General features: G+C 43.4%; 4 protein-coding genes across 16 annotated transcripts; 3 read left to right on the top strand and 1 right to left on the bottom strand.

Moving 5' to 3' along the window:
- The first annotated feature begins 23862 nt into the window (after nt 1-23862).
- NFE2L3 (NFE2 like bZIP transcription factor 3) lies at nt 23863-43309 on the top strand. Its single transcript, XM_075417448.1, has 4 exons — nt 23863-23937; nt 36658-36759; nt 37699-37782; nt 40193-43309. Exons 1-4 carry the CDS (start codon nt 23917-23919, stop codon nt 41402-41404), a joined length of 1419 nt encoding a protein of 472 aa, XP_075273563.1. The 5' UTR covers nt 23863-23916; the 3' UTR covers nt 41405-43309.
- Nucleotides 43310-48575: 5266 nt separating this feature from the next.
- Nucleotides 48576-64076, bottom strand: HNRNPA2B1 (heterogeneous nuclear ribonucleoprotein A2/B1). Of its 6 annotated transcripts, XM_075419108.1 has the most exons (13): nt 63877-64075; nt 58251-58361; nt 57194-57340; nt 55581-55791; nt 55143-55244; nt 54964-55053; nt 54362-54424; nt 53744-53863; nt 52311-52433; nt 51190-51272; nt 50110-51035; nt 49742-49872; nt 48576-48926 (listed from the first exon to the last, which is right to left on the bottom strand). In XM_075419108.1, the coding sequence occupies exons 1-10, from the start codon at nt 63904-63906 to the stop codon at nt 51211-51213; spliced, it is 1059 nt and encodes a 352-aa protein (XP_075275223.1). In that variant the 5' UTR covers nt 63907-64075; the 3' UTR covers nt 48576-48926; nt 49742-49872; nt 50110-51035; nt 51190-51210. The 6 variants fall into 6 exon arrangements, with proteins under 6 accessions (XP_075275223.1, XP_075275225.1, XP_075275222.1 ...); XM_075419107.1 differs by lacking the exon at nt 48576-48926 and having other exon boundaries at nt 49708-49872; XM_075419111.1 differs by lacking the exon at nt 48576-48926 and having other exon boundaries at nt 49708-49872; nt 54973-55053; nt 63877-64073.
- Nucleotides 63199-83703, top strand: CBX3 (chromobox 3). Of its 6 annotated transcripts, none has more exons than XM_075419114.1 (6): nt 63199-63397; nt 65968-66018; nt 69826-69968; nt 71563-71728; nt 73112-73206; nt 74782-83703. In XM_075419114.1, the coding sequence occupies exons 2-6, from the start codon at nt 65995-65997 to the stop codon at nt 74906-74908; spliced, it is 555 nt and encodes a 184-aa protein (XP_075275229.1). In that variant the 5' UTR covers nt 63199-63397; nt 65968-65994; the 3' UTR covers nt 74909-83703. The 6 variants fall into 6 exon arrangements, with proteins under 6 accessions (XP_075275229.1, XP_075275232.1, XP_075275228.1 ...); XM_075419113.1 differs by lacking the exon at nt 63199-63397 and adding an exon at nt 64154-64268; XM_075419117.1 differs by lacking the exon at nt 65968-66018 and having other exon boundaries at nt 63202-63397.
- A 20811-nt stretch (nt 83704-104514) lies between these two features.
- SNX10 (sorting nexin 10) lies at nt 104515-141327 on the top strand. 3 transcript variants are annotated; one of them, XM_075419103.1, is made up of 7 exons: nt 104515-104583; nt 121078-121133; nt 126769-126855; nt 128913-129013; nt 129599-129697; nt 137863-138078; nt 138529-141327. In XM_075419103.1, exons 2-7 carry the CDS (start codon nt 121110-121112, stop codon nt 138605-138607), a joined length of 606 nt encoding a protein of 201 aa, XP_075275218.1. In that variant the 5' UTR covers nt 104515-104583; nt 121078-121109; the 3' UTR covers nt 138608-141327. The 3 variants fall into 3 exon arrangements, with proteins under 3 accessions (XP_075275218.1, XP_075275220.1, XP_075275219.1); XM_075419105.1 differs by having other exon boundaries at nt 104542-104559; XM_075419104.1 differs by lacking the exon at nt 104515-104583 and adding an exon at nt 114509-114676.
- The last annotated feature ends 1583 nt before the right edge of the window (nt 141328-142910 follow it).

The following is a 142910-nucleotide window of genomic DNA, read 5'->3' as shown; positions in this document are numbered from 1 at the left end:
GACCGCAGGAATGGAACGGAGAAGCAGGACGCTGTGTTCGAGGTCTTTTTGCCCCACGCAGGAGGCGTTACAGCAGACCTGGGAGGGGTATTCCCACTGGCAGCCTTTTACAGTGCAGCTTTTCCACTCAAGCAGATGGCTTACCCACTTCTCTGCTACCCTGTCACCATCTGGTTTTGTGAGGGCAAACTCCAGTAAAGTCAGGGGAGTTATCCTACAGCTACAGGAGGGTTGCACAACAGAACTAGTATTTGGTGTTACGACCCCCATCCACCATTTTTACCTGGTAGGACTTTGGTCACTGTAGGGCACATTAAGTCAGAAGCCCGAAAATACGTTGACTTGTGTACCGGGTATTACCTTGCACTTTGTTTCTTATCTTAAACAAGTAGCTCTGGCTTTGCCAAGAAACAAGATCCCTTTAGGCAGTCCTCACCTCCCTCAGAAAAGTAGACAAACCAGCTCTGAGGGGAGCTAGGTATGCAATGTAGCCCACAGTCATTGAAGCTAGAAGAAGCAAGAGGCTTCAATGTTTTTGGTTCCTCTGCCATACAGGAAACCAAGCTTTGCATATCTACACTTCACCCAGGTGTTGCAGGTTATTTTTGTCTCCAGAGTTAGACCCCGAGAGAAAAAGCCAATGGATTTACGTGCTCTGAAGCACGTAACAGTATTTTAATGCTCGATTAAAACCTACGAGCAGTCTAGTGACACCAGAAACTACATAATGCAACAATTCACAACACATTATTTTAAATGGTCCTGATTTTCAGGATGTGGGGGGAAAGAGTACACTGGTAACTTTTAAAATGTTCAAGGCAGATATATGGAAGTGAGGTAGCAGAAATCACAAGTTAGATGGACTGCTGATATAGAAAGCAGAGAAAAGTATTTTTAAGATTCGTTGTTTTTCAGGGAGGGGTGTAATAATAGAACAGAAAATGGGACAAATACTCTTTTTTTGCAAGTTGTCTCTCCTAGGGCTTCCCCACCTGTTGAACAGCAATAAAGCTGTCAGCATTTAAGATACTTAATTTTGGAGCAGACAGATTTTTCAGGGTTTTGCTTTGTAACGTTTTAGTTTCACTTGCAAAGCAATCTAAAGATGTCACCAGCTGGAGGACCAAAACCTCTCGGTACTGGATGCATGAGACTTCCATGCTGCATTAGTAGCGCTGCTACAGATCAGACAGGCGAAGGTTTTATAGGAGTCCAGATTGTCACTTCTGTTCTGCTCTTGCCTTTTTAGAGTTTAACGATACTTTGAGTTTTGCCTGCAGTTTGTTTGCTGTTTTCTAGTGGATTCAAAACAAGAGTGGTACGTCCAGCAGGAAACCTGCAGCAGCACTGGGCTGTCTCCTTGCTTCTGCATGCGCATCATTTGCGGCCTCTCTGAGCCTCCCTGGAATGACACTGGTGCTAACACTACTCCCTTCTGCTCTGAAACATAAACAACACTTTGAAATTAATCTAAAATCTGCCTCTCTCCTCTCTTTTTACACTATTTTAGCCATGCTATTTCCTTCCAACTTCATTTCTTGGTTTCAGTCATCTGTTACTTGAAGAAACAACTTCCCTTGAAATGGAAACATAATCGTGTTTCACTCTCTGGTCTGTCATGTTCAGTAGCATTTCCCAGGTATTTCTAGCAAAAGTAACACAAGATTGCAGGATCCTAGCAGGATCCATAGTGGCCATGAAAACCAAGGGGTAGTCTTTTCTCAAAGCCACACTGATGCTAAGAAAAATGTAAGGGCACAGGAGAGGTTTCCAACATGCTGTTTATGATAGACCGAGATGTTATGTGTCCAAAATCTAAAAAGTGTTTTTTAGACCTATTTATTTTCTGTTAGGAATAGCAGCGTGCCTGTTTCTTCTCCATGTACATATGATTGTGTTGGCATCTCTGGCATTCTGCAGAGTCTGAACCTGCAATTAAGGGATTTATTCCAGATTAGAAGAGAAGAACAAAGCCTCCAAGGATACAGCCTACCTGAGAGTATTCTGAGCCTGTGTGATCAAGTCAGGTTGAGTGGAGCTGATGCCAAGCAATAAAAATCGTTAGATCCAAATTCAATACCCAGCATTGCCGTTGGACCTGGAACTTCTGTGAGCTGGCGAAAGACCCCCATGTATGGGGGTTACAGTAACTGAATGGGTCTCAGAAAGGTGGCCCAGGCTAGGATACTATAAACTGTTGAACCTCTATCGCAATATCAGAGTTCAGTAATATACAGACTGTCATTTCTGCCTCTGAAATACAAATAAGCTACTGCTGCTGCTGAGCTGTCACTGCTGTTCCTTCCCAGGCAAATATGTGGCTTTACAGAAATGGCAGCTGTGCTAAAAACAAAGGAAAACTTAGGGAACTAGGAAAAAATAATGATATGACAAGAGAAGAAAAATATAAAGCAAAAATGTGGCAGATCTAGCAAAATCATTACAGCGCCTAAGCAGTTAAATGTGAAAGAATAAGATGAACTACAACGATCAGTTTTTTTCTTCTTCTTTCATTTTCCTACATACGTATTTTGGAGTGTACAGAGTACAAAGGAAGCAAAAAATATTCCCATTCTGAGCTGGTAGAGTTTTATACCCATTTTTCCTGGGTCTTGATGACTGCACAGGTTTAGGGGTGAAAAATCGCAAGAGCAGAGTCTGAACACAATGCAGTGATGTACATGTTCACAGTTAGTGATACATACAGATCACGTGTAGTTAGAGTCCAGAGGGAAAAAGACAAAAGAAAAATAGGGTGCAAAAAAGGTAGAAACTGCTGAAAAGTGGAAATAAATGAGGCCCAAGGAGTAATTTCCAGTAAGAAATACTTTCAAGAAAACTGTGATCTTCTTGTGGACAATTTACAAACAAAGGAGGTGAAAGATCTTGGACAAATTATTTGTTATCCACCAAGCTTTAATTAGAACACACCCACACATGTGTGCAAGGGTTGAGGGGGCCTTTTTTAGCTTATACGAGCCATTTTGATCTGCCTCCTAAAATGCTGTAGTGGATTGCCAAAGCAAAAACATGGTGCCTCAAGCCTTATCTGGAGCTTGCTTAGGATGTTTGTCTCAACAAAGAGATTTGAGGGTATCCCCTCACGTCAGAAAATGAGCAGACAAGAATTCTTCCTGTAACAAGGGAATATGGCATGCCATAGACTGGGTTGCTAATTGCAGCTATGTATTAATTGATCGTGGCATTAAAATAATTTTCTAGATGTACAACTGAAGAAAAAAAAATTTAAAGATCACGCTTAATGATTGCACTTCTTCAGAGCCTGCCAGGAGAACTGTGTGCCTCTGGATGCATTCAGATAGCACTGATTCAGTAGTGGCACATAAAATCCATCTGTCCAGAGACTCCATAAGACAAATTTACCATTCAAGTCCAGCATTTTGAAGATCATCTTCCAAAAACCATTGCTAGACTAATATTTAATCAATAGTCTTTTCTGGCAGCAGAGTTATAACAGACTCTCTAGGCAGACTTTGAGTCAGTTGCTATGAGATTTGGTCCCCTATTCTGTTGATGCCTGGACTTTCTTTCTGGCACAGAGAGAGATTGTCTTTGAGACCATGAATCTGATACTTCTGACTCTTATACCTGCACATGGAGAACTACATGCACAAATGTTCCAAAAAGAGGTGTTCAGCATTTGCATTTATTTGATTAGTACATGCAAGTAAAGTGGTTGCAATCAGACTCTTATTTGCTCTCATAAACATGACCTAAATTCCTGTAAGAAACACAAAAAATAGATTCTAGAGAAAAAATGGGATTTGGAGACTTATGTTTCTTCTTTCTGCCAGGCTCTTGTCATGGTTATAGTGAGGAATATGGATATACTGGCAGATGGTTAAGAATCAAAGCATATGAAATATCATTGGTACTCATGAATAATGGTGAGTTAACCAAAACACAGTGTGTGGCATAGCCTAATTCCTGGCAGGGTGTGGAGGTCCAGCAACTCTGACCCATGGTGGAGCAAGACAGAGAAGTCTTTGCTTGAGACTCAGACTTGAACCTCACCCATTTGTAAGGAGGTATTTGGTGGTGGAGCTAGAGAGCCGAAGGTGGCTGGGCCTGATGGTGGCAATGTTATTCTTGTGCTTTAACTGTCGTAGTTATTAACCTCAAAAGAGCATTTGAGCTTGACCAGTTTCATATTCAATTCTGGTCATAAGGCTGCATGTTGAAAGAAAAGATTTATGACATTAACGAAGGAAATATGAATGATGAGCCTCCTCCAGGAGTGACATGACACTTTGAGAAGCTCTGGAAAAAGACTTTCAACCTGTGACCTGTGCAGTCAGGTTTTAAATAATTTAATATTAACATTAAAATATTGTTTTATTGGGACAAAGACTTCAGCCATGAGAATCTATGCACTTACAGAGCTGAATCCAGTGAGGGCAGGCCATGCCATGGTACCAGGAAACTTAAAGACATAGAAATCCTCCAGATAAACAAGGGAGAGCAGCTCCATTTTTCCTCAAATCCAGTTGTGCGCATTCAGGACTTGCAGTAAGAATAATCTATGTAGAATCATAGAATCATAGAATGGTTTGGGTTGGAAGGGACCTTAAGGTCATCTGGTTCCAACCCCCCTGCCATGAGCAGGGACATCTTCCACTAGACTAGGTTGCTCAGAGCTCCATATATATACCTCGTTAGCTTCAAGAATGAGCACTCTCCTCAAAATCTGTGCCCTAAGGCACAGATGTTGTCATGCAAGTGAGCTACCCCCACCTTTTACTGTATAAGCCATGAAAAGATTATGATATAGTCTTTTTTTTCTGTCTTTGCATACTCATATGTTTCTATAGTGATTACCTTTGCAGCTAACAGATGCACTTATTTTAGGGTTCTTAAACAGAAAACCAAAATAATCTTGTATCTGCATTTTTCTAATACAGTCAGATGTGAAAGGTTTTCTTTAAGTTACTGAAGGAGAAAGTTTTTCTCTGCTTGCCTTCTGCATTAACATTTTTTGAATAATTGATTCCCTTCTGGGGAAAAGCAGCAGAGCATTTTCCTCTACGTGTTGATCACTCCTGAAGCAAGATGCAAGCTCTGATGGACCAAAACTCCTTTTAGGTCCCTATGACAAGGGCTGATCCCTTAAATTAATTAATTCCTAGTAACAAATAGCAGGCCCTCAGGCACAACATTTATTGGAATAAATCAATGTTTTATTTTGATTTGTGGAGGAAGTGCTAAAACCACCTCTGAAGAAGAACCTAAGACATTGATAGAAGATTTTGAAAGGTATGCATAATTTAAGGATTATAGTAATTGATATGCCTCCTATTCTTAGATTTCTTTCAAGTCAGGGGTGTGTTTAGTAGATTTGGCTCTTAAATGGTAATACGTGTGAATTAGCTATTCATTCCTGTATCTAGATCTTTGCAAATCATAACACATTTATGGAAAGCAATCTTCTTCCATCTTCTAATTGCTGAGCTTGAGGCGGTTTTTTTGCTTCTGGAGATTACACTGGTAGATTTTAAATGGTGGTTTCAGTTTGCCTATCCAACAGTAAAATTACAGCTGAAATTTCAGAATAGAATTTGAAAACATTTTCTTCTTGGCTTGTATTCTTCTAGCTCTGCATTTCTGGACATGAAAACAGCCCTTCATAAAGGCACGAGAAGCAAGATCCCTGCCCCAAGAAGAAGATAATTTAATCCAAATACAAAGCATAAGAACAGTAAAACCAAGTGAAGAGGTGGTTGCAAATAGTGCCAGAGGGCACATTGAATTAAGTCTAAGTGGAAGGAAGACATCCGAAGAGAGTTTTGAAAGCAAAGAAGGAATTATCTTAATAAAGGGGTGGCTGATCCAAGTGGAAAATATTGCTCAAGCGTACATTGTACTCAAGGAGAGGAGGAAACACAAAGAGAGCATTAGGCGAGAATTAGGTGAGGGATATGCCTCATCCCCATCAAAAGGGGTTTGCTAATCTAATTTACCCCAATAAAAAGCATATGCTGGCAAAAATATTTTTTTTCCCTATGAATACATCAGTTTAGCAAGTGATGAACAAGCAGCTTTATGTATACACACACACACACACACACGTCTGCAGAACCTTTTTGTCAAAGAAAGATCACAAAGACAGCAAGCAAACATACTACAGTGCTAGAGACCCAAGAAATTTCCTGCACTGACCTGGCCAAAACTATGCCAGAGGACAGCAGAGTGGATGGGAGACAGTTAGGACGCCTTGCGCTAGCTGAAAGACTCTTCCTTCCATGCAGAAATATAGGCAGCCGAATAATGAGGCAGCCTTGAAAAGACAGGGCATTTGTTTGAATCCAGCACATAAAAGAAAGGGAACCAAGGGTGGGGTGAAGTACATGGTCACCAGAGGGGCAAGAGAGAAAAGGAAGTAAGCCATGAAGCCTGTGATCCAAACCCTTGCGCGCATCAAGTTCACACTGTCGTCAGATGAATATGGACTCTGATGATTTAATTTATGCTGGAAAAAATCTTCTGATTCTGAACACTGTACAGTTTCCGATAAAAAAAGAGATGTATCCATTGAAAGAAGGCCATTAGCTCTTCCATTTGAAGAATGTCTGACAATTTCAGCCCACTTGTGTTTACAAAACAGTCTGCTAACTCTCATGCTGGGTGAGGTGCTTTGTTTAATTTTTTGGTGTGCCCTGATTACTCACATTTATCCCTGCCTGTACAAAATTCATCTTTTTCAGCTTTTCTCCTGCTTCTCCTCTGTTTCAGTAAAAAGAATGTGAATTACTTCACTTAGCTTCTGCTGATAGTCAGAATAGTGCAACTTATTTGAACAATAACTCACCAATAAATAACTAATAATACTGGCTAATTTTGTAGCCAGTAATTTTGTCGTGTATTGTATAGATCTGTATTACACTTTTATCTACCAGTACTGATCAAGAACTGCAGCAGTCAGCACAGCTCAGGAATTAAAAGTATTGTAGAATTAGATATTAGACCTAATGCTTTGGGCTAGACACTGTAGTGACCTAAATTAAAAAGCTAATCTCTGTCTCAAGTAGTTTATACTATAGATTATACCCATGACAGCAATCGTGGAACAGAAGATTATGACTTCTCTTCACGAAGCCACTTCTCTTTACAAATTACTCTTTCTGGAGCGCTATCATCAAATGAGAGCATTATTTATTTGTACAGCTCTCAAAAGTATGTTAAGCATTTGAGTGCAGAAGCAAGCAGGATGCAGAAGAGAGGCATTTTTTAGTGTGACAGGACCAAGACTGTGCACATCAACTGTTAATGTTCCATTTTTTTTTTGTTGGCACTTTCTATAGCATAGAACGCTGTTCCTTATCTCTTGGCAGTGAAGATTGGCAGGTACTGTGAGATACTGTTTTAAAGGTACAGAGCATGATACAGTATGCCAATTCAAAAATATTAGCAACTTCTTCCAGAGGGGATTTCCCAGTGTTTTATTTGGGAGGAACTCAAGTCCAGAGCATCCTCTTTAATGCAAGAATAAAGCTCAGAAATTACATTCATAGATTTTGTGCTGTAAACCTGTCTACCAATGCTGCTTTTTTCACTGGCAGACCATTAAGTCATTACCTTGACAACAGTTTATTTATCTATTTGTAAATAAAAATGGAGCAACAGATATATTTCATTTCAAAATTGTACCACATTGTTCCATAATTAATTGGGCTCAACTGCCCTGTGATTTCATTTGTTCCTATTAATGTAGAAGCATGTCAGAGCTTACAGAAAGTTAATCACTGACACTAAGACATAGCGCAGTGCATCATTTCCCTATTTGTGCTGAATATGAATTACCATGCTAGGAGAAACCTAAATAATGCCCCAGGTCCCTCATACTTTCAAGCACAGATGTGCATCGGTTTGAGTTGAAATATAATCCATTAAATCATTTGTATGTGTTAGCTTCGGGATGAATTTGACCCATTCACCCTTTACAAGCTCCAAAGACAGAAAAGCCACATGGGCCAGGGGTGCTGGATGGGACTTAATGGACGGGGAGGCACAGATGGACTGAGCGTCACCACCCTGAGCCCCCTCCTGGCATGTCCCTGGAGAAGTGCTTGTACTCATGCCACAGCCTTAACAGGGCTGAGATTTCCCAACTCCCTTCTGACTTCAGCTGTCTTCACTTCAGGGTCCTTGTCTAAGCCTCAGCATCCAGATCCCAGAGACAGCTTAGGCAAGCTGTAGGCAGCAGAGGCCAAAACTTGGCTCCACATAATCACACAGCTGCTGCTGAGCTGCAGGGATGCCTGACTTGCCTACATCCACCTCCAGCAGAGCCTGTGGTCCTGCTTCCAGAGGTGCCTGGGCAGCTTGCAGGCTCACAGGCAGCCAAGATCTCCCAGGTCCGGACCCACCTCGTCCGAGTACGCAGACATGTAGCGAAAAGGCTGAGCTAGAGCAGGAGCCGTCATCCCTCTTTTGCACGCAGCCTAAATAACCTGAAGATTTCCCTGCTTGGCCCAAAGAGCTTCAAATTCCCATCTTTTCTAGCCAGAAGGATACCAGGCTGCTGGCTGGGCTGGGTGGTTTGTTCAGCCTTTCTCTGGGTGAAGCTGTGCCACCAGGCAGCACAAAAAGCACAGCTCCCATGCTGGACATGGATTTCGCATTGAATGAAAGTATGAATAGCACCAGCACCCATGTCCTGAACACAAAAAATCCTTCCTCCCTGCTGAGCACCCCTACCACCAGGTGACAGCATCTGTGCCCCCATAAACTCGTGGCTTCTTTCTGCCCACACGGTGGTCTTGAAGGTGCTCTCCAAGGGACAGATGAAACCTCTTTCCTATGTGGAAAAAAGTCTGAAATTCATGGCTGCTCAGAGTGAATGTTTTAACGAAGTAGATCATTAAATGAAAGGTGAACGTCAGTGCTCTGCTTTTACTAATAGAGGGAAAATAAGAAAAAAAGAAGGGAAAAATGGGGAAAAAAAGCAGTCCTTCCCATTCCTCCAAAAATATTAATTATAGGCACATACTCTATGGAGAAGATTTCAGGCTCAGGGTGCTGGGTGGCATGACTTGGCTCTGAGACAGGAACTTCAGATGTGACATCCTCGTACCCAGCAGGACTGCTTGGAGGAGGGGAGGAAATGTCCCTAACTTAGAGCAGACTCTGCTTCTAAGATTATGGGTGAAGTGAGTAAAAACAGAAAACAGAGAGGGCTTGACCCCCAGGGCATGGGGCCAAGAGCAGCTCTGTGTTTTGTAGCCCACAGGAGGGGAGAATTTTGGGTCAGGAGTTAGCATTTCGGACTTCCTCGAATGCTCCCGTGTGCAGAGAAAGCTCCGTATAAACAGTGGGCCCTTTTCAGCAGGGATGTTTGCCAGAATCCTCTGCTAAAGGCTGGCGTAATCTAGAACTGCAACTCCCAGCAGTCCCTGAGTTATTTTTTGTCCTCTGGCAACTGGAAGAAAAGGAGAGGTTAACCCACTCTGCTCGTGGAGCTCCCACCACCGATCCTTACCAGCACTGCTACATGAAAAATAGCATTGCTTTTTTTCCCATAGGCTGCTTCTTCCATGCCTGCCCCCCAAAACCACCACTTCTTCGCTAACTTCATCATTAAAAAGAAGTCATTACTAAAACTGGGGATACTTGTCCACAAAATTTGCCTCCATTGTTAAAGGGCCAGACCAGCTCAGAATAGGAGCAATGTGATATATTTTGTTTTAAAGCTTGCCTGCAGAGAGAAACAGGATCTGACATCCCCAGAGTAGCATCTTGGGATGAGTAAGTGTTGAATATACTGGCAGAAAAATAAGCAGGTGACGTAGGAGGATCATGAAGAACTCTTATTTAATCGCTTGGAGATCTCGCAGTGAAAGGCAGCAACTCAAAAGTGCCTTGTTTATTTTTGATAGCTGTTAGCATTTGCAAAGTTGCAGAAAACGTGAAAGTCATAGGAGAGATAATGACAGCACACAGGCCTGATATGATTTTCTTCAGGGTTGCCATGAACTGCCTATGAAGCCAGCACTGTCCCATCTGATAGAGAGCACCAGATGTTTACTGTATTGCATTCGTACACACAGATGTAGTTCTGCTCATCAGGTACATTTAAAATCTGGAAGGACCTGGTGCTCTCCACAGGGATTCAGTATGAGGTATTTGCAGGTCCTTCATTTCTAATTTGTAGAAATACATTTAAAATGTAAGAGAATATGGTTGTGATGATATGGCTAAAATGAACACAATTATGGCAGCTATTCAGTGCTGAATTAAGGTATAGGATTATCAAATATCTTAATTTGCCTGACAGAAAAGTTACTGTTTTCTGCCTGATGGAAGATGTCTTGCCTTTGCTAGATACAAGGTCTCACCAATCCCTGCTCCAATAATTGCATCTTCCGTCACTCTCACTGAAAGATGGCAGATGGCCTGTCTCCCAGTAAAGACATGACATTTGGTGACAGTGACACGACTCATATTTCTAAAAACTATTTTGCAAAATATCTTACAAGGTATCATGTGCTGCAGTGGTCAGCACTGAAGTGTCGACATATATGATTTGAACTGTTTGGCTTCTGCCGCGTTTCAGGCATTCCCCGCACTGCTGTGCCAATGCTGAACTCTGTCACTGCACTGGTGTCCCCCAGCTGTCCCCAGGTAGGTGCCGATGCCCAGGGCTGGGGCTGCCCCAGCTGTCCTGCTCCCTGGCTGGCGTGGTGGGACTGGTCCTGCCTGCGACGTCCTTCCCTAGAGCCCCTGGGAAGGTCCTGTGGTCCTGGACCCTGGGGAGCAGCCAGCCCCCATGGTCCCCTAGCAATTAACATATATCGACTATAAAATTTTATTGTTCTATTTAGTTTTATAAAGAATAAAAAATAATTACAGGCAGAAAAATAATTGAGCTAGGAGTGTTTTCTAATGCATTATCCTGACCTTATTTATGTATGCGTGTGTGTTTGCTTGCTGAATTTTCTGAATTATGATGATTAAAAAAAACAATTTTCAGCAGTTCTTGGTTAACTTGAGCCAATTAGCCTGTTTCTAGAAAAGCCATTGCTATGACAAAAGGATGCATAAAGGCAAACTGAACTGGCTTTGTGCTAAGAAACTGCACAGAATTGGGGAAATCTACAGAAGTAGTGGCTGGCTGAGGATGCTCAGGCTTGGCCTCAGCTTCAGCAGCGCTGATGTGACTGGTGCCAAGAGAGGCTGGGGAGCTGGGGCTTCGCTTCTTGCCTCCCTGTCCAGGGACCTCCCAACTGTCCCACCAGCACTCCTCCCGCCCTTCCGGCTCAGGAATGCCAGACAGACCGCTGCAGACCTCATGCAGATATTCCCAAATCAGCAGAGCGGCAAATGCTTGCAAACAAGGTTTGTTATGGCCAGGTGCACTTCCTAGCCATGCTCTGAAAACACCGCGGATCTTAGAGTCCAACAAGATGCTCACAGGGTGATGCAGTTTGAGAGGGATGCGTACGCAGTTCGTTAGATGTTAAGATCAGGGACTCTCTTGCACTGGGTTAGAGAAAAGTGTGATTCTCTTTCCCTCCACTTTCCTCAGCCTGTCGTGTATACTTTGGCTATACCGAAACTATAAAGCAGCCACATAAAATCCTCCCAGTTGTTTCTCAGTAGTCACCTCTTCCATTACCGATGAAGTATAGCCTGACCAATACAGGCACATAAAAAGCAGCAGTGTCTACTACCAAATAGTTCAGATTTGTTTATATCCCAAGATACTTATTTCTGTCCCTCCTGCAGCCACCTGATTGCAGCTTGCAGCCTGCTGGGTTGTCTCGCTTAAAACCTGTTGTTCCTCATACCCTATACTGGGACCTCCATGGGCCACAGTTTGTCATATGTGGTATTTATTCTGTCCGTACAGAGCCCAGTGTAGCAGAGCCTGTGTGTTGGCAGCCTTGTGTTCCTGAACAAAATGGTAAATAAAATGTTACGCTGTCGTGGAAATCAAATGGGAAACAGCATCGTTATGGCACTGCATAAACTGCCGGTACTGTGTGCAGAAATGTGTGGAAACAGGCAAGCGAGTGGATCCGGAGTGTGGACTAGCTCTTATGAAGGTTTGGACTGAGAGAGTTCTGTAGGAGTACGGCCAGCACTGCAAAAGCAAACAAGGGATGTTTTTTTATCTGTTTCTCAATAACACAGATCACATGACATAAGGGACAATTAATAAAATTATCAGATAGCAGATTGCCCCAAGCAACGTATGAGGACATTGTGGAGATCTAAAGTGCAAGTGGGTTCAAAAGGCAATTTGATGAATTCACAGGAAACAGACCCAGGGACAGCTGACAAACATGATGGCCCAGATGCAGCTTCTGGCAAGGGGAGACCCTGTGCTACGCGTTGCCCGGAGCTGGAAGGGCTCAGCAGAGGAAGGATCCTGCCCTGCTCCTTACGCTCTTTCCACCAGTGCTGGAAATAAGTAGATGCAATGAATGACGTAGTTGCTGTTTATAGGCTGCAGTGATCCAAACACTAAGTAACAATAGCTGAAAGTCCACTTACTATTTGAAATAGCAGTGAGAATGTGAAGTACATCTTTCTCCTGTCCCAGCTGCAGAGGGACACTTCCTCACAGAACCTGCTGCAGGAAGCTTCGTGCAGAGGCAAGTGCTGTGACACCTAGGCGACTGCAGTAAGGGAAGCCTCTGAAACCCACCACCGCTGGGAGTAATGCTGAAGGTGTTCAGCCTCTCCTCTGTGACACAGAACTGCTTCCTGCGCCACCAGAGAAATCCTTCACTTCCTTTTGGGTGTGAATTTTCACAGAAATTGTAAGTTGTTTCTTAGACAGATGGAGAGCTTGAGTCAGTCCTTCTATCACCTTCTTTAAGAGCAGAACGGGATTTGTTGGGTTTTTCGGCAATAGGGAGGAATAATTCTCATAGCTCTTCCATGAGATCTCCTGCACTGCTGATTAAAAGGATCAGAGTCACACCCAACAAACGACCAGCAAAACAGCCTATTCTAGACCAAGAAGTGTATTACTGGCTCTAGCTGTCAGGACAGTTGCTTAGAATTTAGCTATTGCATTTTAAAAGTTTGTATAATACCATATACTCCTCATTTATCCGGGACATATGGGCTAGTGTGATGATAAACTCAGTACATGCACATTCAGGATCTCTGGTTAGGCTAAATGTTTGCCTGATTCAGCATAGCATGCTTTAATAATGTAATTCAATTCTTCCTCATTTTTAATGTTATTTCAGCCCGTTAACGTAATTTGGTGAGCTATTATAGTTGTTACAGCTGCTAGTTTTGCCCTTAATACTGATTTCACTTATGACCTCAGTCAGAACTAGGTTTAAAGTTTGAGATGATGTAAGTGAATAAGGATTATTAGATTTATTCATATGGCAATTTAAATAAGAAACTGCCTGGCTTAGAATAAACGGTAAATGAAAAATGCATGTGATTTATAGACCTGTCCATTTTAAAGATTTATACATAGAGTAGGATGATTAAGTAAGAGACAGACCTGATTATATGAAATATGTAATTTTTGTAATGCAATATTGGAAGCAAGCTGCTAAACAGCACCAGCATAACAATGATTGCCCAAACAGCTTTTATTACAATATTACTGTACAGCTGGTATGCAGTCATGTAAACAGAAGCAGTGGGCCTCCGAGCATTTCTTTTCCTTGACAGTTGGTAGATGGTGTTATGTCCCCATGAAAAGCATCTTCCCCTCTCTGTGGCTGCAGTACCATCCCCTGTAAGCAGGCTGTGGGACTGGAGTGGCCTCCAGGCTCTGTCTACCCCTCCCATTTAAGAGCACAGTTTTCCTGTGTGTCCCTGCTTTCCTACAAATGTGTCTTCAAGCACTCCCAAGGCTGCATGCCAGGATTACTGATCTTCTCCCATTAAACTCTCTTGTATCAGAAATACGTAGAGATTTCTGAGGCTTCTCAGAAGCAATGGTGACTCTCCCTCAGGCCCTGAGAAGATCCAGATGCATCATCACAGAAGCAATGGGATCAGCAAAAATCCTTCCACTCTTCTACTGAGTACTAGGAAGAACAAGCTCCATCAAGCTTATAGAGCAAAAAAAAGTATTTTCTTTCCTGAGTTTTAAGGCTGGAAGAAGCTGCTGTAATTATTTAGTCTCGCTACCTGTATAACACAAGCCGCAGACCTCCATTCAGAAGTTCCAGCCATCTTCTTCTTTAGTTCAGGACTGGATGAAGTCCTGAAGCTCGCCATTAACAGAGTAAAAGGCCTTTGTGAATCACTCAGGTGAACGGTGCTGTAACACCCCTTGTGTCAGAGCATGACTGCATCCTGTTGTATGTCCTAACGCACTATCTGATCACACAACAACAAAACAGCAAAACTACTTGTGACTATCGTGGCTATTTGTGCATACAGATGTGGAGGTTTGAAGACCACATGAGGAACATACATACGCTGTGTGTAGGGATACTTGGCTATGCCAGTCTACGTGAATTAATACACTTTTTGGGAGAAAGCTTAATAAATGTGTTCCAAACCAGGGGGTCCTCCATAACATAATTTCCATGAAAATGAATTGACCCAGAAAATTTTAATCTAAATCCCAATCTGATTTGTATAAAGTAATTTAATTTCCTCCCTAGTAGTTATATGGATTTTATCAATTATACCAATTAAATTGTCAAGCAGATTTATTGACCAGTCATCTACAAGACACTTGCTTTGATGTACTATTCGGGTGTCATCAACTGGTCATGCATGTCTAGCCTTAGTTTTTGGTGTCATTGTGTGGAGCTGAATACTCAAAAGAGAAGGTTCTAATAAATGAGTGGTGTGAACCAAATTTTGAAATGAGGGTGGAAAGCTTCTTTCTTTGAATTGCAGACACAAAATTACAGGTAATGGCAGATGCAATCAATTTAGATGCTTAGCGATCCTACATGGAAAACACACATTTGATTTCTGACCTCAGAGTTGGACCTCAGTTAGAGATCTCCGGGCTAATATCTATTATGTAAATGTAACCATTCTTGCAAGATTAATTCTAAATATAAAAACTGAGGCATAAAACTAAAGGTTGGTTTTGATCTTGGCAACTTATGTTTTTCAGTATGTAGGATTTTCTCTATTGCCTGGGCTCTAGACAAGTGGCAAATCTTCCTGAAATAACCTTATTATCTATCTTGAATAATTTTGTTTTTAAAATAAATTTTAATTTGTCAGAACAGATAACTAGAATCAGACATCTTGCTTCCATTGAGTGAGTCACTGTGCAACTTCTGATTTCTTTGTAACCTTTTCCTAATTTCCTTCTACAAGTTTGCCAAGAAAATGAGAATAATACTGGAAAAAGAGTCGAGAAGTCACAGATCTTTGTAGTCACAAAAAACCCAGAAGTATGTAGTTGCTAAACAAGGAGATTGCTGTGGAACAGATTCAAAAGTCCAAAGAAAAAGGCAAATGCAAATAATGAACTTGACACCCACTGGAGTGTTTTGGTCCCCATTTGGTTCCTGCAGCTAGACAAGGCACAATGACACGCAGCCTCCTCTCCCGTTAGGCTTCAGAGAATATGCACCATAGCCCATAGCACGTTTGGTCTCCTAGGGTATTCTTCTAGAACTAAGCTTTTTGTTAGAAATACCAGGCACCCAGCATGAATAAGAGAAGACAGAGCTGTCTACCATCGGTATAACTAAGCCCTGTGGTGTTGGTTGCAGGGAACCACAAATCTGATGGGTGGTATCATCTTCTGTTACAACTAAATGTTAGATTTTGCTTTTCACCGTTGACACAGAAAGTCTGAATTTTTGGTTCATTTTACTGTAATGCTTAAACTCTAGTCATGAAATATTTTAAGAAGTTTGTAAAAAACAATAAACGGCATGAGATGGTGAACACAGCTGACACGTGAAAGACAAAGATCTTTTGGAAAGAAAATAACTTGTTGAAGCATTGAAGAGCCGCTTGGACTGTTTCAGAAATAATTGGCTACATGCATAATGTCACTATTTTTGGTAAGCATAACTGTGAATGTGTGTTTTAGCCAACAGTTCTGTATCACTCTAGTGAATGACGTCATGAAAGATGTTTCATGATGAGTATGAAAGATAAATAACAGCTAGCTATGTCAGTGCCAAATACAGACCAAATATGCCTCCTGAGCTGCTTGATGGCTCAGGACTGTTTCTCTGTCACGCTTACTCTTTCCCATTCGACATCTGTGGTCCCTCCTTTTCCTCTTAGAAATCCCCAACATTTCTTCAGCCTTTATGTACATTTGAAAAAGTAAAGAATAAGGGAACCAAAAGGTTAATACACAAGCAAACAGAGTGGGAGAAATTTCTTCTTTGAACAGGTAGCTGGGTGTTGACTGTTGTGAAAAGAGTCTGCTAGAGTCCAGGACAGCAAATACAGCTCCAGCCGGGACTATGCTGAAGGCAATAGCCCAGATGTTAAGTTGCATCAAAGCCGTGCTAAGCAGGTTTGGAAATAGGGGAAAAAGTTGATCCCAGATGCATGGTTTCCCTTCACAAGACTTCAGCCACCAGCCTGGTCTGCAGTTAGAGTAGCGGTTTTACTCATGAAGCACCTGAAGGTGATGCTGGTGGGTGGAAGTGTGCGTGGCAGTGAGAAGTGATACTTGTGCCTAAACAGAAGGGAGCATTATAACACACCTGTTCCGTATGATTCCCACCACTTTGCCATCTGCTTTGCATAGCTGGAGCAGCAAAGCTGCAGAAGTACAGGGTACCTTTGGGCCTGCACTGGGGCATAATGCAGACCTGATCTTGTGGAACCACTGATTGTTTTCGTCCCATCTAGGAATCCTTTACTTATTTCAGGCTGCAGAAACTTAAAGTAAGTTGCAGACAGGCGGTGACTACAACTCCCTTGTTCCCGAGTCAGACATCTCACCTTGAGTAAGGCAGCAATGTTTTTACTGGTTAGTTTTGTGATGCTTTCCCACTGAAGTTCACGGGCAGAGAGCCAAAACACGCACGCCGAAATACAGGGAGTAACTGAGCTCCTGCCGTGCAGAAATCCAGGCACTGCAGCAGGGGCAACAGAATCAAAAGTGTCATTAACCTAGCTGGAGGGTGCCCTGATAGATAAATAGTACTTTTCATTATGAAGATGACACTGCAACACCCTGAATCTTAGGGAATATTGGTTTTTAGCTGCAGCAATTGAACAGTCTGGGTTTGATTTCTGGCCTTTGGTGCTTAACCTAGCTGCAATTATCCAGGACTGTGATTTAAGGAGACAGTATCTCATTCCTTTCTCCTCATCTAAGAGTAGCCTGAAAAAAATATGTGTTATTCAAAATGGAGTCAAGAACATACTGGTATCATTTCAGTGACCCAAGGAGCAGATATGGCAGAGAAGAAAGAGCCATTATTAAATGAACTTTTTCATCAGGTGGGTCAGCATCTGACACCATGGGAGGAGGGGAGCGAGGCCAGTAGCAAGGACCTTATCTTGGCCATGACACCCTACTCCAGAAAAAGATTGACAGATCTCATTCAGCCCTGAACAAAGTGACATGAGGGATACGAGTTGGTAGCAATTAACGTCTCCTGCTCTGCTGGCTCCTTTTGGCCATGAACATTGGCAATGCTGCCATGTGGGCTGCGGAGCCGGCAGCATTTCAGTGGGTCACTCAGCAGGTGCCTCTGCTCCCCGCACCAACCCATGGACCCACGAGGGATGGTTTCTTTTTTCACTGCCTCCTGTGAGGAGCCATGATGCTCAGTTATTTAAAAACATTCCCTACCAGGTGACCAAAAAAAACCTCAGGGCTCAAAGTGATGTCAAATTTTTGCTAACATTTCCTTGCTTTAAGTCTTTAAAGAAGGAGAGAGATTTTGAGAAGTGCTTGAGAAGGTGGTGGCTCTAATTTAATCATGGGATTCAAAATCAATTTTATACTCAGGAATAACTTTTACTCTATTAATTCTGTGGGTTCAATACACACCGAGACTGAGGAGAGTGATTCAGCCAACACAGCGTTGGCACATAAATGCAGGTAGCAGCCTCTGTCACTAGCAGACCCTGTGTGCTTTCTTGGCTCTTCAAATATTATTGGTATTGCTATTGTTATCATCGTTGTCGGCATTTTAGCAATGGCAACCATAGTAAGGGTTTTAAAATAAATATGAGGTGCAGGATCCCAGCAGTTATAAGGGGCTTTAGCTTTTTATTTAGGCATGCATAGCTGGTGCCTTCCAACATGCTCCTCACTGGAGGAACTGGTGCAGAAGATGTTTTGCAAAAGGTTTTCAATCTGGCAATGGTGAATTGTTCTGTGTAAGTCATCCCAGCCATAAAGGATGCATGGAATGCAGATGCTTGAAAGAGACCGATACCGATGCTGAAAACATCAACAAAACCGGGAAAAGAGATGCTACCCAAGCAGTGTCCGGCTAAACACAACACTAGCAATGCCTTTGTTTGCAAACAGCTTCCAAGAGAAAAGGCAGTATGACACAGATACATCTTCAACGTACATTTGGTCTAATCTCAGTGAAGATGCAGTCAGTGCAAAGGTGGCAGCTGTTGTACTAATCTAGATTGACATGACATTTTCTAACTTTTCCACCGTTCCTCTGGAAGCATCCCAAAGCCAAACAGGTTGGGTAAAGTGCATTGCTGGCACATAGCAACCTAGTATGAGAGATCCATGAGCCATACAGATTTAAGATATCAAAGAGCAAAAAGAGACAGAAAGAGATTTAGGAACGTTTCAAATGTTTTAAAGATGCTGTTACAAAAAATGGTAAGCACCAATAGGCACTGAAGTAAATTTCAAAAATTGCTCAGGCAACTAGCAAAAATATAAATGCAGCTTAAGTAAGAAACCTCAGAACTGAAATCTTTTTTTCCAGGCATAACAAAATATTTTCTGACAGGTATAGATTCCTAAATGCCTAAGAATCAATCTTTTGACCTGGCATAGGCCTCTGCCTAAGAGAAACTCCCACATTCCAGCTGAAATCTCCAGCCTAAGATAAACTCCCGAAATTGCTAAATCATTTAAGACTGAAGTAAGTTTCAGACCTATGTAACTCTTCTTGTTCCAGAAAATCCACCTGAGTCAAAATGCATTTGTCGTTTAGCCGTGAACTCCATTGCTGGCTGGGTGCTGTCTTTCTAACTGCTGCGGCTGCAAAATAGGATGCAGTCTCCACTTTCACCTTGCACCATCTTGCCTTTCTATCCTGAGTTTCTACGGTCTCAGTGACAAATTGTTCCTGGCATACCACTGCATCAATAAGTAAAAAGAAACCAAATATAAAAAAGATTTGTTTCTTCCAAGAGATTTAGATGTACAACAAACAAGTTTTGAAAGCACCAAATGCTCTGTCTTTCCTGGTTTCCTCTGCTTTGGTAGTTAGTAACCAACAGTAGCACAACACTTCAGGCTAGCAAGATTATCAAGATACTGACTGCCTCCAAAATGTCAGGGCCTGTTACCACATGTCCTTGGATCCCACAAATGCCACTGCCATGGAAGTGACAACTTCTGCTGAAAAAGAAATGGAAATGTAGCCCTTTCTACTGATAAGTGCTAGCCATGTGCAGTAAGCAATGGCTTTTGTCCTCTTCCCTTCCCAATTCCCAAACAAAGCCAACTCTACCTGTATCAAATGAGATTATTTTATACATTTAAGTATATTTTGTTCAGCTTGAGATTGTTTAGAGGGTTTTCTCCTTGGATTTTTTTTTTTTTCCCATCTTGGGTGTTGGGTTCTTTTTTTTATATGGAAGGATCAATGGCTTCTCATTTATCACTCTTTCTGGGAAGAAGGAAAGTGTTCCTCAGGTCACAGCTGGTATTTCCACTAGCCCTGAGCTCTGAGATGGTTTCTGTATGTGCGTGCAGTCTTCTGCTTTGGCACAGTGCGTTGTGACTGTGTTGGTAGGAGGAATTCCTGCTGAGCCGTGGCCTCCGCTGGTCCCCAGCTACCATCTGAAGAAGGAAGAAGGCACTAAGGCACAGATTCCAAATAAGCATGTAGGTGCCTAACACCCATCTGTACAGGGCTGCTACCAACTGTCCTTGCACTGAGATCCATCGATGCAACGAAAAGATGCCCACAGAAGAGGAAAGGGTGAATTTTCCTGAGCTGAGGCTACCAAGCCAGGGCAGACAGCCTCCCTCATGGAGGATGGAGAGGCAGCTGGGCCCTATCCAGGCACACCTCGAGGAAGGCAATGCTGAACTTGGGAGGTCTGATATTTTTTGAACCGTATGTCAAGGAGGGAAAACGATACCTTCCTGGTTTTAAAAGGAATTGACATTTCTCCAGATGGTAGAACAAAATGCACTAAGCAGGTGGGCAAGGGTATGGGTCAAAAGAGAAAACCTGGGCCCATCGCTTTGCTGTCGGAACCTGCTGTGCATATGCAGAGCACCAGCAAGAGGTGGGGCACGGGTACGGGTTTGGAGAAGGAGAGCCGGCAACTTTTTCAAGCTGTCAGGACAAATCCTGGGGACAGGTTGCAAACAGCGAGTGAGTTGCAGCTTCACATCACTTCTTGTTGCACGGTTAGTTAGTTGAATCTGTGAATGGGTGGCTCGATGTCCAGGGGACAAAGCTTTTTAGTTTTTCAACATCTTGAACATAAAGCCTTGCTGTGCTGAGACAAAATTGACTTCCCATCCCTGAGTATATATATATATATGTATCTGTATGTATCCCTTTCAAGGGGATGTGGTGGGAGACGAGGCATGGAAGCATCTATGCGTTACAGACCTATTTAGGAGGATTTCGTGAGCCACTCTCCCGTGATCTGTGTCCAGCTCTGTGGTCTGCAGCCTCAGCAGCACTAATGCAGCTATTTCACAGCCCTGCCAAAGGATTTGTCGTAAGGGCTTAACAAGATACATGATCTGTCCAGGTATTTATACAGTGATTTCACTGATATAGTACCTGTGTATCTGACTTAAAGGAGAGCTGGTTTGAGCCATGTGATAAAAATGTGGCATGTAGAAAAGTGGGTCCCACATGTATGCTCAGCTTGTGCCGTTTGATTGAGAATATGCCAGATCTGGCCACTGTGGATTTATTCTCTTTTTCTCCTTTCTGCCCACACAAACATCTTTAATGAATTAATTTTTTTCAAGGCGCTGAGAAAAAATCTGACCAAAATTAACAATTTTTTTTTTCTATTTGTTTTATAGCTAAGATTGTTAGGACTGATAACTGAAGCCCCTTAAGCATAGCAGGATTCTCGAGAGAGTGATTAAAACCAGTACCAGTTGTAGGATCTCTTATGCTGAAGGAAGTAAAATTAGAACAGGGGCACCCATTAGGAAAGAAATAAAAATATTGCTACTTGGTCACAGTCAGGGTGACAAACTAATGGGATGGTGAGAAAGCAGTCAGATAATAAAATAGGAGGATGATTACAGTCTAAAACTAGGTGACAAATTCTGGACATCCGTATGTTTGTGACTGACAGTACCTGCCTGCTCCGAATAAGGGTCCGAACTTAACACTTGCATCAGCTGCTGCAAGGATTTCTACTCGATCACTTGGCCTCCACCATAAATGCTCTTATGCTAAAGAGCCTGTCCCTCCTTTCCAATACTGTCACGAAGCACAAAGGCATCCTGGGGAGCAACGCACCCATCTAACACAGCGGAATCGATACCAAGTAACTGAGTAACATATTTATTAAAGTTGATGTTAATGCTTCTCTGAGAGAAGGTTATCTATGAATTGCTTACCCTGATTAAAAGTATGTATCACAAGAAGTAGGTTTATAAATTAAAGTAATCAGAAATTATGCGTGAAATGTCACATGCAAGAAACTTTGCTGATGTGTTATTAAACAAAATAAAGTATCAGATTTTAGCAATAAGGAAAAATCAAACAGCTTGACTAGATTCACTGAATGTTAGACTAGCAGAGCACTTGAAATTATTGAGAGACTTCTCTGGAATAAATGATTACAGACGCATTTAGGAGCTGTAAACAGCTGAGATGTAGTCTAAGCTCACCTGCAGCTCCGTGCACGGACACATATGAATTCTTTGTTCCCTAGGAACTCAGATCAGGAGTCTGGTAAAAACACCATGGTGCTTACCCAGGCTGCATGCCCAGCTTTCCCTTGTGTGGAGGTGATGAGTCTGGGGGGCCATACACCGTCGGGACCAGCTCTCCTTTCCGTTTGAGTAACTCAGGAGAAGCTCTGAGAAGTTACTGCATTGCAAACTGAGGTAAGAAAGAAGAAGGAGGCCTTCATTTTCACATCATAACCATTTTTCACAGACTCAGATCAAGCTTTTAGTCAGACCTATGGAAGCCGGTTGTCTCTTTTCCCTGATCAGCGAGCTGCCAGAGCAGGGCAAACTGATATAAACCGTCACGTTTGCTGTTGTGCTGAACTTAATGAAGAGGTTTGGGGAGATCTCTTGTTTAAGCGGTTTATGCTAAAGGAAATGTTCGTGCTGTGACATCATCTATGTAGTGGTCTTTGCATTGATTTGCTAGTAAACATGCACAGAAATAATACTGACTTTGCAGATCAGGACGAGGGGCTGACTGCCTTTGTAGGCAGATCGAGTGTCTGACACGCAGAACAGCCACAGCGTTGACTGGGAGAGGGCACACGAGCTCCCTGACACCGACCCCTTCTCTGTGGGACGCTGCTAACTGAGCACATCCTCACTCATCGCCGTTTGAGGGCAGGATTTTAAAGTCCTGAATACTGGGAGCCAGAGACCTGAACAGCATCCTTAGATCTCCCACCATGAAATTTCTTCTGCGTGAAGGGTATCTCCGATTTAAGGTAGCTGGGCCAGCCTGGCGGAGGTTTCTGTCCCTGTCGAGTGGCCCGTGTGCGCTACTGAGGGTCTGAAGGTCCACGACTCAGAACTCGGTTCAGATGAAAAACTAACAGCCAAAAGCAACTGCAACAGGACAGAGCTTCTGTAGCCCCTTAACCGATTAAAATCCATCATCTCGCTGAGGGAAAAGACTGAGCGATTGCAGGGGCCTGTTCAATGCACATCGTTGCAGTGGCCCACAGGGACCATGAAGAGGGTCTGGTTGCCCCGAGGAGCGGGGCTGGGGCAGGAGGGTGCAGCAGCAGTGCTTTGGGTGCTGCTGGTGAGGCTCTGGGCAACCTCACTGAGTGGTGAAAGGACACGTAAGGCTGGTTTCCCGCCCTGGGATGTGTCCAGACATCCCCCAAGGTCTCCTCCCGCAGCTTGTACACCAGCACCTTCAGAACACATGATCCTTTTCCACTCCATCTCTTGCAGGAAAGTCTGTAGGCTGCATTCAATTGTCATGTGTTTCCTAATCATCAGCAGACCTGATGTACAAGCTTAAAAACCACGTGCAAAGATTTTGATTGTGCTGCAACAATTGGTTAAGGCCAACGAATAATGCGGAATGTCAGGACTTGTGGGGGACGTCTGTCTTGGCATTTGTGCCGTGAATCCTAAAGTGTAGATGTATTTAGCTTAAGACATATTTAATTTATTTTTCAACAGCAAAATCAACATTGTTACCTTCAGTTATACTTCCACTTAAAAAGCCAGAGATCTTACTCCAGCATGAAAAAAAGAGCTGGCAATGGAAGACTGTATCAGATTCCAGTTCATTTGGATTTTTGAAAGAAGGCTGTTATTTTGTTGGAATTCAAGCAAAAAGGTGCAAGAACAGGCTAGGAGTAGCGTAACACACCCGTTGCACAGTATCACACTGGACACAACAAAAAAAGGGAAATGTCACCCGTGATAACAGAGGAATGGGAGCCCGCACCCGTTGCACGCAGAGTTATCGCTGGAGAAGCGACCCTGTCGGGGTCTGCCCCAACAGCCCTGCGCTTTGTAGATGCCCAGGCAGGTCTGAGACGCCCAGATAAGCAGGAGCGACGAGCAGCGACAACGGGCTGTTCCAGGGGACAGAGGGGACAGGGCGGCTGGCGGAGATGTCTCCGGCGCGTGCGAGAGTGAGTCCAGCGGGGCTGAGCAGACGTGTGGTGGGAAACGCGGTTCCGTGGGCGGGAGAGCAAAGGCCGGGTGTTCAGCCACCAGGCGGATTGTAATTAAAACCTGTACCCGTACATCTTTTTCTCCCCCGGGACACGCGTGGGGAGCCCGGCCCCGGCTGGGCGGCGGCGGGGTGCGGGGGTGCCCGGGCCATCGTGCCCCTCGTCCTGGGCCCCCGTCCCGGCCCCGCGCCGCCTCCCGCCCGGGGGAAGGAAGGGCCGGGGCGGCGGGAGGGCCGGGTTCGTGGCGGGCAGCGGGAGCCAGGGCCGCGGGAGCCGGGGCGGCGGTCCGTCTCCCCGCCACGCACACGCAGCCCACGAAGCGCGTCGGGCAGCCATGGGTCACTAGGCAGCCATGGGTCACCGAGCCGCCGAGCCCCCTCCTGGCCTGCCCCGGGGAAAGCGGCGGCGCCCGGCGCTGCCCGCGCCGCCCGGGGGAGCAGGGCGGCGGGGGCGGCCCGGCGGCGGAGGTGAGGGCGGCGGCGGCGGGGCCGGGGGAGCGGGCGCCGGCCGAGCGGGCAGTCCGCGCCGCGGGGTGACGCCGCGCAGGCCTCGGTGGCGGCTCCCCACGCAGCCGAGCGGAGCGGACCCTGCGGGGCTGCCCTGACCGGGGCCCACGCGTGGCCCCAGCGCCTCCCGTCGCCTCCGCCCGGCGTCTCCTCCGGGGTCACCTGGGCTGGCCTCAGGAGCGTCGTGCGGGCGCGGAACCGCGGTGCGCCCGGCCGAGGAGCACCCCTCGCCCGGGGCAAGGGCACGTGTGCGGCGTCGACGCTTCTCAGGAGCCGTTTCTTACGCCTCGGGGTTCCTGCAATGCCAGGGCTGAGCTCTGTTTCGGTAGCATCGGCCCCTGTTAGCAGCGCAGCACCGGGAGCGATGCGCCCGGCCAGTAAGCACCCGCCGGTGGTGCCCGGTTTCCCCAGTTTGGGAGATGCAGCCCGTACCGCGCCTCTGTCTGCATGCGCCCGCTCGGAGAGCGGTGCCTGTCCGTCGCCCGGAGATGAGCCGAGCCGGTCGCTGCAGGGACTGCTCTGCTGAGATCAGTCGCCGGCGGGCACAGAGTTTCGTTTTGCCGGAACAGTCTGTGGTCCGAGACGTTTGCGATGCACTGTGCGGGTACAGGAGCTACAGCAGTGCCAGGGCGGTGGGTTTGTGGCTCTGACGTTCAGTGCGGTTTGAAATATCAGTCGGAACTACCAACATTTTTCAAGTTGGTCTTGAACCGTTACGAGTCGCTGGTTCTTGTTACGAACTAAAGCTAAATTGTTAGCATCGACTTAACAGTTATTACATTCGTAGTGCATAGTAGGTTTTCTTTTTTCCTGCTTCCTTTTTCCTCTTTTTTTTTTGGTGGTGTCCGTCTGTCCCCGTCCCCCCCCTGCCATATGTTAGCTTGATTATTTTCGTAAAGTAGTTGCAAAACTATTTCCTACACCTAACTGTAAGGGATCACTCATTTCTGTGGAGAGATGATTCATTTCTTTGCTAAATGTAGGTCTGGGCCTCTCTCTTAAGCACATTTTGTTTAAGTGAAAGAATGATTGGAGCAAGACAAGGCAGTGTTCCGTTCTTGACCTAAAATGTAAATGAACTTCTAAGTGAAAAACCCCCATGTGTCTTCCACCAGACTTCTTTTAAAGTGCATGACAGGTCCAAAACATGAAACACAAGAGGAAAAAGTTGATCTTAAGTCTCAAAGGTGACCTCTGTAGGTTTGAATAACTCTTACTCGCACTGTCAAAATGTTATTGTAACAGTATAATGGATTTCAAAGTGGTTTAGCTGATTTATAACCTTCATTTTGCCTTTTGTAAAAATAGACCAGAGTTATTTTTAGCATTTCTCTTGTTGAAGCTAGATAGGACGAGAAGTCTGTGTAAACAGATGAAAGTGATTGCTTTGTTCTGCTCCATGTCGTGGGATTGTGTGGCGTTCTGCAAAGTTAGCAGCTGGATCCACCCGCCCCTGGATTCATGCTGTTCATTGGGCTCCTGTCCCTGCAGAGTGTTGCTGGCGAGCTGCTGATCATCATCCTTAGGGAAGTGGTGTTTAAAACCCCTCTGGCAGACAGCTGCAGGTGAAAGAGAAAATGGACCCAGTGGCGGAAGCACGCTGCTGGAGCAGGCGAAACTGCGTGGGGTTGCCTGGCCTGTTTTCCTGTTCTGTGCGAAGGTGAGCTGCGGTGCAGCGTCAGGACAGGCTGAGCGCTTCGCCTTTGGCGATGAGTGAAGCAAAGAGGTGGGTTCCTGCGTTGGGCTTGCTGCCCGACAGATGGGGGTCAGCCCAAACCTTCATATTCACGGTGTCCTCAGCAAATGATTTCATTCAGTCACTTTCTGTAATCAAACAGAAGTTTGCTGATGAAATGTAAACCCCACAATATTTTGTTGCCTTACTAATAAAAATAGCAAAATACATTTCTTCTGAAATACAACTTTTAATGGAGAAATGATCGTGTGATCTCAGAGTCTCACTACGTGTTTTCTTAGGTGGATGTGTCTAACAGGACCAGGGATAAAGAGTATTTGTACCACAGCAGAGACTACATTTTAATAAGTTTTTTGTTCTGAATCCTGTCCATAATTCACTGCCCTGCATTCCCTACAGCAGGCTGTAGCGGGTGGTTGGTAGAAGATGTGCTCCTGTGACTTAGGGTGTTGGCTTAATGCCTGTGCACTGTTCTGATCTGGGTCAGCTGTAGAATCAAAGCCTGTAGTTTTCATTCTCATGGATGATTAAGGCAGAGACTAAGGTACCAGGGTTCCTGCCCAGGAACCGTGAGTTACATCTTCAGAGGAAAAGGGAAAAAAAAGCAATGAACTTCTGCTTTGAATAACCAGGAAGACATGCATCATTTCGTGCAAGGAAGTGGAATCATTTCTGTAGTAACGAAAGCTGATTCAGGTCCTACCATTTGCAGAATACTTCAGACCAAGATTTTAGGCTCCAGTGGGCATGTTTGCTAAGGAAATAGGTAAAAAGTCTAAAAGAGTGAACCTTGTCTTTTCTTTGGGGTACTTTTTTCCAGATGCAGCAGTGCTTGTGCACCCCTAGTATTCCTCTTCACAGTTTGCTGAAAAAAGAGATTGCGATCTTTTTTTTTAAGAAAGAATTTATAATGGGAGCACCACTTACTCCTGAATATTGAGCACCTATTTGAATGCCGACATCCACTGTTGTAACATGGGTGCCTGATTTTTTTGTCCTACTTAAACCTGCTCACGCAAGTAGGTCACGCTGAGTAGGTCATATGTGAGTAGGTCACGTTGACTTACTCACACAGGTAAAGTTAGGCAAGTCTGCTTATTTTTTCCCAGTGTGCTTGTAAATTATTGTTGAATTGCTCAAGGAATGCGTTTTAAGGAAAACGCTAAATTGACACGCTGTGAATTTTTAAGCACAGAAAAAGAAAAAAAAAAGAAAAAAGGAAAACAGACATGTAGCTGACACTGGATATACGTCTTCTGTTGGTGGGCAAAAGAGAGAAGCCATCGCACAGGCACATAACCTGGGATGCAGTCTGTGCCCCACTCTGCCAACTGCATTTTCCTTAGGCTTTTCACTGTAAACCTGCCCCAACAACACTTCTAAAAGCTGTTACATTCAGCCATAAGTCCATATCCAAAATGAACGAGATAGATGCATTTTCCAAAGCACCTTAAAAATGGGGGAAATGGGAAGCCTCAGTGCTGCAAGGTGTGGCATCAGTCCTATGTATGTGGTAGCACTATGCACGAATACAAAGTCTCAAAAAGTTTATTGTACAACGTCTTAGCTGAAGATCTTGCAAGATTTAAGAGCTGCCCTCCTTGGTTCAGTGGTTTTCCCTTTCTCTCTGTATATTAGTATTTCTACGTGTGCGTGTATGTGTGTGTGTACATACATAGACATTTGAAGAAAAGGAGTATAAAAATTGGATGGGTTTTTTATCTTTCATGGAATGTACATAGGGAATTATTTAGATTAGCAAGAGTGGACTGCGTAGCGCTGGAGTTTTTTATCTGTGGCCTGAATCCCACTGTAAAAATATTTTCACTTTCCAAATTGTGTGAACCCCCAAGCACTGATACTGCCCATGCCGGCAGAAGAGGCAGTACCTGAACGATGGCAGCAGTTGCTGTGCTGGGTCATCACGCCCTACGTGGGCCATGCTCCAGCTCGGGGTGGGATGGAGAATGAAGGTTCTGCTCCCACCCAAACCAAGTGTGTTTGCTATATCTGGATGTGTTACATTCTCTACAACAGATTTTGAAGCCCTTCCCGAGAGATGAATTCCTGTGCTCTATTAAAGAATGCCTGCTCTAATTAATAGTTAACAGTATAACATTGCCGTTGTTTATGAATTACAAAAGTTAAGGAAGAAGATGCACAGTGGATAATTTGTATTGTTTGTACTGTAGTCTCTACGTTCATGTTTAGAAAGGCCAGTTTGGGTCAGGGTATGGAAGACCTCATACAAGCACAGTTCTTGGAACACTATGAAGGCAGAGTTTCACAGTATTAAAGCACTGGATGGAGTGAATCCATCCTGGACTTTGAGCACAGTTTGAAGTATTTACACTGAGTGAGAGTAGTTGGAGTTGCGGTTTTGGTTTTTTTTTCCTTGGTGAATGTCAAAAGTTTGGTAAAGCGAAGTGAAGTAGAAACCGGGTAGGCTTTTTTCTGAAGGCTTTTCTCCAGTCCGTTTGAGAGCAATCCCACTGAAGCTGCGTGCCTAACTCACAGAACATATTTCAAATTATTCTTTTTTTTTTTTTCTTTTGAACACATTGAGAATTAGGACGTGGCAATATTGCTGTGGAGGAACATCTGCAGATAGAGAAATGGGCCAGGTCCCTGCTCGTGGATGGCTCTTGCCCGTTAGCCAGAACTTACCTAGGTTTAATAAGGTGTGTGAAGGACCTTGTGGTGTTTCAGAGAGAGGTGGGCTAAGAGAAGAACCTCAAGCATCTGCAGGACATACTGTCTTGAAAGACTGTGATTTTGATTTTTATTACGATGTACTGCAGGAGGCACGGGGGTTTTGAAAAAGCCAAGTCAGACAAGAAGGGTGTAGAGGTAGTGGTGTGGGGCTGACCTACACCAGCATTTTCCTGCTCCCCAGAAAGCGGGGAAGGTATTCCGGGTGTAGGATGTGCATGAGAAGTGTATGTGAGAGGAGGTGAGGGGAATATCAGACAGAAAGAAGAAAGAATTAGTGTGTGGAAAATAGAAGAGGGATTACATATGGTGACAGAGGAAAAATGAAGACACTCAAATCCCAGAGGAGCTAAAATACCAGACTGTGGGTTTTAGCAGCACTCTGTATTCAGAGCTGTGAGTTGGCAGGCGTTCCGTGTTGCGATGAGGCTGGTAGCTTGAGAAAATTGGGAGCTGGATACCTGAGAAAGCCTGTTTGCCTGGGAGGGCTCATTAGGAAGACATTGGGAATGGAGTGGTGGACAAAGTTTCATCAGAAGGGTGGTCCCTGCATGCTTTTGCGTTTATTCTGTGGTCACTATGTCATACCAACGAGGGTATACTGGGAATCTAGCCTGGGTAAAGACAGAGAACAAGAGCAGGAAAAAAAGAGTGTCTTAGAGAACCCTGATGTTGTGCAGTCCACTGCTCACAATAGAAAGCGTCTTGGGTCAGCAGACACACAGAAAGAGCTCTTTCTTTTTTAATGTGCTCATTCTGAAGGAGTGACAGAATAAATTTGATAACCTTTATCAGATTTACTGTCAGAGATATTGCATCCTGTAGGATGAAATTAGTTTCTGGTGCAAAACACCAGCACAGGACCAAATGGCTGGAGCATAAAACTTGTTTTGTTATGTTTCAGAAGCAGTTTAAAAGGTTCATTTTGAAGGGGCTATCGAGCGGTCTTTGGCATGAAAACTGGTGTCTTAATTGAAATTAGTGACGATACTATTTATGTCCGTGTCTTCAACTTGTACCCGTCTCTGCCTCCCGTTTGGGGAGTAGGTTGGTGTTAATTCCGTGTTTGTGCTGAACGTGTGGAGTGCACAGAGCACGCGTGTTTTGTGATAGCTGGCGTGGCTGAGCCACGCTATGTGAAGCCCTAGCGCTTTTGTTTCCGAAATGCACGTGGTTAGAGAGGAGCTGACGACTGGCTGTGGCGCGCAGGGCTGCCTTTAACGGTGTGTGTTTGGTTGCAGCCCAGGCGCTGGTGGTGGGGTTTACAGTAGATGTGTCGCAGGCACGTGACGGGTGCCACATGTGGAGTCACGGTCATGTACCGCTTGATTTACTCAATTGCTTTGCTTAGTTAGCATGGTTTAGTGTGGTTTTTAAGCCTAGCTGTATAAAACATAAAAGTTGCTTTGGTATTTGGTGTTTCCATCTGCCATTCCATCCTCCATGCTTTCTAAACCCTGGCTGCATTTCAAATGATAAAGTATTCTTCTGTTCCTGTGTTTACACAATATTTTAGGGCTCATTATGAATATGGAGAAACAGCAAGAAACATTTTGCTTTTTAGTTGAGATTAAGTAGCTATCGATTGGTAAGATTAATTATCATCGCGTATTTAAAGCACACAGGCAAAGAGCAACATCAGTAACCTTAGAGCTATATGAAAACAGTTATGCATCGTTCTATTTAATTATTAATCATATTAAATCCTACAAAGTAGTAAAATGAAACTACTGGTTGTGTTACTAGAAGCTGTATTCCTTTTGCCTAACTTTTACTGGTGTGGGACAATCTTCTGGAAATGTCACTTAATTATTCAAAATGTGGCAAAGATGACCAGGTCCATGCCACGTCTGTTCAGCTGGTGGGAAGAAGAGGGCCAGTTCTGCGGAGAAGTGCAGTCAATAAAGGAGAAGGGACAAAAGTTTGCAGAAAAGCATCTCGAAAGTTAATGGCAGTAATGGAGCAATTAAAAGCTCGACAACTAAAAGAAAATATAACGTAGAGGAATTAGAGGACAGCAAGTGGATGGGATACATGAGTAATCAGCATGACAATTTATGGTGTTTTGCAAATAAAGGTGGTCATATATCTGTTCTCCGGCGCTGGGCTGTTTGTAGAGATAACTCAGAGTGTGACTGCAGCGAAATGGAGCTTTGCAGGGGCAGGGGGTCCCTGCCCCTCGAGACTGCCTGTGCACCCCAGCAAACCACCCTGCCTGCTCTGCTCTGCCGCGGCTCCAGAGCTCCTTCAGCGATTTCTGTGCACTTGCAGCCCTGAGCTGTGTAGTTTTAGCCCTGTTTTCCAACTGCATGCTGGTCAATAGCTGAAAACAGCTTGCTTACGCTTTCTGCCGCTCCTGGAGAGGGGTCTCGTTCACCCATCCAGTGCATTGCAGTGGACCTGTTCGATTTTGAGATCTTTATGGTTTCTGCTCCCTACACATTGTTTTATGGACCACAAATAATATATGGGTGTGGATAGCAAGGGGAGGAGATATGTGGAGGGGTAGTTTGATGTACAGTGCATCCAATTTATGCTGAGATTAATACTCCAGTGTACTTAATTGGAAACTGAAGGCTTTGTTTTCAATGTAGTAAGACAACCTGCCAGAGTAGGCAGCATACTTCTAATTAAACGTAGGCCAGGCCACCTGCAAAATCATACTTTCTCTCACCTCTGCATTGATGCTTGGCCCACCCTAAGTAGCAGATTTGACATAAATTACGATTTTTTATGTGCCAGAGACTGACAAACTGAAGCTGATAGTTGGCCTGTGGTAAGGTGTGCCTTAGGGAAGGGGCAGGTGCACAGTTGGAGCGCAGCCCCTAAGGCTGATGGATAATTTGGTAAGTCAGACTTAGTCTCAGATTGTGCTCTCTGGCCCAACTGAAACCAGTAAATGGCAGAAGAATAGAATTTGAGATACTTGGATTTTTTTTGTGGGTGTGTGTTTTTAGTGTAAATCTCTTGCCTTGTGCTTGCACAGAAATCCTTCCAAACACAGGTCGAAGGTTGTCATCAGGTAGGGTTGCAGTCTATAAACGGTTTCTAAGCAGCCTGCTGTGGGAGGTGTGAACTTCCACACCCTCCAGTGGTAGAAGTGGAAAGGCTGCTGCAATGAATGGGTTTAGTGGTAACAGCAAGTCTTCTACAACCAGCAAGAATCAGTCTTTTTCTTTGTACAGAGACCACCCACGTGTGGTCCTGATCTAGCTCTTGGGCTCATAGTGGTATTACTGTAACTCAATCACTGTTTCTTCTGCTACCATTAATGTGAAATAAGGAACAGGACGGAAGGACTAAGTATGGCAATGCAGTACTAAGTAGTATATACACCTAATCCCTTTTGTCATCAGATGCATATTCAGACTGTGAAATTAAACTATCTTTAAAGAAATGCCCCATTCAAAAACATGGTATGGCTGTTTCTGGGGGAGGCACCCCCCTATTCTCCCCACAGCAGTAGCCCAGCAATCAGTTCCAAGTGATGCACAGGCGTGGAAAGAAGCGTTCAGTTGTGGGGCAGTATTTTCCAACTGTCCTTCATCACGGGGGAAGACTAACAAGCTGGAGGGAAGTTGTAATGTCAGAGAGTAAATCTTTAACAGCATAATCCAGGGGATTTTTGTTAAAAGCCAAAACCAAGAAATTAAGGGGAAAAGGTTCTGGTTGTGTTACACGATTTCCGTATCGAGTGTTTCTCTGAAATGATCCCACACGTAGAAACTGGTGCTGTGAAGAATCTTGCATGCACTGTATCTGTACCACGGCTGTTGTGAAAAGCTGGTCACAGGGCCATGCTCCTTCAGAAGCTGCCCTGGTGGTGGTGTAAACAGGTTTTTTAAAAGGATGGATAACTTATTGCAGTAGTAATCAGTGTGAGCAGGCATAAGTATATTTTAGTATCATCTGCTGGAGGAAGAAACAGTTGTAGTAAGACTAACATTCAAAGCCACATGGTGCAGCATTATTAAGCTCATGCAGTAGAGATTGATACATTCCCTTTGGTAAACTACATTGAATGGTCGTGATTGCAAATGTGAGACTCTGCCTCCCTCCCATCCCGCTGGTACCTCCGTTCACATCAGCAGGAGCTTTGTGCGAAGATCCGAGGGAGGCTCTGGCCTCCGTGCTGTTCTTAAGCCAAATCATAGAATCATAGGTAGGAAAAGACCTCTAAGATCATCAAGTCCAACCATCATCCCAACACCACCATGCCTACTAAACCATATCCTGAAGTGCCACATCTACACGTTTTTTGAACAACTCCAGGGATGGTGACTCAACCACCTCCCTGGGCAGCCTGTTCCAATGCCTGACCACTCTTTCAGGAAAGGAATTTTTCCTAATATCTTATCTAATCTAAACCTCCCCTGACTCAACTTGAGGCCATTGCCTGTCGTCCTATCGTCTCCTATAGGAGAAGAGACCGACCTCCACCTCACTACACCCTCCTTTCAGGTAGCTGTAGAGAGCGATAAGGTCTCCTCTCAGCCTCCTCTTCTCCAGACTAAACAACCTCAGTTCCCTCAGCCGCTCCTCCTAAGACTTGTTCTCCAGACCCTTCACCAGCTTTGTTGCCCTTCTTTAAACATGCTCCAGCACCTCAATGTCCTTCTTGTACTGGGGGGCCCAAAACTGAACACAGTACTCGAGGTGCGGCCTCACCAGTGCTGAGCGCAGGGGCACAATCACCTCCCTCCTACTGCTGGCCACACTATTCCTGATACAAGCCAGGATGCCGTTGGCCTTCCTGGCCACCTGGGCACACTGCTGGCTCATGTTCAGCTGGCTGTTGACCAACACCCCAAGGTCCTTTTCCGACAGACAGCTTTCCAGCCACTCTTCCCCAAGGCTGTAGCATTGCATAGGGTGGTTGTGACTGAAGTGCAGGACCCGGCATTTGCCTTGTTGAACCTCATACGATTGACCTCAGCCCATCGATCCAGTCTGTCCAGATCCCTCTGCAGAGCCTTCCTACCCTCAAGCAGACTGACACTCCCACCCAATTTGGTGGCATCTGCAAACTTAGTGAGGGAGCACTCAATCCCCTCATCCAGATCATTGATAAAGATGTTAAACAAGACCGGACCCAAAACTGAGCCCTGGGGAACACCACTTGTGGCTGGCCGCCAGCTGGATTTAGCTCCACTCACCGCCACTCTCTGTGCTTGGCCATTCAGCCAGTTCTTTATCCAGCGAAGGGTGGGTAGGACAAAATGGCACGTGATCCTGTAGTGCAGTTGGTGGCTCTCAGCCTGGCAACTAAGGGTACCAAGACACTGTCTGTGTCTTAGAAGAGAAAATAGCGAAAGGCATTATTATTTCTTAAAATACACATAAAAATCAATGCAGACTCCAGATAAATCCTAAAATCAACGGTCAGAAATATTCCCCATCTCCTTAGTGGTCAACAGCTCTATGTATCCATAGGAAGAGACCTGAAAATTCATTTGTCTCTGATGTCCTGGGGAAACTGAAGCCATGGCAGTCTTCACAAATTTCTGTGAGCTTCAGGAGCAGTTAGTTTCTCTTCAGGAAGGAGAGTGGTGGTGGTCCCATCAGGCACACCAGAAGTTCGGTTGTCCTCACGATGGTGCTGGGAAGGACCATCTCCATCGTAAGCTTCAGCAGATCGGCATTGCCTGCACGCAGATTTCCACCATAAGCAGACTGGAACTGTGAGGGTTTGGAATGATCTGCAGGGCACACCGTGGGCTCTTCACAAAGTTACCCCAAGCTTTTCTTTTCCGTGGTGGCAGAATAGATTTGTACCCCTGGTGATTTTAATAGGTGCCATCGAGTTCTCACCCATATACTTTCTGTATTCAAAACCTGTGCTTACAGGTGTTTTTTGAGGCATCACATTTGAGATATTACATTTCTGACTGTTTCCTGCATTTGCCTCTTCATCAGCCAATAATGAATTTGCTGTATTAATCGGGAGCTGAATCCTCTGCCTTAACAGCATCAGCTTCCCAGGCTGCTCAGCTCAACAGGAGCCGCTTAAGGTCTGTAATAGCAGTTGTCCTTGGCTTCTTATCTGCTTCTGATGATGGTGAATTTTACTAATTAGGATTATAATAGATCACATTCATTGGACAAGTTGGTTGTTTGTAAAATTAAAGACTAGCGCTGATCTTGCAAACATGTAATTATGGGACTAGCTTCATGCTTGTGAGTATCTCCATTGAACTCCTGTAAGTGTTTGCAGGTAGCTAGTTACCATGTTCTCAGTGTTGCGTACATGAAATTCCCTCTCCTGTTGCTTTGCTATGTGGAGGAAAACTGTATTTTTGTGTGTGTGTTTAGAAAAGTAAATTTGTTTTCTCATATTTGGCAATAATAAGTCGTCTGGTCAACTGCAGCTGACAAAGAAGACGTACTATGTTGGCATATAGTTTTTAATTGCTACAAAGTGTGTTGGACATCATTGAAGGAAAGTACCTCTTACATTAGAGTGACAGATGAGTGCCCTGTACATCTATTTGTTGTTAGAAATGACTGTTTATAAAATTAAAGTTTCCATCCAATCCTTGAAAAGAAAGTACAGAAGAATGGAAAGCCAACAAATAAAATAAAAATAAAATTAATTTTCATAATTTTAAAATACGAATTCTAATAGATTAATAAAATGAAATTAATATTACTTTATTTTCAAATTATATTTTACTCCAGAGTCCTATTTTCCAGCCTTCTTACATTTTATTTTTTAGCTGCTTTGTGTGAAGCAATAATTTTTAAAAATCTCTTACACATTTTGATGACTGTTACAGCTGCAGTTTTTTATATAGTTTATGCTTTCATATAAAACCTGTAAAGTAAGTTTGTTGTGATTTTTAGAACGGAACACTAACTCATTACGTTTGCTCCTGTTGGGAGCTTGTCTTTTCTACTCCTGCCATAGCATTTTGCTGAGGATATATGGAACTCATGCAGCGGGGCCACTTCATTTTCTGACAGTTGTTCCACCAAATTTCACATTTTGATAACTCAGGCTTGCCCCATATAAAAGCTGAAATACCAAAATTTTTTAAAATGTAAATATGCAGAGTCCCTAACAGTGATTCCTTCTTGCCCTAGCAATACCCCACCCCTGTAATAAAAATTTTAAAAGTCTGCTGATGTGACTGTAGATAAAAGATAACTTGAAAAATGCTTCTGAGACCACTAAATCAGAGCAATTTCATTGCTGGAGATTAAAAAAAAAACCCATCATTTGGATAAATGGGAACTGGGTAATGACTACGTGGAAGTGATGGGGAAACAGAGCTGCTATTACACTATGTGTTAATGTGATCGTTTTCCTGAAAGAAAAAGCGAGGGATTTTGCTAACTGGCCACATGTAATTGTCTATTTTAAGATTCCATCATTCACTATATGTCTGGCTTGGATATATTGTTGCGAAATGACATCCAAAAGATACTGATAGCCCAAAACTTCCATGAAATCACATCACCGTGTGTTTTCTTGGTAGAAGAATTTGTTTCCAGTATTGTGCATGTCCATTTCTACAGCAGATGGGTTCAGTGCCTGGGCACTGAGAGAGGAGGTGGTGTCTGCAATCCCGAACTGATGTTGGTCTTGTTCTTCCCCCAAAGCCTGCACAGAGTCAGTTCATCCACGTGAATGAACTGTTCAGTGTATATTTTATTATGTTATTTGAAATGCTATAGCTGTTTAAAAAAAAAAAAGAAATTGCATTTTAAAGATCAGTTTTGACAACGTGTTGCTTAATATAACTGTTTTGTTTGTGTCTTCAGGACATTGACCTGGAAACATGTCGGGAAGCTTTGGATGACTGCTGTCTGCACCAAGGAGATGGTCAGCTGGAACTTCAAGAGGAGGAAGAAGACATAAATCAAGTAAATGGTGGAAAAAAGTGGAAGAAGGGAAAACAGTGAAGAGGAAGTGAGGGATGATATAGGTCTTATAATTGAGATAAAGAGTAGCGTAAGAAACAGAGTGGATAGTTTTGAAAGGAATATTTGATTTCCTCCTTTCATGCCCCTTGGAAGGGCAGGAAAGGAACAGTGACTTCAGATATTGTGAATGATGTCCTTGTACACCTTCTCAAAAATTGCCCCCCCCATGTAGTTTATGTAGTTGAAGTGTTCTAAAGTTTACAGAAATCACTTGCAACTAACCATTTTTCAATTTGGTTTTATTTTCTCCCATGTTGAAGGTGTTGTGTCTGTGGGCAAGGATTTTTTTGGCCTACAAACACTTGAGACATGGATGCTAAATTACACTGCATTTACCATTTATGTAAAGCTTGATGCTCAGGTGTAGAATTACATTTGGGAAACTGAATTGTTCAGATATTAACATGTATCGTATCTAGAAGGCAGAGAAATAATCTTAATGATGTTAAACGAAAATGGGTGCACTTTGGATTTTGTTATCTCTGAGAGCTACATGAAAAGAGCATTCGTTCTTCTTGAGACCTTACGAGAGCTGAGAACTTAGGATCTGGTTTTCTTGCCAGCCCCTCTGTTTGCCACTGCTCTGCCAGCTAGGCTTTGGGAAAATATGTGATTTTTCCACAATGGTGGGTAGGTGCAGCCTCAGAGGGGAGGAAAGCTCAGTTCTGCTGTTGTGGGCCAGAGTAGGATGCTCTTGCCATGGAGTTACTCTGCTTGTTCTAGCAACGTGACATCCCCCATCAGGATGAAGACTTGATGGCAGGGTCAGCAGCAGTGTTTCACAGGGCTATGCTCTGTTTCCTTTTGGAGTTTGATTTTTACCTCCTTTTATGTAAAATAACTGTGCTTTGCAAAGCATTTCTGTTTCTTCTGTCACAGAGCAACCGCAGCTGTGCAGACTCCCTTCTCTCCTTAGAGGGCTGCTTACAGTTTATGTCATCGCAGATGGAAAACGTGCTAGAGGTAAATGGGAAAACACATATATTGCTAATAGGTTGGGATACAGTCAGTGATTATTCGATAATGACTTCCTCTGTTGTGTCTAATTAAAAAAAAACCCAGTAAATATATCAGCAAAACAGTGTAGTAAAACTCATCTGAAGACGTTAAAGACGCTAGTATCCACCTTTTACAGCAGCTGTCATTGGCTTTACTCAAAAAATTTTCCCCGTAATTTGTCTGGGATTTGAAAACTGCAAAGTCCTGTCACCTGGTGTTCAAAGTTGGATGCAGCCGCTGGACAACTTAATTAGTTCAACCGATAATTCTCTTTCTGAAACCTAATGCCAATTCCTATTTATACAGCAGCTCTTGGCGTGTTTCTCTAGAGCAGCACTGAGTTACTAAGCACTAGCAGCTATTAAGCATTTGCAGCCAAAGATTAGAGTTGCCATAAATATTGGGTCAAGTGCTTACAAGGATATTACCCTCAAGAAAAACAGGCCCATCTTCACTGCAAATCAGGTCAGTCAACATTAGCGGCAAAACCATTTTGCTTTCTGTTTTTTATCTTCTGGGCTTCTGATACTACTTTTTACTTTCTGGGTGCCCATCTTCACAAAAAAACAGTTATTATCTTAATTGGAGTCTCCCTCCTCTCCCACAGTGCATAGCTGCAATCATTAACCATGAAGCTACTCCGTACATTCCTTTTTTGCAATACTCCAAGGGCATCTTACATACACTTCCCATTGTAGGAGCCTCACAGGGTCATCAGTGTTTTCCATATAACTTCATGTTTATCTCTGGAACACCTAGTTTTGGGAATCTCTAGGTTGGATAGTGCCTCCCAGCCCATAAATTAGCCTCCTCCTCTGTTCGGCGTTGGTAATGGATTCCACACTCACGAGGTTCAGAAGTTCATCGGTTTAGTTTTTTCTGTTCTCTTCATAATCTGAAAGGAATTTGGCTGTAGACTTTACGTAGCTATAACAATACACATTCTCATATTTTATTTAGGACTATTAATGCACTGCCATCTTGTGACAGTCTATCTCTTGAAAATGGATTGCTTGTTTTTTTCCAGGTACAAAGTCTTTGCAGTGTGGGTGATTTTTTAATAGTGAAATTACTAAGATTATTTCTTTTCACGGGCTTGATTGAAAATACCAGCTCTACCTCTCAGACTACAGAGGGGCTAGCACAAGGTAGCTACCTAGGAGAAATAAGGCAAGATTTTCTTCTGTTACCTGAACTCCCAGTAAGCATGGTAGAGAACTAAAGACATTCTGGTCTTTATGGTACATCATTCCTCCCTTGCGGAAAGTGCTTTTTACATTCTTTGTTCAATGAACAGCAGTCAGAAAAGTGCTGTCTTGCACCACAGTAGGGATGCTCAGCTACGGAGGAATCATATCATACATTTCCTACTTGATGTATTTACATTCTCAAGTTTTTTGTATCCATGTATTTTACGACTACTTGGTCAGCAAGTGCCCTGACATAATCTTGCGCAGTGGCTTTGTAGTTCTCAGACCCAGCAACTATGCCCTAGGCCCACAAAAGGTAAGCCTGAATGCTACTGCAGCACTTGTTTATCATCTGGACTTCAGTGCTGAGGGATCGTACAGCAGCTTTATTTTCATAAAGAAAAATTGAGTAGTAATTTGAAGTCAAAAGACATCCACAGAAGGTGTGACTGAGGGAGGAGTGGTGGTGTTCCTCCAAATTGACTAGTAAAGGAGTTGAAATCTGAACACAATAGACCTCAGTTAAGAAGGAGCGAAGCCAAATGTGGCAGCTCACAGCCCCAAAAGCTTTATAAACTGTGAAACAAAAGCAGTGAGACTGTGACAGCATGGCCTTAACCTTGCTGTCCTCCTCCCCTCATTTCTTACACCGCTGTTCTCACTGGTTAACTCCTGCAGGTGAGCTATTTATCTTCTTTACAAGGTTAATTTTTCTAACAGTTTAGCACATTGAACCAGCTCACCCTGGAATCAGATGATCATCACAACCCCTACCAGGGAATGGGCAGCACTGCCCTTCCTAGGAGGGCCTGTTCTCAGAGCTGATCAGAAGTAACATGTACGTACGCTGTAGTTTGATGTACACTGAGCAACAGCCCCATTTCCACCTCTTTAACACTCATGAGTCGCACACTGTCCTCCGCGAGTCCTCCTCCCATCCCTTCAGTCACTTTCCTTCTGCACCCTTCCCGCTTGCTCTTGCCACATGCCAGCACAGGTTATGCTGTGTAGAAATGGGAAACAGTATTGAGGACAGCTAAAGAAGAGCTTTGTGTATAAAATTTTTAGTTTAGTAGATTCAAATAGTGGAGTATTAGAAAATAAATTGAGCAAGAATGTGTAGATGAGGAATGTAGAAGCATTCATTTTATAAAAGATCCCATTTTCCCCCAATTGTCTTTTAGGTGAGTTTACTGGAAGATACACGAGTTGCTACTTCTAGCAGAGGCCAAGACCCATCATCCTCACACCACAGTATAAGTTTGACCCAGACACTGTGCCACTGTTTCAGTCCTCATGATGCTACGCTACCAAGAATAGACTACCCCACTCAAACAAATTCTGAAACAAGACATTTACAAAGGCTAGAGTCTTTTCCTCTGTCAAGCTCTAATACCATAAATCCAGAATCACTAATTCATGGGTCCCATTTGACAGGGCTGTTTTCAGTGGCTGACATGAGAAACCTAACAGCCTACGATGATAATTTTGATGAAATTAAACTCATATCTTTGGTTCTGGAAGAAGGCTTTGATCCTATAGAAGTTTCTCAGCTCTTTGAAGAACCTGGCTCAGAGTCAGGACTGTCTTTGAATTCAGATCACAGCACTGCCTCTTACTCGGTCTGCAGTGAAGGTGCTGTTGGATACAGCAGCGATGTTAAATCTCTTTCTTCACATGGCTTAGGAGCTGTTGGTGGCCATAGCCAAGAACACAGTAAATATGGCCATGTGGAATATCCCCGTGATTCAGAGTGTTCTGGAGAAGCCACACTTCAGCAGTTTTTTCATAACCACATGTATAATCAGCTGCCAAGTCAAGCAGCATCCCCTCTGGAGCATCATCAACAGATGCAGATGGAGAAACCAAGCAAAGTAAAGGACAGTTGGCATAATTCTACCGATACAAACCTTAGCAGCGATGAACGCCATGCAAAAGCTCTCAGAATACCCTTTTCGGTTGATGAAGTTGTGACCATGCCTGTAGAGTCCTTCAACACCATGCTAGGAAAGAATCATCTAACAGATACTCAGGTATCACTTCTACGCAATATCAGACGAAGAGGAAAAAACAAAGTTGCTGCCCAAAATTGTCGTAAACGCAAAATAAATGCAATTCTTAACTTGGAAGAAGATGTGTGTAATCTTCAAATGCAAAAGGAGAACCTTAAAAAGGAGCACGTTCAGTGTAGCAGATCAATCAGCCGGATGAAGGAAAAATTAAACAACTTGTACCGTGACATTTTCAGTAGGTTGAGGGATGACCAGGGTAGACCTGTTAGCCCGTGCCAGTATGTCATTCACTGCAGTAATGATGGCAGTGTTTTCGTAATACCCAAACACTTGGTCAAATCAGAACAGAAACAAGATCATGAAAAAGAGCAGAAACAAAAATGAGATGGCTGAAGATCACTTAGGTTTTATTTTTCCTGAAAGAATGATATTTGCTTGAGGACTGGAGGTTGGTGACTACAATAGTACAAGCAGAAAAGACCATATTTGAGGAAGACAGCATGTCCGAGGGCCTGGCAAACCGAGCAGATTGTGATCTGTTAGAAAGTCTACCAGCTGAGAAGCAAATGAGATCTGTTTAGTATTAATTGCAGGGACTCCTTCTGAGACTCCTGCTTCAGTCTGGCTTACGTAGCTCTGGTTTTGTTGTCCCCAGTAACAGCAGCTTCCCTGGCTTTCTAAAAATTGCACATTTCAGGCCTCATTTAGCCTTAATTTCCAGCAAGTTCTTACAGTGTAAGTGAAATTTTAGATGCTTTTTGCTTGCTTTCTCCTACCTTCCGAAAGTTGCGTCAGGGGAGGTTTAGGTTGAATATTAGGAAAAATTTTGTTACTGAAAGAGCGGTCAGGCATTGGAATAGGCTGCCCAGGGAAGTGGTGGAGTCACCATCCCTGGAGGTGTTAAAAAATGTGTAGATGTGGCACTTCAGGACATGGTTTAGTAGGCATGGTGGTGTTGGGTTGATGGTTGGACTTGATGATCTTAGAGGTCTTTTCCAACCTTTATAATTCTATGATTCTAGGCCATCAATGTAAGCAGAATTGGAAATACTGCATTTGTAGGCCTACAGAAAACTAGAAATTTAGTTTCTGATTATGGGGGGACAACACATCAGTAGGGGAAAAAAAGCAAGTTTTAGATCCAAGTTACAGATGGAAGAAAAATGTGGTTTCATCGTGAGTACTTGAACCTTCATAGACAAAGTGACCTTATTTTACTATTCTTTTTTAGCACTGAAAGAAAAATTGTAGCTGAAGTTTATCTTCACCTTAAATTCACTGTGAATTTGTGTATTCCTAAGAGATACAAAGTGTGTTCTGCTTTTCCTAGTTTTCCTTTGAGGAAAGAGGCCCAGGAGGCTACTGCATTTTTCTCACTACTTTCACCATCATAGCTACAAGTAAACATAATGTACCAATTGATTTTACAGCTCGTTTGGTCAATATTGTCTTACCTTCATCCTGTGAAATGGAATCATTCACAAGTTTCTTCCATGAAAGTGAGTGATGGTGAAAGAGTTCCTATTGTTTCCTATACTATAGCATATTTACTTTTGTGCACTCCTTTTCCCCTCCCATTTGGATACCTTTCTCAAGAAGTACTAAAGTTTCTCATTTTAGCTTTTATATTTTATAAAAGTATTTTATAAGTATCTTCAAGTGCATGGATTTAATTTTTTTATTTTCCTCAAATCCTTAAAACAAATTAAACTGTACAAAATTACTATTTATCTGTACTTGTAATAATGAGATTACACTCTGATAGTGACTTTGAATGAAGAGCTTTTGGTTTGGATATTTATTTATGCTGTTAAAAGGACGACATTTTATTCACTTACATGCTTATTCACAACAGTGTATCCTTTTCTATTTAATAACTTGACAAGTGTCTGCAAAACAGACAGCCTAAAAGAGAAGCAAGCGTGTAATGATAAGAAATGTTAAGAGGCATACTAATTTGTAAGGTATGAAAATAATTACTAACAACTGGATAGCAACAAATTTTTTTTTATATCTTTTATAAAGAAAACCTATAAAACTGTTATAAAACCCACAGGCCACAGCATGATGACAATGTAGCAACTTTATGGTCAGGTGTGTTGAAAAAAAAAGCATTTGCACTTAACACATAAAATCTCCACATACAGGCAATGCAAGTTTAAATGCCAAATGATACCTTTTGAAGAAATAAACTATGCCATTAACATGTAAATCATGTTGTTTGTTTGCACTTGTGTGTACAGTAGCTGGTAGCGTCAAATGGTATTTCCCAAAAAAGGAAGCACTGCCTCAGAGCGCAAAATGCACTGAATTACTGCTCTTGAAACGAGCCGTTCCAAACAATTCACTCTGCATTTTATATTAAACGATTGCTTTAAATATTTGTGTGCATCTGTTCTTTTATTTGTTAGTTTCACCGCAGCCTCAGAGTGATGGAGTAAATTCATAGTGGAAACTTCCATTAGTGACGCCTCCAAATGTCTTGCTGTTGGTTAGGCACCGGTGTGAAGCGCATCTATCCCAGCTGGTACTCACAAGGAGTTTACTTCACCGCTAGTTCATGAACTTCAACCAAAACATGGAACAGCTAACAGATACACATGATGAACTGGGAACTTTATTTCTAGTTCGGGGAGGGGAATATAGCACATTTGAGTCAACACAATTGTCAACTTTTAATTAAATGACATAATAGCATTCTAAAGTCTACGGATGCAGCCTTTGCAGGACCAGGACTTTAGGCTACTTCATGGCCCACGTGCACAAATTCTGCTAGATGCTAAATTAGGCCCATAGCCAGTAAAACCAGAAAGCCAAGGATTTCTGGGCTTGGGCCTCACAAGTTTCTGCGGTTCTAGGGAAGAGGAAGGAAAAAAAGCAGGAGGCTAAACCCCCTGATGCCCACTCCTTCGGTAGCAGAAATGGAGCGAGCTCCAAGAACTCTGCTGGGGAATTACAGCATACACCCACGTGGGGAACGGTTACATGGTTGAATTTTGGCACATGATGAAAATAAGGAAGCGTGCTGGAACTCTTCCAGAGAGCAATCCCAAGGGAAAGCAGCGCACTCCAGCTGATTCCTATAAAATGAAGATATCAGCCCCAAGCCCACCTACTTCCATTACCTGTAAATTTGCAGACTAGAGAGTAGCATGAACTGCCCTCAGCCAGTTCCACTCCCCTTATTGTTCAACAGGTGTATATAAGAAGTTTATGTATGAAACTTAACTAGCAAATATGTCCCTACAAAATCTCAGGTGAATTAAGAATTTTGGGTGGACTGAGTTACAACAGTGCAGGTGACACAGACACTGACCATTAGGTCTGGGCATATGACGTAATTTTTTCAAGCTTTCAAGTTACCTGCCCACAGAAAAGACAAACTGTAGGCAGAATTCAGAAAGTCCTATTTTTTTTTTCAATTTTAGTAGACTACCATTAAGTTTCACCTAAAAACTGTTGATACTTTTTTAAGTGTCTTCCTCTTCTGTGACTAGCCTACCGTTAAAACAAAAAACAAACCCCACAAAACACCAAACGTTGCTTAGTCTTGCCTATGCCTTACCTTTCCACGTCCTTAAAATTATTTGTGAAAGTTAGGCTAGACAGCTAAGGAAGGAGCAGGTTTTACAGCAAGCTTTCCTCCCAAGGCAATGGGTTCCAGAAGCTACTTTTAATGTGCTTCCTAACACAAGGAGGAGACGCTAAGGAGTCAAGGAGCTATTCAGGAAAACAGTGGTGTTAAAATGCGTAACTGCAACGGTTGTAAAATTGAAGTCTATCGTGGCTTTCTTATTGATAGATCGTGACTTTCAAGAAACCAAAAAGTGTACAAACCAGAACTACATTGTGTAAAAAGACATGGTGTGGTACCAGACTTGCTCTGGAGCTGCAGGTCTAGTGAAAAAGCTGTGAAGGCTGCATCCTACCTTACTGAATACTAACAGGGAGAAAAGCATCTCTGAAATAGGAACAACAGAAACTTATTTTTGTTATACTGCTAGAAAATTGCAAAGCTGAGGAGTGTAGATTTAACTGTTGATACAGCGACAAAAGCTGGAATACCAACGTCAGAGTTCTCATTAAAATGCTGTTCCCAGGGTAAAGCCATTACATAGCCCATAACATTTGACTGGTAAACTGTGATTTTTGTTACCTTAGTAATGAAAAGCAAGAGGTTAGAAAAAGTCAGACTGAGTAAATATAGAGGAAAACCACGTGGTGGTGGGGAAATCATGAAGCCTAGAGCTTGCCTTCCCTGTTACGGCTGGCAGCAACGCGCAGAGGCGCTACGGAACGGCAGCGGCTGCTTGCTGCTCTCAGATCCACGCCTGCGCGGGAGCAGCAGCCATTAGGAACGAGCACAAGTTCAGTGCTTCATTAGAACGCATTCCCCCACGCATAGCCTCTGACACACAAGGCAGAGTGCCCATGTACAGGCACACCATAAATAAACCCTCACAGGAGGGGGCATTCCGCTGTGACAGCACAGACGCTCCCAGCGACCACCAACACTACTGCACTGACATGCTGCGTTAGCCTCATGTTTCGGTTTTATTCAATAGACTTTGCTTTTTACAGAAGTTAAGTTTTACAGACTAAGACTGTTCCTGCTCAAGAGCTTACAATCTAGTTTTGGGTGGGGTAACGAACTTCAAAGAGGAGAGAGAACACAAAGTGACTTCATCAAGCTCAGTCTGTCAGTTGGAACAGCTTGGCATTTGTCCCAAAATAGAGTACACTCACATCTTAGGGGAGTCAGAAGCATGGTTCTAAGGAGAATCTTGATGACAGAGGAGGTAGAGGCCTATAAATGAGGCAACAGCACACGCGGCACCAGGTTCTAGTGAAAAACTCTTTATTAAATAAACCAAATAGAGATGCCATATGTAACCATGTGGAGTCTTACTACTGTAGCGTACCTTATAAAAGGATTGCAACTCAGTACCTGCTACACTCCTACTACAACTCCATTAAATGCATCACCCATTGATTTTCATGTAAGAACGCCCAGAATCGAACCAAGAGCAAGCAGACCGAGTAAGCAGCGGTGTGTGTTGGGGGGTGGTGGAAATCATGTGTTGGTGAGAACCTTGGGGGAAGAGCCATTTTGCAGGACTTGCCCAGTCACACCTTGCTCATACCGTGAAGCAGCGTGGCAGCTCAGTTGTGAGCTACACTGTCCCCAAACGCTGCTGCCTTAGATGTTCGTAGCACTCTGTCAGGCAAGTCACACCGTCATTTAAAGTTACACACTGTTTACTTTTAATGTAGCAAGAACCAGTTTATTTATCAACAGTAACTGGAATAACTGCTGACAGCACTGACACTTCTGCCGCAATGCAAACCAATGCTAGCTGTGAAGCAAGAACACAACTGTTAAAAAGGACAGTACGACTTGTGGCAAAACGGATCACCTTTACCCAGAAACACCCTTCCATGTCGCACTCCTGTGTGTTCCTACCAGTGTCGCTGTATAACCGAGAACCTGGCAGCTCCCTTTGGAGGAAAAGAGTAACAGCGGTACTATGGTACTGCACTTCCATCACACACTCTGCTTTGGAAACAAAACGAAACACTGCAGCCACAGGAATGTACCACTCCAGCGTGTTCCCAGCAAACCATCCTCCTTCACAAATGTGGTCAAGCTGCCAAAACACACTCAGCTGACAGCTCCTTCAAAATTCACATGTATGTTTTGGGGGTTTTCTTCCCACAAGTAGTGTAACTTCATCCCCAAGATAATACGCACATTCATCATAAATTTCACATTGTCCTAAACACTTTTCAGTACCTGAAGCACAAGTAATAGAAGTGAGTAAAATTCAACTTTCATTGTAAATAACACAGAGAACACAAGGTCTGTGAGTGGCCAGAACCCTCGTATTGACCTCTCTTCAGCCACCACCTTATAAATGCAAGTCAGACACTGCAGTTTGTTGGTCCCATATTGGTTACCAACAACTTACGCTGGCCTTCACATTCTTCCCTCAGCTTGCTGCAGAGAATTGTTTGTTGGAGCTGAGCTGGGCCTAAGTCGACTGACAACCTGATCCTGTTCTTAGTATACTGAAACATACTGACCAGCAATGCTACCCTTACATTGAAAACAGAAAGTCTGTGGAGTGACATAAAATCAACTTGTAAAAAATTAAAAGAGAAAAAATATACACTGTCTACAAATCAAGGACCAGGAATTGACCACACACTTGTTTTTATTCCAAACTGCTAGCTTTCAGTACCAGGCTGACTCCAAGCGGTGACCTCTCTCACTGAATTCATCAGTAAACATTGTGATTGTCCCTCACTTGAGTTCTTAAGAACATACCAAGACAGAAAAGTCGTGCAAGTTCAACAGTAAGACAACAAGAAACTTACTGAAATACTCCAAGCTTTCAAGACTGTATCAGGTAACTTAGTTTCTGCATACTGCTGTCCCCTATACACTCCCTTTCCCCATCGCCACTAGATCAAAATCAGAACATCCTCATTATGGAAAATATACGTAATTCAAGTAAATTTTAAAGCTTGTTGCAAAACTACTTGAAGAGTGTAAACATCTCAAACACAAAAAGAGAACAATTACTCCCCTTTGAAGTTGTGGGTTGGTTTGTGTATTTGTTTTGTTTTGTTTTAGTGTTGTATCAATATGGACTTAGCAACTGTAAAGAAAAACTTCCATTAACTAAATTTAAGTTCCAGGAAAGAAAGCAAATTCCTTATGAACTCATCAACTCGTTCTGTTGGAAAGAAGAAAGTAAAGTAGATTTTGTGCGTCTTCATTTTCTGCTTCCGTTGCAGCCCACTGGCTACCTACACAAACATTTCAAAGTTCAACTTAAGGAACAGAAAAAATCATATGCGAGTCCTTAAAATACACTTTTGAATTATATAAAGGTTAAAGACATTATAATCCTACCAAAGCCAAGCATAAAGATTTCAAGTTCAGAATAAACCGCGTAGGTAGGTAACAGGTTAAAACAGCACAGAGTGAAGATACCTTCCCTCAAATATATTCCCAACTGAAGCTTTCCCAAGCACACACGTGGAAGTTTGGTTTGGGGAGGGAGGGATTTGTTGGGGTTTTTTACCCAGAAGATGCAGCTATCAGTAATGCAGTTCTGGCACAGCAAGAACTCTACATTCCATTCACTCTCTCTTGATGCTAAGAGCTTTTTACAGGTGAAAAGGATAAAGCTGTTGCCCTATCGCATTTCGGCAAACTGTCTTAAGTGGTCAGTTATCATTAACAGGAAAGGAGGAGGTATTTTTATAAAGTGATATAAAACACAGCCAAAAAGCTATTTTAAAGCAAATGTGTCCAACAGCAAAAAGATCAGCACTTTTAATTTGTAGCACTGTTTCTCCCAACAGAGAACAGGTGCCTATGGTCAGAGATACAAGTTCTGTGAATATACTTGCAAAGTTGACTTTGTTTTAAATCCACCTCAAAATTGAATGTTTCAAATCATGAAAGGGTCTAAAAGCTGCACATCAACATTATTTAATGTTAGACACACACTAAGTTTTTTATTAAGCATTACACTAGAACTACTTTGGTATAAAAAAACCACTTTATTTTAAAGCTATGAAAGTTATAAAAAATATGTAGTTAAACTTTCTACTCACAGAATGTTTGCTATTTTAACATTAGTGATTTGTTTCTCCTAATGAATCTGAGTTTTATTTGAAAGGTTTACAAGACATTATTACTATAATTTAAAAAACCCAGCATTACAGGGAGCTGTACTAATTGTGATGTTTTATCAGTATTCATTTAACCTCTAGATTTTTTTAATGAAGGCAGCAAAAACAACTATTTTCTGATGATACAGAATTTCTTATTTCTTGAAGCGTTTCTGTGGTTGACCACTTCTTCATTAGTTACCTGCAGCATGGCACCTTCCTGCCAAAGAAAAAAAAAGTGTATCTGAAGATGTTTATCACATATGTCTAAACCAAATTACCAATAGGGGAACTTCAGCCATTTTTGAAGGAAAAAAAAAAAAGTATAAGCAGTTCACTGGTGTGTCTAACACAAAAGGAACAGGACTTTTATTAGCTGAGTCCACATTCTTCAGTGGGTTACCTTTCAAAGGCAACGAAACGTTGAAATTAGGGCACTTTGAGTGGGTTTTGTTGATTTTTGTTGAAAAACCAAATCTAGTAGCATATGCCACCCTTACTCTGAGTAACTCATTACTTGATGAATTTTCATTTATTTGAGGTGTAAACACTCAATGCAGTGAGAGTAAGGCTGACTGAATTTGGCACTAAGGTTTATCAGCTGCAAGAACTATAAAAAATGGTGGAAACCTCAACGTTCTAGCAAAATTCCAATTTACATAATTACATCATACACTTATGAAATACCACCTGCAGTTTCATTTGAAGTTTTCACTTCCCCTCCTAAAGAACTGCTTATGCAGTTGTTAAAAGAATGGACGACACATTCCTTCACAGAGGCAGATGTATTCTGTGATGCAATTTTTTTCCTTACACGTAAACAGTCTACAGATACTTAGGAACCTTCAGGATGAAACGCGTTATATAAAATAGATTACAGCAGACAACACACATAACAGAGTTCATTTTCAACAGCACAGAACTACCTTCATTGCATTACCTTGCAACCACCATAACGCACAGACTCCCAAGAAAAAATAAAATGTTGCAGGATGCAAAAATAAAGTCGTATGATTTAATTAACTTGTGACCTACCATTTTAACTACCAACACCAGGGATGGAACCCTTGCAAAGCTTTACTAATGGACACTTGCAGGTCTCATTTGTTCAACTGTAGCAGTGTACAGTGGCAGCAGTCTATGCTTGTCCAGGGTTCATACCATAGCTAGATTCCAGCAGGAAAAAAATATGTTAAGTAGCTGAAATTAACAAAAATTTGTTTGTAAAAAATTTAATAATACAAGAAAACAGGATTCACAAATTTCTTTTCAATTGGTAATTGTTAATTCATTGCTATGTTAAAACTACATAACAATAATCGCTATACTGAAAGAATACTGTCATACATTATTATTTTCTTGTTTTTGAAACATTAAGAAAGGAAAAGTAAATAAGATCTTACCTAAAGAAGTTTAACTGAAGCTTAGAACTATTTTGCTCTACACCCTCAGCCTTCGTTGGCATCCTTATATACTATTGTAGTTAAAGCTTTGCAGAGATACAGCTCAGCTTTTTAAGACTGGCTGAACTTAGTGACGTTTTCAAGAGTTCTCTTGTACTAGACCTGTGTCCCTGGAAGAGTACCTCGCTGGGGATTTTTCCTTTCCTTGCCATTGAAGAAGCAGCATCTAAAAGATCTAAAAAGGTGTTTCTCCTTGCAGAGATATCCCTTCAGTTATCTAGATACTTTAAACCTGATCATTTACAGACAACATACTTTTTTCTGACCAGCATTTAATTTTACATGTACAACAATCGCTTTATATTATTTGTGGGACCTTATACTACCCACTCCTTGCCTTATTTTACAATATTAAAAAAAAAAATCTAAAATTACACAATATTTCCTTTAGAATTATTTTATTAAATCATAAATGTACAACAGCTTCTTAACTCTACACACGCACTTAAATTTTTAAAAGGAAAACGTTATGTCTTATTACACCATGATCCTGGCTAATAGCTTTTCAAAACTTTGAGAAAAATCTTAAAAAAGGTTTCACATGTCACCTGAAACTTACAAATTTAACATTATCAAAGGAATGCTTCTACACTTACAAAGACCACTAGAAAGAAACAACAATTAAAAAGCTAAGAAACTGTCTCAAAGGCATTTTTACAATCCTTCCTCCACAGTAAGGTAATGTTATTAAATAATCCAAATCCATTCACAAAATGGCTCTCTGCATCTGCTCTGGTGTCTTCTGCCATACCACTGCATATTTATGCATGACTGAGATAAGTGTTTCCTTAACATTGTTATTTCGATAACCTGAAGCTGTTCTGTTACCTCTGGGCTCTCATCCTCTCCTATTTATACAGTGAAGCCTGTTTCAACAGAAGTAAAGAGTAAAAAAATAGGTTATGAAATTATTCATCTAACCATATTTTAAAGGAAAGATAATATGATCCTAAAAAGCTTTTAACTCCTGCAGCTACTCTCAAGAATCACTGCTATTTTAAGACTTACAAGCATACTTACCCATGGCATGCTTGCAGAAACTCAATAACGGCTCCTCCCTCCATATCCACCACTACCTCCACTGCCCCCTGGACCATAATTTCCTGCAATTGCAGAAAAACAAGACACAGAACAGCTACATCAGTACACTTGTTACATCTAGGAATGTTTATGATTACTGTATGGAGATTTACATACACTTTACTTCCAGAGACAGCATATACCACAAAGATTTTAATGTCTCACTGTGTTCCTCTAAATAACCTCCAAGAACTGCCACAAGAACTACATGCTGAAATCTTAAAAAGACTGAACAGCGTCACAAGTAATTTGATGCACAGTACTGTCTCGAGCCTGTAAGGGCTGACTATATTTGCATGCTAAACCTTGCAAGAAAGGGCTTTGTGTTTCAGTTTCCGTATCACAAGCTTTACACGCCATATTGAATAACATTTAGACAACAAAATGCAGGAACGTGTCAGAAAAAAGTGACACTACAACACGGGGAGGGGGGAGGAATCCCAGCAAGTTTACTGGACATTAACTAGACTCACTAGACTCTGATAGCACAGAACATGAAACTTGGCTACAACCTTTACAGACTAGAAACTGCAAAACATTTAATAATATTTTGGAAAAAGTATTTTGTCATTGACCTTTAAAAAAATAGTAATAATAGTTTTCCCCAAGAGAAGCTTTACAGTCTTCAAGATGAAAAGTTGTAGCCAACTTGCAGAAAGAACATGGGCACTACAGTCCATCTATTGCATAAATTACCCAATTTCTGCGTATCAATCTGAGAATGGCTTGGGTTGGAAGTGACCTTTAAAGGTCATCTAGTTCCAGCCCCACTGCCATGGGCAGGGACATCTTTCAGTGCATCAGGTTGCTCACGCTCAAAGCCCCATCCAACTTGACCTTGAACATTTCTTCCAGGGAGAAGACATCCACAACTTCTCTGGGCAACCTGTTCCAGTGCCTCACCACCCTCGTCACAAAGAATTTCTTCCTTGTATCTAATCCTAACCTACCCTTTTCTAGTTCACAACAGTTACCCCTTTGTCTTATCTTCCCCTCCACTTCCCCAAAAGACTAAAGCCCACCCACTCTGGCTCCAAGGCAGGTCAGGACATATACAATACCTCCACCATATGGTCCCCCCATGTTCCTGCTGCCACCAAAATTTCCACTCTTCATTGGGCCATAATTTGAAGGTTGTTGGTTGTAGTTTCCAAAATCATTATAGTTTCCACTTCCATAATTGCCTGCATTATCAATACAGAAGTGGAGAAATACCTAGATGAACTAAAATGCATATGGCACTCACAAAATTATCCCATTACTGTAACTTAAAATAAAGTACAAAATCACACAGGTATTCCAGCAGGGTATGCAACGAACTGCATTTTCATACTATTTGGAAAACAAGAGTTTCCTTAGACAACATTTACAACACCCACAGAATCACAGAACAGTAGGGGTTGGAAGGGACCTCTGTGGGTCATCTACTCCAACCCTCCTGCCGAAGCAGGGTCACCTACAGCAGGCTGCACAGGACCTTGTCCAGGGGGGTCTTGAATATCTCCAGAGAAGGAGACTCCACAACCTCCCTGGGCAGCCTGTTCCAGTGCTCCGTCACCCTCAGAGGGAAGAAGTTCTTCCTCATGTTCAGACGGAACTTCCTGTGCTTCAGTTTGTGCCCATTGCCCCTTGTCCTGTGGCTGGGCACCACTGAAAAGAGTCTGGCCCCATCCTCCTGACACCCACCCGTAAGATCTTTAGAGGCATTTATAAGGTCCCCTCTCAGCCTTCTCTTCTGCAGGCTGAACAAGCCCAGCTCCCTCAGCCTCTCCTCGTAAGGGAGATGTTCCAGTCCCCTCATCATCCTTGTAGCCCTCTGCTGGACTCTCTCCAGTAGCTCTTCATCCTTCTTGAACTGGGGAGCCCAGAACTGGACACAGTACTCCAGATGAGGCCTCACCAGGGCAGTGTAGAAGGGAAGGAGAACCTCCCTCGTCCTGCTGGCCACACTCTTCTTGATGCACCCCAGGATCCCACTGGCTTTCTTGGCAGCCAGGGCACACTGCTGGCTCATGGTTAACCTGTCGTCCACCAGGACACCCAGGTCCCTCTCCACAGAGCTGCTCTCCAGCAGGTCCACCCCAAGCCTGTACTGATGCATGAGGTTGTTCCTCCCCAGGTGCAGGACCCTGCATTTGCCTTTGTTTAACCTCATCAGGTTCCTCTCTGCCCAACTTTCCAGCCTATCCAGGTCACGCTGAATGGCAGCACAGCCTTCCGGTGTGTCTACCACACCTCCCAGTTTGGTGTCATCAGCAAACTTGCTGAGGGTACATTCTAACTCTTCATCCAGGTCGTTGATGAAGTCGAACAAGACTGGGCCCAGTACTGACCCCTGGGGGACACCACTAGTTACCAGCCTCCAACTAGACTCAGTGCCGCTGATGACAACCCTCTGAGTTCTGCCATTCAGCCAGAATTCACCCCCCACATCACAAATGACTTGCACTAATTTACAACTGAAATGCTTGGTCATTTCAAGCCGGTATGTTACCTCCTCCATAGTTGTCATAACCACCTCCATAGCCTCCACCCTGGTTGCCATATCCAGGTCCTCCCCCACCATATCCTCCTCTTCCTCCTCCATAACCAGGACTGCCACCAAAGTTGCCACCTGTGACAATATAATCCTTTAAAATAAACTTTTCAGCATAGAAGGCAACCTAATTCTACAGAATCAGAGGACATTATTTTTCAGTTTGGAAGTCTACAGCGGAAGAAAAGGGTAGGAGTTTTGTGAAGAAATTTCTATGAACAGTATTTTTAAAGGCACATACCAACACCCACCCTAATTGAACTGTAACCAAAATCCACCAGTCAGACTACCTAAAAGCCTCAATAAAAAGGCTTAATTAAAATCTTGATTTTTTTTCAGGAAATTTAAGAAACACTGCTATTCTAAAGAAAAGGGCACAGCTGTCCAAGAAACAATCATACAATTTCCCATATAAAGATTTAGCATGAGCCAATGGCCATTATGTACTTCTTAAAGTCAATCAAATGGCTTCAGCAATTAATATGTATTTTATACAAATAGCAAGTGAACATAAAAATGTTTCTGAATCAGAGAAAGTAACAACCACCACCACTACCTCCACCAGAGTAAACTAACCTCCAGGTCCTCCACCGTATCCATTATAGCCATCACCAAATCCGCGGCCACTTCCATATCCATCTGTTGGAGAAAAAACCCGAAGTATTTCAACTCACCTGTAGCAAACTAACTGAATTCTCAAACCCCTATGACCTCAAAGACCATATCTCGGAGACTATTGATTAAGCACACGTACACTTCAATTCAGAAAAATATATGTGAAGTAACATATCCAATCATTGCTCTACATCTTGTTTTTTCTTGCATTTGTAATGTACTCAGTTTTAATTTTGGACACAGCCCTTCCACTGTAAAGGTCAGGCAAGCGTTACATAGAAATACAGAGGAGAAATCTCTGAATTCCTTAACAAGATTAAGTTTAGGTTAATTTTGGCTTTTAATAAAATCCTTTAAAAAAACAAAACAAAAAAACGAACTTCATTTTACTGAATATCCCCACAATCAGCGTACTACAAAAGAGGTTCACAAGTTATTTTTCCTAAAAATTCTCTTAACTGCTACACAGCTGCATTCAAATTAAACAGCGGCAGCTTATAAAGTTACCCAGAACCAGAAAGACAGTATAAATAGGGGAAAAAAAAAAAATGTTACAAACATGCCTGTCTTACCGGCTCCCCCTCTGAAATTGCTGCCAGGTCCTGGGCCGAAGTTGCCACCACCTCCACGTGCATCACCAAAACCAAAGTTCCCTGTAACAGTTTAACATTTATAAGCAGTGAGATCGCAGAAAGTGAACACAAAAATCAACCACAAACCATTAACCGTTACTTGTACATACCTCCTCTCCCACTCCTAGAATTCTGAACTTCCTGCATTTCCTGTCTAGAGAGAGCTTTCCTTACTTCTGCATTATGGCCATTGATGGTGTGATACTTCTGCACTGTAACCACATGAAATAAGATACCATCAGCATTTAAGTACTGATCTGGCAACAAGTAAGACTATCAGGCTTCCAAAAAGGAGGGAACCTCCAAATTAATCCACATATATTCCATATCATCTTTAAAAAATGAAATGCCATATGATTTTTAAGCAAAAAAGCCAGTACTTATTTAAAATACGTGTTCCCACACAATTCACCAAAATGACGATGTAGCAAATATTTGTGTACATAACTAGTCCCACTATCTCTTTAGTTTCAGTTTAGCTTTACATAATTACCATGACTGCAAGGATGAACACTATCAAATGAAAGACTTAAATGAAGCTCACTTACATACAATTTTATCCACAGGATCATGGTCATCAAACGTAACAAATCCAAACCCTCTCTTTTTACCAGACTGTCTGTCAGTAATGATTTCAATAGTATCGATTTTTCCATATTCCTCAAAGTAGTCACGAAGGTGATGCTCTTCAGTGTCCTCTTTAATACCACCAACAAATAGTTTTTTCACAGTAACGTGAGCACCAGGTTTTCCAGATTCCTGTTAAAAAAAATCCTTTAAATTATCACAAAAAAAAAATATTCACAAATCCCTATTTTTCCAGGATATCAGGAATGGAATACTGATAAACTAAGACTTTTCAAGTGCTGAGGTAGCCCTCTTACGATGCATGTCCCTGCAACCTTCCTTGAAAGGCCTTCTGGGAAGGAAGTAACAGGATGATTTGCAGGTTTTTCCTTCCCCCTTCATGTCAAAGACTTAAAAGCACCAAAAAGATAATGGAACTGCTATGAACTGCATAAAAGTAAGTAAGAAGCCTTAAATCATATTCAGAGAAAACATGTCATCAACTTTGACAGAACCGCAAGTATTTAGTACCTTAAACTACAGCAGAACTTTTGTAATTGATGAAAGATGTGCCAGCTTCCTCTGCCCATTCCCCAACAGCAGTGAAACCCACATTCCACTCCTATGAACATCAAACGTCCTTCAACCTCAGCAAGTCCGTAGCTATGCTTACCAATAGCTTTGTGTGTATAAACAGTATGCACGTAGGCTGCTTTAATCACCTTTTCCCAAATGCTAACCAACCCTCTATTCCGCGGGGAATAGAAAAAAAACTTGGATAGCTAACAGGGGTACCAGTGCTTACAATTTCCATTTCCCCTGACCTCTGGGACAGCTCATTCAATCAGTCATCACATCGTGACAGTCCATCAGTCCAAATGAATTAAATACCCAAGTCCAACCTTAAATCAGTAACCCTCCCAGAGCTCCCACAACATGGTAAAAAGAACTCACCTAGAATCTGCACTTGCTCCTCAAGCACCTCTGTGCCACAGTAACCCAGCTAGAAGTTTACAGGTACACTGCATTCCTGTGCACACACTGAATTTGTGCTCTGAACTTTAAAACCAAATATGCCTGGAGCTAAAACCAGAGTAGTACGAAGATGATTCTGTACACCACCACTGGAAAAAGGAAGAGTTTCCCTACTACATTCTCTATTTTCAGTCGCTTCAGTAGTGTACCTTTCAGAAATACTCAAAAATATCTTGGAATAAAGTCAGGAAAGACTGACAGAGTTTATTCTTTTGATGTTTAGTAACACCAACCATTCCAGAGAAAGTTAGTTTGGAATTTGCTTAATTACAGGCATTCAACATGTTTTCGCCAGCAATACTTTCAGACCCACTGTGTCCCTTGCAGATGCAATTCTACAACCAGAATAACTTGATAATTCACTGTAGTAATAGACATTTACGCAATTGTGTCATTTAACAGACAAAAAGCATGGGAAATAGTGCCCCAACTACAGCCTAATTTTAACTAGATAATTTAAACCCAAACAATTTCAAACAAGAAGAAAGCATAGCTGTTCAGCCAAAACAGACTCCTTTTTCAAAGCATGGAAAGCACCTGCTTTCAAAGCCGTACTTACCTCTCTAGCCACAGCTCTCTTAGGCTCAACCACCCTTCCATCAATTGTGTGGGGTCTTGCAGCCATGGCTGCATCAACTTCAGCCATGGAGGAGAACGTTACAAAACCGAACCCCCTTGATCTTTTGCTTGCAGGATCCCTCATTACCTGAAAGCAATGAACACATTTAAATCATTTGTACCTGTCTCATGTTAAGCTTAACACTAACAACATTTGGAGAAAACACATAAGCTTCATCTACAATTTCCCTGATTCGATTTCAAAACACAATTATAATAAAGTAGCAGGCTATGCCGATTAAGTACACGAATGGCACTGCTTGGCATCACAGAAATTCAAACCGTTGTTGTCCTCTTAAGACTACCCATAACTCAGAAATGTTGCTATATCTGTGACATACGTTTATGTTTTATTTCTCAAAAAAATCAAACATGTAATTTCTTTTAAGCTTTCTGAAAACCACAGACTTTATATTTGTGTTATGTATTTACTGCTCCCAAAACAAATTCAGTGGAGAAACTTGTGCAAGAGTGACTGTCCCTAGAGGTATTTAAAAGACAGACATGGTTTAGTGGTGGACTTGGCAGTACTAAGCTTACGGTTGGACTTGATGATCCTTAAGGGTCTTTTCCAACCTAAATGATTCTATGAAAACACCACACAGAAAGTACCTTTCTCCAGCTTTATTGCTTACCGTGACCATGCTATCAGCTTTCTGCCAAAGGTTACCAATCACACAGATGTAACGGTACTCTGTGTAAGCACTCCCTAATGCACTTCAGCCAATAACACCCAAGTTAATTTTAAACTGTTGAAATCAGTCATTAATCTGGGAGATTTTAAAGGAAACAGACTGTCAACGTTACGTAACTCTATCAACAGAGTTCGCAAGGGAAATTCTGTGCACAGCTTCAATGGATTGAAGTATGTATAAACCAACCAACTGTACACTTAAGAAAATTTAATATTCCATATTTTCATTAAGCTCTCAAACTCCTCACTTTCACAATTTTTAAACATTCTATGCCATCGTTGCACACTAGTATGCCAAACTTACCACACAGTCTGTAAGCTTTCCCCATTGCTCATAGTAACTCCTCAAGCTTTCCTCTGTTGTTTCAAAGCTTAAGCCGCCAATAAACAGTTTGCGGAACTGCTCCTTTTCCCTCTATCACAGAAAAGAAGATTACATTAATATAATTAACAATATCCCCTCTGCATCAGCATAATTAGTCACTAAGTGAGATTTTAAGTGTCAAAAACTTTCAGTAAGACATGATTTTCAAAATCAGGCTTGGCTCTTCTAAATGTTCTCCCACTATTCAAGAAATCAAGCATTTTATGCAATTCTGTGGGTCCACTTTTACAATACAGATTTTAATAAAGTGCTTCTTCCCAACTCTCCCTCCAAATACTAGAAACAAGGGACCACACTCAAAGACTTCTAGAACAGTCCTTTCAAAGATCATTAAGAGATGCTTTTTAGGGAAAAGGAAATTGAAACCAAAACCAAAGTTCTTATTACAGAAAACATGAATTTATTCATACTGTCCAATTCTATTCCAGATGGCAGTAATTTTTAAAAAAGATTCTGACTCAAATTGTACGTGAATACTATCATGCTATTTACCCAAGGCATTAAAAATAAAAATAAATGAAGGTACGGCTAACAACATTCTAAAAATGGGTCATCAATTAATAGTTTATTAATTTTTAAAAACAAATGAAAGCCAGAGCATCTGTAAAATTATTCTGGGATTCTGCACCACTGGACTTCATGGTAAACCTAGCCACCCTCAACAGCAGCAGTATCAAAACTAAACAGATTCCCTTTAAAACAGAAAGGTAAATAATACATATTCACGTATGTATCCACTAACTTGAATTATGCTTTCAGCAAAACTTTGTTCTACTGCCTTCCAGAGAAATTACCACTGCACTTGTTTAGCAGAAATTTCTTCTGTGATGACATGTACATCACTGAAAAACCCAGGGCCAATAATAAGGTATTATATTTGCTATTTTGTATGTAGTATTATACCAAAGCAGGAAGGACAACCTTCCAGCTTCTACAAGTTAAAAATACTTTTATAATAACTTTTTATATTAAGCAGGTATCATAACTGTCATTTTCTACACACAATAGCATCATTAGACCATAAATTTTGCCATTTCCTATGTCACACAGCAACAATAAATGAATTGCACGAAAAAGTAGTCCCCTTCCACAAAACTTAAGATTTCATGATGTTGTCTGAAAGAGAACTGTCCTGCTAGGGACACAAGAACTGAAATGCAACGATTACATGTCAGCTTTATATTGTTAACTAATTTTTAAAAAAATCAACAAAATCTGTTGGGTGTGTTTGGTTTTGTGTTTTCTTTAGGGAGACGGTGGTTGTTCAAACAACCCAAACATTGCAGTTAGCGATTACTGACAAACACAACATGACCAACTACGCACTGGACATCAAGATAAATCTAAAAACATTGTTAGACAACCAATGACAAACAATGAGATGTGGAAAATAAGCAGAACAGTTCAGTGCACCAATGCCTTTAAAAGTATTAGGCCAATCCGCATTTAGACCAACATGTTTTCTGCAGCTGTCCAAGGCAGGCCTGGATCTAGATGCATGTACCAGAAGGACAACTACTGTAGGTAGCACTGCACCAGTTTCTGTTCAAAATGCATCACGCTATTACCTACTTGAGATACCGCAGTCTGACAAGAAAGTCAACCATTAGAAAAATAAACTTTTTTTCCTCATATTTGAAAACAATCAGTTTCTTTTAAAACCACTTGGAATCTGCTGTTGGACCTAGTATTTTTTCTTCTAAGGAACACAGAGAAAGCTAGTACTGTCTCCTCCTTCTACAGACAGGCAAACTTAGACACAAAGAGTTTAAAGGCAGCAAACCCATGTTATGTCAAGTTTCCTTTCACCTCATCTCTCAAAAGGAGTACAGGAAAGGATGCTGCATACCAGACTTGGACTAAAAAGTCACATGCTGTAAGTTATAGTATCTTTTATAATTTATTTGAGTAGGCTAGCAGAGAAATCATTTTAAGCAACCATACCACCAAAACAAATCTTCCCTTCAAATTCAAATACTTCAGTTCTGCTGCTTGAAAATTAGGGACTACTCACTACAGTTTCACAGGCCCAACAAAAGACACTTTTTCCTATATAACTGATTGTTGTGCACCTAATAATGCATGTTTATATTCCTATAAAAATGAGAATCAAGCGAATTTAGTAGACAGGTAGGACAGTAAGTGTTAGGTTTGCCTTTGAAAACAGTTATAAACATGTAAGCAAAACTCAAAGAAGTGGAACCTATCAGCTGTAACAACTGTGGGTTTTTTTAAAGGACAAGCATATACTACACATTACACAGAACAACAACACACTTCACAGAGGTATAAATTCTCACAAAACCGTTATCTACCATGTATAAAGTGTCATGCAGTACACACCCTACCCAGAACAACATCTAGGCACCACACATCACGACACAACCATAACAAAATTCACTACCAGTGCTTCAACTGAAACGACTGTGTGCAAGTATCATGAATATGTGGTTCCACTAACACACACAAGAGCCTCTAGATGTAGAGAGACTATCTGTCTTAAACATGTTAGTTTTAAGCAGCTCTGGTCAGTCTAGTCTACCAGGGTCCAGAGAGCTCTGACCATCCCAAACCTGCACTGAAGCTGAAAAGTGTACGATAAAAATTACCATTGCTCCAGTCCCTCTCAGAATCTTGATGAAAATCCTAATTTCATAAAAACAACCCCTTCCTACATACAACCCATGCCTGCCAAGGCCCCCAATATGACAGTTGGAAGAAAAACCTTTCAAAATTTCCACAGTACACTCTTATGGCAGGAATGGAGTGTGAGAGTGAATCTTTACTAACTCTGTTCCAACCCCTACCATTCTGTGATTCTGTGATTCACTGCTGTTTATTTTAAGCCATCCTTCACAGGCTTAAAGCACCACTTCAAAGGACTGGAAAATGCATAGCCTTTGCAGAAAAATTCATCATCAGAGCAAGGAAATGTGTTTCATATAGCAATAACGGCCAAGCTGACTGCAGACTTCTGCAGAGTTAAGAATCTGAGTAACAAAAACGGTTAAGATTGACAAGCGAGTGTGATCTCTGAACTACTATGGCTAGGCCTGCCAAAAGCAAAGCTGGGTTTACTGGTCCCAAACTAGAAAGACACTGCTCGCTTCCCCCCCCCGCCTCATCCCGCCAAGTGCCCCGTTAGCCCCTATACGTTCTAGGGGGATCTGCAACCCAACGGCCTGGTTCTCCCCTTTCCCCGCCCTATGTTATCAGGAGCGGTTACCGTGCCGGCTCCGCCATGTGGCGCATATCAGGACAACAGGGGCCCCCGGCAGCTAGAAGGGGAAAATGGCGCCCAGAAGCAGCCGTCGCCTCCAGGGACAGCAATGCGGCGGGAAGGAAAGAACTTCTGGAAGCACCGACCCCAGATGGAAAAAGAAAAAACAAAAAAAAAAAGCGCTAAATAGCACCCAGGTCCTCGGGCTAAACAGAAATCAAGTGCTGCAAACCGCTCCTAGCGTGCACCTACACAAGCGATACCAAGGAGAACTTGCAAGCACCGTTTTCCGCCCCCGCAGACACTAGGCGACTCCAGGTGCCCGCCCCACAGCCCCCACCGCCCTCCCGCCTAGCTCGCTTCCTCGCCCGCGCAAGCGGCCTCACAGCCTCACGCACAAGCGAGTCTCGGTGCCGCCATTTCACCCCTCCCCCTCGCCGCCATGGCCATTCCTGGCGGCGCCAGCCCGGCCGGCCGGCCGGCCCCTCGCAGGGCAACGGCGACCCCCAGCACCGCGCGCCGACTGCTCCCCTCCGCCGGCGCCACCGTAACGGCAGCTCGGCTAACAGGCACGTCCAGCCATTTAAGAACCCGCCGCCACCGCGGCTTCCGCCTCCCCTCTCGGCTGCGCACCAGCCCCAACCGCCACTTCCAGAACCTTCCTCCGCCGGAAGGCGCCCAGCCCCCCTACCCGCGGCGCACCGACCGGGAGCCGGCGGCAGCACCCACACCTGCCCTGACAAGGGGCTCAAGCCCGCTCGTAACGCCCAGACCCGGAAAAATCCCCTCCGTACGCACAACCAAACGTGCCACCCTCCTAAAAAAGCAAAATCTGAATTTTTCCCCTTTTCACGTACCATATTCTTCATGGTTTACGTATTCCTGCTTGAGACTACCGTACAACTGGTCGGTAATGGCTGCCTTAACTGTTACGTAATTTGAAATTCAGCTCCACGTAGTGCTAGCGCCCTCCTTCTCCAGCCCGCGCTCGCTTCCGAGGTTCACGATGATTTGGTTTTTTTTTTTAAAAAAAAAGCTCGAATCCGGAGCTTAAGTATCTCCAAAGGGGCAGCACTTCTGTATAACGCCCCTACGTATTTTTATCACGCAATAAAAAGTCATGAACTCCGCTAGTAATGGCCGTCTCCGAAATGAGCCGAAGGAGCCGTCGTCGTCGAGCTTATCCGCTTCGACAGTCGCCGGAAAAAGCCGAAACGGCAATGGAAGCCCATCCGACTCGCTTCGGCAATTTCCGGAAGATGCCGAGTGAGCAAAGAATGGCGCTCGCAACTTGCTCGGCAATTTCCGGAGAAGCGAGACGCGGCCGCCACCGACTACCCAGCCCCTTCGGCAATTTCCGACAACGGAAGAGACTCGCGACTCGTGCCCGAGCCGAGCCGAAACCGCCCCTAACACAACTGGCACCGTGTCGCGTTTTTTTTTTTTTTTTTTTTCCTTCCTTCCGGAAATTGCCGAACCGCCCCGAAGGCTCAAACCTCAAAGCGGGGGGTTATAATTAGCCGAAGGAGGCCCCGTATTGTCCCCCCATCGCCTTCCCCGCGGCCACCTGTGGCACCGGCAGAGCGAAGCGCACCCCCGAAATCTCCCCCCCCCCATTGCTGGCGGCCCGGGGCACAACGACTCGACAACCGCCCAGGTTCTGGCCGACGCATCGCGGGGACCCGGCGGAGGGAGGCGGGCTTCGCCGCAGCCTGCTCCGCTCTACCCCGCACCGCCGACATCGGGCGCACCGCCCGATTCGGCGCTCTGTTCTTCCTTCCTTCCTCCCCCCCTCCCTCACTCCCTTTTAAGCTCTTCAGCGGCCCCACAGGCACCACGACGAAGGGTGAGTGCTGCCGCCCTGCGCACCCAGGGAAATGGCGCTGGAGCCGCTCCTCTCTTCCCGCCCCCTTCCCCCCCCCCAGCTACGGGTAAAGCCAGCGCGGATCCACCCGCAGCTCCTCACCCGGACGGCTCCGATCCCTTTCCCCGATAACAGAAGGGTTTTCGAGGCCCCCCCTTCCCCCGCGCCGCGCTTTCCGACCCCCCTTCCCTCTCCCTGCGCCCTCGCTAACGACCAGGCCTCCCCGCCGCAAAGCGGGAAATGGCTGCGCTCCGAACGGCCCCTCCAGCCACGCCGCAACTAGCTCCAGAGCCACCCCGGGGCTGTCCGGGGGCCGCCCTCCCGCCCCGACTGAGGGCCTCCCTCCGCGGCAGGCGGCGGCCGCCCCAGCCCAAGACGCCCTCATGGCGGCGGCCATCATGGCGGCCGCAGTCACCGGGCTCCGCGGGCCCGTTCCCCCCTCCCGCCGGGCCACGGCTCACCCAGTCGCTTTCTCTGTCGCCGCGAGGCATCTTCCTCCGCTTGGACGCCTGACGCGGTCCTGCGCTAGCCCCCCGTTGGAGAGACGTCTTGGCCCCCCTCCTGTGCTGGCGGCGACGACGGTAGGAGGTTGCAGCTCGCGCGTAGGCGGCGTTGTGCGCTCTGCCCCGTCAGCCCGCCGGCGCGCGCTGCTCTCGGCCAGCCCAGCCCCGCCAGCCGCCGCGCGCCCGCCCCGCGCCGCGCCGCCGCCCAGCCGCTCCCCCCCCCCCCTCCGCGCGCCTCCCTCCCCCCCGCCTCAGCCCCCCGCGGATGTCGCTGCTGCCGCCACTGCTCAGTGCGCGCAGGGCGGGAGCGAGGAGGAGACGGGGGACCCGAGCGGCTGGGCACCATTGAAGTCTGTATCCTTCTCTCTCTCTCTCTCCCCGTCTTTCTCTCGCTCCGGCCGCCTCCTTCCCCCTCCCGACTCCCCCGAACTCCGCCACCCGGGCCTCGCCACCGGGGAGATGTGGGGCGCAGCCCCCCGCCGCCCCCCCCCCCCCCCCCCCCCGTGTCGTGTGTGTGTGTCCCCCCCCCGTGAATACACCGCCGCTTCCTCGGCGGCGGGGGGTGGCGGGCGGAGCGGGGCTGCCGGGGTCCGGGGCCCCGGCCCTTGCGGGAAGGAGGGTCTCGGAGCGAGCGGGCTTTGCCGCGGGGAAGGAGGGCTGCGCCGGGGGGGCGGGGGCAGCGGCACCCGCGCGGCGGCGGACGTGCCCGGAGACAAAGCCAGCCCGCCACCGCCGAGGGGCGGCCTCCGCCACCGGGCCTCCCCGCTCCGTGAGGCGGCGGCGGCGGCGTGTGCTCGGCCCGGAGGAAACGTGGCGGGGGGGGGTGGGGGAGGCGGCGCGGAGGGGGCCCTGGCGGCGGGGGCGCGGCGCGGCGCGCAGGGTCCGCTGGGCGGCGGCGGCGGCTGCCCGGGGCGGGCAGCGCGGGCCCTCTCCCCCGGCCCTGGCCGTGGGGCGGCGGGTCGGGCCCGCGCCGCCCGGGGCAGTCCCGTTAGCTCGCCCGGGGCGTCCCCGGCGGCCTCACGGCGCCCGCCACAGGCCCGAGGCGCAGCCTCCCCCAGCAGGCCTCCGCAGGGCTGGCTTCGTTTTCTGGTGGGGGTGGCACGGGGGTTCTCTTGTTATTGTTGTTGTTGTTGTTTCTTTTTTTCCCTTTTCTCCTACCTTTCAAACGGGAACAAGCCAAGCCCCGCCGCGCTGGGGCACAGGTCCCTGCCCTCCTCCCACCTCACCTACCCCCACGGCCTGTGGGACTGCCAAAACCCACCTCCCGTGTCAGGGGAGAATTGGGCGGGATTGCTGAGCCCGGGAGGTTTCCTGGGCTTGAAGGACTTTCTCCTTTGCCTTGCCCAGGCGTATGGGGAATTCTAACAGTTCTATAGTTTGCAGTGGGGCGGGGACAATACATGCCTAAGGAGGCGGCCAGTGTGAGAAATGACAAGGAAAGGGGGACGGATTGTGTTCAGCATCATTTGCGTAGGTCAAATATGTAGTATGTACGGCTTAGCTGAGTTAATGTTGCTCTAGGACCTTAACTCTTGCAAAGTTGAGAATCAGAAGGCAACGTTATAGTTGCGTTGACAGAAGTATTTGCTGTATATAAGCATTTACTACCATTTAAGAGTAATGGGTGACTCAGTGTTACACCACAGATATGTAGGTGCTCCCCATCAGATTCACAGTTAATATACCTAGGTGTATCTCAATTAACTGCTAGAATCTGAATTCCTGTTCTGTTGGGTTTAAGGAAATAAGCATCCCTGATGGTCCTCCCCCTTTTCCCTAGAAAAATCTCTGCCTTAGAAGGTCTTGGGAAAAACCTTTCTTCAACTCTATATACCACTTTGTCAGTATCGTTCATCCTCGCTAGCATAATGGTGTGTTACTAGGTTATACCAGACAAAGTAGTAACCTACTTCTCGTTCTGGATTTAATCCATATTTGAAATGTTATGTGCACTGAATACATGGGGGTTGGAACAAGGACCATGCTTGTATTGGGATGCCTTTCTTTGAGTAATGTAAACTTCCTTTTAATTGTCATGCATTTTTCTAGTAAAAGCTCTGCAAGTCTGCAATAAAAATGGCCTCCAATAAAACTACATTGGTAAGTTCATGCACACCTAAAGTATATAAGGATTTAATCAACATATTTTTCTTCAAACTTATAACTTGGCATCTCCATTTAAAAGATACATCCACATCTCCCCTCCCCAGCATTGTTCTGACCAAAATTTCAGATCCAGAAAGTAAGGCTACTAGAAAGGACATTGGCTTTCAGAAATCTGCCATTTCTAAAGAGACTTGTTGGGAAGAAAATAAATTTGAAGGACTCTGCACTATTTCATAGGTCCTAGGCTAGAAAACACTAAGGATTTTTTTAGCCTCCTTTCAGCACACCATGTAATTCATCCTATATGTAAAAAATAAAATCTAGATCATGTATTCATTTAATTTCTCCCATTGTATTTGGGGAAAACTAATAGCCTGGGAAAAGGCAGTCTTTACAGATGAGAAATAACATTATTGGGAAATGATGTGGCATAGTTAAGATGCCTTTTGAAATGATTTTTAACAAATAACAGTTTCTTTGAATTTCATAGGAGCAGAGATTATCAGATGTCAACCCCTCCTGGACCATTTTAGTGATGCATTCGTGGATCTCAAGTCCTTTAAAGCTTTGCTTGACATTAAAATATGGACTTCTAAGGGCAGTTGGTTGCTGGTCACCATTCAACTGATAAGGATATATAGTTTTGTGAAAGACAGAACTAAAAAGTGGAGCGTGAGATGCATCTGAGGTTGAGGCGGGGAAGTAAGCAAAAACACACATGTACAGTTCAAAATCTGGATAGCAGAACAGCTGATTTATAACGCACTCAAAAGTCCTGTTCTTAAATTCGCTGAAATGATTACTGGTTGACCTAGATTGAGATATATTAAAACCTTGTATTGACTCCTGGCTTAGAAGTGCAGTGGAATGCTTCCTTTATATTGTATGGTAGCTGTTTTAAAAAATTCCAGTGAAGTGAATGTCTGAACTTTACGTTAGTAATTGATTGCCTACTTTTCCCTAATTTGAGGAAGAGACACAGCCAGCCTGGGAAGAGGGTGCCTCAGGAGAGGAAAGAATCTGTGAATGCAGTATTTTTAATCTTTTGATGTTGTTGAGAATTTTGCTGCACAGGTCAGGAAAATCAGTTATGGTTCCCATGGGAACCGTAACTAATTCTGCTTCATTATGTATTTGTATGCAAAACCTAAATGTATTAAGGGATAGCGTAGCTCTGGATCTGTAATTCTGATTTTGTTACCTCTTGTATATTAAAACCCTTCGCCACAGTGTCACATCAGCATTTTGATCTTGCCTCTCAAAGAAAGAGTGATTATCCGCTGGAGAGAATCTGCCTCTGTCATACATGACTTCTGAATGCAGATGAGTATTCAGTGGTCAAACACCCAAGTTACAGTTTACAACATGCAACCTTAAGAGAAGGGAGCTTCAGGGGTCTAGTGGGCATTTAGTACCCTTTAACCTCAGTCAGATACCGCATTCACTCATGGGCAGACATTTACGTTGGCTTGTGTAATCTCAGAATGTACAGGTTTTTAACAATGTTCAGTATTTCTGCAGGCTCTGCAGTCAAGTATTATTTTAGGAGGTTGGAAAGGCTCAAGAGGTTGGAAAGCAGTGCTGACATGCATGAGACCTAATTAGATCTCTCAGTATTTAAAACAAAAAGCAACATAGCCTTGATTTTGTTATTTCTTACTGCACTTTAAGAAAAAAATACAGACCCCCATGATGTTCATTGTCTTCTGCGGAAGATCATATAGATGCTTAAGTCTTAGAAGTTTTAAAAAAGAAAAATGTTGCTTTGATACAGAAATCCAAAACATTTGTCTTTAAGTGACAAGAATTAGTGAAGCCGAAAAGAGTACCAGAAAACAATCTTCCATTGAATCAAAGAAATTTAGTCCAACGGAGAACAAAGATGGAGATGTTTCCCACTTGTAGCCTGCTTGCCTCATCACCAGTAATTATAATGTTATTACTATGGTATAGTGAGTCTGTGTCGTTTTTTCCCCTCTGCTTCTTTTTTTGTTTGTTTTTCCTCATCTCTACCTGTTTCTCTTTTTCACACTTCCATTTCTTGAAAGAAGCTGCCTTCACAGAGGCATTGGACATCTTCATGTTTTTATTTTTCTTCAATTTCAGTCTTACATGTTTTTTCCTGTGGAGGCAAAAAAAGCCAGTGTGCCTAAGTTGACGCTTTTCAGACATGAATGCTGTGGTCAAAATACACCTGGGATATGCAGGCAGTTAAAATCTAGTTGGAAATACCTGCTCTATTTTAGATAATCTCTTCTATGCTGCCAAATCAAAACGAATGTCACGAGAGATATAATCATATACAGAAACTTGCTGTTTGAAAGAGAAACTTTTACTCCTCTTCGTTCTTTGCACTTTAAATTTACAGCTTGCTAACCAGTGTAAAGCTATTTTGGGGAGGGAGGGAAAAATTAATTATGAAAAATAAGGGGCACAAAGGCAGGGCTTTGGAAAGAAAGAATCAGCTTCAAATCCTCAGTTTACGAAAAGACCACCATTTTTCTTGTGTCTAACAAATTTTTTTATCTTTCACTACATCAAGACAAAATTCTACAAAGTCTAAAAATTTGAGAATTTCAAAATTGCTTCGCAGTATTCTCATACTAACCCACATTAATTCTAGAGAGGACTAGAGAATGAAGATCAAGTAAATAGAGGTGCTCTGTGATTTTTGCTTGTCTGTTTTCTGTTCTATATGAAGTGCATTAGTGAGGAATTAGTCCTATCCACTTTGATTTAGGGTGCTGCATGAGTATATGTTTTAAGAGCTTAATATTGCTCCCATTAGTTTATGGCTGCCACTTTTAACAACTTACAAGTTGCAGTCCAAAATGGCAAGCAAACTGCTTTTGGTCTGCTAGTGCTCCAGAAATGTGATCCAACATCATGATAGGCTTCTTCCAACCTTTTTAAGATTACAAACTAGGAAATTCTGAAATGTGTCCTTCTATTACTATTTAATTGTGCCTTATTAAACTGGGAATGCCTTGAGGATGATGTGGATGTAATACTTATTTTAAGAACTTAAAGAATATTATTTGAAGTATCAAATGTAAACTTAAAACACTTGTAAAGTTTTTTAAGTTAGCAAAATTTCATTTATGTGTTAAGTGCTGTACTTAAGTGTAGCTGTCTTAAGTTTTTGCACCATTGTGACGTCTGTTTGAATGTAAGTTACATCGGTGCGTGGCTAAGAATGAGAAGAGAGTACAGTAATGGAATGCTGCTAGCATGCATCCTGTTCAATAGTTACGGGTTATTGTTAAGTATTTTGCTTACTGTAGCAGCACATCACAAACTTTGCTCCCATCAGCTTCTCCTTTTTTTGGAAAAGGTAGTAACCACCTATTTTTTTGAGTACCATCCCTTCTCTGATTTACGCATTTTCACGGTTTTCTTACTACTTTTCTTTACTTCTGCCTTATGCTGTTTCTTGCCCTCTGCCTTTTCACAGGCATAAAGTTAACTTTTAGAAGCTTCATAAATGTTTGAGCATGTAGCATTCTGAGAATTAAATTTGGAAGGGGAGTGGAGGCACTGAGTATGTGGACAAAAATATTTCACCTTTTTAAAAACTGGTGTTGGGTATCTCATTAAGCAACTGAAAAAACCCAAAACATCAACATGTCTTGCTCAGGTTACCTGACCACATGCAGTAACGTAAAAGGAGTCTGAGCTTCTGGCTTTAGTGTGAATAAGTACATGATTCATTGCTGTTTACTGAGCAAAGTTGGATTTGGCCAGTGAAGTAACTATGTAAAGCAAAAGAATGAATTATGTCATTCTGAATTTCTTTTGTAGCACAAAATGGGAAAGAAACAGAATGGCAAAGGTAAAAAAGTTGAAGAGGCAGAGCCTGAAGAATTTGTTGTGGAGAAAGTCCTGGACAGACGTGTTGTAAATGGAAAGGTGGAATACTACTTGAAGTGGAAAGGATTTACAGAGTAAGGCATCACCTATTATTTCTTTCTGATAGAATGCTAATGCTAACCATTTATTTGAAATAACTGTGTAGAGAGGGGTTTGGATGACGGGGAGACATTTCAAAGAACCTCAAGGGAAGGACATCCATAAATGCAGATTCAGGTGGGGCAGTCAAGTAGGAAAATGAAATAGAAGATACGTAGCTTAGTGTTTGTGCTACATAAAATGTTCCAAGACTTTTACCAAGTCCTCAGTGATCATTCTGTTACCACTGTTATTTGATTTAGCTTGTGTCAATATCTATCAAGGTAAGCTAGACTGACAGTTGTTAAATTTATGCATGTGGTGGAATGAATGTTACTTCTGAGTAAGAAATTTTGCAGGGAATTGAACTGTAGGCAACTCTGAAGCAATGAATTTGAAGCAGGTAGTTTGCTTATTATTCGCTTTTCTGAAGTGCTCTCAAATTAGATGAATTTGCATAAGGAATTCTGTGGCATGGTTGCCTTCATTAGACATACCCGAAAGGTATCTTTTTGAGTCTCTTTCCTAGGACTTAACGGAAACACAAGAAAACCTCACAGAGGACTTAAAAAGTTGATTGTTAAAGAAGGCACATAGTTGTGCCCTTCCTCCCATCTTCCCTCCCATGACACTTTCTGGCAGACTACCAGCTGAAAAAAGGTGATGCATGTAACATTTGAACATAAGTAGTTACATGTACAGTCATATTATTGTTGCCTACGTCTCAAAGTGATGCATTGCAGCATTCTACATTCTAGCACCTGAAATTTGTGTAGTGATAAGTGCATAAATGCAAAAGACAATGTGTTTAGTAGTCGAGGGTCTGATTTGAAGTTGTGAAAATGTGTTTTAGTACCTGAAAGTAATTTGTAGGCATCCTGCTTGTACAGTAGCACTGGGGCAGTATTTGTGCATGAGGACTTCTGATGAGGTGCTTAGTTGTTGTAGGGAGCATTCGTGGACTTCTTAAAATTTCAGTTAACAAAATACACACTCACTGGACCATTTGCATTGCCCAGCTCTGGACATGGAACCTTTGTTCCCTCCTGTAGTCAACTGAAGGAGGGAGATAGTTCTAGGTATAGTTGATCTCGGTGCTTGGAGGCAACTTTTGAGAGCATTCCTTGTATATAGAAGGTTGGACATATATCATTAGGCCTTTTGTAGTGAGCGTTGTGTGTATTCCGTTCTCAGTAAGGCTTAGTGCTCGTATCATGTGGTCTGTTTGCATGGACAGTCTTTAGAGGAACCAGGGAAGGGACTCAGTTTAAATTGACCAGGTAGGTTTCGGTAGGGTGGGGATTGCTTGTTTTAGCTCCTGTGAGCCCACTCAGACCATAGGAGTTAATAGAGCTGCTTATTTTCTATCTGGTTTAAGAACATCGTTTTTCAACAATAGCAGAGCATAGTTTTTTCAGTCATCAGATGCAGTACATGAAGGTTACTAAAGATTGTAAGATAAGCATCCTTAGGTTTAAGAAACCTGCCTTACATAGTGAGAAAAAAATTAACTTGCTTAAGGTGAGCCATGTGGCTAGTTTTACGTTTTTCTTCTTTTCCTAGTTTTACATAAATGTGTGTATGTTTCAGTGCTGACAACACATGGGAACCTGAAGAAAACTTAGATTGTCCAGAGCTAATTGAAGCTTTTCTGAACTCTCAGAAAGCTGGTAAAGAAAAGACAGATGGTGCCAAAAGAAAATCTTTGTCAGATAGCGAATCTGATGATAGTAAATCAAAGAAAAAGCGTGATTCTGTAAGTATATGTTCACGTGCTAAACTTTATTTTTACTGTGTCTCTGCCCTTCCTCTCCATCCCTTCCCCCCATCCCATCCCACTGTGACTTTGAGAATGAGACCAAACGTGGGTTTAAAACTAAAAATCGCACAGCATTTGGAACTGTGGTTTGAAAACGGTAATAATTCGCGGTGGTTAATGAGACTATTCAGATGGTGAGTAAAAGATGTTTGACTGACATGATGACTAAAAGTTCTGACGTTGTCCTGTGAATAACTGAAAGTAAGACTGGTTAAGAGTTATTTATGAATTATATTAAGGGGTCAGTTTGTATTAGAGCAAAAGGTTCATAAATGGAACAAAGGTGAAGTTTTGTGTTGGCTTTTGTATTTAGTATATGATTTTAAATAAGTGAGTGGCAAGATGGCAAAATGTGAAGACTAGGCGGTTACTTAGATTGGGACCAGACATGATGGTGGAGAGGGAGTAGAAAGAGTGACTGAAGAAAGCCTACCTTTTCTTAAAAGTCTGGGTTTCTCCTACAGTTTAATTGAGTGAACAACATGACGGATTTAGTGCTCATGGGTACAAAATAATGTGCGTACAATAATGTGCCCGATAGTTCACATTTTTCCATGTAAACTTTCAAACTAGCAATTTGAAACGAAACTGCTTGGCAATGTCCGTGGTTTACTGAAGACAGCTGTTGGATGTGTGGTTATTGTCAAAAAAGTTGGAAGGCATGAGAAGGAATAATTGATCAATAATACAAAGAAAATTTTAGTTTCTGTATAAAGTCAATTGTGTGTCTTCGTCTGGGACAATAGTAGTGGCCACTGTCTCAAAAAGGATATTGTGAACCTAGAGGAACTAATGCAGGAAATAGTCGCGATATTCCTTACCACCTGTGTGATCTCAGTGAGCCTAGACGAGTTGAGGTATTCCCCCAAGGGTGCAGTTTCGTGGTTGGCTTAAGCCAGCTGAAGTCTGTTGTTTTGCTGAAAAGGATGTGTTTTTCCCACTTCCACGAGTGCATTTTTGCTTTGCCTCTTCTGTTGCTTTTACTGGCCATGCTTGTTTGTTTATCTACTGTAAGGGTTTTTAGATCACTTGTTTTCATCTATTGAGTTTTCAGAAATAAATGCTAGAAGCAGTGATGTAAAATTCCTTTGTTGTTACTCCACATCTAAATGACTTGGCCTGTTGATCATTCATGCAAAAATAAAATTAATGTCATCTTCAGATGATTGTATGTAATTTTAGATTTTATAATTCTGTACGGCTGTATTTTTAGTTCTAATATACATATATATATACCCATGAGAGTGCATATATCTAGTTCTAATGCCAAAATAGATTTCTATCTTTAACTAACTAACAATATTCTAACTTACTAAATAGGTTGATAAACCAAGAGGGTTTGCCAGGGGTCTTGATCCTGAGCGGATAATTGGGGCTACAGACAGCAGTGGAGAGCTTATGTTCCTCATGAAATGGTAAGTCTTACATCCACAGTTCCTGTCCGTATTAAGGGAGGGCAGGCAGCTGCACTTAGGCTAATGAGACAACTTCATTTCAGGAGTAAGACAGAGAAGCTGGTAGTCTGCTTATTAACCTTGTATCCTTAGAGAAACAAGGCTTCTATAATGAGTGCTTACTCCCTCTTCCTTCAAAACACAAAATAACCCTAGTTTCTATTGGTTTGGTTTTACAGAAATAGAAAGTTGAAACATACATTCTGATAAAATATGGAAAAACTGGCATTTGTATGGAAAAGCCAGATCTCGTTAGTGTTCTTGCTGAGGGAACGGCAGGCACAAATCCAGCTTTACGTGTTACAGTAAGCAGAAGCCAGCTGCTGGATAGCCAGCCATTTAACTGGCCATAGTACCAGCTGTTCTGTGTGCAACCAAGTGGAATTGGAAGCAACTAGTGGAGGAGGCTTAGGTTGAAATCACGAATAAACAAGGTGGAGAGGTTTATTTTTATGGGCTAGAAAGAGGGGAAAGCGATGGGGGGAGTTTGTTTTGTTGGGAGGGTAGATAGAGACCCGCTTCATTAGCTACAGTGTTGACAGAAGGACTGCTTGCCTTGTGAACCAGTAGGATAAAATGAGTGGTTTTTTTCCAGTGTTAATAATGCACGAGATTGAATTAGCATTTGCTGGGGGTCTGATTTCTTAAGGTGGTGAGATGAGAAGAACGATACCTTTCCAAAGCCTTTGAGAAGGGCATAATTTTCTGAATGGAGTCAAACTGAGTGGTCTCCAGAGAAATGATTTATCATGTGATGTGCCTGGACTGCTGAAGATTAGTACTTTGGAAGATTCTGTCTGCCTTCTGCTTTTTCAACTTCTCTATAAATTTTATGTGAAACTTGGAAGAGTTGCAAAATACAGATCATGACTCTCTGAATTTCTGTAGTGATAATTGGCAAAATCAAGCATAAAGGAAACATACAAAAAGAAGCACTTTTTAGTTTAGTTCATTCGCAGTTGATGAGTTTTTCATAATTAATTGTAGGCAACAAAAATAGATGTGAATATGTATGCACAAAACTGACTTTTAAAGACAGCGTACAATTTAAAATTGAATCTGAAGCATATCAGACTGGAAAGTTTGTTTTATTACCCCAAGACAGCATCAAGAATAGCAGTATGAAATACAGCAAGTTACTTGCATAAACAGTAAATATAATGTCTACGTAAGTACCATCTCTGAAGACTGATGCTAGTGATTTTTAAAAGTCTCACTGAAGTTTTGATTATGCTTTAAAAGACAAGATTAGCAAAGTTTTACTGCTTTCATTACATGCTGCAAAGTAACTGTGTAAATGGTTCCCTTTGAATAGCGTTTTCCTTTGAAACAGAAAAAAAATACGGCAAAGGAAGGAAAACGCAGCTATGAAACCTTGCCATTACCATGGAAATTCTTGGTAGCTATAGTGAAAGGTATAATGAAATCTGATTTCTAGCTGACATCCTTTTCAGAACTTATGACCTGTCAAGAGCTGCTAGATTTACTGAATTAATGATTATGCATTTTCTTAAATCCCACTCTCTTCTACATCAGGAAAGACTCTGATGAGGCAGATCTGGTGCTGGCCAAAGAAGCTAACGTGAAGTGTCCTCAGATCGTAATCGCTTTTTATGAAGAGCGACTAACTTGGCATTCATGCCCAGAAGATGAAGCACAATAATTGTTTGCATTGCTTTTTTTATATATATGAATATTAAAACATGAAATGTGATTTATTAGCAATGTGAGAAGCGTACATTCTAACAAGAATCAAATTTGATATTTTTTTGAAGTAGTATGTTTTGCATCAACAGCAAGTAAATAAAAGCTTTCTGCAACTTGTTTCATTTATCACAAGAGAGCATTTGATACTACTACTTCCTCCATGTTAGGTAAAAGCTTTTATAAAACATAAACTTCCATAATTATTACAGAATCATAATGAATGTCTAAACAAACTCGCAGATGTTTTGTAGTCTTTTATACTATTGATGTGCATGTATCTTCTTTACTCAAACCTAGCCCTTTAAACCTGTAGAATCATTCTTTTTAGTATTTGAGATCACTTGGTTTCACCAAGACCGGGTGAAAACTAACTTCATAACAATTTGAATGTTATCAGAAAGGACCGATTTGGCTTAACCTGGCAGGTAGCTAAACACCACACAGCTGTTCACTCGCTCCCTCCCAGTGGGGTGGAGGAGAGAATAATCAGACAAACACTTGTGGGTTGAAATAAAGATAGTTTAATAGGACAGAAAAGGAAGGGAAAATAATGATAAAAGAGTGTACAAAAGAAGTGATGCATAATGCAGTTGCTCACCACGTGGTGAATGATGCCCAGCCAGGCCCTGAGCAGCAGCCACTGTACCCCTAGCCAGCTCCCACCAGTTTATATGTTCAGCATGATGTCATACGGTATGGAACATCCCTTTGGCCAACTGGGGTCAGCCCCCACTGTGTCCCTTCCTAGGTCCTTGTGCACCCCCAGTCTCCTCGCTGGCAGGGCAGTACGAGAAGCTGAAAAGTCCTTGACTTCAGTGCACTGCTCGGCAACAACTAAAACATCAGTGTGTTACTAAGATTATTCTCATTCTAAATCCAAAACAGTACTATACCAGCTACTAGGAAGAAAATTTAACTCTAGCCCAGCCAAAACCAGGATAATACCCACCCCTTATTTTATGCGATCTGTGTTATGTCCAGGTCCCACACTTTCCAATACATCCCAGTTAATCACCACCAGCTTTCCTGTTTTTGGATATACGCACACAGATATCATTCCCTTAGTCTGTGGGCCATCCCTCTAAAATGTCCATTGAGTTCATTTATTCCATGACTTGGGGCTCCACCTGTCGTAACAGCCCTCCAGGGCAGGAGAGGTGGTGTGTGGTGTTGGGCTGTTGCATGCTGAAGCCAGTTCTGACTGCATCACTGCTGTGCTTGTCTAGTTCTATTGTCACTGCATTTTGCTCGGTTTCATCAAAATTCATTAATCTGGCTGATTCTTAGTGTAATGGCATATAGCAGCCATAGTAGTGATGACATACAGTATTATATAGCAATTAACATACAATTCAAATCATTGGCTGTTCTCACCCATAATCGAATCCCCCATCCTTCCATGTTGCCCACCCAAGTGCACCCAGGTCCCTGAGCAAAAGCAGTGCTCTCGGAGTAGTTTTTAGCAGGCGATTGTACTCTGCGATTTTCCTGGAGGCTGGTGCGTGGCAGGGGGTGTGATACACCCACTCCGTGCTGTGGTCTTTGGCCCGGGTGTTAGTGAGGCTGTCCCGTTGTCTGACTCGGTTCTTTGTGGGGTGCCGTGTCTCCATAGGCCTTGCTTTTCAAGGCCCAGGATGGTATTCCAGGCAGTGGTGTGGGGCACAGAGTAGGTTTCCAGCCATTCCGTGGTTGCTTCCACCATTGTAAGCACGTGGTGCTTGCCTTGGTGGGTTTGTGGCAGTGTGATTTAATCAGTCTGCCAGGCCTCACCGTATTTATATTTAAGCCATTGTCCTCCATACCACTGAGGCTGTACCTGCGTGGCTTGCTTCATTGCAGCGCACGTTTCACATTCGTGGATAACCTGTGTGGTGGTGTCCATGGTCAAGTCCACCCCTAGATCACAAGCCCATCCAGAGGTTTCATCTCTTGCTTGATGGCCTAAAGTGTCATGGGCCCAGCAAGCTATAAGGAGTAACCGTTATGTTTCCAGTCCAGATCCCCCTGAGGCACTGCAGTCTTAGCAGCCTGATCCACCTGGTGGTTGTTCTGATGTTCCTCAGTGGCCTGACTATTAGAGATACGGGCATCCACATGACATACTTTTACAGCCAGCTTCCCTAGTCAGGCAGCAATATCTTGCCGCAATGGGGCAGCCCAGATGGGTTTTCCTCTGCGCTGCCAGTTGCTCTGCTTCCATTGCTGCAGCCACCCCGACAGGGCATTTGCCATCATCCAGGAGTCAGTGTAGAGATGGACCACTGGCTACTTTTCTTGACTAGCAGTGTCTAAAGCCAGCTGGATGGATTTCACCTCTGCAAACTGCCTCAACTCACCTTCTTCTTCAGCAGTTTCTGCGACTTGATGTGTAGCGCTCCATACAGCAGCCTTCCACCTCTGCTGCTTCCTCACAATGCGACAGGACCCATCCGTGAACAGGGCATACTGCTTCTCATTTTCTGGCAGTTCATTGTGCAGTGGGGCCTCTTCAGCACGTGTCACCTCCTCCTCTGGTGTTACTCCAAAGTCTTTGCCTTCTGGCCAGTCCGTGATCACTTCCAAAATTCCTGGGCGACTGGGGCTTCCCATTCGGGCCCGCTGTGTGATCAGCACGACCCACTTACTCCACGCAGCATCAGTGGCATGATGCGTAGAGGGGACTCTCTTTGAACATCCAGCCCAGGACTGGCAGTTGTGGTGCTAAGAGGAGTTGTGTTTCAGTGCCAACCACTTCCAAAGCAGCTCGCACACCTTCATATGCTGCCAGAATCTCTTGTTTGGTTGGAGTGTAGCAGCGGGCCTCATATCCTTGAATCCCCAACTCCAAGACTTGAAGGGGTCAACCTTGAGTCTCCCCTGGTGTTTTCTGCCAGAGGCTCCAGGTTGGGCTATTCTCCCCGGCTGCGGTATAAACCATGGTTTTAACATCTTGTCCTACCTGAACTAGCCCAGCAGCTACGGCATGAACTCTCTCTTGTTTAGTTTGTTCAAACGCTTGTCAGTGCTCAGGGCCCTGTTTGAAATCGTTCTTCTTCTGGGTCACTTGATAGAGAGGGCTTACAATCTGACTAATTTGGGATACGCATCCTCCAAAACCCCTCAATGACTAAGAAGGCTTGTGCTTCCGTTTTGCTAGTTGGTGGAGACATAGCTGCTGTTTTGTTGATCACATACGTTGGGGTCTGTTGATGTCCATCTTGCCATTTTATTTCTAAAAACTAGATCTCCTGCGCAGGTCCCTTGCCGTTACTTCATTTTGTAGCAAAAGTGGCCTTCAGCAGCATCTGGACTATTTTCTTCCCTTTTTCAAAAACCTCTTCTGTTGTGTTGCCCCATACAATGATGTCATCGATGTACTGCAGATGTTCTGGAGCTTCACCCTGTTCCAGCACAGCCTGGATCAGTCCATGGCAAATGGTGGGACTGTGTTTCCACCCCTGGGGCAGTCGATTTCAGGTGTACTGGTCACCCCTCCAAGTGAAAGCAAACTGTGACCTGCACTCTGCACCGAGGGGATTGAGAAGAACACTTAGCAGTATCACTGGTGGCATACCCCGTAGCTACTTTTGACTCCAGTTGGTGCTGGAATTCTAGCATGTCCGGCATGGCAGCAGCAGTGGGGTGTGACTTCATTCAGGCCACGGTAGTCTATTGTCAGTCTCCACTCTCTGTTAGAATTTCACACTGGACATGTGGAACTATTAAAGTGTGAGCAAGTCTTGCTGATCACTCCTTGACTCTCCAGTTGACGAATCAGCTTATGGATGGGGACCAGGGAATCTCGGCAGATGCGGTATTGCCACCGGTGCACCATTGTGGTTGCGATTGGCACCTGTTGTTCTTCAACCCTCAGCAACCCCACAACGGAAGGATCCTCCAAGAGACTGGGCAACGTAGACAGCTGTTTAGTTTCCTCAGTCTCTACAGCTGCTGTGCCAGAAGCCCACCGATACCCTTTTGGGTCCTTGAAATACCCGCTCCTGAGACAGTCTGTGCCAAGGATACACAGAACCTCAGGGCCGGTCACAGTGGGGTGCTTTAGCCATGCATTCCCAGTGAGGCTCACTTCAGCCTCCAGTACAGTCAGCTCTTGGGTCCCCCCTGCCACTCCAGAAATACAGATGGACTCTGACCCTTTGTAAGCTGATGGCATTAAAGTACACTGTGCACCAGTGTCCACTAGAGCCTGATACTCCTGTGGGTCTGACGTGCCAGGCCATCAAATCCACACTGTCCAGTAGACCCAGTTGTCCCTTTCCTCCGTCTGGCTGGAGGCAGGGCCCCTCTAGTACTGGTCATACTATTCGCTACTCACTTATTGTAAATACAAATCAGAAGTCACTTTATTAAGATCGGAAGTAAGATCAGGCCTTCTCCTCTGGGGAATTGCCCTTTGGAAACCAGAACAGCAATTTTGCTGGAAGAACGCCTTTTTGTGATTGTTTATCCTTGCAACTCATACTCATGCCTCAAGATCAAGGTAGATTTTCCATCCCACTTCCTCACGTCCTCACCATGGTCACTCAGGTAAAACCACAGGGTGGCCCACGGCGTGTACCCTCAGTATCCTCTCTCTTGAGCAGCAGAACACTTACTCCTAATAGCTGAGATACTGGTCCTTACAGGTGGGGAGTAGGGCAAATCCTCTTTCAGTTGCTGGCACTCCCAGGACAGTTTCTCCACAACCAAGACACAGGCCCATAGGGAGGAAGAGAAACTTTCTTTGTATTGCCAGGCTTGGCCAGCCAATTCATCCACCATTTGTCCCTCTCCATCTTTCCAGGTCATTACTGCCAAGGAGTTGGCATACGATGACGGTGCGCTCTGTACAAACTTCCGCCACATGGGTTGTGTGCACGTGACTTCATCTGGATCTTGGGATAACTGCTCCTTGTCCAGGTCATCATAAATCACCTCCAGCATAGCTAATTCCCTCAGGTACTGGATACCTCTCTCCGTGGTGGTCCACTTGCCTGGGTGACATATAACATCTTCCTTGAAGGGATACCTTCATGCCTGACAGGAGTTGCCTCCAGAGGCTGAGGGGTTGCGCCGCTTTTGCAACCGCCTTGTCTATGCCTCCTTCTCTAGAAAGGGAGCCCAGCTGCTTGGCTTTCCTACCCTCTAATTCCAGGCTACTGGCCCCGTTATCCCAGTATCAGAGCAGCCAGGTGACAATGTGCTCGCCTGGAAGACGGCTGAAATCTTTTTGCGTATCTTGCAGCTCACTCAGGGATAGGGTTCAGGTGGTCACCGCCTTGTTTATGAGTTCTGCCTCTTCCTCCTCCTCTTCTCGTGATGGCCCTGCTTCAGAGTAGCTGGCCTCATCCACTTCTTCCTTCTCTTTCTTCCCTTGCTAAATGAGCTGGCTTTCACACCCAGTATTTCTTCTTGTGTATAGGGGTGACAGATACCAGGGCGGGTTGGTTCTCTGGTTCAGCTGCAGTGCCTTTCGTGGGGGTTGGAGTAGCCGTAGTGCTTGTCGTTTTGTTGTCGTATCCAGAGCCCTTCTCTTCCCTTTGAGGGTACCGGGCAGTGTTGAGCAGGGCTGGGCAGGCATGGGCCAGGCCCCAGCATGTCGCAGTGATTTGTGCGTCTCTGGAATTGCCAGGGTGACAGCATGCTTTTTCCAAACAGTTTCCAATCCTAGTTTTTCAGGATTCTGCACTTGTTCAGGGGTGAAGTTCCGAAACATTGGAGGTGCCCACTGTCCTAGATACTTGCCCATGCTATTCCACACACCCTGCCACTCATGGCTGTCCTGCCTCAGGGCAGATCTCTGGATAGCATTCTTAAATAGTTGCTTAATCTTAAACAAGACCTGAAACACATTCAGGAGACATAGCAATAGGAGTATGCTGGTTTGAGCATCCCAAGGATATTCAGAATTCTCAAGAGCTATTGTAGCTAGCCTGGAGGAGAAGGGAAAGGTGAAGGAGAAAGGGAACGTGAAGGAGGAAGGGAAGGTGAAGGAGCAGGGGAAAAGTGTCCCCTTTGTCTCCCCACTAGATGGATCTCCAAGGAGAAAAGGTAGAGAGCGTAATTATTGGTAGTTTCTAAGAGATGGCTCCCGAAGTATGGAGGTGATGGCAATGCTGAGTACAAATACCAGATCGGTTTCACGAGCAGTGATTTTATCACATCGTAAGACAGTGTTACACAGTACAGGAAAATGATAACCTTAATCCAGCCCCCAGAGATGATGAACAGCACAACAGGGAACATATACAGCAAGCAAGGTGTTAGATAACACAACTCTGAGAATAAGCACGACAACTCTGAGAGCAAATAAATCAACATTGTGACCAGTGATTATTAAACTAGTATAATGAATGCTTGTAACAAATTTGTTTTAACACGCTCTGGTCAGATCTGTCATTATCTCAACTTTTGTGCCCCACATTGGGCACAAAGAAAAAACTGTTGTGGTTTAATCTGGCAGACAGCTAAACACCATAGAGCCATGGGATGGGGGAGAGAATCAGAAAAAAGGTAAAACTCATGGGCAGAAAAGGAAGGGAAAATAATAACAATGGTAAAAGAATATACAAAACAAGTGATGCACAATGCAGTTGCTCACTGCCCAATGACTGATGTCCAGCCAGTCCCTGAGCAGCAGCTGCCGTTCCCCCAGTTTTATTGTTCAGCATGATGTCGTATGACGTTAACTCTATCCCAGCCAAAACCAGGACAAGACTGTATATTGTTTATTTTATTGTACATACTGGTGAACAGTGCTCAATAAAATAGTTTTATATTCTACCTTTATACTGATAGGCTGTGACTCTTTTGAAGCGGTGTGATGTTTCTGAACTTTTGATATGTTAAGCTCTCAATTCGTAATGTATTTAACCGTAAGTTGCTTTTTTTGAGGGGTAGATTGGTTGATTAACATTACCCCATTGCTACTCTGTCATCACAATACCAGACAAATACCAGGCTTTGATTGTTTAAGTCACAGAGAGCACCCGTACTGCCTAGGTATGGCTGCTGGTCACAAGGCCAAGTGGCCTTTGCAGGTGTACTAGGAAATATTTGACATGTGTTGACAGTATCAGCCTTTGCTTTAATTTCAGGTCTTAATACAAGGCTATAGTGTAACTAGCGGTGGCTCGGGTGGAATTACTCTTCAGGCAGTCTTCTGAAGAATACTTACATAGCTCTGCATTTAAAGTGGAATATTTTAATGAAGATACTGAAGTCATATACTTTAAACAAAAGACTTTGTTTCTATTTCAGATTGAATTTTAAAATGAGTCCTATAATTGGCCGCTTGGAGAATGCCGTCAGAAAGGCACAAGTAAGGGGTGGGGAACTCAGGAGGAGGAAAGCTGCCTTTTTCCATTATTTCTCCAGTTGCCATTTCTCTTTTCACTTGCTTTCATCTGCACACCTTATTGTATTTGTGTTTCACTACCATGGTATAGTTTGCCTTGAGCTGTGTCTCTCCATGTGTCAATGGCCAAGCTTGTTTTCAGAATTCCCTTTAATTTAGATATTTGACTGAAAAAAAAATCCTGTGATACGCTACTGTCAGTGTGCTAGGTGAGACAGTTAAGATTGCCCAGCTATGTTTTCTGAGAAGGTTAAAAAAAGTTGGGTATTCCTGGAAACCCTCATGTGGTGTGCTGAGGAGCAAATGAAGGAATTTAGTCTGTGCTTGATGTTCTTTTGATACTGTTTCACAAGTCGTTCCTGTATCTGTTTGTCCTCATGTAGTTTCAAAAGCCATTTACATTGTGAATCAAAACTTGTCATTGTAAAACACAATTACGGTTAAACACTGCAGTGGCTAAACTGATGCTAAATTACCTTTTCATATATAACTGCTTTGTCTTGTCAAGGTTTTTTAATTACTGATTTTGGGCAGAATTCAGTTGCCGTCTATTTGTGACTGTAGGAAAAATTTGATAACCGTGTTAACACGAGGGTTCCCTTGCACCAGGTAATGATAATTTCAGAGCTTAGATAACTTCCCTTGCCTGTTCCTTAGGCAAATTACCCCAACTTTGTCATATATGTAAGTCTTCTGCAGAGTTCGTGGCTTAATGCGTTGGCGCCGATGATAGAAATATTTATACCCCTAGTATACAGGATTCTGAAACCCTTCCTTTTTTACCCAGTAGCCTGAGAAAGACACGGGCTAAACAAGAATTCCAAAGCAGCTTGTGTTCTCCTGCCTGCTTCTTCAGTATGGATTGCTTTTTTAAAGAGTCTTAAAACTATTATTCTGCAGTTTGCGTTTCATTGTCTGAAACTTTGCAGTTTCTATACTTTGTTTCAGGTGTGGATTGTTTATATGAAGTTTATATGAAGTTACTGATTTGAAGCGATACAGGTTAAACAGTTGATTTAAATGATCAGTTATTGTAAGTGGCAGAGATTTTTGTTGAAAGGTTGGTTCTCCTCAATTTGTAACCCTTAAAATATAGATTTACAACAACATACAGCTTTTACATTATATTTGGTTCTTCCTTCTGACTGTCCATAAAAATGCACTGTATTCACATTTAGACAATTACTTAGATTTCTAATTTTTTACATTATGACAGGAGATATGCTGACTGGTATTTGTTCCTTTTTTTTTCTCCTCACTGTCAAATGGCATTTTGATAGTAATGAAATGCAACATTTTAAACTTACGAGTTATGTAAAATTATGCTGAATGTGCTGCATACATATGCAAAAAGTTAACAAATGTTATTAATTTAAAATTAACTGATTAAATAAATGAGATATCTTCCGTAGTTAGTGAGTTGTGTGGAGGTTTCTGGTCATTGTCCTTTCTTGTACCAAAACAAATAGGTTTCCAGCTGTCATTTCATGATCGCTCTGTGTTGATGCTGCTGTCCTGAAAAAACCAAAACACCCCCCAAAACAGTTGTGCTTGCTCCAATACTACTTCTCACCCTGGCCGAAGAAAATACTCTTGGGTTACACCTAACCAGATAGTGCTGTGTTATGAAAATTCAAATCATGACCAGCTATGGCATCATCCTTTCACAGCCTCGTTCTTATTTCTTTGCTAGACAAGAATAAACTCCTAATATGTTCATTAGTATTAAATTAATTCCAAATTAATTAAAAAGCAATTACTGTTAAATGGGATAAAACAAATATTCCTAGTACCCACAAAAGAGGCTAACAGCATTGCGAGTGAATTTGATCAGTTCAGCACAAATGGATTCTACAAGCTTCGTGGCAATTCTTCTAGATTTATGATCCAGTTTTCTCCAAAACTGCTTGACAGTTTCCTAACAATAGATTATGGTATATTTAGGACTCAACATATGTTGCTACAATTTCAAATATAACTAGAAGTACATTTTTCCTTTAGCTTCAAATTATTATTTACTCACCTGAATTAGGGTCTTGCGCTATAAAAGATTGTCCTCCTCTCCTGTTCTAAGAGCTTTCTCCAACATCAGCGTTTTCCTTACCATGGTGTCCTCCTTTTTCTGTTTGGAGTTTTTTTCTCAAAATGTCTCCTTTCATACAACTTTTGAATTCAGCTGCTTATGGGAAGTCATGTCTGCTCTGCCGACAGAGGCCTCTAAACCTGGGCTGGCAGCCAAACCAGATGCCCCCAAATTTGTTTCTGAGGTGCCTTCCCCAAAATGAGAAGTCTTACTGCACAGACTTACTGCACCTTACAAGCTGAAGTGCAGCGCCGTGGAAATGTGGCTGTGTGGTTCCTGGACTAAGACGCTGCAGGGCCAGAGCCACGTGTTTCCCTGTTGGTTTGTGAAGCTGTGTCTCCACTAGCTCGAGGAGTCATCCTTTGTTCTGCAGAGCTAATACACTGACGAGCTGTTGTGGGGTTTGTCTGTCTCAGACATACACTCCTCACAGGCAGTTTCTGCCTGATAGTGTTTTGCTGTTCTCCCAGCCTTTAGTTGTGACAACACTTGAGAGGGTGTGCAGCAGCTGAGGTAAAAGTGTTCAGTAGCACCTTCACTTCAGCAGGACCTGGAAAGAGCTGCGGAAGCTTTGAGCTTCACTGCTGCTCCTTCTCGTTGGGACAATCCCAGCCATCAGCTTGGGTAACATCAGATCCTTTTGAAGTTCAAATGGAACACTTCCGTCTCCCAAAATCCCTTTCAGGGACTCCTATGAAAGCACTCTGGGCTCTCATTTCAAATAAATGATAGATGGTTTAACCCAAAAAAACCCAACAAAACACAAATTACGCCAAGCAAAATTTAAGCACCTGTCCCAGAGAAAGAGCCTGCAATTGATCCACTCCCATGCAAGCAAGAACGGTGCTTTTCTTCCCTGTAAAGTGCTGTGGGATTTATTAATGTGGTGAAAGAATTGGATATGATTCCCAGGGCTCCAGATGGCACCTGCCATATGGGAGCTCATATTCTTATATCTAAAGATGCTGGTGTAGACGGCATGGTGTTTGAGAATGCAGTAACCTTTTGTGATGAATTTTCTTACTCCATAACCATTTTAGTGAATGGTCAAGTACTTCCATTCATTGCAATGTCTACAAAATTATTTTAATCTGATAAAAAAGATAGCCCTTCTGCATATGGTATTGGATGGCAGGATTTGATTTGTTTCCTTCATTGAACATACAAATCCCTCAGATTTGCTAGACCAGCGGAGGCATCATTGGCTTCTATGTCTGATTCCTCCTTTGCAAAAATGTGCTCTGCACAGAGCTCCCATTTGAAATCTGTATGTATTTTTCCTCCAAAATCTCTGTTAGAAAACACTGGGCCTTGTTGCTTGACTTCTTAGAAGCAGGGTCAACAATCAAGAAGTTCTGTCTTTATAAAGAAAAGGCATGTTAAAGAAACTTAGAAGCATAGAATCAAAGAATCATTTAGGTTGGAAAAGACTTTTAAGATCATGGAGTCCACCTATTAATCTAGCACTGCCAAGTCCACCACTAAACCATGCCCCTAGGCACGACAGCTATACATCTTTTTAACACCTCCAGGGATGGGGACTCCATCACTTCCCTGGGCAGCCTGTTCCAGTGCTTGACAACCCTTTTGGTGAAGAAATTTTTCCAAATATCCAGTCTAAACCTCCCCTGACACAATATTTCCTCTCGTCCTATCACTTGCTAATTGAGAAAAGAGACTGATACCCACCTCGCTACACCCTCCTTTCAGGTAGCTGTAGAGAGCGATAAGGTCTCCCTCAGCCTCCTCTTCTCCAGGCTAAACAAACCCAGTTCCCTCAGCCGCTCCTCAAAGGACTTGTTCTCCAGACCCTTCACCATCTTCTTTGCCCTTCTCTAGACACCCTCCAGCACCTCAATGTCCTTCTTGTAGTGAGGGGCCCAAAACTGAACACAGTACTCAAGGTGTGGCCTCACCAGTGCCAAGCATAGGGGGACGATCACTGCCCTGATCCTGCTGGTCACACTATTCCTGATACAAGCCAGGATGCCGTTGGCCTTCCTGGGCACACTGCTGGCTCATGTTCAGCCGGCTGTTGACCAGCACCCCAAGGTCCTCTTCCACCAGGCAGGTTTCCAGCCACTCTTCCCCAAGCCTGTAGTGTTGCATGCGGTTGTTGTGACCCACGTGCAGGACTCAGCACCTGGCCATGTTGAACCTCACACAACTGGCCTTGGCCCATCAATCTAGCCTGTCCACATCCCTCTGCAGAGCCTTCCTACCCCCAAGCAGATCGACACTCCCATCAACTTGGTGTCATCTGCAAGCTTACTGGGGGTGCACTCGATCCCCTCATCCAGACCATTGACAAAGATACTAAACAGAACTGGCCCCAGTATTGAGCCCTGGGGAATACCGCTTGTGACCAGCCACCAACTGGATTTAACTCCATTCACCACTACTCCTTGGGTCTGGCCATCTAGCCGTTTTTTTGCCCAGCGAAGTGTGCACCCATCAGCAAGTTTCTCCAGGACAATGCTGTGGAAAAAGGTGTCAAAGTCTTTACTGAAGTCCAGGTAGACAACATCCACAGACTTTCCCTCATCCACTAAACGGGTGACCTTGTCATAGAAGGAGATCAGGTTGGTCAAGCAGTACCTGCCTTTCATAAACCCCTGCTGACTGAGCCTGATCACCTGGTTGTCCTGTACGTGCCATGTGATGGCACTTAGGATGATCTGCTCCGTAACACTCCCTGGCACTGAGGTCAGACTGACAGGCGTGTAGTTCCCTGGATCCTCCTTCCAGCCTTGCTTGTAGACAGGCATTGCATTTACTACCCTCCGGTCAACTGGGACCTCCCTTGTTAGCAAGGACAGCTGATGAGTGATGGAAAGTGGCTTGGTGAGCACTTCTGTCAGCTCCCTCAGTACCCTTGGGTGGATCCCATAGATTTGTGCCTGTCTAAGTGGCGTAGCAGGTAGCTAACCATTTCAGCTTGGATTATGGGGGCTTCATTCTGCTCCCCTTCTGTCGTCTTCCAGCTCAGGGGGCTGGGTACACTGAGAACAACTGGTCTTACTATTAAAGACCAAGGCAAAGAAGGCATTAAGTACCTCAAACTTTCCTCAGCCTTTGTCACTATGTTTCCCCCTGCATCCAATGAAGGATGGATATTCTCCTGAGCCCTCCTTTTGTTGCTAATGTATTTACAGGAACATTTTTTATTGTCTCTTACGGCAGCAGCCAGACGAAGTTCTATTTGGGCTTTGGCCCTTCTAATTTTCTCCCTGCACAGCCTCATGACATCCTCATAGTCCTCCTGAGTTGCCTGCCCCCTTCTTCTGATGGCCATAAACTGTCTTTTTTTTTTTCCCCCTGAGCTCCAGCCAAAGCTCTCTGTTCAGCCAGGGTGATCTTCTTCCCCACTAGCTGGTCTTTTGGCACATGAGGACGACCTGCTCCTGCGCCTTTAAGACTTCCTCGTTGAAGAGTGTCCAGCCTTTCTGGACTGCTTTGCCCTGTATGACTGCCTGCCAAGGGACTCTGTCAACCAGGCTCCTAAACAGGCCAAAGGCTGCCCTGCAGAAGTCCAAGGTGGCGGTTCTGCTGACCCCCCTCCTTACTTCTCAAAGAATCAAAAACTCTGTCATTTCATGATCACTGTGCCCAAGATGGCCTCCAGCCATCACATCACCCACAAGTCCTTCTCTGTTCACAAACAACAGGTCCAGTGGGGCACCTTCCCTAGTTGGCTCACTCACCAACTTGTCTAAGATACAAGTGCGCTGATATCTGAAAGATAGTTCTAATCTCAAGATAGGATGCAGAGACTTTATGCAACACAGTATCTCAGGACTATAAGTGGAGCACCTTTGCCCATCCACAGCAAAGACACATTATGCCTCTCTGGATGGAAGATGAGCAAATCTCCATCGTGTTTCCAGCTTGAAGGTATTTTAAATTCCAGAACTGTGAATGTTTGTTCGCACATCTAAAGACACGTGTCTGGTCTGGGAAATCATAATGCAAAGAAAATGGTGGGTTTGGTTTTTTTTTCTTCTCAGTCATTCCTAGATTAAATGCTTTCAGTCAGAAACGGTCTCTTTCAGCTAATGCCTCTGCTGTGTAAAGATAAATCAGCCTGTTCCTGGCTACACATGCACGTTGTGTTAATGCTTGTGAGCATTGGCTCTGAAACAGATTCAGGAAAAAATAAGATAAAATAAAATAAGCAAAAAAAATTTTTAAAATTATAATAACATAAAGTAAAATAAAATATATTAAAATAAAGTAAAACAAAGAAAAATAAAGTAAAATAAAGCAAAATAAAATAAAGCAAAATAAATTAAAATAAAATAAAATAAAGAAAACTAAAATAAAATACAATAAAATAAAGTAAAATAAAATAAATTCAAAAAATAAATTAAAATAATGTAAAATAAAGTAAAATAAACTAAAATAAAAATAAAATAAAATAATGTAAAATACAATAAAATAAAATAAATTAAAGTAAAATAAACTAAAATAAACTAAAACAAAAAAATGTAAAATGAAGTAAAATAAATAATAAAATAAAATAAAATAAAATAAGGATAATTAAACTAAACTAAACTAAACTAAAATAAAAAATATGGAATAAAAAATTAAAATAAAACCAAAATGAAACGGGCCAAAACTAACTGAAGCAATATGAAATGAAAGAAAATGAAATGAAATGAAATGAAATGAAATGAAATGAAATGAAATGAAATGAAATCCTGTTTCCACTTGTAAGCTTTGCGATTTGTGTCCTTGAAAGTGTTACTGGAGCTGAAAAAACCCTGGCATTTCAGGCAAATAGCGGTCTCATTGTTATTCAGTTCATCGTGAGTGCAGGGAATAGGACAGGACAGGACAGAATAGTTGTGCAATGTTGTGCCCAGCGTTATGCCTGACTAGCTCTGACCTAGGTCTGAGGGCTCCATCCAGGAGAGCAGCTCCCTGCGGTGCAGGTCCCAGGCCCACAGAGGACACAGCGGCAGAGACAGACACACCTACAACATGGCTCAGGCAGGGGCTGAAGGCCCCAGGCTGAGCTGAGACACCACGTCCCCAGGGGCCCTTGGCAGGAGGCGGTGGGGGTGGGGGTCCCAGGTGAGGCCACTCCCAGCCATGGAGGCCTCTGAGCACCCCCAGGTCCCCGACAGAAGTAGACCTGCACTGCTCCTACACCCTCATTTAGACATTGAAGGTTGGCCACTTTGGAGACGGAGTATTGGGCCAGATGGACCTTCGCTCTGATGGACTACTGCTGTTACCAGGCTCTTGCGTTTTGCTCTGTTTTTCCAAGGGAAACAGCTCAGGCATTTCTAAAAATGAGCAGAAGGAAAAAAAATTTTGAGGAAATGAACAGGTATTGCTCACATCGAAAAGATTTGCAACCATTTAGTTCCAGAGCACATCCCGCTTCAGACTGAGGGCTTGATCTTTCAGCCTCACTGGTGCCAGAGATGTGGTCTTTGGCCATCCTATGGAAAACCAGCTAAACTGGATAAACACGGAAGATTTTCAAAAACCGCAATTCACACAAGTTTTTTGCAAATTTGTTCCAATGCTCCAATTATCTAGAGAAAATCCACAGCTCTCACCCCCATCAGAAGGTACATGCCTCCTTCCCACAAAGTGACAGAGCCAGTGCCTAAATGGGACATGATTCCCTATTCAATCCCTACCGCTAAGTGGAGGGCTGAGAAGAAATGTCATCAGAGATTTCCTCTGCATGAACCCCTAGGGAAAGAAGGAGGTAGGAAATAAAGATTAGAATAGAATAGAATAGAATAGAATAGAATAGAATAGAATAGAATAGAATAGAATAGAAGTAGTTCAGTTTGAAGAGACCTTCAACAACCTTCAAGTCCAAGTGCCTGACCACTTCAGGACTTGCCAGATGTTGAAGCATGTTATTAAGCGCGTTGTCCAAATACCTCTTGAACAACAACAGGCTTGGGGCATCCACCACTTCTCCAGGAGGCCTGTTCCAGTGTTTGACCACCCTCTTGGTAAAGAAATGCTTCTTAATGTCCAGTCTGAACCTCCCCTGTCGCAGCTTTGAACCATTGCCATGCGTCCTGTCACTGGAACCCAGGGAGAAGAGCTCAGCACCTCCCTCTCCACGTCCCCTCCTCAGGAAGCTGCAGAGAGCAAGGAGGTCACCCCTCAGACTCCTTCTCTCACACACAAGCCCAGTGTCCTCAGCTGCTCCTCACAGGACATGCCTTCCAGCCCTTTCACCAGCTTTGTTGCCCTCCTCTCTGTACGCATGCCATGACCTTGACGTCCTTCTTCAATTGTGGGGCCCAGAACTGCACACAGTATTCAAGGTGAGGCCCCACCAACGCTGAATAGAGGGGGACAATCCCCTCTTTTGACCAACTGGTTGTGCTGTGTTTGATGCACCCCAGATGGGGTTTGCCCTCTGGGTTGCTAGGGCACCCTGCTGACTCCTGTGGAGCCTGCTGCCCACCAGCACCCCCAGACCCCTTCCCACAGGGCTGCTCTCCAGCCACTCCTCTCCCAATTTGTACTTGTGCCTGGTGTCACTCCACCCCGAAATCCCACATGTTTCCTTGATCAATTTAATGCTATTGGTGATTGCCCAATGCTCCATTCTGTCTAGGTCTCTGCAAGGCCTCTCACCCCTCAAAAGAGTCAACACCACCCGTCATTTATTATCAGCAGCAAACTTGCTAATGGCACATTCAACTCCTGCATCCAGATTGTCGATAAAAATATTGAGCAGAACTGGCCCTTGAATTGAGCCCTGAGGAGCACCACTGGTGACCGGTCACCAGCCAGATGTAGCCCCATTCACTACAACCCTTTGAGCCCTGCCCTTCAGCCAGTTCCTCATTCAGTGCACCACCTACCTGCTCATCTCACAGTTGGGCAACATATCACAAAGGATGCTGTGAGGGACAGTACCAAAAGCCTTTCTAAACCCCATAAAAACTATGTCCACCACCATCCCTTCACTCACTAGGCGGGTGACCTTATCACAAAAGGACATCAAATTAGTCAAACAGGACTTTCCCACATGTTGACTGTGCCTGATGACCTCGTTGTTCTTTAAATGCCTTTCAATAGCACCCAGCATGATCTTCTCCACAATTTTTCCAGGTACTGCATCAGTTTTGCACATAGACTTGCACACCAGTTCTACATCTCCACAGTAAAGGAGCTGTTCTAATGAATTAGGCGAGCTCTAATGATGCCACCAGACCCCACAGATCACTGTGCTGTAATCCAGGGCTTTGTGTTCAGCGCATTGTTTACCATCAGTTGAAATGTTTGCCCTGAAACCAAAATACTCAAGACCCCAGTTGTTGCACTAAGCCATAAACCCCATTAAGGCAGTCAAAGCAGACATTTGAGGGAGAAACAGCATCTCACATTTCTGTCACAGACATTCTGCCATTGTTGCAGAAGCATCGCTGGCCTTTCCTGAGCAGCATTTCTGACTATTCTGTATGATTCCATCTGTTGTATCTGAGTAATCTAAAGTTTTGGATGTTATTGGTGATTTTGATAAGCTTATCAATATTGATGCTATTGATTTTGATCAGTCACAGCATGGCTGGCTTCTAGTAAATGCACCGCTCTGAACTCCGGATTTTATATTTGGCAACCACCTCATTGCTCTCAGTGCAGTATAAAATCTGACAAAGATCACAATATCAAGATAAGCACAATTACATAATTGCAGAACCAATATGTTTGCACAACTTTGACAGCGCAAGGGTGCTAAACTTAATTTTTTCTTCCACTGTCTGAAATCCAAAGGATACTTGAACTTCGCCCCCCCCCCATTTTAAAATACCAGTCAAAAGGCAGGTGATGAATGGCGACTTTCGCTTTCCAGAACTACAAAATGCTGTTTGTACTGAGCATATTGGGAAGGTTCAGAAGTGAAAACCCATTTTCTCCTTACATCATCGAGTACCACAAGTAGCCTGCACAAGACACAGAATTTCTGCTCAACAAAAACCAGCTGAAACAGCATGCAGCCAGCACCCTTCCAGCCACCTGAGAAATGCTTGTGTCCTTCCAGCGCTAATAACTGTGGTATTAATGATCCAGGTGGAGGCGCTCAAAGTTTTTGCTTTAATAGAATAACGCACAGCAGTCCTTCAATGAAAAGCAGGGGTTGTGGGTTTCCCTTTTATATTCTATTGCTTCTGTTAATTATCACACATCCACTGGTGCCATGCCTGGCAGTATTCTGCACAGCACTACTTAGAAATTGTATGCTATCCTCTCAACTTAGAAAAAAAATAGTTAAACCTGTTTTTTTTGAATGAGTTGTTGACTTACAGCTGGTTTTGCTCCTTCAGGGGCTATTGAAGACACCGTTGCTAAGTTTAAGCATTTAAATGTTAGATGTAACACACAATTAAAATATCTCATGTGTAGCTGCTTTTATTTGCAATGCTGTGGCTAAATCTACAAACCCTAAGCAAATTGCCACAGGCAACGGTGGTGGTGGTGGTGGTTCAGTAGATGGCACTCCAGCCCCGGAGTAGTTGCCTGCACCCAGTCCTGTCAGCTCCCAGCAGGTGGAGCGGCTCTACCTACACTGGCGGAGAAGGCACCTAGGAGGAGAAATTATGGAGAACCACAGGACATCTCTGAGCACATCTGGTTGTGCATGGTGGGAAAGGTGTCTTGGTCTTGCAGGAGGGTTTGTGCCATCGTCCTGTTGGCTTTTCCAAGAGTTTCATGGCTAAAGGGACCCCAGGTTGTTGTGTTTGAACTGCAGATTGCTGCAGTGTGTTCCTCCCCTCTCAGAAAGGCACTGATGCTCAGGGGGATATGGCTTTTTTTTTCCCCACAGAACTGCAAAGAATTCACAGCCGGTGCACTATGCTAAATATACCTTTTGATTGCCCCACATAATGCAGTTTACAACCTACCAGAATACTGAGGATTGGGGCCAAATTAACAATGTACCATTTTTCCATGTTCAGTGCTCCACAGTGAATTTGCTGCCAACAGTCTGGGTGCCATTTTTAAAGTACTCTGCACTATCTCTCTGAAACCACTAATACTGAATAGTTCTTCAGGCATATTGGCCCTCATCTTGGTGGATGACTTTGAAGAGCTGGAAGATGCCACCAGCCTGGCCACTGTGACATATTGTGAACAGCACTGGAGAAGAGGGATCATAAAAGCAGCTGATTCTGTATTGCCGTCTCCTGGTGATGCTCCACTAGGGATGAGCCAGTCCCAAGAATGGAATGGCGAGCAGTGGCCAAAGAATTTCAGAGGTGAATGGCAGCTTCCCTCAAGATGGTTCCAGGCATTGGCATCTCCTTCAGGAATCTAATAGTGCTCATTTCTTTCTAGTGACTAATCTATTTGCTGCCAGTAGATCAGCAGTCAGAGATGCTGGCATGAAGATTAGTGCCTCCATTAAGAGGATGCTCTGTTCATTTACAGGAGAGTATGTGGACCTGGGAAATAAAGGTAGTAATGTAAGTCTTCAATATTAACTGCTTAAATATGGTTCAAGGTTTGAATAAAGATACTTTGGTTTTCTCTATACCATGGCAGACACCCAAGATCCATGCTGAAGTTTGCAAATGTATTTTTAGGGTGAAAAGCAACTAAATTAGAAAGTTTTAAATGTTTACATTTAAATTGAGTAGATATGTAAGATAAAACTAATTTGAATATTAAAATCCCTTACCAAAGATATTGTAAAGGACTCTCTAAACCTGCCAATAGTACTGATGAAAAAGAACAGTTTCCCAAGCTGATCTTGGGGCAGTCATGGTTGCCATCCTGCTTGTGATTTCATGGCTGGTAGTCACATTGGTGGTGGTGTGATGCCCTAAAGATCCAGCTTAGTGTTTGCTTCCTTGGCTTCCAAATGGCTTTACTGAACATTTGGGCAGGAGGCAGAAGCTGTTCAACTTCATCCAGGACAGCTGTGGAGTAGCAATAGGGAGCAGATGTGGATGGCTGCAGACTAGCTGCACGTAGCGATGTGCACAGTTTGCTTGCTGTGCTTATGTGCAAGAGAAACAGAAGAACCACAGCAGATGCTGGTAAACATAGATTTGGGGAATTTTCTCACCAGTTGGAAATACTGCCTCTGCAAAATGCAGATATTTCAAACTGGTTAAAAGATTACACGTTGATAGGTGACTGTCTTTCCAAGAAAGCTGTTGTGCTAAAACAGCCCTTCAAGCAGCACCTACGGAAATGTTTCTGTTCCTTTTGCATTAACATCAGTAGATGCTGGACCAGACTCACAGAGCTGACCTGCTGACACAAGGCTGAAGATGCAGCAGAGTGGCTGAAGAAAACAGTGCAAATAAATGAGAGCACTTTACCCACGCGGATAGAATGATTATGGTCTATGCTGGGGATGTTATTTGGAAAGAACAGGCATGGAGCATTTCGCTTTTCTCTACACAATTCCAACAAATATATAACACCGACACCATCACAGGCTTGATTTGTAGTCCCTCACTGTTTCCCATTATGAATGTTAACTGCCCTCAAAATAAGAGATGCTGTATTTTGAAAAAGAGGCAATTTGAGTTGATAGGCAGTGCTTTGCGAAGGCAAGACTGAAGTTTAAGGCAATACTAAAGCTTCAGTTAGTAGAGGACAATGTATGCACATAAAGTCAGCAGCACTGGAGCAGAGTTACAAACTTAAAAAATACTCTCTTCTAGTGGAGAACTGAAGTTCAAACAATCGAAGGCCTCCTGCTCTTCCTTATCACCCTCCGTATTACTTGCCATCTGAAGCTGCTCAGTTGCAGCTGCTACAGACTTCTCACTGCCTGTATCTATTTTGAACAAGCACAAAAACGGAACCAACTTTGTCTTTTTGTATCTGATCCAGTCATATCTCACTACTAAGACAACTCAGCAGGCTCACCTTAAAATTTGCATGCCTCCTTCCTGTGCTTGGTGAGAAAAGAATTCCATAGCTGTTGAGACTGGTCTGAGTTGCGGTCAGTATATCAAGTGTCCCCAAGGGGACACTTTTTTGCAATAAGTATGCATTTGTGAGGTTTAGCTTAATACACATGAGACATGAACTACGTTAAAAACAAATAAAGGCATCCATCATGGAAAATAAGAGTGTCTACTTGAGGAACTGGTGCACCATAGCTGCTGGGCTTTCAATTCCGCACTTCAGACTATTTCACAGTAACCACCTTATACAGATCAATCCAAAGTGCACTACTCCTTCATTGTAAATGTACAAAATGAAGGAAATGGAACAACAGACTGTGTGGCTTCATGATGAGGTAACAGCCAGAAGCTGCTTGTGGTGCTGAGCTACTGCTGCAACTCACACATGTAGGCTCACAAAGTCCAGGCTGCCAACTGCAAAGAAACAACAATAGTCCAGCACACTCACGCCCTACAACGTGTTTCTGTGGCCATAAATGGCCTTACAGATGTTCATGAGACAATCAAAAAGCTGTTTCAAATATACTAGTGCATATGATGTAATGTGTATTGCAAGTTCAAATACGACATGGACGTGACTGCTTATTCCATGTAGACTTCAGAATGAGCAATGAAAATAGCACCATTTCTCCACTGTAACTCCTTTAAGGCAACAGACACACTCCTCTAAAAGGGGCAGAATACATGGGCAACAGGGAGAGCAAAGCCTGCCCGATGTAGCTCTGCCAGGCAGTAGGAGGTATCTCATCCACTTGACTAACTACTGAAAGGACTAAACGAGACCCCCTAAAATACAGTGTTAAGAGGGGATTCTGAACAATGGGTGGTTTTACTTGCCCATCTCCTCTGTTTAACAAGCCAGTTGGTTCAGTAGATTTCATCCAGGTGTTCTTGTAATTTTTATTTGTGGAAATGAGGTATTGATATAATTAAAACTGACAGACATTGACATGTTAAATGCTGTACTAGAGATTGTCTACATATGGGAGTTGTATCAGCACATCAGAGCAGTGCCATTCTACCTACGCAGGTGTGTGTGTGTCATGGTTTAACCCCAGCTGGCAACTAAGCCCCAGACAGCCACTCGCTCACTCCCCCCTGGTTGGATAGGGGAGAGAATTGGAATGGTAAAAGTGAGAAAACTCACGGGTTGAGACAAAGACAGTTTAATAGGTAAAGCAGAAGCAGAGGCAAAGCAAAACAAGGAATCCATTCTCTGCTTCCAGTGGGCAGGCCGGTGTTCAGCCATTCCCAGGAGAACAGGGCTCCATCATGCCTAATGGTTACTTGGGAAGAAAAACGCCATCACTCCAAATGTCCCTTCCTTCCTTCTCCCCCCAGATTTGTACACTGAGTGTGACATCAGCTGGGGTCAGCTGTCCCAGCCATGTCCTCTCCTGGCTTCCCGTGCCCCCCCAGCCTCCTCGCTGCTGGGGCAGGGTGAGGAGCAGAAAAGGCCCCGACTCTGCGTAAGTGCTGCTCAGCAATAACAAAAACATCCCTGTATTATCAATGCTGTTTCCAGCACAAATCCAAAACATAGCCCCATACTAGCTACTATGAAGAAAATTATCCCAGCCAAAACCAGCACTGTGAGTCTAAAATAATAAAGCCTTGCCAAATAGTTCATTAAATTGGCATTAGGAGAGTATATGGATAAGCTCATATGTGTGCTAAGGGAGAGGATATTATACTAATGTATGACAGCTTTAAAACAGCATAATACATCAGTATTAGGAATTCTACTGGTACATTTATTCTAGTGAAAGATTACTCCCCTAAACGGCACTTGCAGCAGCACAAACCCTGCATGTAACCAGGTCACAGGGAGGGTAATGGCAGGAGAAGCCCCGCAAGGGAGCAAGCTCCGTCTGTTCCTTGGCCCGGTGGGAGCCACCCACAGACGTGATCTCAGAGCACTGGGAAGGCAAGATGACAGCATTTAGCTTTCTCGTCTCCCACTAGATTAGATTGTAGGATACAGCATTTACATGAACCACCACCAGTCAGCGTAACTCAGCTGATGCACGGTAACTTGTTCAGCTGCCGCATTTTTGGCACAGATGTAAGCCCTGATCCTTTGCTGTCCGAGAACCAACATGAAATGTTTGTTTAGTGTGTAATTAGAACAAGTGTACACTCTCCAGTTTAAAATGTGTCCCTTCCCCGGTAATACAACCACCCTGTCAGTAACTCCAGACCTAGTAAGTCTGGGTCTTTCCAAACCAGCTTCCCCTAATTACATCTCTGCTGTTCTTGATCTTCTTCCAGCTTCATTCGTAGACACCTTGCTACAGCTTCTCTTAAAATATTGGCACCAGCTCGACCTCTCCCATCCGTGCTCATCTCAAATAAAAAGTTATCAACCCAAATGCCTCTCAAAACAGCTAATTCCTCCCAGACTCCTTATCGGCTCCCCCCCGTTGCCGTTGCCCGTACTCTAACTTCCTTCTGCCTGCAGACAACAGAAGGTTGCCTTAGCAAGTCATTGTGCAGACACTGTCTAGAAGTCAGTGGCAGAAGTCACCTCACTGGGTCAGACTCACCTGCCCCTCCAGTTTGGGGTACCATTGGCAGAAGAGGTCAGTTCCCGAGGCTTCAGGAGTGTGGTGACAACTGTGGGGTAGTCTGCCAAAGGAAACAGATGCTCATTTGGAAGTAAACATGTACAACCTGCTTAAAGCAGGGCTCCCTCCAAAGTTTAGAAAGCATGGTTAATTCTTTCATTGTTCTTTTTTTTTCCCCCAGATGTGGAATAAATGGCACATGAGAATTTATCATGGGTTTCTTTGCATCAAAAGGAAAACCAGACAAAAAATACCAGAAGCATATTTACTAACTGAGAGTATTTGGACTGAGAATACCACAAGTCTGTTCTTATTCCACCTTTTTTTACCAAAAAAAAGATACTGTTTATAGGCAGTCTGACCCAGATGTCCCCCACTCGAGGTATAGAACCGTTCTTGGCTGCATTTCCAGACACTGGATGCACAGGTGCTTTCAGAGGACAAATTAAATCCCAGGCAATCTGAATTGTCTGAAGGAGATGTTTGTATCTGCCTTGACTACAGAGAGCTGATGGACAGGTAAGTCGCTGGTGTGGGCAGTGAAAACAGGGCAGCCAGCTCCTTGGCCTTTGTGCCTTGCATCCCAGTACAAAGGGCCAGAAGTAGGAGAGAAAACTGGGAGATACGGAAATAAACACTCCACTGGAATCCCCTTCAAGGACGGTATTGTTCTGGTCTAGTATTTTGGATGAAACCAGCACACAGCCAGTAAGAAACAGCAGATGGAAAAACAGCGTCTAAGGCTCTTCCAGTCAACTACAGCTTTACACTGTTCTTATCTTCTCTGAAATAGTCATAAATATCAAGCAAAATTTGAGGGCTGTATATTTTGTTACTCTAGCACTTGCACTCAGTGCCGATTTTAATTCAGATCTGTGCAAATAAGCATGGTGACTCTACGTTATTTTGTTAAATCTGACCCAAAGAAACTAAACAGAACAAAATTTGCCCAGAAATAAAGGGAGAAAACAACAGGACCTTGTAAGGAACAAAGTTACAGGGAAGAAATGAAAAGAAAGTCTTCGTTCCTTTGCTGTTATCAAACCTATAAAGGAGGACTCCCTGCAAAAATGTTCCTATTTGTTTTGTGCTTGTTCTTTTCACTGCAGAATATCATGCAAGTCTTCCATGTTGGCCAGACAACTCTCTGCAACATTGAGGATGGTGATGGATCATGGCTCTTTCTGATGGTTTTCAGTTTTTAATACGGCATTCGACTTCTGCTCAAGTTGAAAAGACAGCATAGAGATTTCATTAACAGCTTTTTTCTTCTCAGTTGATAACTTCCTACCTCTTCATGCTAAGAACACCAAGGCCTTCCATTTTACCTTGTCTTGAGATCAGATCTAATACAGAAAACTACTTACAGGGAAAAAAAGAAAAAAATTGAAAGAAAATAAACAGTCCATTTTCATATTACACGCAAATCCAAATAATCCTCTCCCTCCCACACTCTGACCCAATTTTGCTGGGGCAGACTTTGTTTTTCTAAGCCAGGCACCTTTGAGACTGCAAATTTAGCAGACGCTACCGAATATAAGAGCATAGCACTTCAAAATCATGTTTAAAGTTACTACATTCATGGCACTAAAATGTCCAGTGTCCTGACAGCTTACCTGTTCCAGCCAAAACTCCTCCCTTAGCCATGCTGACAGAAACAGACAAACCAAAGCCGAGACTTTCATTCCTCCAGTAATTTTAGATACCAGAATATCCATCCAAGCGGCTTGACAGAATGTTCTACTCACAGGTAGGAGCATTTAAATATATTCAGCTGCTTATCATTGTACATACTTGGAAAAGGAATAAAAACTAATGGTGGGACACTGTCAAACGTGTTGGCTTCATGCTTTACTGCAACAAGCTCCAAAGAAGTCACTACTTGCCAAGTACAATGTGACAACATGGTTGAGGGACGATTGTTGTTTTCCACCATAGAACACAAACCAGCAAGGGGAAATATTTTCAGAGTTCCTTCCTTTCTTTTTCTCACTCTTTTCTTAATCTCTACATGTTCCACAACATGAAAGCACCAAGCATCTTTTAGAATTGCAATCAGTGACACGACTCTTGTCATTAGTCATTGGCGCTTCCTAAGAGCAATGCCTAGGAATCCCACCTAGCCTAATGCTGCAGGATTTCCTCCTCTCTAGCTACAAAAAGGAAATTATAGGAGAGTTTTAAAAACTTTTTTTTGTTTTAATTTTGTGTCCATAATACACCATGTGTATTTGTTCTTTAACTCCAGTTCTCTAGTTTGAAGAAACGTACCTTGCAAATTTAAGAATCTTCCTTTGTATCTGAAATTTTTCATGATGTGATCACCCATTCAGGATCCAGACAGTCCTGTCACATTTTCTGGATGCAGAGCTTTATTCCAGTTGAATGAAATAGTTGAGGGATTATAAACATGCAGTAACAGAACCAGCACTTTAATCACTCTATGACTTAGGCTATGGCTATGTTAGCAAGCAGGGGGCTGCAACAGGAGAAGTTCTGCAGTGCAAACCAGCTGGTGCAGAGGACCTGACCTTCACACTCTCATGCTCTGGAGGGTTTGCTCTGGAGGGTTTGCTCCAGGCTGGCTCCATCAGCAGTTGGAGTGCAGCTTTTGGGTCTGCTTCAGGTGAAAGGTTTCTTCTGAGTCTTCTGTGGCTGCTCCACAAAATGTTCCTGATCTGAAACAAAATGCTAATGTAGATGCACACTCAAGTTTGCCCTTTGAGTAAATGGATGGCCATAGCTGTGGCAGATTTAATCTGAAGTAAGTCAAACTGATGGCGTGATAGCAGAATAATAACTTCTTGCAGTGGAATGATTAAGAGAGAGCTGCTGCAGAAGAAAGTCCTCCTTTTTTGTCTGAAACATGGAGAAGATTTCTTCTTCTTCAATAACTGCCTGAAGAGCAATTAGTTTACCACAGTGCTGAGAGACAAGTTCTTGTTGTAGAGAAAGAAGTCCCCTGAGACCAACGGGCCAGCCAATGCCAGCAGCAGGCCCCCGCTATTCAGACCAGCACTATAGCTGCACCCCAAGAAAGCCTCACAAAAAACCTTGATGAAAAATGTTCTGGCACATCATGTCAGGGCACAGTGCCATTGGCATGAAAAAAGCTGGACAGAAGTAGCATGAGAACTTCACAGAAAATGCACGGGAATATCCTCTATGCAAATTCTAAACTGGCAAAAGAACTAAATTGGCAACACCGGTTTTCTAAACTCCCCCTTAGCTCTGATTCCTATCCCTTTCCTCAGGATATTAATCGCCTTTTTTCAGTCCTTTGGTCTTTTCCCCCTTCCTATTTTTCTTCTGCTTCCTCAGTCTTTCCTGTTGTTTTCCTAGGATGCCATATTTTATATTTTTTATTTTAGCAGCTGCAATAATCCTGAATTTCGCTGTCGAGCTGATAGCTATTTCCCACGCAGTAGGTCCAGCCGTAGATGCTCTGAGCGATAACCAACAAGTCGCTCTGGATCTCTCAGCAGACAGTACCTATGACAGTGGGAGGAACTCTAGCAGCTCCTGGGGTGTTACAGGCCGTGAAGACTGCTCTTTCTGTGAAGAGACTGTTGCTACAGGGCTGACATTGGGGCCCATGAATGGACATGCTAGCCAGAGCCAAAGGACACCGGTCCTTTGCCTGGCAGAGCACAGCTCATCAGTGCTGACCTTTACCGAGCACGCGAGGTGTTTCTCTAACACAGAGATTTCAATCCATCGCCTCCTTTCCCCTGTGGCCTGCTGGCTAGGGAGGTCATTATTTCTGGATCCTTTCCTTCTAGAGCCCACCCTCCCCTTTTGGCACCAGCTCAGGACATCACGTGGATCAGCAACAAGCTGTCCCTTCACAGCTTCTCCTGTTTCCCACCTTTGCTTACAAACTGCTCTTGCAACAGCTTTGCTGCTGCGATTCCCTCCCTCTTGTGTCCCTTTGCCTTGGCCGCAGCTCTTCTCTTTCAAACTGCTGTCGTCAGCACGTGCCCTCCACCGGACTTGCCAGTACAGCTCTGATGTGAGGGTTTATCTGCACTAACCCAGGAGATAGGCATAGGAAGAGAGAGATGTGGATGTAGAGGTAGATATAGATAGATACAGATAAGATAAAGATAATGATGTAGATGTAAATGTAGATGTAGATGTAGATACATATAGATCTAGATCTAGATCTAGATCGAGATAGGTATAGGTGTAGGTATAGGTGTAGGTATAGGTATAGAGTGTGGTGTGTGTGTGTATTATTTTTTCCTTTTTTTTCTAAGACGTGATTATGCCTGTTTTGCACCAGGAGTGGGCAGAGGCAGTAGCATTTTCTACTGTTGTTTTCAATGTGAATAATAGTGTTTTGCCTGAAAGAACAGTTTGTTCAGACAGACACAAAAATGTCCTCATTTCAGATAGGAACCCAGCTGGTGCTGTCTTCTGCAGCCTACAGCAACATCTCCAGTAGCAAACTCCATGACTTTGGCTTTTCCCCTGAGAGACCACTCCAGAAATAAGCCTTATGAGAAAGAGACCAACAGCCATTCTGCATTTCAAGGATGTGAACAAACTTGCCAGTGATGTGCTGTCAATCTCTTCAATCTCTACTGTCTATGCAGTACCCTGAAGTGATAGTGAGCTGAGGTTTTTTAAACTATTCTATGCAACTAAGTCAGTTCCTTGTTTTTTTCTGAGTGTTGCAGGGAACACCTGCTCAGTCCACGCAGCTTAAACCAATCCGGGGTCAAAACACTTTATTGAACTGTCAACAACATGGAATTAAGCAGCAATCAGTGAAGGGTTGCATTCAAGTAGTAACACTAGAAGTAAATGCCCAGTTAAGACAGGTTCATGTTAATAAACACCAGCAAATTTCTAAACACCCGCTGCAACAAACACAAAGATTTCTTAAAGGCTACAAGGCTTTCCACAGGACAGGCAAGCACTGTGCAAAGCCCTGGTGAGAACTCACCTATACCATTATGGACATTTCTCATTACTCAGGTTCTGTATGGTTGAACAGACCTTCTCTGAAAGAAAAAGTTGTTCTCTGTCATCACTGTTCTTTCCTTGTTCAAGAACACTTGCCTGTACAGCCTCTGATCGCTGATCACTAAATTTAACTATATCTAATTATGATTTTTTGCTGGCAAAATTGTGTGGCTTAGAGGTGGCATTGTTTCACATTTATGCAGAGATGACAAAGATTTATAAATCTCATTGTTAATAGTTTTTATTATGCTAGTTTATTAAAAAAAATCTGATTTCTGAAAATGAGTTTATACTAGCAATTCCTCAGAGACCTGTTTCATTGCCAGTTAGCCTCAGTCTTCCTTTTCACTCCAGCCTTTTCCTACGCTCGCCTTCCCTTGTGAACCATTTCTCGGACAGGATGGTGGCTCGGAGCTGCTGCTCAGCGCAGCGCCTGACAGTAACAGCGAAAAAGATGACATCCAGCCTCGGTGCTTTCATCATCCTGTCACAAAAATGGGCTCCAGCCCCAACTTTACAGGGCAGATGCCAGCAACCGCTCAGAGCCCCTGTCTACGGTCACGCTTGGGTCTCTGCTCCTAGCGATGCTGAACCACCATCGCCAAAATTGGCAAATATTTTGGGAAAAAGACTGATGTAGACATCTCATGTAACCACCCTGTATTTCTCTGTACTCTGTTGTTAGGAATAAACTGTTGTTCATATTGGTCTCTTCATCTCTCTGTAGTGTTTTGGTTAAGAGCTCTTATTAGAGGTTTTGGGGTACTCGACAAATTAATAATAATTATTTTCCTTTAGTAGAATTTTTATCCCAGAACTTGCTTCATATTTTAATACCTTGTGAGAAAAATCAGCCCATAGTTTACATAAAAAGACTAAAAAAAGAAAATATTCTAGGTTTTTCAGCATTTAGAACTGAAGGAAATACGTATAACAGTATTCAAATTATTCCTGCTTTACAGAATAGGAGAAGTTGCTCAGATTCTTTGGTGATTTTTAACCAGTGCATAGGAAAGTAAAGATTCAAGCTCTTCAGCAGCAGAAACCCGTACTACTTCTTGTTGTAACAGAAAATTAAGTCTTTTCCTTCCACTCTAATTAGTGGATATGTTCTCAGGTGCTTCTATCTATTCCTCCTAAGACAATTTCAGCAGACAAGAACAGTTTCAGCAGCAAGCGAGTAGCATCCTCAGAGACAAACGATTCCCCAGAGCTTGTGAAGCTCCTTTTCAGCAGCCGGATTCCAAAATTGAGGAACCCGAGGTTCCAGAGACGCAGCAAAAAGGCACCGGACTATTTCCGAGACCATCTTCAAGTGCTGACACGCGACGTCAATCACTTATTTCAGATCCCTCTTGGAACTTTAACATCGAGCAATCAAAGGCGCGATTTAGGTAAAATAATAATAATAACAACAACAACAATACAAACCAATAAGGAAACAGAATTGCTAGAATTTCGGTTTCCTGAGAAATGAAGTAAATCTGAAAATAAACCTTCAGGAGAGATTTTTATTCATCCTTTTAAAAAAATAATTAATTAATTATTTGGATTAATGAATCTTAGATTCTCTCCCCCCTCCCCTCACCCCCCGCGCTGCCGGCTCCCCCGGGGGCGGGGGGCGGGGCGGGGCGGGGCGAGGGAGAGCGGCCCCGCCCGCCGCCGGTGAGGCCCCGCCTCCTCCCGGCCTGTGGGCGGTGGCGGGAGCGGCGGGAGCGGCGGGAGCGGCGGGGCCGGGTCAGTGCGCGGCGGCGGCGGGCGGTGAGTGGGGCGGCGGATCGCGGTGTGCGGAGGTCGGAGGGTGCCGGCCCCTCCGGCCTCCCGAGGGGCTCGGGGGAGGTGGGGGGCAGCGGCGTGGGGCGGGGTTGCTCGGGCTGCGTGCGTGTGGAGCCCCGCTCCGGTCTCCAGTGCGGCGCTGCCTCAGCCCGTGAAACTGAGCCCGGGTACGGACCGCGGGCCCTGCGCGGGGCTGCCGGCTGCTTCCTCCCCGCCTCCGAAAGGCGCGTTCGTTCCCCTGGTCTGCGGTACAGGGCTCCGCCGTGGTTCACGGCCGTGTAAGTGACTGCACTCGGTGATGGGTAGCACCGGGCAGCGAGCAACTTCGGTTTAAATGGTGATTGGTCTTGTTTTAAACCACCGCTTGTTTGTTTTGGTGAAGCAAAACCTTTAGCAGCTATGATCTCTGTATGGAAGTGCAAAAACTCTGCGTGTATATGCATTATATTACCTATATACATTAGATAATCACATGTATTATTACATATAATATAAATATATAATGCGTGTCATATAATGGCATAATTTTATATTAAATACATCATATTTGTTGTACCTTTTTCATTAGCCTTATTATTATTATTATTAAATTATAATTGTTGTTTAAGCTAAGCTTCCTGAGCATTTTTGGGTACCTACGAAGAAAGGCTCTGAAAATACAGCGCGCAGTTAATACGAAGCGGTTTGTAAACCAGCGGACATTCTGGTGGTTGAGTCACTGGGGGTCGCCTTGGGCCGCATACCGGAGTTGGGCATGGGGGCACGCGGCCCTCGGATGGCCTGTGTCTGCTGGTGGTCTCGCACTCGCCCACCCGTGGGGATTGCCCTGTGGAGACATGCTGTCGGACCCGTGTGACGGGCTGGGTCTGCTCACGGTGCCTCCGAGCATGGGGCAATATTAGGTAAATATTGCCTAACTCGGCTAGCAGCGGTGAAAAGGTAAAGGCAGATGGGGCTGTGGAGCCCAGCCACACAGGACCAGGGTCTGGCCCACCTGGGAACATCTCAAGCTCCCACCTGGCACGTGCCCACATCACCTGTTGCTCAAGGGGAACGGCACCTTGGGGTTTCATTGCCTGCTCTGCTGCTCATGTTGATGGAAAGCAGCTCAGGTGAGGAGGACGGTCTTCCTGTGCGTGCTAGGGAGAACTGAAACTAAAAGCAATGCAAGGCAGAGCTTTCCTGAATGACAGAAACTGGACTTCCTTTAGAAAAATGGAAATACTGATGTTTCCTTTGTGTAGAAGAGGAAAATAATATTTATGCCTACTTCAGCGTAGGGTGTCTCGCGATGTTTATAATGCTTGACTTGAAATCCAGAAGTCTCTTGTTTATCATTTTTATTTTATATTGAATCTAAGAAGTGTTTACCTCTTAATGAGTTTCAATTTAAAGAACTTACATTGGTGGACCATGCCTGTGTTCATATGCTTTTAAGGGCTTATTATACATGTGAGCTTTATTATAGATTATTATGATTTTAAATTTTATTTGAAAAATAATTATATTTAGAGTATTTTTTTTTAAAGGGGAAAAACGTTCTGAAAATATTACTGATAAGGTACTAACAACATAATCTCTCTAATGCTATAGTGTAATTAGAAGGCAGCAGGACCTGAAAGCCTCATCCAGTTACTTGTGCCTGGTGTTAGGAGCTGTGCAAATACAGGCAAAAAGGCAGTCCTTGGTCCCAGAGAACTTATGAAACAGAGAACAAGACAGTATTTGCGAACACATACAGAAATAGTTGTTTAATCAAGTACCTCCAAATGTTCATCCGAGTGGTAAATCCATTATAAATTATATAGGTATCATGGTTCCTCTTTCGTTTATGTCTCTATAGCTTAAGTGCAGCTAACTGTTACCAGCTGAGCTACTGGAATGAAGGGTTCGTGCTTCTATACCATGGCAAATCAGCAGTTGCTAGCTTGCAGATGCTCTTTCCTAAGATCAGCTGTTTTGTGATAGAATCTGCTGCAATAGTTTTTGTATTTGAACAAGACAGTGATTTGCCTGAATGGTGCAGGTTTGGTGGGGATTTTTGTTTGTTTTATTCCCCCTCCCCCCCTTTTTTTTTTGTGTTCTGTCTTTCAAGATACGTTTATGGCACAATCAGTCAGGATAGCCCGGTGGGAAGCTGGAGTAGCATCACAACAGTGCGTTGCTGGGTTTCATGAAGTGTTGCCTAGATCCTATCTCAACAGACTTTGGGTTTCAGGTTTTCCCTTGTTCCCTGCCTTGCAGGCAGAGCTGGGTAAACATTGCCTTTACTCTTCAAAGCCTCTCCCTTTCATCTTCTAATACACTTAGGGGTGGTTTTCAGCTATGCTTTGCCACACTAACTCCAGAAGAGCAGCTATTCTGGAGGCAGCCCCTTTCTCCAGCCCCGGTGTACCCGCTTCAGCCCGCTCTGGGCTCGCTGCGTGCCCACAGCGCTGGGATGCTTTCAGCATGTGGTTTGGATGTGGGCAGTGTCCCTCTGTGCTGCAGGCTCCGAACAGCCTGGGATGTCCTTTCCCAAGCACAGTGCCACGCAGAGCAAAAACTGCTGGGGATTTGGGTCAAACTGAGTAATTCTCAGGCGTAAGAGGAGGTGGAGCCTTAAATCCAAGCCAGTAGCTGGCAAACATGTTGTGATGTGAAGCTTCCTGCATCCTGTTCCTAGTGAAGCGACCCTAGAGCCCCTCTCCTTGATGCCTCCATCCCCTTGATGCTGATTGCCCCCCCCCCGCAGAGCAGCCTTGACTTTGGCCCGAGGGGCTGTACTTGCTGGTACCAAATGTGCTTGCTTCAGCGCGGTGTTCCCCCCTGCCTGCCCTGCTGATGGTCCTCGGATCCTGTGGAGTGAAAGATGCTGTCGAGAATATTGATACAGAAGCTGGGCCTTTCTGACTGTAAAGGGCTGAATCACTCTTGCAGCCCTATTTTAGTTAATTTTTGCTCACTACTTTTCCTAATCGCCATCATTTTAGGTAACTGCAACCTTCTTTGTTTTTATCATACAATTTCATAATTTCTCCATATGAAAGAAAGAAACACTTCTCTGGCAGGTTGATTTAAAAAAAAACCCACAAACAACAAAAAAACCCCCACAAAACAACAAAAATCACACTATAATAAATCCCAAAGTAAAAAGGTTGTGAGCATTTGCTCAGCAGGGTGGGCTGCTGGAGGTGTTCCTTGCTTCCTGGGACTAGGTTGGTAGGATAGGACAGGTGACAAACTGGGTGTATCATATCTCTGCTATGTGTCACGTGGATCTTATTTCCATGCATGTGGTGTGAAGTATGCATAAGCTTTTGGATTTTGTAAGCAGAGAAGTAAAATATCTGGTTAATTTAGAAAGAAAGAAAAATCACAATATCCTTCTTGTTAAATGTTTTGCATCATCTTCTTATCTCAAAAAAAAACCCACCTCAGCAACTTTTTTGTTCTTCTGATACTGAAAATACTAAGAGGAAAAACCAGCTGTGTGTCCTACAGGAATTTCCTGACTTCTTGGCAGGATAACTCTTGGGACAGAGGAGCAAATCATGCTATAGTTGCTCACCGACTGCCAGGGAGCTACATGCGCAAGTCTGATGCATAGTATTTTGGCTCTGCATCTGTTTACTTGTAGCATTCCTTGCTAAATCTCTACACAGTACAGCTTGGGCATGGGTTGATTGCCTCTGCGGGTGACTGGTGCCTGTCCAAGGGATCCAGGATATCTGTATGAGGCTGGTGTCGTGATGTATGACCTATAGTTGATCCGCCGCCTTCTTGGGCAGCAGCTGAAGAGTAAGTAGGACACCTTGTGAGCATCCTCAATGACACTGAATGTTCATGCTTAGCTATCTGAATCCTACTTGTCCAGATTTCTGCAGGACAGGGGCATCAGTGGGAGATTTAATGAAACATGGTCCAATAATGTAGTTGCAGGTGGTCCTGCATTTCCCACTGTGTTCCTCCAGTGATCTTCTTTCAATTTGGGGAACTTCAAAATAGTATTTATCTTCTTCACCTCTAATTAGTGACAGGTCTTCACAGAATCCTTAAATGCCCTCGGGGCTGCTGGTTCCAGAAATGAGTTTTCTTTTAGACTTTGCTGGGCATGGTAAATACGTGCTGTCTCGCTGGTACAGCAGCATGAGTTCTTTCAAAATGTCTCCCAGTACCACAGAGGAATTCATCAGTAGACATGATCCCTGCAAAAGCCTTTACAGCTCGGCATCAACCTGTGAGCCAGGCCCAAAAGGAAGGACTTGATAGGTTTGAAAGGAGTTTCCCTTTGCTCCGGCATCTTCACGTGATTGATGTTATGCGTTGCCACTGAGTCATTTAGCAGGATGAATACTGATGAGTTTAATTTGTTTAAGAATAAATAAACTAATGATGATTTCGTTACGGATCTTCCCTGGAGTAACTCTTGTGCGTAAAAAGAGAACGCAATTTGCTTTGCATGCCTGCTTTTTGTGGTATGAAGAAATTCATGTTTCTTGGTATTTAAAGGACTTGTGGCTTAAGAAAATTACTTCTTCCTCCCCCTTTCTTCTCTACCAGAGTTGTCTAGGAGGCTAAACTCACTTATAGGTATCCTATGCCTCAAAGCAAAACAGATGTTTTGCTCCTGCAACAAACCATCTATTTTACTACGGAGCTGACAATGAGTACTATACCCTGACCTCTGTGTGTGTATGCTTCCAACACTTCCTTCGAGTTCAGGTTCCTGCCCCTCCTTTCCCTCGGGGAAGCCCTAACTGCTCGCCTACCTTGTTCCACGTGTGCAACAACAGTCACCGGGTTATAACTTTGTGGCTTCTAATAGTCTCGTTATTTTAATTGCGTAATTGTGATGTGTGGTTTTAAATTAGTCGTAACTTTAGTGTACTTTTTAATGAGATCTTCAGCTGTCTTCCCAGAGGGGAAGGCTTTGTTTTCCCAAGAGCAGCGTGCCTCTTCCCAGAAGAGATGAATTTCTACTAATGAGGTATGAAAAGGCGAGGTGGTAGGTGGAGTCTTGGAGAGTGTTGACAGGGAGAAAGGAAATAGCTGCGAGTCTTGGGTGCTGGACAGCATTTTGATAATGCCGGAGCCTATGACGTGCTGGGTATTTGCATGCATAAATGGTTGTGTTGGTGAGCGCTGTCATTGCAGTCACGCTTGCTTTGAGAACAGCTAAATGTTATAGCCTTGTCTCTCATGGCATGGAGGAACACAGACCAAAAATACCCCCATGTGTCTTCAGACATGTGAAACAAGGAGACTGATGTTCGGTGGCTGTGACACCAGTTGGTCTGCTCCCAAGGGCCTTATGACCGTGTTGCATTCGTTATGTCTGCCTGCTCATGCTGAGGACTGGTTGTGGTATGACTATCTGGAGTTGAATCAATAGGGTTGTTGGGGAGACAGGAAGGCAAATCGCTCATCCCAGGTCGGATAAAACCCCTTGTCTTCCCCTCTCCAGGATGATGAAGGTGGGGGTTACAGTGAAGGTAGTGGGGAAGGCAGCCGGGTGGCTGGCTTAAGCAGTCCCTCCACCTCCCAGACCATGAAACTGGGTTTGGGCAGTAGGATCCAAGAATCAGAGAGGATTTATACGCAAAAAATGTCCCTTTGGGGATTTTATGAAGAACTGTTTGAAACACATAAATACTTGTGTGGAAACGAAGCCTTCCTAATCTGCTTGTCTACAAGGAAGCTTTCTGACTGCTATTTCGCTCATCATGGCAGGTAGATTTGGAAGGAAGACCTGTCTGACCTGCTGGCCAGGTGTGTGGTCCAAGGCTAAATCTTAAAGTAAGGCTGCAAGATTCTTTCCCAGCTGAGGTATCTTCAGAGAGCTTTGCACAGCTGAATCACAGGGATTTAATGCAAACCCTGGTAAGTAGCTGTTAATAGTTCAGGTCAGTTTGCATTGAAAGCATCCTGACTTTCTCGGAAAACTACCCTTCAGGACAGGCACCAAGCCTTGTAACTAATGTAACATAACTGTAAAGAGAGTTTGGAGTACTGTGGACTATCTTGAAGAAAACATAAAGGCAGTCTTCAGGCTTCAGCCAACATACAGATTTTGTGTTCCTTTTTTGCCATTACTTGTTTGAATTTAAATACAAGATTTGAAAAAATAATAAGCTGTACTACAGCATATGGGTATAAGCAAGATTTTCTTTCAAAAATTATTCTTCCACGTTTTCCAGGCTCTTCAGAGACAGAGATCTCTTTGTCTGAGGCAAGTTTTGCATGTTAAATCTCTTTTACTCCCAATGTCTACTTGGAAAAAATACGGCTTTGGGATGTACAGGTCCTGAAATTTATTGAAGAAGGGCCTGTGAACCTGAAAGCTCATTTCTTTTCTCAAATATACTTCTAATCTGTCATACAAGGTCCCATCTCTGCTTACAGCCTTGTCCTTAGACCATGACAGCGATGACCACTAGTGTGTTTCTGAACGCTGCAGAATCATTTTGTCCACATGAGGATCACCAGAGCTTCCGTCGTTCTAACCTTGGGTGGTAATTGACTTGTCCTAGACATCTGAAATATGTCTGTTGGCTGTGTGGAAAATGAGAATTGGGTTTGGTGTATATGATTACCCATTGACTAGATTTCTAGCAAAGCTTAATTCTAGGGAGCGCTGTCTTTTCCTCATAAGCTCAAACTAGATCACTTTCAAACCTGAAACGGCCTTATTCTCTCTTTAATGCAGTTGAAATTCTGGTTTTCAGCAGTCAGTTAATAACTAGCTCTTACAGTTACAAAAGCCAGGTTGTTTTTAGGCTAGATGACAACTGTTCTCCTGCTACACCAATAAAACAGACCGTGTTGAGGACAGCACTATCTTTATAGAGTGCTCCAAGTGCGTAAAGCCTGTATATAAAGTGCTGCTGGATTTGAAACAAGCCTGTAAAGTGGAGCGCATCGTCAGTAGTGGTTACTGCCATCTCCGTTGGCCGTAGTGACCCAGTTGCATCAGTTCTGCAGAAGAGTTGCTGGTGGCGACCGAGAAGTTGGACACCCACAGTGACTGAGAGGTTGGACACCCACAGCATGGCTTTCCTCAGCGTGTTTCCAGCTGCAGGGGATGTGGGATAGCTGATACCTTCTGCTCCTGCCTCCTCTGGGCTGGTCGTTTCACTGCGTTGTCTTGATTGCGGTTTCGTTCTGAGATGCGTGCGTAGCCCTGGACTGGAAAGCCTTTGAGCTTGCAGCGTCATTGTGTTTCTGCGGAATGGCAGAGCCGGAGAGGATCTCTTGCCCAGCAGGCATATGATAGATGTATGTTACGGATTTGCCTGTAGGACCACAAAGTAGGATTTTGAATACGTCCACAATGTCTAGGTTTCAACCGGTTTAGCTGAAGGTGTGATTCTATAAAATCACACTTGGTCTGTCTTAAGACTGGATTGTGCATTTTTTGGCCTCAAATAAATATATTTAAGTGAATCTGGAATAAGCCTTAGTTAAACAACACGAACTTAAACCGGTTTCATATTCATCTGTGGTTTTCCCCTAAGCTTGTAATACAGTCTGAACTGACCAGGTTTAAAATGAGTTTAAACCTGTGCTTTCTGGTCATTTTAGGCAGCACCCATTCTGCAAGTGGGAAGTCTTTCTCTGTCTGAAGGCAGAAAAAGTCCTTCAGACCACTTAGTGGTCTACTTGAATTCATTGTTGGAAAAATATCATGTGGTTTTGGGCACTGTGAAACCAAGCTGTGGGCTGTGCTTGTCCGGGAGACATGAAGTTTTCTGCCTTTGCTCCTCTTGCTCCTTGACCATGAGCTGGTGTTTGTTCCAGGCTGGCCGGTGACTCCTTTGACTCGGCTGTGATGGCAGAACAGTCAACCCCAAGTACTGCTTTTCTTCTCTTCCTCTTGTTTTTGTGTGTTTGTCATGTCTCCTGCTGTTCTCTCACAACTTCTGAAAGGAGTTTTCTATACCAGAGATCTGCCTCCTGTGCTGAGAGTTGGCCAAGGGCTGATGGCAGTCTTATGAAGTCATGGTGCAGCAGCGGGGATTCATAATTGAGGTGAAAGTAACCAAAATCAAATCTTAACATTTATTGGGCAAAAAAGAAATGAGAAGCAGAAAATCCAGGGATACAGACGCTGATTTTCAGCCTGATTTTCTTACTGGTCAGTCTCATGAAAAGTTCCTTCTGCCAAATGCTGTTTGCTCCTCGGAATTGTCATCTTTAGTAATGAATAACACTATTTAGAAGCTGTTTACTTCCACAATATTGTTTTCATGCCACTAGCACAGGCTAGCTCAGAAAGAGAATGAAGCTGGTTGAACAAACAAGTTGCTCAGTTGAATCCACTGTTAATACATTCTGTGAATAATTAACTGTTGATAGACCCAGCTTGTAAACTAGTGCAATGTATGGGTGCAGCTATACAGACGCAACACCAGTAGGTTTCTGCTGTAACGATGGGCCATCTGGTGCGTTCTTCAGGGGAAGAGAGCCCCAAGAGTGAATTGCCACTGTGTGAGAGACTGGATGGCTGATCCACCTGGACTGTTGTAATGATCCCTCATGGGCTTGGTCAACTTGAAAGACCCAAGAAACACAGCAGTTTGGCTGGGGTTGATCAAAATGCTTGGTGAGTGCCCTGTATTGATGGCAATCTTTCCTATCTTCCCCACTGTTTTAAACTGCAGTTATAGAGACTGCTTAGTATTGATCTGTCTCAGGACGTTATTACTTCGCTATTAATTTTATTTTTTACTGTATCTGTGGTCGGTCTTTCCCAACCATCTGCCCAGATGCACATCGTGAGACTGGGACTTCTAATTCTGTGGGTACGGCCAAGGCTATTGCTTTTGCTTCACTTTCCTGTCTGGGGACAAGACCAGGTACTAGGACTTCCTAGACAGGATCAGGTGCTGCGTCACAAAAATAGCTCTCTTGGTAGAATAAGGAAATCCGCCACAGGAAGAAAGCCAAGCTAAAACACATGGTGCTATGCAACAGCAGTTCAAGCAGCAGAGAAAAATCATATCGTAAACTGAAAGCATTTGAAATGAGCAAAAAATAAGATATTTTTGGCACATGAGATTCAAAATGTTCCAGGGAGGGAGTCATGAAGGAAAGGGTGAGGTGACGTCAGCCTTTGCACTTGAGAGATTGAAAAAGAAATGTTGCAATAAGCCTGCGTGTCATTTGCTGACTTCTGCTGTGCTTACTCAGCAGGAAAGACACAGCTGCCATGAGCCCTTCTTTCCCTATGATAAGTAAAAATCAGTTATTAAAGAGAGATACCTTGGGGAAGGTAATATTTTTAGGGTAACTTAATTTGATTTAATGCAATGAAATATTTAATTCCTGTAAGAAACATGGAGTTTTGGAAGAAAGAAAAACATGCATTCTCTGAATATAAACCCTCCTTCAGAATCAACATTTAAGATATATTTTTTTTTTTTTAGGATTTTAATCAGTGTTCTGAAATGCTGGTACTTTGGTTTCTATGTACAAATCCCTTCTTTGTAATCCAGTTTGTAAAAGCAACAGCTGTCTAATGTGTTGTTTCTAACTGACATCATATGAAAATATCTAGGGATGGCTCACCTGTCCATGATTTTATATTGCTGGTTCTCGTTGGTGTATCTAATAAGATGCACTGTGCGCACCCAAACCATATGCATGTGTGTCTTCACTCCTCACATTTGTAACTAAACAGAACGTTGACTTGGAAAGTACTTAGGTACTGTGTCAGCAAGTATTTTTAGCCTGTAAAGTACTTGTTTCTTTTCCTTTATTTTCAAAGGTAGTTCTACTGCCAGTGGTATGCCCTGTACATGTAAGTATCCGTAAGAAGTCTAGTGCCTATCCAGTATTTTCCATGTTGAGTACAGCAATAGTTGAAAGATGATTGAACTTGCCAGATTGCCAGTGTTGCTGCTGCTTCTGATACCAGTCTCTCCTAGCTTAGGGGATCTCAGAAATGCTCTGGAGCAAGCACACTTCCTGGGACTTTACCTTGGAGGTCACCAGTGCTTCCCTTCACAGACTGCCTCGTCTCTTCGGCCTTCTGAAAATGCCCTAGCAACAAAACCTGCAATTATTTATGCTACAAAATCACTTCGTGTCATTTAAGGTACATATTATGCACCGTATTGTTTGGAAGCAGTAGCAGAGGCAGGCTCACGTGGCAGACCAGCTTGACAGGCTGCCTGGAGACCACAGGAGGGTTTTGAGTGGTCCTCAGGTTGTCTGCAGAAGCTGTGGCAAGCATCAGCCCTGAGTAGTAAATAATTACCATGACAAAGACTGGCACGTACTGTTCTTTTGATGTCTTGACCCGCAATTACCGTTGTCTAGCCATTGACTAAAAGCCAGTGTTAGCCTTACTGGTATTTTCTAACAGGAGAAAACCAAAGTAATAGTTGCAGCAACCCGCCAAAACTGCAGAATATACAAGAAGCCCTTTGGTTAAGCGTACATCTGCAATTTGAGACTGAAGGAAAAAAAAAGTGAAGAAACATCTGATGCTGTCTCCTGCTGGGAACAGATTTTTTGGTACTTCTTCCTTGTTTATCTTTAGGCTTTTAGAGGTTTCAGAGAGGTTTAGCGTGGGAGTCGTGCTGCTGTCCAGCAATATGGTATCAACTTGAGGCAATTCAAAGTGTGGTGTAATACCACTGTAACTGGAAATCTGTGACCCACACCTGACACTGTGATCCACCTGACGTATTTTTTCTGGATGGGGGAGGGAAATTTGTATGTTTGATTAACTCTTTGATTCTCAAGTTCCTCTGAAAGGAATGAAAATTTCTTTGATAGTTTTTATAAATGGACTAAATTAATTCTCTTGATAAAGCAGGTTTTAATATGTAGGAAGGTTGTAGCACAAGGGAATGGCTGATTGGGGAAAAATGGTAGCATAGTATTTAAAGAGGAACTTTCTTATACCTGGTGGCCATAAACAAGCATTTAGCAACCAAATGGAGTGAAATCCTGTAGGAAAAGAGTAGATAATGAAGCATCTTGGCAGTGGTGGCTGGAAGGCAGAATTTCAAGTGCAGCCGCAAAGACATGATTTTTGGCAGTGTGTTTCTATGTAGCGTTGTGGTTGGAGGGAAGGTGTGTGAATTCTGTCGGTGGTTTGGAAAGCTCTTGTTCTTTTAAAAGCAATTTAGATAGCGTGCTTGTTTCCTGCTCAGCAACAAAGCGATTCTGCCACTAGTGTAATACAACACTGATGGAGCGGGTACCCTGAGCCTGGAAAGTGAGATGGGTTTGCTCAAGGGTTATTTTATTTTGTTGACTTCACCAAGCAGTCTGAAGACACTTGAGTGCTGTGCAGAGTTTAGATGAAAATGCCAGTGTCTTTCATGTTCTTTTCACTTGTGGCAAGCAGACCCTTACTGGGATTTTCTGAGGGAAGGCGAGGTGGGTAACTGGCAGGGTAGATGGAAAAAGGAAGGATGCTTCATGACCTGCACAGTCTAGAGTTACAGTCCTCACCGTCCTGTTCATGGGCAGTGAGGGGCAGAAGGGAACTCATGACTCCTCTGATGGGCGCAGCTGGGTTGACCCCAGGGATTAAAGTGGACCAGCTGAAGCAGAAGGCATCTGCTTAGCTGTGGCTGAGTTGCTCTGGGTTGACTGGAAGCCCCTGCTTGGGCAACAGCATTTGAACAAGATTTTTCCCGTCAACAAGAGCAGTAGTTCTGTGACAGCCATGTACCCAATTCCTGTAAATGCCAGGCTATGTTACAATGAGGTCAGTTTGGCTTCACAAAATGGTACATTTTATATGTATAAATGTATGCTACCTATATATAGTTTTCACATTATTTTCTTCAAAACTAGGGAATAAGCACTAAAAATTTTGCCTGTTCCTTATACGCTGAGGTTCCAGTACAAGTCACCGTCCAAGTCACTGCTGGACTAGATGGACCTTTCCATTGATACATACAGAATGGCTGGTCTTTCAGGCAGGTTTGTTCCATAAACAGGTTAACATTGCTTTCTCCTACTTGTTATCCTTTCATCTGAAGACTACAATAATATTTCATCTATACTTCTGACTAGCTGCGAGTTAGTATTAAGTGGGGCATTAGCTCCTCCATTTCCTACTCCCTTGGAACAGCAGTGATGTGGGGTCTCTTAGGTCCTCTGCTCCATGCAGGAGATGCTCTTTCCGCAGCAGTGACTCTCCCTGCCGCTGACTGACTTTTCAGAATTAGCCCAGAACCTAAGGCTTCTGCATATACAATAAATGGTCTCCAAAAGAAATTTGAGTTACCCTGTCCTGAATCTAAGTACTACTGATGTTTTAGCATGGGATTATTGAGTTTTTTATAGTCTTTTTTAAAAAAAAAAAAAAAAACCAAACAAAAAACTCTCCAGGGCTATCATCATCTTTTACTACAGCTCTATTCTTCATATCCTTCCCCTCCCACCATTAACCCCTGCATGTGTATTTTCCTTAAAAATCCATGTGGATGACTGGGCTTTCAGGAACAGTGCATCAGTGCAATCAGGTGCACACAAGCATGTTCTGTGATAGTGAACTCCACATACGCATGCAGCTAAACTTTTCACAGGCTATAGATTAAAATTCTTACAACTTTTCAATGAGGGTTACAGTAAGCCAAACGTAAAATGCTGGAAAGATCTTTAAGTATTTAGAGATTTAATTGTGATCTCTCTTTCTCTTGGTCTCATTGAAGCCTTGAGTGAAAGTTTGATTTGATACTGATGATGGGAACAACCTTGGCAGCGGAGGTGAGGACTTTGCTTGTGGCTGGATAGGACTTTCACTCATCGCCAAGGTCTAGAAATAAATCGCTCTTCCCCATTAAAGCTTGAAGGTGGTCCTTTAGTTATATGTTTAGAAGTAACCAAGGATGGGTGAATGGATGATTCTTGAGCCAAAGATCAAAGTTTATTGCTTGAGAGGCAACGCTGGCCATGCGGAATCTGAGCCCTCCCAGAGCAGACAAGAGCACGGCGTAGGGCACTGCCCAGCAATCAGTGAAATCAGAACATTTCAGTGCGGTGAAAGACAGCTACTGGTGAGGCGATTGGAAGGGCTTGTGTTTGTGCTGTTCTTATAGCAAGTTGTGGTGTGTTTTGTCTGTGGTGCTGCTGAAGTTTTAAGCTTTCAGTTTGGGACTGCAGGGGAGAAGTTAAGAGCTGTCCATTTACATGATAAAAGGGTATTCCCCTAGTAATATTAAATAATCTGTTTTAATTTAGATTTTACAATATAAAACAAACTCTGAAATACGAAATGAAATATACTTAATAGTATTTATCTATTACCTTTAAGAAAAGCACTGCAGTTTATTATCCCTAAGAAAAGCACTGCAGTACTTGGGTTTGTGATTCCCGCCCCCCCCTCCCAATTGTTTGGGTTTTTTGTAAAGCTACAGGAAATATGGCAAGTCATCCTACTTAATCTTTTTGCTTTTGGGTGGTGGTTGTTGGCAGTTGTGGAGTTGTTCCCCGGTGGTTTTGTTAGTTATGCAATTAAGAACCGTCAAAAATATGTACTGCAAGGATTAGGTGTTATACCGAGTGTATGAAACTAATAAAAAAAAAAAAAGTCTTTAGACTGATAATAGATCAGAAGCAGAACGAAAACTTACTCAAAGCAATGGGGTTTTTTTCCCCAGTCACAGCAGAAAGCATTTTATCAAAACTGCAGATCTGCCACTACCTTTTTTGATTCTTTTTCTCAGCACTGGTTCGTTTTTCTGTCAGTGGAATGTTTTTCTTATGAGTAAAAAGACTAGCAACCTTCTATTTGTCTTCTGAAGGCTGCTTTTCTCTGTCACTGGTATTTTGAGTGGGGTTTTTCTAAAGATAAAAAGGCATCTTCTTAAGCAGACAGTCGAACTGTTCTGCTTCAGTGACTTCTACATGCGTTAAAGAAGCCCTAAAATATACGTCTTGCTCCCAGACAGAATACCGCAGTCAGTACGTTTGCAAGTGGCTGCAGCGTGACTGGGCAATCTTGGACTTGCTGTAGTGTCTGTGGAAAAGGTAGCTTTGGTGGGCTGGTATTTCCATTTTTTTTTCAAATTACTTGATGAAAAAATGATGTATTTTAAATATTTTAGGAAGGTTTTTGGTGCTGAAATATTCATTTTAGTCATTACATATTTAAAATTGTGATGGCTCTTTGGAGTTTAAACTGTTCTTTCTAACCTGCAATAGCACATAATGAAATGTGTTATTTCAGCCCTGTCATTCGCTAGCAGCATCAGGAACGAGATATTTTGGGTTTGCATAATTTGTTACTTAAAGCAGTTGAGATGGGAGAGAAGGAGGCTGCAGAATCTGCTAGAATAAAGATATATAACTGACAAAAAAAAATTGAGTTGCCGCTTAAAAAATAAAACCACGTTCAACCACAACAGAAAGGGGGAAAAAAAAAGCCCTGAAACTACATAGGTTTACAACTGTACCCAGCAAGGAGAGGCAGCAGGCAGAAGCAGCCCTTCCTCTTCCAACAGCCCGAGCCCTGCACAGCGTTTGCTGTGGTGTGGGCTTGCGCTCTCCTGAGAGGCAAAAGCCGTTTGTCTCCACCAAAAGGGAAGCTCCTGCCGCACTTCTGTGTTAGCGGCTGTTACATCTGATCAGCCAGATTCTTGCCCCCTCTTGCAGAGCTGCTTGGCGCTGCTCAGCCTCTGCAGCAAGAAGTGCTCTTCGACACCTTCAGCCTGGAGCATGTATGCCAGTTAAGGCATAAATACATTGAGTGATAATAAAAAAAAAAGAAGGAAATTTATCGGGAGTGTGGTTTTTATGTTCCTCTGTGCTTTTATCAGTGCCATCCTAGCTACAGAAGTGAAATGATGGCCTTGTCTTTATGGAGATGGCAGCTATACTATGGAAACGTTCAGGATGTCTGAAGTCCTGTGCATGGACAACTTTATTTGGAGACAAAGTATCCCATTTTGATATAACTGATCCTACAGAAATTTGACGAAGATGCGTTTGTTACACAATAATTCCCTGGTCAAAGAAATGTACATGTGCTTATCTTTGTGCTCTGTTTTTGTGAAATCATAGAATTGTTCAGGTTGGAGGAGACCTTCAAGATGATTGAGTCCAACCATTAACCTAACACTGTCAATTCCACCATTAAACCAGGTCCCTAAGCTCCGCATCTGTATGTCTTTTAAATACCTCCAGAGGACAGGTGGAGTTGTAATTTGAAAGTTAGAGGTGTTTGTAAGAGGCATTAGGCAGGGGTGAGGTGTCCAGGAGTCCTTAGCTGGGTTTGACCTAAATATGTAGTTGTGTAGTAAGAAGAGCAGCTCCAAGCTCTGTATTGCTAAACCTTAGCAAATCTCCTCCAAAATATAGCCGTGTGTCTTCCCAAGTCACGTGTGAACGCTCTGCAGCTGGCTGACAGCAGCTGCCGAGGATCGCCAAAGAAAGCTGCAAATTCACCTTTTCCAGTGCAAGGTGCCTGCCCAGAGGGACGCACGGGAGGATTTTGCTCAGCTGCTTCTGCTTGAGCCGCATCCATCCTGACCATGGGGCCAGTGTGGGGAGCCGTGCTCCCGGGGTGACGAAGAGATCCTGCTTGGGTCCTCTCGGTTTGGGAAGAGGAGGCTGGTGGTTTAAAAGCTGAGGAGGCAAGAAGATGTTGTTGTAGCTGGCAGTCAGTGTAGGTGTTAGCTGGCGGTGGCTGGGTGGCATGTGGGAGAGGAAGGGGAAAGGCAAATTGCAAGTCCTTTTCCCATGGCGGTTGTTTTTAGGTGGGCAGCATGTACGTAAGTTAGCAAGTGAATAAAGCTGCCCTGCTCTTCACGTGTGGGTCCCTGTCTCGACCAAACCGGCTGGTTTACAGGACTGCAGAGGTAGTTAAAAATTTATTGCGATTTCCAGTGAAAGGGTAGGTTTAAAACATAGGTTAGTGATGGGATTGTTTTATTTGGTCTAATTATACGCTTCCCTATATGGAGGTTTTAAAACTACAGACACCGTGAAATTTAGCCTGAGTTTTTACTAGCCTGCAGGATCCGAACGGTTTGTCTCTCCGCTTATCTCCGTTTCAGAGAAATGGTTGAGAGGGGCTTTTGATTCTGCTGACTCGGATGTTTTGGCATCTCTGGAGTTCAGCCGCAGTCACGCAGAGCTGTGCTTGGGTGCCTGGGAGCCAGGCGTGGGCTTGGCTGCGTTCGTGCCCTGGGGATGACGGCTGCACCAAGCTGCTGGGAGGGGGGTGCGAGGGGCAGCCCCGGGGCGGCTCTTGGGGCAGTGAAGAAAAACACTGGCTTCCAGAGATGGACTGGCATCACTGGGCTGTTGTGTGCGATAAATAACCCCAGAAGGGGACTAACTCAGTTCTAAAATGGGATTTTTTTTTTTTAATGAATGAATTCTTAGATACAGTTAATGCAAACAAGTTTTCTGGTATACATGTCACTGAGCTTGGCTCTTTCCACTGTGTGCTAATGTCCGGCAAAAGTGATAATGGCCTTCAAATAACTACTAAATGTCAATCTGATGTCTGTTTTGGTTTTTTTTCAGGTTGTTTTTTATTTTAATACAAACCAGTGAAGATGACGCCAAAACATGAAAAACAAGTAAGTCATGTCTAAGCTTTAATGAAAAAGGATTCTTGTTTGGTTGTTGCAGATTGAATTTCATTAAGGTTCACCTGGACCAGAGAAGATTGGTTGTGTTCTTCATGCTTTTAATTGCCAGGCTGCAGAATATTCTGGAGTGATGCGGTGCCAGTTCCTTCTGTTAGAGTTTGATGGAAGAATCAAATATTCATTGGATCAGAGAGAAGGAGAGTAACTGACTCTGTGCATAAGGGGCTCAGACACTGAAACAGGAGAGAAGGACTTGGACTTGTCTTCTCTCCATCAGCCTTGTGGTATTTTGTGGGACATAATGGTTGGAGCTGGGTCTGAACGCTGACTACCAGATGCCTGGACCACAAGAATCACACTTGCGCGTTCTCATTTGCTCAGTCCCAATGAGCATTAAAAGTTTCAACAAATTATTTTGCCTCAGCTGTTGGTCTCTTATCAGGCTTACTACTCAGCATTCATGGAGTGAAGATGCCAACACTCCCAGTGTGAAAATCCCCATGTCCTTTGTGGTTGATCCTTTTACTAATGGGCAACCTGATGCGAAACTATTTTTCTCGGAAGCTTTGTGGAAAATGACTCTTTTGGCAGGTTATTGACTAATCAGATGTCTAACAGTGACGCCATGGAGCATGAGGTTATCACCTGATACGCTCCTGAGCACTGAGATTTGTATTAAAATGCAACTAGGATGATTAATGCAAATAATCATCCAATGTGAGATTATTTTTATTCCTTTTCCTTGTGGTAGATATTTTCCCCCCATATTACAAATAGATGTTTCCACATCAGATTTCCTATCTTCCTAATTGGAAAATGTTAAAAAGACACTTCTCAGAATCACAGTTTTTGTGGTCAAATTCTATAAAGTAGAGCTTCTGGCTTATCTTTGCCTCTGAGCAGTCCATTGCATTGTGCAGAAGTATTTCCAACAGGAGAAAGAAGGGGAGGAAAGGGGTGGGGGGGGGGAAATAAAGTCTTCTTGTGTTTGTTTCAGCTGCTTTTATGGTGTATTCTTCCTTCTGAGGCAAACTGAAATGGAAATGTCTCAGTTTTCAGTGCTGCCCTTTTCCTCTGCTATCAGCACTCGTGTTCTTTGCATAGGACTGTAACCACGAGGGAGCAGGTGTAAACCAGGCTTGGGGGTTACTTTGGCCATTTTGTCATTTATGTGTGACCCTAACTACTTGGACTGCTCCAGGCCTTGAGGACAGGGTAGCAAGATGCCACCAGTGCCGTGCCTAAACTGGCTGGTTTAGCCAGGAATTACAAGGCACGTCCAGCCAGAGGAGCTGCTCTGCTGATTCCTGCTTGTTACGTAGCTACAGCTACTTCTGGGGCAGATCTGAAGTTCTGCATGAGGATGTTTGGGCCAACGTGGCTGCTGGGATCCGTGTCAAAACTATAGTACTAGCAGTTTGGGTAGGAAATGTTTTGATTATGAATTTAGCAGCTTCCAGGGTGAAGGGATAAATGGGGATGCCACTTTTTCCAGCAGCTTTCTGTTCAGTCTGTGGTGTTCCTAGTGCACTGGAGGCCTTCACAACCAAGCTTGGACACTTTGAACTGTGTCAGCAGTAAGTTTTGGTTTTGAAAGAATTGTTGCTCTTAAGTGTTACAGGACACATGTCGTTTTTAAATGCGTGATAGGCATGCATGTGTTGTGCTGCTCAATGAAAAAACAAATCAACAAAAACCAAAACAAAAAGTGTATATGTAATGTGGCACAATAGCTAGATCTGCAGTTCTGGAAAAACCAAGCAGAACTGGGCGGAGGAAGAAGACACCTTGAAAAGGATTGCAGCTGATGAAAGTAAAAAGTCCCTGAAAGCTTGGCTCTCTTTGAGCTCTGCTTCCCAGGTTGTATGGCTGGACTGCGATGCAGGAGATGAAGTCAGTCTTCATGGGGGCTGTGGGAGGAAGAGGTCAGCCTCACCTCCCCTAGGTCAGTAGTGAAGATTACTTGAAGATAGACATGCCTGTTGAGAGTATCCTAATTTTTGTAGGAAGCTGGGGAGGGAAGGGATTATATACACAGGAGATTCCCCAAAGCTGCTGTGATCTGGTGACTGTGACCAGTGAATGCAGGATGTACTTGAGCATCAACAGCCATCTCCCAGAGGAATATTCTTCCACCTAATTCTGCTTGGACCCTAACATAGCCTGTATGTGAATATTGGCCTTTACAAGCCTACTTTAGTAGGGGTAGGGAGGCATAAGCACCTTTTCTGGCAGTGTATCTGCATCTATACTGGGCAGTTAGGTCTGCTTTGATTGAATCAATATTGTTGTCCCCAGTGGGGTCCTGTATCCTGGAGAAGGCTTAAAGGTCAAAAGAGAAAGGATAGTCTATGTGTGCAGTGCCACTGTCTCAGAGCAGCAGCAGCTGTCATGGGAATTGGGATTAACGCTTCCTGGATTCAGGATGTTTATAGGGGAAGTAACCATAGATCTTGAGAAAGGCTGTACATTTTTGGTTTTATTTTCTAGTTGCTTAATGTTCATCTTGCCTCATTCTGAACTCAGGATTGGTGTTCTCTGGTAAATAAAGCTAAAAAACCCCCACCCAGGCTTTGCTGAAATCCTGGTGTTTCGAATAGGAGCCGACACTGACTGTGTGCGAGGGCTGCAGTTTGCTGAGGTGCTCTGCTGTGCCGCAGACCATTTTTGCTCCTGGCTCAGTGATGTGCTGCCTGGGTACCCACCTGCCACAGCATGGGTGGACCATGGTCTCCTTTCTTCTGTAGGAGCCTGGAGAGTGCTTGACTTCCTGAGTGTTGAAACTTAGTGACTGTTTAATTGGAAATCAAAAGTGTACAGAGTTTTTACTGTAAACCATATGGTCTGGAAGGATTTGCAAGGTAACCTGTAGCTAACCCACAGCATATCCGATAGTAACTTCTAATTAGAATACTTTGGTATAATAGAGGTTGAAAGAAGCATTTTACTTCGAAGATTATTTTGAGGAGGAGGGTTATAGAAGGTTACTTGGAAATGAAGTAATTTGGGGAACCTGGACAGAAGGAAAGACAATGAGAAGCTGGTCTGGCAGTAGATGAGAGAGGGGACTGAGACTGGGTTATGATGGTTGGGCGTGATGATCTTAGAAATCTTTTCCAGCCTTAGTGGTTCCATGATTCTATGAGCAGGCTGCCTGCGGTTCTGACTCCTGGGCTGCAGCAGTTGAAGGGAGGAGGAGAGCAGTGTCCCGTCTGGATCTTCCTGGCGTAATTCCTCCTCTTCAGCTTGCGGGGCTGATGCGTTTAGTGCTCAGGAAAGAAAAGAAAGTATGTTTAGGAGAAGTGGTTGCACTTCTGGGGAGGAGTGGAATGCAGGAAAATAGGAGGCTGAGGAAGACAAAAACTTGGGAGAATGTAAGACTATGGATATGAAAAGATGTTACAGTGGGTCCGAAAGTATGCTGTGTCTATATATGTATGCTAAATATGATAGACAGTGATTCAGGCAGGGAAAAACCAACCAAAAAATGGTTTCCTCTCCTTTGTTCAGCACATTGCTCAGGATTTTTCAGGAAGGGAAATAACTTCCCCGTGTCTCCCACTACATTTTTGTAAAGTCACGACCCTCAGCTGGTAGAAGCGATTGCAGCTCTGCTCATTTTTTTCTTCTTGTGCCACATTGCAATGGGGTTAAAAAGCTGTGGAGGAGAATTGGGCCAATGGTGCTCCTCGGTGAGGAAAGAAGCAGCAGAGGTGGTGGGAGCCATTCAAACAGGCTTTCTTTGGCAGGGTGCTCATGACCTGTACCGAAAGGATGTCCAGCAGTAAAGCAGAAAACACCCCTGTGACTAGGAGCTGGGCTACGTGAAATAAAACCGTGGGCTGTATCCAGCCATCAGGCCACAGGCTCCCCATCCCTGAAGGAGTGCCGCATGGAAATCGACGTGGTAAATGATTTATTCCAGACCACGAACGCCTCCCTGCCATGTACGGAGTGCAATGACTGTTCAGGGAAAAAACCCACCATCTTTTCCGTCCAAGGTTGTCATTGTTTTCCTGTCGGTCTGTAGAAGGTTGCTGCTGGTGGCGCGCTGAAGTGTGTGTGGTGGGAGGAGAAGGCTTGGCTGAAGAGCGAAGGTTTCTTTTCTGACACTGGTGGTTTGGGAATGAAGAGAGATGTTTTCAGAGCTTTCTAATTGAAGATTTCTTGATTTATGCCAAGTCATGCTAAAAAAGCAAGTTATTTACCAGAGAAGCTGTCATTCCTCCCACGGTCGATTCCCATACCTGGAGATCTTGTGCAATGCCTTCCTCTCAAGGGGGAATATATCTGCAGCTTAGAATGGTACGGTTTTCTTTAACTGAGTCACTGTTTGAGCGGTTGTCTTAGCTCTTTGGGTGAATAGCTTATTTAATCAACTGAAGTAGGGCAGCCTGTTTGTTTGCTTGGGAGATAGCAGGTAGTTAGGCACATTTTCAACCTTTGCCTTTTGAAGAAACCTTTTCCATCCCAGTATGAACACACTTTAAAAAAAAAAAAAAAAAAGAAAAAGAAAAAAACATGGTAAATCTGTGTTACACAAGTTTTCACATGATCGTTAGCTAAGAATACTTGGAAGCATGCAATTCTTCAGCCTCTTCCAATTCTTGTTAGTGATGCCCTGTTACATGACAGTAATGCCAACAGGCCTCTCTCACTCCTTTGGGATCCCTCTTCTTTATTATATAAATGTGGGAATTAAAAGGAAATAGACTGTATATGACAGCTTCTGTGACAAATACTCTGTACCATTGTCCCCCCAAAATGGGGAGTTACGCTCTGCAGTGTGGCTGTGTTGCTTCCTTGGGCAGGTTGATGGACGGACTGGGATAGCAGCGCCCAGGTCCTGCATCCTCAGGTGCACTCCGTGGCTTAAGTATCTGGTGTATCAGGGAGCGTGTGGGGCAGAGGAGGATTCATCTCCTTCCACACGCCATCCGGGACTCTGGCTTTGAGACCTTGAATTCCCTGTGTTGGGTCTGGGTCTGGGGCAATTAGCAGCAGTACATGATTTTCCACGGGGCTGGAGCGAGTCATTTGGGGCATAGAAAAAAGGCAGTTCTTCAGCTCCTTGTGGAGATACCGAGCACTTACCTCAGACCGCTGAAATCCATGGGTATAAATACTTGATTTAAAAAAATGTAGGTCCAATGAAAAAAGAAATTGAGGAGCAAATAAAATGCTGTATGTGTGTACTGGGTACATGGGGCAGGTTTGTAACACATTCTTTGTGAATGTTGACTACAGGGGTGGGAAAAGTGGAAAATCTCTGCCTAGATCTCTCTTACATGTGTGACTTTGAATGTTAGGTTTTTAGTTTGTAGCTACTGAAATCACCAAATCCCCAATGCATGGAACATGTATGACTTTTCACAGTGTTACTTAATCTGAAATATTCCTTTTCAGCTAGCAGTTTGGCAAGGAATTTCCCAGACATGTGGTGTAACTCATGATTCATTGCTTTTTGCTTCCCCTTTTATAGGGTTGCAAAATTCAGTAAAACAGCAGTTCAGCTTTTAATCTGAGCACAGTAGTTTGTGGAACAGCAAAGCAATCAAGAGAGTCTTTCAGGCTGCCTTTGTCTTCAGAAATTAATTGCTTGATTTTTATTATGCACTTGCAGGAATTTGTAACTGTCTTGGTGCGAGACCCCAGGACACAAAAAGAAGACTCATGGCATTCTTACATAGACTATGAGATATTTATTCATGTAAGTATAAATAATACCAGTGCAGATTATTTGGGCTCTTGCTTTTTTTGTCCAAGGCAGGGCTGTCTTCAGGGTATTAATGGAGTTTCTTTACACCATTTCTGGGAGGCTGGAGGGTATTATTCTCTTTTTAATGACTGAGAAGCAGTGGAACAGGTAAGGTGGGTTGGCCAAAGGCCATGCAGAAGGTCTGTGGCAGAGCTGGGAGGTGAACCTGGTATTGTGTACACATGTATTCTACAATGTCTGCCAACACAGACTATTCTTAGCTTGATTTACCAACTGGAAGATTGTCATAGTCAGTGATGTCTTACTCTTATAGAAGTTTAGTGTTCAGGTATTCATGGAAAACAACTTTATTTTCGAGTAATTATCTGGTTATTTGTACTTTAAATTCTCCCGAGTTCTTCTTTTTGCCAGGTTACTTGATTGCTGCAGTGTGATTCTCTTCAGTGTACCTTGACATTCACATTATGCTATTTCAGTGGTGCTTGGATATGTCAAGTAGCTACATTTGGGTTTATGATTGTAGTATAACATATCTTAATGGGAGTGCACTCAGAATTATGGTTCTCTTGTGTCTTAAATCTGTCCTATACCTAATTTTGTTTTCTTGATTATTCTTATTTGGTGGATGACATGCAGAAGGAGTTATCCTAATTTCCCAAATCTTGATCCAGGGATTTTAATTGCAATGTAACAAAAAAAAAAAAAAAATAAAAAATTGTGAAGTGTTTCAAGTAGCAGGTGAAGAATTTGAGAGCACCGAGTTACGTGGTTAATGCTTGGCACAAGACCGAATGCGTTTCCTTCCTGTGTGGGAGAGTTAAGTGTTCAGCGTAATGAAGGCGAGCAGTCAGATGATGGCTTATTAAATGTCCATCGTGACAAGTGCTTCTCTCCTGTGTGGCAATCAGAGCTGGGAAATTTTACATTTTGCAATGTGGTTCCAAAGCAATTACATTTCTGACTTCGGGTGAATAGAAATTCTGCAGATTTGGCATGGCGAGTGCTGTATAACTATTTCACAGGCATTGCTGCTTGTGAATAGAAGTAAGTAAATTACTGGCTTTCTCAGCGACTGCTAGGTTGGGGTGATGTCATTTAGACCCACTGTTACCTGATTCAGCACTGGGCATCTCCAAAGCTGGTAAGCATCAGCTCGGGTTCCTACCAGCACAGTGCCAGGGCTTTCAGAGACCAAGTCTCTAGGTCAGTCCTACCATCCAGGCTTCTCGGTAGATTCAGAATCTTGGGTCTGCTATGCTCTTAGACCAGCAGGATTCCCCTTCTGCTCAGCTCCTGGAGCCTTTGGCCTCTTAAACTGTGAGGTATCCCGGATACTCATCTGTTGCAGAAAGTTGACATCTTTGGGCCCTCTGCAGTCTGCATCATGTGGCTGTCTAGGAGTTGTGGCTGCTGGCAGGTGATTGAAGACAGGTTGGACTGCAGGCACATTTATAATGGAATCCTGTCTGGTAGCTGGGGTTTCATCTAAATGTATGCTCCACAGGAAAATTTGGCAAAAGCATTTAATTTCCATGAATTGTTTCTCTTTTGATGAATTGGTATTTTTCTAATGGACTAATAGTGTTCTGTGGGAAAATTTCCAAATGCTGCTACTTGCGGAGAGCGGTCACGTTGGTTTCTTTGATTTGATTTAAGTAGGGTTGCACACTGGAAGAGCTGTATGTAGCTAACTGTTTGGAGGATTATAACTAGAATAGCTAAACGTGATTTTTTTTTTCTTCTCTGCAAAGATCAGCATTATCTTCTGAAATTTTTCTGAGATTTCTTTTCCTGTTACTGCAAGTTCTGCCCTAATCCAGATCTCTTGCTTTTAAAAAGAAAAAAGATGAAAAGTATTTCCCTGAGAACCAGTAGAAATCATCACCAGTCCTGTTTGAGATAAAGCAGAGTCCTTAACCTAAACTGAATTAATGTCAAGCTTTCCATTGGTGTCTCAGGGATTAGCATCTCGGATGTGTTTTTAATACCATGCCTGCACTTTAGCTTAAGCTGATTTACAAAGTAAAATGTTCTTTATTTCCCAACAGACAAACAGTATGTGCTTTACAAGGAAAACATCCTGTGTTAGACGACGCTTTCGAGAATTTGTTTGGCTTCGGCAGAGGCTTCAGAGCAACGCAGTGCTTATGTGAGCAACTTTATATATGGCTATTTAATAATCTGTCAGTCGTGGGAGAGGAGGATTGTTTTCTCTTAATTCTGAGAACTATGGAAGTCAGAGCTGGGAAGTGCCCTCTGTTTCTGAGTATCCCAAGTTTATTCTGTACAGGGCATTTCTCTGCTTGAAACCCAGAAGAACGTGGCTTGTACCAATAGCCTTTGTTTGGTGAGCCCCCATCTAATTTATAAGGGATCTGATCTGCACTTCCTTTTGCTACACAGAGGTATCAGAAATAGCAGTCTAGTGTAGGTGTACGTACCTCCTCTCTGCACTGTTAGGATGTGCTTAGGTTCTGCAAGGACCATAAGTGACCGAGCCAGACATGCCTGCAGGCGTAACAACGGGGCCAGAAAAATCTGGTTTGTTTATTTTTCCCTTTGAGGTGTTAGAAGCCCTCCGGTTTCTCAACCTTGTGTTGCCAGATTCAATTTCATGAGCTTGTGGAACATGACCTGTGATTTCCACATGCTCGGGGTTGGCACTTGCTTGATGCATTTTTCTCTGCTATTTCAGATTTGGTTTTAACCGTGTATTTGTTTCTTGTTTATAAAGACAGCTACCTGAACTGCCATCTAAAACTCCCTTTTTCAATATGAACAATCCTCATCACGTGGACCATCGCCGGCAGGGTCTGCAAGAATTCCTGGAAAAGTAAGTGCAGCCTGTCCTGGAGATGTTGGCGTTTTTACGATGTCCTGAATTTTGTGATTTAAGATAGCTCATCTCTGGTACTTGAGAGCCACCGTGTGGTCGTCTGTACATGTTACAAATTTAGTTCTGTTTTTTATTTGCACAGTCACATTTCATACACGTGACTTCAGCTCTGTTGGTTATAAGGAAACTTCAGCTGGGGCTTTTCCGCTGTGTTTCATTGAATTGGTTGTAAGTAATAGTTTTGGATATATGTCACTCTGCAATTGTATACTATGGTTGGGGAATCTTTCACTGTGATGTCTATTTCTAGCTTTCAAGAATGAGCTAGATATTCTCATACAAAGAAGCAGACTTCTCTCCCTCTTTATTTTTATGGAAAGTCAGTGACTTTGTGGGCTGAACCCCTGGGAGCCTGGGAAAATTCTGTAGGGTGATCTCCTTACACAGATATTTCCTATAATGCCAATTACTTTGTCAGTCCCACTAACATAAACAAGCTCTAGCAGCTGTGACCATTTTCAGTACAGCTGTGATCTCTATGAAACCATCCGTCAGACTTCACTGGAGGCTGACCCGCAGTGCAAGGCAGTGCTGTGTGGGTTGCAGTCCTGCGTCGCTCAGTCCCGCTGCTGTAACCACTTCACCTTCTGCAGCGACAGAGACCCTGTGGGTGTAATTTTCTGCTTTCTCTGCCAATCTCGGAGTACCCTGGCGCTGCCGGTGTGAGCAGGCTGCTCGCAGCTGCTGGGGCAGGAATTGTTCGTACATTTGCAGGCTCTCTTTAGCCACTGCTTGGGGTAAGGGAGTAGTAAAACATTGTGAGTAGAGACTATTCATCTTCTTTCAGTATCAGTTTCCATGAATCAGAACTGCGTAAGTGAAGGCAGAAAGCAAATCATTTAAGTAGGCTTTAAGCCTCGTGGTCAGTGGGTAGAGGAATAATGGACCCACTATTTTTCCAGTCAGTGTGGTTATAAGCCTCCCTAACAGACAGTAAATCATTGGTCCTAAGGTATATTTGTTAGACTTAACAGCTGAGGAGAGATAACCACTGCTGAAGCTGCAGGAGTAAAATTTCTGTATACAGTTATATAGGATCTGTGGCCAAAAGGATAGCCACTAAATACTGGATGAAGGTATATGAGACAGGGAATGGAAAGCAGGAAAGGATCAGAGGTTTTTCTCTGCACCTCAGGAAAGAAAGACAGGGAAGCAGTGTGTCTGTGCTTCCAGAGGTGATAATATTAATGGTCAGCTGAAGGGTATGGTAGTTCAGGTTCCTGGGTCTGAGCAGTTCTAGCTTAGGTGTGCTGCCCCATGGAGTCATGTGTTTCCAAAATCACTCTCGTTTTAAAATGGCAGAGAGACCAGTCTGGTAGCGAGGTACAGTATTTCAGTATCAAAAATATTTACAACACTGTCTGTGCTTCAGAAGGCAAAACACAGAAGCAGGTTCTTAAAACACATCCTCGCTCTCCAGTTTTGTGGATGTCTCTAACTTAAATGGGTACCGACAGCAGAAAGTGACAGCATGTGGAGCGTTTTGCCCCGCTGCTGTTAGTCCAAGAGTGGGGGAAAGAGGCATCTCTGTTGTAAGGTAATGATTTAAACGTTTAGAAAGGTGTCAGCTTGCGCTCTGCCCTGGGGGACGGTTGGAAGGAATTTTCAGAGATGGGGTTGTGTTGTGATGGGTTGGCTTGGCACCTTACGTGCAGTACCATTGCCCTCTGCCGGCTGGCACCTCTGTGCTGCTGCTGCGTGCAGAAGGGGTCTGTTCACTGCCTCAGCTAGGCTGCCGTGGTGCTTCCCCCCCTCTTTTTTTTCATGAGTCTGAACCGAAGGTTATGAGTTCTTTCTCTGAATTTGTGGGACTCGTTGCCACGCGTGTGTGACTTGGCTTTGCTAAAGCCCTGGCTCTGGATGCTGCCTGTTCTGCAGTGTGGCAGTGCCAGGGGAAGCGGGACCTCCCTGGTGATATTCGGAAGGGGGTGGGGAAGGAGCCAGAAAGGAGCTGCATGGGGTGGTGTAACCTAGAACTGCAAAGCCGAGTGCTCTGTGCGCCCCAGCGACGACGGCCGTCGCCGTGCACGAGCTCGCAGCCCCGCTGATGTTTGTGGCAGTGGGAAGAAGTGGGATTCGCGCCCATGTGGACCTGTCAAGGGAGAGGTTCGCAGGTAGCACTTTTCAAATGCCCGCATGCATGGCATGGTGGGAACCCCAGCCACTCTCTGCACTCGGTGCCTCCTGAGGTTATCGGGATCCAAGCTATGTCTGAAACAGAGTTTAGATCTTGCAGAGTCCCAGTCTGTGCCCCGTGCCCATTGCTGTAGTGTCTGCCCAGGCAGGAGCCATGTGCCCGACGAGTAAGGACCGAGCGCTGGAAGCTCTCCGGTGTTCAGCTCCTGGCCCTGGGAGCTCCTCCATGTCTCCTATACGTGGACAGCTATGGTGTTCTCTTGTCCTCCTTCACGTGGCGCTCCAGAACGAGTTAGCACAGGGCAAGGTGCGTACTTAGAACCTTTGTGAAACCTCTCCGTGCTGAACAGAGTAGTGTGAGAATTAGGCCAATTTCCAGCTGGAAGCTAAAGCAAAGCACTGGAGTTTCGTGAAATCTGGGAATGGGTGTCCCATTTTGATTTGGCTTTACTGCACAAATGCAGGGTAAGACCTGCTTGTCTTAGAGGTTATTATCTCTGAGTGATGAAGAGCTGTAAAGCTCACTTCTTGTCTGGGCATAATTTAATATTTCAAGAGGCCATTTGCATTAACGGAAGTCAGCTAGCCCCTTTTCAATTATGAATTACTTTGTAAGAATAAGGAAAATTATGTGGTTTTCCTGGTAAGTATCCTCATCCTTTGAGGATGTCTTTAAATTCACAGGAGAAGCTTATTCTTAAATTAGAGGTCAAAATTCTGTAAGATCCTCTTTGCTTTCATCCCTCTATAGCTGCACAGGTTTAACTTTGGGATTTACATTGTCTTCACAGGAGATCATTTGGGTTTGCTTATTACAAAACTAACTAACAAAATCATTTTAAATTAAGTTGGCTTTGATCACTGACCTTTTTTTATTGAATACTGTTGGATCCCCCTTAAATTATGTGGTTTAGGAAAAAGGATTAGTCTTCTATTAGTTCTCAGACATGCAGTTTATGGTGGGGTAGAAGACATAGTAGGAGTTACGAGAAACGCAGTGCTCGCATCCGCAGTGTCACTGCTCCAAGTGGCTGTGCGTGGGGCTCCCTTGGTGCTGAACAAGCCCCCCAAAACTCGCCTGCCTAAGGCAGAGCCATTCTCTGGCATTGGCTGGGCTTCTGCCCTCCTCCTCACACCTCCCTACCTTCCCCACCGCAGTCCCACCAGTGGGAGCTGGTATAGGGTCGGAGGCATCTCCACCGAGTGCTCCCTCAGGGATCATAGAATCATAGGTTGGAAAAGACCTCTAAGATCATCAAGTCCAACCATCCACCCAAAAACACCATGCCTACCAAACCGTATCCTGAAGTGCCACATCTACACACTTTTTAAACACCTCCAGGGATGGTGACTCTACCACCTCCCTGGGCAGCCTGTTCCAATGTGGGGTGGGATGTGGGCACCATGAGACCGGCTCCCACGGGGATAGGTGCCAGCTTGCCAGTGCTTGGGCGGGAACATCGGCATCCATGGGGCGGGTGGGATCTCCTCAGACGAGCAGTGGTTCCCCCTTTCCAATGGAGCCTGGCTGATACCTCCTACCTGGTGAGCAAAGTGAACGCTGCCTCACTGGCACGTGTCGCGTAATCCTTCCTTGAACATGTGTGTTACCAGGTGCCCAACAGTTGCTTCGCAGTTGCTCGCTCTCGGTAACATGCCCCCCCTTATAAAAAATGAAGGAGGGAACGCAGTTGGCTGCTTTTAAGAGGAAACTGGGATTTTGCCTGGCCTGGGGCTGGGGGATGGATGCTCAGTAGAGGGCACCACAGCACAGGCTGTTGTCCCCCGCCTCCCAGCTCCTGGGCTGCGGGGGGTGGTGGGTTTTTTTTTTTTTCCTTCCCCATGGTATGATGTAAAACGGGCAGAGTAAATTTGTCGAAAACCAAATCGGAGTGTTAACCTTCCACACACATGCAAGTGTGCATCTGTCATTGTATTAGGTTACAGGAGATACAGGAAATCTTTAGTTAGGATTAAGTTGTACTGTTCAGCCATATGTTGTTCTCCTCCAGCAGAACAGTGTGTAATATACCTAATAAAATCACGTTGAAGAAAACCAGATTTTGGACCTTGTCCAAATAAGACAAAACATGTGTTTTGTCTTTTGTAAATGTTCTTGCCGTAACACGGGGAAGGAGAAATACTCCTTGTACGGCATCCAGCATTTCCTCAAAAAATTACGCTATTTCTTTTGTTTGTGAAGCGACGTTTCTCGGCACTGCTGCTTTAAGGGTCTAGAGATTGCGAGCACTTACTGAAAGCTTACAAACAACAATTCACATGGCCGCGAATAAAAAAATGAATTTATTATCTCTTGTTCAAATGTAGAGCCTTATCCTGCAGTCCCCTTAATCACGTAAGTAGTCATTAAGCATGTGAGCAGTCTGGCCGAGAAGAGTGAGATCTCTGACAAGTAATGACCGCTGATGGGATCAAGACTTGCAGAATTTAGCCTTCTGTTCTTATTCCAGGCGTGCATAGAAAGTCTGTTGTTCTCTTAAATACGCCCAGTCAGTTTATAGAAGTTATCACCGTGAGCCATGACTCTCCCATGAGCGCGACAGCGGCGAGGGCTGATTTACCTCGCTGTAACCGCAGCTTTGCACTGACACTGGCTGTAATGAAACTGGTGGAGAAACCCTGGGAGTGCTACTGGTTGTTGGAGCTGCGCACGCGTTCAGCCCCTGCCGAGACGTCCCAGTATTAATATTATGACACTCCGTCTTTCCTCTCGCCTTTTTAATTTGCTAGGTGGTGTTTTTGTAATTTTGATTTTTGAAGTCCTTGGAGCCAAATCTATTTTCTAGATGTACAGCCCTTCACACAGTGAGTCCCCAGGACAGCGAAAGCAACGGCTTTACCAGCACTTAATACTGCTAGTAACATCTGGTGACAAATGTGCGGTTATTTCCTCAGAGAAGGAGTTTTTTGAAGAGGAAAATGTAATGCTTAGGGATAGCACAGAATTAATTTTTCATTTTGATTGCTTGAAGGATGCAATTAAAAAGCAATCTAACCTGTTGGTTCAGAGGGGAGGAGGAAAAGCAGAAGTTATTTTATAATTAAAAGAAAGAAGAAGTGCTTCCAGGGTACGACTGGGTGAAAGGCGTTCCTATATTTGCGTTCAGAGTGGTTTTAAATGGTTTGCGAAATGCATTGAGTGTTTGATCCCTCCCCTCCCATGTGAATGTGTGTGTGTATATATATATATGTGTATGTGTGTGTGTGATCAGCTTTATGAACATCTTTCTTTCCATTTCTTTGCCCTGGTGTTTCTTCACTCCTTTCACCTCCAGATGGCACTGTGAAGCAGAAAAGAAAATTACTTTGAAATAACGAGTCCAATGTAAAGTAAAATTGGAAATTGAATTATAGCTGCAGAAAAAGGACAGTAGCCTTGAGGTCCTGATTAGTCTGTACTCTTATCACTTTTGTTTGCCGTTCCATGCGTTAGGTTACCACCGAGTTAATAACGGTGCTTTAGCAGTTCAAGGCTTAGCAGAATTGTACTGGACGGGAAATAAAGCTAAAATGAATTTGTGTCCAATATCATTGACATTAGTGCTCATTACTTCTCTGGTGTAATGCCTCAAACCATCTAAAATCAATTTTAAAGATTACCCATTATTTTATAAAGAAAATAAAATACATTTCAAACAGCAACAGAGCTGTAAGTGTAGCGTAATCTCGTGAACAGTTAGTTACTTGTGTTTTCACTGGTTGGCAGGAAACTTTTGAAGATACGGCAAGAGGGAAATCTGTGAAACTAAATGCCATCCACAGAATTTAATGTCTTGGCTTTTTGCTGGGTTACTTGGTATTAGACACGCAAATGTTAGCAGTGCAGAAATGTGCATCCCCTCATTGTGCTGGTACGCCTGGGAAAAACAGTAACTCCAGTCACTCTACAGTAAACTCCAGTGTGTTATTTTTCTTTTTTTTTCTTCAAGAGGAAGAAAAGAGGAAGGAGGATATGTACTGCCCCAATTGCATAAACTATAAACGTGGATTTATTGTGCGGAACGATACTTTTTCTGTTACTTTTTGTTGCAATGTTTGTCTTTGTTTGGAACGTATGTTTATCTAGCGTCAAGGCTGAAATCTTCTTTTAGTGGCAGCTGAATGATGGCTTTTCAAACTGTATTCGTGAAGCTGTTACTGTCAAGGTGTGTAGACGTATAAATTCTGTGTTTTGAATCATTTTTACGCAGCATTTGCTAGCTCATTTTAGACTATGAAGAAGTTTTTCTGTATGTTACTACACTGCGTGCATTGATTTTGCAGATGTCTATTTGCTATGTTTATTTTTAAGTAAAATTGTGAGAATTTAGATTGGATTAAAAAGGCTTTCTCTAGCTATGAAAGTGTGCTTATTTTGAACTTAGCGAAATCTGGTCCTCCTGAGGCTGTTTCAAATGCACCTGGTAGATCATTAGGGTCACTGCAGACATTTCCTCATTGGAAGGTGTCAAACTTTTTGAGTCATTTGGCTGTGACTCTGTGTGTGTTTACGTAGGCAAATGAAATGTGCATGTACACAAACATCCCGCATTTTCAGTTGGGCATTTCTTATTACTTATTTTGATTTGACAGATTTTTATGGGCTTAGCTGAAGCCAGAAATCCTGTAGTGTGTTTATTAAATGTTATTGTAATGTTGGCCACTTTAGAGAACAGTTTTCAGAACATATTTGTGTTTTAAAACATTACAGTCCAAACACACCATTAATCTTATTTGAGAGAAGGAACCAATCAGTTACACGTTTCATTTTAGTCAAAGTACCCATAGAATGCAATATTTCTTTCTGCTCTTACTAATTCTTACATTAATGTCATCTCTTGTTTCCTGTTGAATAGCAATGACTTTTTTGGCAACAACTGTAACCTAAATGGGTAGAAATAGGTAAATATTGGCTCTTAATAGTTTTGATTTGTTTAAAGATATTTTAATAGTTTTCTGTGGAGTGCTGTTCGACATGGTCATAGGCTCTGATGACTTTATTACATGAGTAAAATTACATGCATATATAAAAAAAGTCTCTTGTTAATCATTATAGGATTTGCATATTAAAGAATTCCTTCTTTAGAGAGATGTTGCAGCAGAGTTGTTTGTTGGGTTTTTTTTTGAAAATAGTGATGATGATCCTCAGTTCTCAGTCCTTGTAAAAGTATCTCTACAACTTTCTTTTTTACTGGAATGTGTTGTATTTTGTTTGCTCTCACTTGATGTAAGTAAATACTCTGTGCTAAATTTATTTGAAGGCTTAATTTAAAAGACACGTAAGCCAAAGATTAAAATGGACTTCTTTTGAAAAGAATAGCTGGAATGAAATAGTATTTAAGATTCCTTGAAAAATGTTTGTAAGTAAATTTAAATCCGTGTTCAGTACTGGCATTTTCATTCTAGCTTAAACGTACGCATATTTGTAAAAGCGTAAAGGACTTTGGCTAGTGTTGGCTCTGCTGTTTACACGCATTTCGAAGTCCTGACACTGCGTGTGTATGAAGTCCTCTGTCTCTGTATACACTTCTTTCCTCCACCAAAGAAACTGGTGACCTGTAATTTTTAGAAAAGCTTAACTACTGGAAAAAAAAGGAGTTCTGAAATGTAGACCAAATTTTTGTAAGAGTATATGCTTCCAACTGCCTAAAAATCATTAATTGATCCATGTGGTAATAACAGATGGTGAAATGGAGGAAATGTCCTTAAAGTTATTCTAATAGCAGATGTGCCTAGATGTGCCTTAGCTGCATGGTTTTACTCACCTAAAATTCCAAATAATGTAATAAGAAGTAACACACACCTAATCATTTTAGTGTGTTCATCACCTTCTGTTACTGATTTAGGATTCATCTGAAAACTTAAAAGGACGACATCATTTAAAATTGTTCTGGTAAAACACTTTAGAATTTATGCTTGTATGTGCATTTATATGAAAACATTTGACTTTTTTTTTCCTTTTCCAGGATCCTACAAGATGCATTATTGCTTTCAGACAGTAGGCTTCACCTCTTCTTACAGACTCAGCTGAGCCCAGAAGATATGGAGGCTTGCGTATCTGGACAGACCAAATACTCTGTTGCCGATGCGATTCATAAGTTTGCCTCTTTGAACAGACGTTTTCCTATAGAAGATGAAGAGAGAAAAAAAGGAAAAAACGATGCGGACTCTGATTCAGAGAGGTGATTTCTGTATTTCCTTACTTTCTGAGTTTATATATACATACACACACACACGCATGCTTCACTTTTTTTGTTGATGTAATGCTAAGATAATGAAAAAATTAATTGACTGAGATTTTATTGAGCTGTGACAGCTCATCATAGAAGTCTTCACACACACCTCCACACTGAATTAATGAATGCAGTAGAAATTCAATTATCTGCATTCTGATTATGTGAATTTCATTTAGTCAGACTTGAATTATTCGCGTTTAAATTATCTTGCTAAAAAAAATATCCAACTGCACTCCAAATGGCTAATTAAAAGTCCAAATTTCCTGTCTCTCTTTGTGACTGGAGATAATTAAAGTTCTCCTCTGTTACTCAGGCTTTGAGTGTGTTGTGAAAACCAATTTCCTCCTTTTATTTTTTTTTTTATTTTATTTTTTTTCCTTCTCCCCTTTTCTGCAGTTCATCCTCCGGGCTCAGACCTAGTGATGACAGCATTTCATGTGGATGTAAAGCAAGCCCAGCTTCTGAAGAATCATGAAAAAATCGTTCCTGTATTGCTATCTTAAGGACAGCACAAAGCAGCCTCTGCTCTGTTTACTGGTTACGTGTACCACGTAAACACGGCTGGCTGGTAACGCGTACCGAAAAGACGCGTCGTCAATACAACCATATGTCCTCACAAAATTTTCAAAACAGACCTTGATACTGTTTCTTTGCTGATTTATTACGGACGTTGATTCAGGTCTACACGCCACCTATTACATTTAAGTTTTTGTGACTGTTAAGATCTCAGCATTGGGTAAGTCATGCTCTGCTGACGTACGTGGCAGTTAAAATGTTTCCCATGGTGAGTGCATGTCTCCGGGTCTGAAAAATAAAGATAACATAATTCCTCAGCTTAAAAGTTGGTATATCATATCAAATACATTCAAAGCATCTTTTTGTAATTTGCATCAGAGAAGTTTCATCTTTAGAAGTCATTTGACATTGGTGATGAAATTACATACCCCACAAGGTATTAACTTTTTAAAGTAGCTCAGCAACATCAGCAAAACAACATTTGTACAAGCTATATGCTGCTGACAATTTCAGATATAAATATATCTTCCTCTGGTCTTTCTGTAATGTTTATGGAAAGCTTGGTTTTATCATGCATAAGAACTGAAGGCCAAAATTCTTGAGCATGGTTGCTTAGAAGTTGGAAATATTAATAAAAATGACATCATTTCTAGGCTTGCTGGAGATTCGCAGTTCCCGGGGAATTACAGATACTCATTCCCAGCGAAAACCCTGGATGAGGTCCATTGAAACCAATGCCTGAATTTTGCATCACCCTCACTCGAGCCAGCATTTCATTTCATTTTCAGCAGGTTTAACTTCAGGCACCCATATTTGAAGGTGCGGGAGAGGTGTTTTAGTTTAGCCGCTGAAAGGGACAGTGTCTCTGTCTGTGAGACGACGATAATCACGTAGGTGTAACGCGCTGCGCGGACGTGGACCTCTACGCTCTTCGGGAGTACCAGGAGCTGCTGATTTCATCGTGGCTGTAGTTAACGCGTTGGAATATTGACTTTTTCACAAACAAAAGGCAGGCTTGAATGCAACTTCGTAACCACCAACACTTGCTTTGATTAAACGTCAGTTTTGCTCTTTATTGTTAACAGCAGCTGTGTAGTGTCTTGTCTCAGATTCTGTCCAAGGAGTGTGTTTCACTGTGGTGTTGTATTTATATTTGACATTTAACTGCTATTAAAAAGAGCTGGGGGGTCTGATCACCCTAGCAAAGCTCCCATTAACTTCAGGGCTGTAGTTACCGTCCTAGAAATACAATTTTTTTTTTTCTTGTTTTGTTAAGAAATTCGGTGGATACATTCAAAGGAGGAGCGTTCTAAACATGTGAACTACAGAACAATAGGTTATTAAATGGCCAGCTAATGAAGGTTAGCATAGGCTTGTGTGGGCATGCTTTTTTCAAGCATCCAGCTGGGAATCTGTGTAATTTTAGAAACATGTTTTAATAGCCCGAGGATAACATCTCTTAGGTAACTACTTTAAGCCACTGTATTTTGTTGATGGTGGCACTTTTATAAGATAAATATCCATGTTTCTTTTTGCTTGGTCTTACTGAATTGCACAAATAGATGTGCTGCTTCTTCACCTCAGCTTGTGTGAGTTAGCAGCAAAGCTATTTTAATGTAAAAGTGGTAACATTTAATTAAAGCAACAAGTTATCGCTAAAAGTAGCTTAAAAAATAGCTGTTATTGTCAGGCAGAGATTTTGATTACTTGACTTTTTCTTTATTTTTTAGATAGTACATTATAAGAAAAAAATGTTTAGCAAATGTATTTAAAGGATGGGGAAAATAAAAGAACAAAAACTGGAATAATGTCTGAAAAATAATGTTTTTATTTGACGCAATGTCAGGGTAATGGTTTTTTTTTTTTATTTTGTTTTAAAAGATTGAGCTAAACTGTTGAAGCACTTTACAGTTCTGGCCTACTAACACATCTTCAGTATCTGACAAAAAATACAGAAATACAAGGTTTGGGGAGCCTTTATGGCTATTTTTTATTTTTTAATTCTAGGATCTTATGTGTATGCCAGTGAGTGTTTTCCACATGAAGATGTTTCTGAAATAAATATTTGTGTTCTAATAGTTCTGTTGTTGTTCTATTGTTTTGTTTGGCACCCTGTTCAAAAATTCTAAGACTACTATAACAGAACTTTCTTCCCAGCTTTGACCAAAGTTTATTTAAATATTTAATCTTTTGAATGCTGCTTGGATAGTTAGTATTACTGGAATTTTTCTTATTAAAGGAGAAGGGAAAGGATTCTGTGTTCTAGTATGTCTTTTTTTTTGTATTAGCTGTATGTAACAGCATAGAAATGCTTTAAAACGTTTTGCTTAATTTGAAACATTTTAGTGTAACTGTTGCAAATTTGAATGGTAAAAAAAATTTAATGTCTTTTGTGACTTCAATGACTTGGTGATTTTTCAACACTAGGTAATATATTTTGATTTGGTTGATCACTGGTATTTTGATTCTCATTTTTTAGTTTTGAGTAATGCTGATATTTCTAGTTCTTTTAAACAGGCTAATATCTAGTTTATAATGTCGTCTAATTACTATTGCTAATTTATACCTAATTGCAGTAATTCTGCACTCAAAAGCTTCGCTTTATTTTTTGCTTAGAACTTTATATTCTCATTTTTACGATGACTTCTTAAAAGCTTTTAAGTAATTAAATAAAACAAGTTACTACTTTCTATCTTGTGTTTAAACCCATCAACAGTAAGGTTTCTTTTATTTCAGTATCAATGTCCTACTCACTGTATGACTTACCACGTATAATTACTCTTCAACTATTTTTGTAGTATGTGTATATATACACACTGTTGGGTTCGGGTCTGCTGTTAACTGGTTTTGTAGGAAATGTAAAGAAGTGAAAAAACTCTGGTCATACGTGCCATCACATTTGGTAACGTGTAACTACAGAATATTGTAAGTTGCCATTACGCAACCTGTTACTCACAGTGTCACTGAAATACACTCTCAAGAAAGATGAGAAAAATTCTCTTTTGGATGGAAAATTTTCATTTTAATAGCAATGTAGTTTTTATACTCTTAAATGCCCCGCCATCTAACGCTCAGTCTCTGTCCACGTCTTTTTTTTTTTTTTTTTTTCTTTTTTTTTTTTTGACATGTGCCACATTTAAATTTTTTTCCAGAGCAGTGTTTCAGTGAGATCGGTGCGCAGTACGTGTGGTCCGGTGGGTAACGCGGTGCTTGGGGCTTCCTCTGCTGCGAAACAGGAGGTGTGGATGCAGGGTCAGCAGGGAGGGGGACAGAGCTGCTGCCGGCACCGGCCGGGCGGGGAGCAGCGCTGCACAGCAGGGCCCGTCCTGAGGGCCATGGCCGGGTGGGGTCTCTTCCTGAGAGCCTTACACGCGGCAGCGGGGACACGGTTCTTCTCTTCTCCGGCGTTAAGAGTACTCTGTCAGGTGCTCGATGGCGTCTTCGGAAACAAAACCTCCGTAGGAAATAATTCAAGTGACCTTACAGAACAGAAACCAGACCTTCCCCGGTGGCCTTCGCCCCCCGAGTTTTTTAACTGGGGAGCCGCCCACGCGTGTGTGTGTGTGGCTGCCGCCGCCGAGGAGAAGAGGGGGGGAAAGGCCGGCGGCGTCCCACCAGGTCGCGCTTCCCCCCCACCCCCGGGGCGGCGCGGGGCGAGAGCCTTACCTGGGGCCGCCGGCCCCGCCGCCCCCCGCCGCTCGGATCGGACCGGATGGCGGCGGCCGGGAAGGGGTGGGGGGCAACGCGGCTGTCAGGGAGCGAAGCCGCCCGGCCTCGATCCGGTAACTCGTGGCAACCGCAGCCCGTGGCAACGACGGGGGGAGCGGGGTGGAGCGGGACGGGGCGGGGGGACGGCCGCCCGCGCTCCCGCAGCGGCCCCTCCCCATCCCCGCGGCCGCGGCAGGCGCCGGCCCGCCTCTCCCCGCGGGGGCGGCGCGCAGGCCGGCTCCGCGTCCCCCCTCCCCGGGCAGCCCAGCCTACACCCCCCTCCCGCCGCCCGCTGCGCCGCGCCGCCAGGGGGTGCTGTGGGGCAGGGAGAGCCGCCCGGCCGGGCCGGGCCGGGCTCCCCGCGAGGGGCCGTGAAATAATTTTTTTCGTTGATTTCTGGGTTTTACCGCTCCCTGGGGAAGCCCCCACCCCGCGCACCTCCCCTCACGGCAGCGCCGGGATCCCCGTTTGTTTTTTTTTCAAAACTATAAATTAAAAAAAAAAAAATTTAAAAAATATTTTTATATTTTAATTTTTTTTTTTTTTTTTTTTTT

Source organism: Opisthocomus hoazin, chromosome 4 (genome assembly GCF_030867145.1).
Source record: "Opisthocomus hoazin isolate bOpiHoa1 chromosome 4, bOpiHoa1.hap1, whole genome shotgun sequence".
NCBI lineage: Eukaryota > Metazoa > Chordata > Aves > Opisthocomiformes > Opisthocomidae > Opisthocomus > Opisthocomus hoazin.
Note: the sequence above shows the minus strand (reverse complement) of the source record. Positions and strands in the feature narration are given on the sequence as shown.

Bases quoted from the DNA above. Each gene is read 5' to 3' on its own strand.
- NFE2L3 (XM_075417448.1), top strand. From the start codon at position 23,917: ATGTCTCCGGCGCGTGCGAGA. The intron at 23,938-36,657 runs GTGAGTCCAGCG...TTGTGTCTTCAG, and splicing joins TGTCTCCGGCGCGTGCGAGA to GACATTGACCTGGAAACATG. The intron at 37,783-40,192 runs GTAAATGGGAAA...ATTGTCTTTTAG, and splicing joins AGATGGAAAACGTGCTAGAG to GTGAGTTTACTGGAAGATAC.
- HNRNPA2B1 (XM_075419110.1), bottom strand. From the start codon at position 63,906: ATGCCTCGCGGCGACAGAGAAAGCGACTGG. The intron at 58,362-63,876 runs GTGAGCCGTGGC...TTTCTGTGATAG, and splicing joins GCGACAGAGAAAGCGACTGG to AGGGAAAAGGAGCAGTTCCG. The intron at 55,245-55,580 runs GTAAGTGAGCTT...ATGTGGTTACAG, and splicing joins TCCTGTGGATAAAATTGTAT to TGCAGAAGTATCACACCATC.
- CBX3 (XM_009941345.2), top strand. From the start codon at position 67,907: ATGGAGATGTTTCCCACTTGTAGCCTGCTTGCCTCATCACCA. The intron at 67,949-69,825 runs GTAATTATAATG...TTTCTTTTGTAG, and splicing joins GCCTGCTTGCCTCATCACCA to CACAAAATGGGAAAGAAACA. The intron at 69,969-71,562 runs GTAAGGCATCAC...TGTATGTTTCAG, and splicing joins AAGTGGAAAGGATTTACAGA to TGCTGACAACACATGGGAAC.
- SNX10 (XM_075419103.1), top strand. From the start codon at position 121,110: ATGACGCCAAAACATGAAAAACAA. The intron at 126,856-128,912 runs GTAAGTATAAAT...ATTTCCCAACAG, and splicing joins ACTATGAGATATTTATTCAT to ACAAACAGTATGTGCTTTAC. The intron at 138,079-138,528 runs GTGATTTCTGTA...CCTTTTCTGCAG, and splicing joins GCGGACTCTGATTCAGAGAG to TTCATCCTCCGGGCTCAGAC.